This window comes from Ostrinia nubilalis, chromosome 13, assembly GCF_963855985.1.
Source record: "Ostrinia nubilalis chromosome 13, ilOstNubi1.1, whole genome shotgun sequence".
Lineage (NCBI taxonomy): Eukaryota > Metazoa > Arthropoda > Insecta > Lepidoptera > Crambidae > Ostrinia > Ostrinia nubilalis.
In genome coordinates, this window is record NC_087100.1 from 14613204 (window position 1) to 14754257 (window position 141054).

Here is a 141054-nt window from a genome sequence, read left to right on the forward strand (position 1 = left end):
ATCCGTCGCCGGTATTAAATCCGCGGGCTTACGTTTAGAAAAACCGAAAGGACGTCGACCTAGAATTCTTGTTAAAGACGTACCCGCAACATTAGAAGACGCCGCATTTATGTCAGCTTTGTATAGACAAAATATTAAGGATGAAATGTCTATTTCTGAAGACAATTTTATTAAGTCAACAAAAATAGTTCGTCGTCGTGTTTTAAACAACGGTAGAAAATGGATCGGTTTAGAGCTCGAGCCCGAGATTCGTAAACATTTGATAAATACAAAGGAAAAAATTTTTATTGATTGGGCTACCTGTCGCTTTAACGATGACGTAGAAATAGTTCGTTGCATGAAATGTCAGCAATATGGTCATGTTGCGAAATTTTGCACGGAAAAATCTAGCTGTTGTGGGTATTGCGCCGAGGCCCACGATACGAAAGATTGTATTAAAAATACCGCCAAAGACTTTAAGCCAGTTTGCGCGGCATGTAAACGTTTTAAAAAACCAAACGACCATTTAAGCGGTTCGCCCGACTGTCCGAGTTATAAGGCAAAATTAGAACAACTAATATTAAATACTGTTTATGGCTAAAGTCTCCATAGGCCAATTAAACCTCCATAACGATAAAATTGCTACGTTGGAGTTGGACAGACTTATTGTAGAATACAACTTAGATCTCGTGTTAGTACAAGAACAATATCAGCGTGTCGGCGTGCGCTGCAAAACTATTCAAATTAATAACAGTGCACGCGCCGGTATCTATGTGTCATGCGCGTCTACACTCACAATAACGTCTATTGCCAACCTTTCTTCGTCGCATTGCGCTGTTGCGGAAGTATCCTCCCCATCCTTTTCCATATTTGTCGTGAGTTGTTACTTTCAATATTCTGACCCGGTTGGGCCTCATCTACACCACCTACGCTTTGTATTACAGTCCCTAACAGGGCGTAGGGTTATCATTGGAGTTGACGCGAACGCGTCATCTCCACTTTGGCACGGCAAGCTCCGCTCGACTGATGTGGAGCGTCGCTCAGCCGTGGAAGACTTCATAGCTGAAATGAACTTAGTTATTCACAACACCCCTAATGCACCACCAACCTACAGTAGCCCAACGGGCGAGTCTCATATTGACGTCACGCTTTCTAGCGCAGACGTCCAGCTGGATAGGTGGCGTGTCCTCCCCGACGCGTCTTGTAGTGATCATCGCTTGATAGTGTACGAGTTTAAACCAATGTCGCGACAAGACACAGTTCATGAGTGCAGCAACAACTATAGATATAAATGTCGTGGGGCCGACTGGGCTTTTTTCAGTACTCTTTTTGCGTCTCATGCCAAAGATTTTACTCGTGCCGACCTGAGCGCGACTGATAGTGCAGAAATTATGTCCGATACTTTTACGTATTGTGCAGATGTTGCGATTGGTCGCGCTCCAACTAGAGGTGTACGTAGATATTGTGATTGGTGGAATGAATCGCTGGTAGAAATTAGGAAAAAGTTTCGCCGGGCTCGCCGTAAGGGGCCGTCCATAAATTACGTCATCGATTTTTTCAGATTTTAGACCCCCCCCCCCCCCTACAATCATCCTAGCGTCATTTCTTAATGACCCCCCCCCCCCTTCTCCCAAAATTGACGTCATCACCAGTTTGACAAAATTAAAACACTTGTAGAATCACCTTTTTTTTTTTTTTTAATAGATAGAGTGATTCTTAAGGAAGGTTTATATGTATAATACACGTAAGTACCACGGGCGAAGCCGGGGCGGGCAGCTAGTATTATATGTAATCAGTAGCGGCGGAAGGGGGGGGGGGGGGGCGGTGGGGGCGGTCCGCCCCGGGTGCCAAGCATCAGGGGGTGACACAAGTCGCGCAGATTAGTACTCCCTGGCACATCTGCATGGCAAATCTGCGGTCTATGTCATGATACGGGGGGGTGGGGGTTGCGATTGTCTTTCAATCTGTAGGAAACCCCAAAAATCCTGGGGGGGTACCGGGGGGTGCCATAGGACTTGTGACGGGGGGGGGGGGGTGATTGCCCCGGGTGCCAACCTAGGTGTGCTGGAAGAAATTTCTTTTTAGAAATAATCTTTTTGTAGGTGAACAATAAACTATAAATAAATAAATAAGAATGACGTCAATTTCGAAACACCCCCCCCCCCCCCTATCTATCATTTACCGTCATCCGCAGACCAACCCCCCCCCCCTAATTTAGAATGACGTAATATATGGACGGCCCCTAAGCTTAACACACTTCGAAAGGCAAATGTTACTGGGGATGCATATGAAAATGCTTTATGTTCTTTGAGGGTTGCCAGGTCCCATTATCGAGCTGCTGTAACTAAAGCCAAGGGCGTATTACTGCGGAAAACAGTCGAGAGATTAGAAAAAGAGGGTCCGTGGTCTCCGATATATCATGAATTCAAAGCTAACCGTAAATTAGATATTGCTTATGTTTCTAACATAAAAATTAACAACACTCATACGGTGGGTGTAGAGGAAACAACAGGTGCTCTTCTTAACGCGCTTATACCCGACGATAGTGTGTCTGACGATAACGATTATCATCGGGACGTCAGAAATGCTATTGCGGTGCTGCCTGAGTCGCCTGTGTCTTCTATTCCTAGCCTTGATGAGTTTTACGATATAGTAAATAGTTTACCCTTAAACAAAGCATCGGGCGAAGATAAAATATCAAATAAAATGATTAAAGCAGCGTGTAAAACAGCCGGAACGGATATTCTTAATGTTTTCACTCGTTGTATCTCGGAGGGCGTGTTTCCGAGTATATGGCGTCGCGGATTTATTAAAATTATACCAAAGGGAGGTGACAAACCGCCCGAAGATCCTAAATCGTACCGACCTATTACATTACTTCCCTCATTAGGTAAACTGTTAGAGCGTTTAGTAGTGCCGCGTTTGCTACCGGGTGGTCCAATTTTTCACGAGCAGCAGTTTGGCTTCACCGCCGGGAAGTCTACTGCAGATGCAGTAATATCTGTTAGACAAAAAGTGACGTCCTCGGTGGCAAAGTACGTTGTAGGAATATTCCTCGATATTTCAGGTGCCTTCGACAATGCTTGGTGGCCGATCCTGCTCTTAAAACTGAAAGTTCGTGGATGCTATAGTAATATATATTCACTACTGCACTCGTACTTTTGTAACGGTACAACTAAATTAAAACTCGGCCATCATGCTGAATCAAAGGTGCTCACGCGCGGCTGTCCCCAAGGATCGGTCCTAGGGCCCTACCTTTGGAATTTGGGTTTCGATGATTTTCTAGCATTACCATTACCCGAAGGCTGTTCGTTAACCGGGTACGCTGATGACGGTCTCCTTTTAATAGAGGCTGACACTAGATCAAAGCTTGAAAATCTAGCGGATACATGCTTGAATTTAATATCTCAATGGGGAGACAGGAATCGTTTGCAGTTTGCCCCTCACAAAACTTATCAGCTTCTATTAAAAGGTAATCTTAAAGTTTTGCCTCGCATTAAATTCAATGAAATAACTGTTAAAAAACGGGAATCTGTTTGCTATCTCGGACTAATTTTAGAGAAAAACTTTAGTTTTGTCGAGCACATTAAACAGATCGGTGAAAAAGCTAAAAAGAACTTTTATGCCTTAAGTCACATTTCAACCTCGACGTGGGGTCTAACGTTTAAAATCCTCCGAGTAATATATTCGGCCACTTATTTAAGCTCCATTTGCTATGGTGCACCAGTTTGGGCTGACAGAGCTACTATAGGAGCCGCTCGACGGAAACTACTCCAAAGTCAACGCCTTGCATTGATTTTTCTTTGCAAAGCTTACAGAACTGTGAGCACGGAGGCTCTGCCAGTCCTGGCTGGTGTACTGCCGGTCGACTTAGAGGTACAAAAGCGTGCGGCTATGTACTTCGCATCAAGGGAAAATATAACCTCCGATTTCTTAAATAGCCGCGATCGTTCTAAAATAAGTCGATTATTTGATTCCCGAGAAGTCGTTGAAGAAGATTTACTTAATGAATGGCAAAAAAGATGGGATACGTCAGTCAAAGGACGTCACTTATATAAATTCTTCCCGAATGTACGCGAACGTCTAACTAGGCGATGGTTAGAAATCGACCATTGCTCGTCGCAGTTCCTCACGGGACATGGCAACTTTAAACATAAACTTCACGAATTCAAACTAGTTCCGTCTCCTTTTTGCGAGTGTTCCACTGATGATGTCAGTCATGAGCAGTCTGCCCATCATATCTTGTGGGAGTGTGATCTTTGGAAACATGAACGTGATATAATGCTTAATTCAATACAACATACATCTGTTTCCGCAATTTATTACACCGATCTTGTCGCGACAAGGAAAAATTTCCGTGCTTTTAAGCGATTTTGTGAAAAATATTATTGGCAGGTAGTTGCTAATTGCTCATAAGATAGGCCCCCTTAATTTAATTTATTGTCCGTGGTGCATAATCTTTTTCTTAAAGGTTTTAAACCTTTGTTTGTCACCTGTCATCCGCTTTGCAATGGAGGGAAGTCGAACCTTAATTTCGAACTCCTCCTATGTTCTTCTGATTAATTTCGTTGCGGGTCCAATGACAGTTTAACTTTCCCCCGGGACAAACTTGACCTTCATTGGTTGGGTTTTTGTGGCGGTCAAGCTGTAGATCCTGGCTACACAGGAGTTGCAGTGGTGGGAACGAGAGGTGGGAATAGTCCCGATACTATTTATAGAGCAAGATGAATGAAACGTTGTTTCGTACAAACTGGGAAAGCTTCTAACACCCTATACACACAAACATTACTATGAGATCTCACAAAACCTATTCATAGACGATACTTGAGTGGCGGAGCGACACACACGAACCAATCACAGAGCTCTATTTAACGCTTTGCGTTTGACTTCGCATAGCGTTGTTGCTTCACATAAGCAAGCATCGTTTCTGAATACGGGTGTAAGGATAGATGGATATTAGGGTGGAGCGAAAAATTTTTTTTTACATTTGCGTTTGTGAATACCTCTTAAAAGTTGCATCTTGTTGCCACGGTTACGAGAAAAATAAATAAAAAAATATTGAGACCATTTTTTAGCCCTCTACTGGCTTTTGAATATTTCATAAAAATGAAAAAATAGGACTTTATTGCAAAAATCATAAATTACCTTAGAATAGTTTTTATTTGATGAATAATATATTTTTGTAACTTTAAATATAATATACATCTTAAAAAATAATTGTATAACATTATAGGCTTGTCATAAACTTAAAACAATACATTATTAAAAGCGCCGATTATAAGCTAAACTCACAGTCAGCGCGTAACTTTGCCACTTGAACTGTTAACATCAGAATTAGTCCAGTTACCTATTTTCTTCTTTCTATCTTTGTCTTATGTCTTTATCTTTAGTTAACTGATATTAATCAAGTAGATAGTTCGTAATTGCGTTGTCTAATTTTATTGTTCCAAAGTCAAAATAAAATCGAAATTAAGCACTCGTAGTGACCTTATTTTTATTAGATTTTAGGATCTCCTTATTTGTTTTGTACCTTAATCAGTGTTACAACTGACACCTGTTTTTTTTAATTAGATAGAGTGATTCAAGAGGAAGGTTTTTAAGTATAATACATTACATTGTACCTATGCGAAGCAGGGGCGGGGTCGCTAATCGGAAATAAAATAAAAAAAGGTAAACAGCCCGTTGTATTTCTCAAATTTAGTCGAAACTAAGAGGAAAACTTCTTAGCCTGTTGTTACGATACAACGAATAAAACAATTGTTAAAGTGTTGTTCTAATAAGTATTCACATTTCATTCGCTTTCCATAACTAAAATAATCAGATAACTTCAACGCTAAACTACAGCAATGGAAAAAATTCATACAAGAACTTTTATATAGTTTTCTCACAAATCTAGTAATTTGAGCACTTGTAATTGTCCAAAAGATGAGAAGTAACATTATTATTAAGAGCGTTTTCACTAGATCAGAAACGTTATACAAAAATATCAACAGGAGATTTAGATCAGATCAAGCAAAGCAAGACTGAAATTGATTACATTATTAAAGTCTTTGGAATCAAATGTTAAGAAAATTATTAAACGAGCTATTCAAAGAGTCACGTTTTTTGCACACCCTAAGCATCTTTTGTTAGCTTTGATATACTATGAAAAACAATTATGTATATCAGAGAGCTTGAGACAAATAATGGCAGCAAGAAAAGACAACAAAGTACCTGGAGTATTAGAGCATTCAAAAATCCGAATTTAACCTTTCATTGATATGAATTAATTTTAAAATAGTGAATGTTTCTAAAGCAAAAAATAAATTTAGAAACAATTGAATGAGCAATATTATGACATCTTTCAATACCAATAGAATTGCAATGTTCTAAATAAAATTTAAAAAAAAATCAAAATTTGTGATTTTTCCATATATTTTTTCAATTATTTATAATAGTGATTTTTCGAATTAAACTTTTTTATTTATAAATTTTATTTTCTATTTACAAAACACCTTTAAATTAATTCTATTTTCATTGTTCTGTTTAATAATACAAAGATTTTAGAAAATTGCCATACAATAAAAAATAATTAAATTAAAACGACGGTAGAGGGCTAAAAAATACATTTTAAAAATAAAATAAAAATATCCTTGTTATTATCTTGCTCTCATGCAACTTTTAGCAGGTATTCAAGTTCGTTTACGTAACTTTTTTTTTTTAACCATACAATGACGCTCCACCCTAATGGATATTTGTTAACCCTTTATGCAAAAAAGAAACTGAACGTCACTTTGATCCAATACCCACGTGTAACTTTTATTAGGTAGGGGGTAAGGCACTAACCAGTCGATGATAGCTTAGTTTTATAGTCAAAGAGCAGTAATTATGTCCACGCAATCATTCTGTTGCACGTGGAGCAATTAAGAGGTGTGCACAATGACGTTAGTAGTTTGTAGGTCAATCGATAGAAGATACGTGATAAAGCAAGAATTGAGTTTCAAATCTTATTGTTTGCTGTGGAGTAGTGACGCTAGCGGCACGTGTAATGGAGGGACCGTCCGGATTTCTAGGTTTAGTAGTTTCTATACAGGGTGAAATTTTGTAATGCCACCTGAAGGGAAAGTACTCTTAATACTGTAGATAGAAATTTTTACTTAAAGAAAACATTCCTTTATTTTTGAAAAGAAATAGAACTGCATGAAAAGATTTCCAAAAATTTGCTTGCTAAGCCCGGGAATCGAACCTACTAAAATATGTTAAAAATTACACCCTGTATTTTTATTGCATCGATCTTTAGGGTTTAGTATAAGGATGGAATCTCTCAAACAAACTTGATAAATCAAATGAAAGGAAAACCATGAAATTCTTAATTATTGTAATTATTTACAGAAAATAAATGTATGGTTTAAGGGTTTTTCGAAAAATTTACGAAAATCTATGAATGCATTCTCTTTCTTTTCAAAAATAAAAGAATGTTTTCTTAGAGTAAAATTTTCTACCTACAGTATTAAGAGTACTTTCCCTCCAGGTGGCATTACAAAATTCCACCCTGTACCAATTTTTAATTTATTTTTGTTTTTAATGCAGGAGGCTTACAATTCAATCAAAAAGCCTGCATTTCTTCAAAAACAGTACGAACATATAATTTGGTTATTAATTTCAACAATCACACAAATTAAACGAAATATAAGGAAAATATCTATTTAATCTCAACTTTGTCTGGCGATCAATTTGTAAAATGTGAAATATGGTAATAACCGAGACAGCCTATTCAAACACGACATAAGTAACATTTAAATAATAACTTTTGTACTGTATAATTTATTAATGTACCAGTAAAAATAAAGCCATAGTAGGTAAAACAACTCCATAAAGTCTAGAAATTCATATTAACGGTCGTTGGTTCAATCGGATCTTACTTTAACTTTGACAAACGTCAAAAATCTGTCAAACTTCATAGCACCGGTAATTGTTATTGTTACGGTTAAAACGCTAGCCGGTCGACGTCTCGGCTCCTGCGCAGGCAGAGCGCCAATCGCCGCCTGGCAGCCGCGCGCACTGTATGTATGCACAGTAATGTACAACTTAGTTTTATTCACAGTAATGTCAACCTAGAAAACTGAGTGTTTATACGTATGTACAACAAAGTTCACGTAAGTACAGGTTTGTTAGGACGGTTCCCGCAGAAGTACATCTCCTTGTTCTTCTGGCTATTGGACAACTTGTAAATTATCTACCTACATAAAATTTGATAATTTCTCATGTAAGTGACTGTAATGTTTTTAATTAGAAATAAATTAATGTTCTTTAAACCTAAAATAAGGTGGTGCAACTCAGCCTTAAACTGCTGGAACGAATGCAGATGAGCTATAGAGGTATCTAGTTTGAGACCCAGGAAAAAATATAGTATAGATTTTATCCAAGTTATGAAACAGAATACGCGCGAATTAGTCTTTCTGTGTCAGAACGAAATTCACACGAATGAAGCTGCGGTACCTCTAGTAGGAAAAACTTTCGAGTTCGTTTCGTTGCGTATTCAAAGTGTCATCGAAAAATTTTGTATGAAAAATTAAACAGCGCCCCCTAGGGCGGCTATAATATAGGGGGCGCTGTTTAATTTTTCATACAAAATTTTTCGATGACACTTTGAATACGCAACGAAACGAACTCGAAAGTTTTTCCTACTAGAGGTACGGATATAAGCAAGTTGTTGCTGCGATACTCGTAATTCGAAGAGAAGTAAATGCTTTTTCTTCAGGTAATTGCGTATATTCTCAGTTTTTAGTAAATTAAAGCGTTAAGTCGTTACATAGTATTTGAAAGCAAGTAGTAAGAAGAATGATTTTACAAAATCGTATGAAATATATTCGTTGGGCGGCGCAGTGGCGCGCCACTTCAAATCAGTCTATGATAATAATGCCATGGTTATAACACCGACACAAAATAACATTACCGTTAACAAAACTTGTGTCTAGACACAAGTTTTAAATTATTGCTTCCGTATTAGAACGTTTTACCATTTACTTATACTGTGGTCCAGCTTTAGGCTCTAAATCGTAATACAAGGCTCAGTAAATCTTCGCAAAAACTCAGCCAACGCTCCGGGGACGTGAATTAGGAGGCGCCTGTACCCGGATAAGTATGGGTACAACGCACAGTAGACTAGACATTGTTGTTGGAAAATAGGAACTATTACAACTAGATAAGGGGTACAGTTTAATGGATTTGTTGCGGACTGTATTTTGGCCGACAAAACACTTGGTCTCAATAGAGTTTATTAAACTTCTTTACTGTAGTATTATTTTTCAGCTGAAGTGTAACATGAATGGGGTCCATTAGGTATTTGACAGCCGCCTGGCCTAGTGGTTTGGTATACCGCATTATAACAGGGGTTCATTAGATCGATTCCCGCTCAGGCACGTTTTTTTCAAAAACTATGCATATACGGGTATCACAAAATTATCACGTCACAGGTAGATGAGCATAAGACGCCCTGTATAAATCTTTTACCACAATAACTGTATTTGTAGGTAACTTTTCCATGAAAAAGGTATTGAGGAAAAATTCATTCATTTTCAGCCACTTGTGACTTCTAAAAAGCTTTATCTAATCTGTCTCTACCTATCAATAACATTGAAATACAAATTCTTTAATGACTGAAGTAAAGCACGTTTAATATTAACAGAAACATACAACGTGTACCTACTGATTTACAACAAAAAATACTGACTCCTATCTCCTATAATAGAACAAACCCAAAGAGATAGAGTCAAGTCCGAAACAAAATATATCTAAGATTAGAAGGGACGTCGTATCGAGTAAATGCGCCCTGAAAGGGTTACATTGTAATGTCAACTTCGCGAAGGAAAGGACTCTTCCCAGAAATACATTATTATTTATTTCTGGATAGGACAGAGTCGTACGGTAAGTAAGATTACTTCTATAAATAATTTGGTTAAATTAACGATGTTCATATATTAATCAGGGATTTAAAAAAGCACATTCTTTTTTGAAGCCATGATAGCCGAACGGTGAAGGGGTCGGACTGGCTGACTCGTGATCCGGGGAACGCGGGTTTGAATCCCACCGCCGCTCGACTATTGTGGTGAGCTCACTCGTGATACAAGCATATTTAGCTTAAGTACGAGAGGCTAACGGGAGTATTAGTAACTAGCTTTTGCCCGCGGCTTCACCCGCGTGAAATTTCGTTCGTCACAGTCTCACAGATCGTCATAAATTATAGCCTATAATTATGTTATTCTGGGTTATAAACAATAATACTGTAAAGTCTCATCAAAAACTGCCCTAAAAAGGACTTTTAGCATACCACTGGTCACGAGCATTGGAATTTGAATCGGTTGTGAGTTATTTCAAATGATAAAATCCAGACGAGTAAAAGACATTTAAATCTCCTTATATTTAAGAACCATCGCCTAAAAATCACAAACCCTTAACAAAAAAGGTTTGGGGATAAATATAAACACGCTTGTTGTTTACAAACAAACAAACAACCTCCCACCCTAAGTGCAAACATGTACAATCCATTGTGGGTAAAAGTTGATTCAGTATAGTTATTTTGGTGCGTATTATTTGGTACAGTCATCCTCAAATAGTTAGTCACACTCAAAGTAGCCAAACAGTTAATTGACAACGCATCCTTATTCCAATAGGGATGATGACTGGGTAATGAAATCGAAATTCTATTTAGTCCGTTAGATAGATAATAAAAAAAAATTGGATACATATTTTTGAATTTTTTCATACTCGAATAATTAAGTACAATTGAAATGTCGCGTGACGTCACTTTTGAGTAAAAATTCTACTCAAGCGTGACGTAACGCGCCATTTCAACTCAATGTAGCACTGTTATTATTTAATTATGAAAGAAAATAAAAAACATGAGTCTAATTAATTTTCTAATTCTAACCTATTGTAACAACGACGTGTTGCGAACTTATTGGCTACTTTGGGTGTCCTGAACTATTTTTGACGCTGACTGTACTAGCTTTTGCCCGTAGCTCCGCTCGTGTAAATGTCAGCCTGCCACAGAAAAACATAATAATAATCATATTTATTGCACCGCCTTAGTCTCTCTACTTGACATGTGGTTGACTGGCAGAGAATGCCACCTGGCATTAAGCCCGCCATTGTATAGTTTTATTTGCAAAAGTATAAATAAATAAATAAAATTAAATAATCGCGCGTGTCCCTGTTTTTAAAAAAAACTGGGATAAAATCTATCCTATGTCCTATCTCAGGACTCAGACTATCTCTATTCTGAAATTCATAGAAATCGCTTCAGCGGTTCAAGCATAAAGACAGACAAACTTTCGCATTTATGATATGGGCTACGGCAAATTTTTATCTTAATAAGGAAAGTAGCAATCCTAAGGCTGGGTTGCGCCATCTTACTTTAACTTTGACAATCGTCAAAAATGTGTCAAAATCCATACAAAAAGCACCGGTTATCGTCAAAGTTACGGTCAAAGTTGGGTGGTGCAACCCAGCCGAAATCTCGACTTTTGTTAATGCCCGCCCTTGTTAATACATTGAATGAAAAACTATTTTTCTTCATTACAGAATAGGTATTGACTACAACTGATTTGCACCTTCAAGGAAGTAGCGATAAAAATCTCCATTTTGTTATTTTAAGTCATGAAAAAATATTTTTTCTTCAATACAGAATGGTTTAGAAAAAAAAACAATTAATATTCATTCTGAAACACCTGTATTTAAGTCGGACAGTGGGCTTTCAATTTTTCCAAGCTTTTCATATAAAAACAATAGGAAGAAATGCTTACAAAATGGTTTCTTGAGAGAGTAATGAAAGGTCTTCTGCGCCGGTTCCTGGTTACAAATGGTTGTTTGTTATTGTTCCTAATTAAGGACTTGGCGCTCTTATAATAAATTAAAGATGAAAGCTTTCTTTCCACTATTAAATGCTAAGCTATAGATATAAATATGCTTTGATGACAAAATAAAGAAAGATGATAAAGATTACCGTGGCTATGTAGTTATGTACCTATATTAATTACGTACCTATTCGTATGAGTACCCATAATATAAGACCCTGGAACACCAGTAAGCTTATATTTCACTAATCCAAAGGGTTAATAGAAAAATTATTAACCTGGCGTGGCTTCACCCGCATGTAATTCAGTTTGTCCCAAAAAGATCGATTACATGGCACCTATCATTGTAATTTGGCTACTTAACTGAATACCATTATACATTATAGCTTAATTATATTAATATTGTAAAGTTTTATCAAAATCTGTGCAGTAAATTTACGTGAAAGTAAAAGAATAACAAACGTCCATCTATCCTCATAAATTTTCAGATTCATTCATGTTAAAATAGAAAATAAATAGTATAGGATAATATTTTGTTTAAAAAACACTTCACTTACTATGGTTGATAGATTCCACTCCATTGAACCCAATACACAGCTTTATCAACTCTTCCAGTGTATAAAACCCTAAGTGGCAATACGTGGAAACAAATTGGCGCCATGTGACGCAGTAGGTTACAGGGTTCATTTGTGTGACAAATTGTAACAATATCTCACTATCCACGCCCACGAAGCGCACTGTGTTTATCAAATTTGTAACAACTGACTGAAAGTTTTGTAATAAATAATATAGATGGCTGCGTGATAGTCTTTACACTTTGCAACGAGTATTTATAAAGCTCTTGCAATGTAGCTTTTATAAAGCTCTTTAACAATATTACAATACTAGCGGCCGGCCGCGACTTCGTACGCGTGGATCCCGTTTTACCCCCAAAGGTTGAATTTTGCAAAATCCCATTTTAGTGAGCACCTACGTTGTAAAAACACCCCCATGCAAAATTTGAAACTCCTAGCACTTGTAGTTTCTGAGATTTTGTGATGAGTGAGTCAATCAATCAGTGACCTTTCGCTTTTATAGATTTTATCGTCATCATAAAATTGCATTATACTTGTAAGTTTCACATCTTATGGGACAGTTTAAGGAGAGCTCATAGCAAGTAGCAATATAATCCTAAATTTTGTATTATAAGTTTCACACATGATAATATGAGACATTTTAATGAGACCTAGGCAAGTATAAATTATAGGATCGTTTCAGAAGTGAAACCACAGCGTAGGAGTAATCTTCGTTTATTTGCGTAAACTTCACAATAACAGTTTATTAAATTACAATTTTAACTATTTTAACTAATTACACGACAATAATTATAGATAGGTCACAGTACAAATGGACGATCTGGTAAAGGTCGCGGGAAGAGCCTGGATGCGGGCAGCGCAGGACCGTTCATTGTGGAAAACCTTGGGGGAGGCCTTTGTCCAGCAGTGGACGTCATTTGGCTGAAAAGAAGAAGAAGAAGAAGACAAATGGACATAGTCACAGTGTGCTTAGTAGACGACCGCTCCAGGCGGAGGCTTTGAACAGAATGCCGTAGTGCTTGCCACGTGCAATGATCACGGCTCGCTCTCAAGCCGGGTGGCGTGACCGATTGTGACGTAATCGATCTGAGCAGATAAAAATAGTCAACCGAGTGGTTATTTAAGTAATTAATTACCTTGAAAAATATAATACAGTGTAATTTAAATAAATAAATGATGAATTAATATTTGATGATGATTATTAATTATGATTATTACAAATATTGCTTACAAAATATAATCCTAAGGAAGCCCGCATATTTTTTTCATACAAATGTCGAAGTTCGAAGCACGCCCCGCATATGGCTCACTAATGCCCCTATATCCTAAATATATTCGTACCTACAACTTAAAACTTATGTATACAATTTACCTTCAAACCTACTCAATCGGCAAAATTATACATTACGAGTATAACTGCGTACTCAATATTAATGTATAAATCAATCTTCCCAAAGCCACAATTCCTCATACATAAATTGGGCCAATATCACAATCCTATTTTTGGTGGGCAATTTTTCACGGAATCAGACCACAATGGTGACATGTCATCAGTAAAAGCGCCCCGATTCCTTCAGCGGATTTTGTGGGGGCATTCACAGGGTGCGATTGTGTCGCTTTTATAAATATTGCATTGAATTTAACTGTGATTCACGCCCGTATTCACAAACATTACTATGACGTCTCACAGTGCGCGTGGATGCACAGGATGACACACGAACCAATCACAGAGCTCTATTCAACGGTATGCGGTCAATTTGCTGCTGCTCACATAAGCAAGAATCGTTTGTGAATACGGGCGATAGTTTCTTGAATTATCCTCATCAATCTTTTCCTAGTGATTTACTTTATTTTGTTCAAACAATTATACTCGTAGAAGCTGAACTGAAAGCCAGACAACGAGAACTTGTGAAATATTACCTTACCTCAAAATTGTTAGTATGTGCTTAAATAATTTAAAACTCTATTAGGTATTATGTTTTAAGGTTCTAAACTATTATTTAAAGCTGCTGAAATGCACTTGGATATTACTCGTAAAATAAAGAATAGCTTCTATGAGTTTCACTTCAAAATTGTGGTGTTTTTATACCGAAAAAAACTTTGAGATCTTCTCTTTAAAAATCTTCAGCAAACTCGACGTCGTTCCGTAACCTGTAAATACCGCTCCGCGTATCGTCTCGTACTACATTCGTCTCGTTTGCACCCGATTGGGCGTCGGAAATGGGGCCTTCGCCGGGCATTCGGGGCGTCCCCGGGTCCTTCGCGACAAACGCGGTATCGCTCGCCTGATCGGCATTCTTTGTTGATTGTAAAGAGATAAGTAAAGGACAGATTCGTGGGAAGTGCGCTTAGGGAAAGTTAGAGCACTGTTTTATTGATACTTTACGAGAGCTTGAGAGCGGGTCGTCTTACGGAGATTTGAAGCTGGATTCTTCTTTGTTTTTTCTTTATACTTAGTTTTAACCAACCTCAACAAATAATTAAATGATTAAAGTATGCGTCACAATAATAATTAGTTTATATTCTGCTTAAGACTTAATATTAAAATAGGAAAAGTCTGTTTTTCTTTCTTTTGAATGAGATTTTTAGTGCCAATCATTATTAGTTTATTTATTGGGTAATCAACATGATATTACTACAGTAATAAACACTAAAAACGCGAAAGAGCCGTAACCCTTCAAGCCCGGTGAATCGAGACACAATACATATCAATTGTTACGCGGTCATATGCGACCGCTTGAGGTTTGATGGGGCTAACTACTCCCATAGCATGCATCATAGACATATAGAGAGATGCCAACTAATGCGCTGAGTTTGAAACTTAGTGTCGCATTACAAATTCACAAACACAAAGTAATCAAAATATGTGCTCATTATCCACTGCGGTATCAGTACTCAACGTTCGAATAATCTTTAGTAGTTACTGCCAAGCAATGTTAACTGTTTACATTATGACGTCGCTGCTGTCATCATTGCTGACACTAGCAATGTGTTCTGTTTTTGGGCATATTGCTGCGACACCGGCCCCGCCCCCTTGTCACATCTCCTTTTAGTTTCTGTGATCTGTGGCATGCATAATAAGAAATAAGATCTTAAAACAAACAAAATCATTAAAAATCTTCTCTCTCTTTTCAGTCCATCTTCAATCCGAGGACATCCTCCTCCGTGACTACTCGCTGCACACCACCGTCAGCGGGTTCGTCCGCGGCAACTTCACGCCGACCTCCATCGAGGAGCGGCCGTGCTACGACCAGCCCTACTTCGTGCCGCGGTCCGACCGCGCCCACTACTGGCTCGAGGAGTTCCACCCGAGCGGGTACTACTTCCGAGCCCGGTACAGGAGGGGCCGAGGGTCAAGGTATGCTCAATAAACTGTTGCATCTATAATGTTAGAACACTCTAAGAAGGTTACATGTAACGGCTGATGGAGCAGCGAGTTTCTAAAGTGGATGCCACATACTGGCAGCGTAAGTCAAGGTGGACAGAGGACCTTATAAAGGTAGAAGGAAGGCGCCGCTGAATACAGGCCGTTAGCAACTAAACAATCTAGAAATCAATGGGGAGACAGGACCAACTAATTAATCAATTCTACACGATGAAAGCCAAGTTCAATATTATGATATGCCTTTGTTGTTGACTTCACCGATAAAAGAACTGAGTTCTTACTAGGTGCCAAGTTTAGTAGATAATCATCATCATCATCATTTCAGCCACAGGACGTCTACTCCTGAAAATAGGCACATAGGCACCATATTGACCGTTTGGTAGCTGCCCGCATCCAGGGCCTTCCTAGCTGCTATCTCGCGGGTGCACCTTGTGGATGGACGTACTGGACGTGTCACGCTGCGCTTTCCGATACGTGGCCTCCACTTATAAGAACTTAAAACTTTGGAAACTTTGAAGCCTATATCTATATTCTAAATTCCACTTTCTTCTATTAACAGGTCGGTGGGGTCGCGAAGAAGACGCGGGCCCGGTAGGAGGCGGTTCCTGCCAGCGCGGGTGGTCAGCGGGCCGCTGGCCAGCAGAAGCGTGCTGCTGCAGTGGGCCCTGACGGACTCGGTGCACATAGATGCTGAGGAAACTAGTGTTGTTTTTAGGTGAGTCTCTATATTAGTATTTTGTCGATGGGCAGGCCTCCTACTAGGTGGACCGACGATCTGATGAAGTCGAACTGCCTAAGGCGGGAATTGAACCCATGACCTCCCGCTTACCGGGCAACTGCTCTTCCAACTGAGCTACTTAGACACTGGATGAATCCGTCGAAATTTCGAAATTTTCAAGTGTAATACGCTGTTACGGCCAGCGTTTGTTTCATCAATGTTGGGTATACCTACCCTTAAAGTCCCTATATTATCAGGCCGGTGGGATCACAGGTAAGGTAGCAGGAAGGCGCTGGATGCAGGCCGCTACCAACCGTGCGATGTGGAAGTCATTGGGGGAGGCCTATGTTCAGCAATGGACGTCCTATGGCTGAAATGATGATGATGATGAGGGGTCGCTAAGACGCGGGCCCTGACGGACTCGCTGCACCTGCACATAGATGCTAAGGAGACTAGTGTTGTTTTTAGGTGAGTCCCTATATTATCAGGCCGGTGGGGTCGTTAAGACGCGGGCCCGGGAGGAGGAGGTTCCTGCTTATAGATGCTGAGGAGACTAGTGTTGTTTTTAGGTGAGTCTATCTCATTCTACAGCACGTATTTATTTAGAATAAACAACAAAACTGAAGGACGAATTATGTCGGCGGGTCAACGGATTTGGTGAGTAGACTGTATTAGTCGACATTTATATTTTCGTGATTCATAAATACAAACCAAGGTGTTGCCTTAATAAAAGGCTGACACAACATGCAAAAGGAAATATTGTTTCAATGTTTTGATTATACAGCTAGGTACGCCGTATTTAGCAACACATTCTCTCGAAGTGTACACTCACGTTAATACGCAGTAAACTCACCACTGCTAGCTAAAACAGTTTCATTGGTTATCCACTGTAACTGTAAAAAGAAGGATGGAGAAAGACCCTAGTTGTCCCAGAACTAAATAAATTATTTTCTCTCTTATTAATAAAACTAGCGGCCGCCCGCGACTTCGTGCGCGTGGATCTCGTTTTACCCCCCCCCCCCCCCTTCATCTATCTTACGCGGTTCAGATTTTTTCATACAAATGTTTTTTCCCGCTAACTCCCGTTCCCGTGAGATTTTTGCAATATCCTGTTGTAACTAAGCTTTAAGTTTACTAAGGTACCTGCATGCCAAATTTCAAGAGTCTATCTTACGCGGTTTAGATTTTTTCATACAAATGTTTTTTCCCGCTAACTCCCGTTCCCGTGGGAATTTTGCAATATCCTGTTGCAACTAAGCTTTAAGTTTACTAAGGTACCTGCATGCCAAATTTCAAGAGTATATCTTACGCGGTTTAGATTTTTTCATACAAATGTTTTTTCCCACTAACTCCCGTTCCCATGGGAATTTTGCAATATCCTGTTGTAACTAAGCTTTAAGTTTACTAAGGTACCTGCATGCCAAATTTCAAACGTCTAACTTAAGCGGTTTAGATTTTTCGTACAAAAGGATTTTCCCGCTAATTCCCGTTCCCGTGGGAATTCCTAAGTATCCTATAACCTGCCCAGGAGTATGAAGAATAATTGTACCAAGTTTCGTTAAAATCCGTCAAGTGGTTTTTGTTTCTATAAGGAACATACAGACAGACAGACAGACAGACAGACAGACAGACAAAAATTTTACTGATTGCATTTTTGGCATCAGTATCGATCACTAATCACCCCCTGATAGTTATTTTGAAAATATATTTCATGTACAGAATTGACCTCTCTACAGATTTATTATAAGTATAGATCATGGAAGAATATTTTGTGCAATAACTTGTAAAAGTATTCTAGTGAAAAGCCTTGAATGTTCATATCCATGTTAATTCTTGTTTGTGTTTTAAAAACTCATATTAACTTTTAATAACATGCACGCTGGAATCACGGGCTACCCTCAAATTACAGAATAAGGTTTAGAATGTAGAGCAAGTTAGAAAATACATTACAGAACCGATTTTGGTGAAGATAGTTTGAGTCCCGGGAAAGGACATAGGATAGTTTTTGTCCCGGTTTTTGAAACAGGGACGCGCGCAATATAGTTTTTTCTGTGACAGACAAAATTTCACGCGGGCGAAGCCGCGGGCGGAAAGCTAGTTTGTAATAAAGCAACAACTGTATTTATGCAATGCAAAATGTAAGTATAACCATAGAAATAAAACCTATATGTAGGTAGGCACATGAAAACAATATTATAGCAAGTTAAAACACCAGCGTATTCATACGAGAATATTGTAGACTCACGTATAAACTTTCTGCGACGTAAACTTTAATATCTGAAAACATATTGCAGTGTTGCGTATCTACATAATAAGCAAGATTAAATTTCAAAGCCACGGCGGCTTGCAAAAACTTTCAGGTGAATAAAATTGTGTATCTTTTTAAGTTTCAAGTTTTTTCATAATATAATAGCTTTTATTGAACAACTTTATAAAGTTTTAAAGACATTTGAATTTATGATACCTTATTAATAAACAAGTTATACAACGTGCAAAAAGGGGTGTCTCGAGTGCTCAAATAAGTTCAACACGATGTTTAATTCGTTCAAGGTTCAAGGCCCATCTGAGACACTTGGATTTTTTCAGACAAATGACTATGTTCCACTTTTTCAATCTCTGTAATGAGCGATTAACTTTCATTACCTTAGTATAAAAAAGACCGACCGTGGGTTTTGGAAAGCCTTTGTCCAACAGTGGACGTCATTTGACTGAAACGAATGAACGAACAAACCTAATAGACTACACAGCGCTTCTCAGCACTGGCCCATTAATGTCCCGAAGCAGTGGTAGGGTTAATAGGTACTGGGACGTTTTTTAAAAGCCTACCTACTTCATATTTCCCAACTACGCATACATTTTATCAAAATTAATTCACACATCATTGTCTCATGCTATACATTGCATTACCCCCGAACGTGAAAATCCACTCAAATCTTAATTTTATTCCGACCTCACACTGATTTTACATTTGGTTCAGCAAAATCCCAACAGCATAGATAAAAAGTCCAAACGAGCCGCACATTTTGAACGGCTAGGTGATCAAATAAAAAGCTTTCCTGCTTTTGGATACATTGTAAATATGCTAAACACGGTTTTGGAATGAAATTTGCGTCGGAAACCACTTTTTTTGGGCAGGAAAACACTTTTTTGGGCAGGAAAACAGATAAAGTTAGATGTGGGAAGGTTTACTCGCTGTTGTATAGAAAATTCGGTTTTTTTATTGTGCAACATTTATTAGGATTGTTTTTTGGGTTTACTTTGTTATCAGGTACATCCGTTAACGCCCGTATTCACAAAACGATACTTACTTAAGTGAAGCAGCAAATCGAACGCACAGCGTTGAATAGAGCTCTGTGATTGGTTGTGTGACCCTGGGCGTCCACGAGCACTGTGAGTTCTCATAGTAATATTTGTGACGTCATTTCATTGTGGAAAACCTTGGGGAGGCGTTTGTCCAGCTGTGGACGTCATTTGGCTGAAACGAACGAACGGGCGTAAGTCTCGTAGAGAAAATCTTATCTATAGCAGGTATATTATTCGAGTTATTTTCCGTTTTCCTTTCACTGTAAGAAAATTCAATAAGTCAAGTAAGTTTGCCTTGTGCGTAGGTGTTAAATTTTGTACAGTAAAGTTTCGAAAAAACAATTCCAAAAGTGAAATTCTTTATTAATTCCACTAAGAATACAAGCTTAATTCATTTAGTTCCAAGAATAGCCTGCATCACATCTCATCTCATCAGTTACATCTTTTAATTCCATTTAAAACGAGCCACAAAAGCGAATGCATGGACACTGAAGACCTGAGTAATGTATCCCCCTCCCCCCCCCCCCCCCACAAACTAATTACATAAAGTAAAGTCGTCGAACTCGCAAGATGGATGGAGCACCTTGACCGTCGGGTTCGGAACTTTCGAGAACTTGGGCCCGTATGTATAAAGCGATTTAGCTTTTAGACCACGTAGATTAAACATATTGACGCGTCTCTATTGGGAGTTTATGGAGTGTCTATGGGGACACCATGCGAATGCAAACTAAGACCAGATCCCAAAATATTTAAAATTAAGTAGGTAATAACATAAAGACTTGTTTTTATTATAGTTAGTAAATGCTATAACAGATAGAAAATTTTAGGTAACTACATTTTCAATGATTGATCGTACCGTACCGTAAGAGATGATGAATAGAATAGAATAGAATAGAATAGAATAGAATAGAATAGAATAGAATAGAATAGAATAGAATAGAATAGAATAGAATAGAATAGAATAGAATAGAATAGAATAGAATAGAATAGAATAGAATAGAATAGAATAGAATAGAATAGAATAGAATAGAATAGAATAGAATAGAATAGAATAGAATAGAATAGAATAGAATAGAATAGAATAGAATAGAATAGAATAGAATAGAATAGAATAGAATAGAATAGAATAGAATAGAATAGAATAGAATAGAATAGAATAGAATAGAATAGAATAGAATAGAATAGAATAGAATAGTTTATTTCAAAGAATATGGTTACAACAGTTCTTAAAATGACAAAGTTCTACATATTCTGCCGTATTTTGTTGGCGTAGAAATATTATAAATCATAAGTAATTACAATCGATGTCTACATACTTATATAAATCATTATTATTACGCATTCTTAATTACTATACAACAATGTCACATATCCCTCTTGAGTCGTCAGTTAGCAGTCAAACATTGATTCTTTTGTTTTTATGTCAAGATATTCTCTAATTGAGTAAAAACACTCTTGCATTAACCATTTATATAACGTGCATGTAAATCTGTTTAATGTAAATTCTCTTACTTTAGAGGGAAGCTTAGAGTATATTTAAATTGCGATACAATACACATTGTTAGAGAATATTTGCAGTCTTTGCACAGGAACATATAGTTTACTCTTGTCTCTGCTATTACATTTTCCAAGCACCATTTATAACCTAATAAATAAATATGATTATGATACTGTTTGTACCGTACCGGAAAGCCCAACGTAGGACGTCCACCCATAAGGTGAACCGACGACCTCATAAAGGTAGCGGGAAGGCGTTGGATGCAGGCTGCCACCAACCGGCCATTGAGGAAATCATTGGGGGAGGCCTATGTTCAGCAATGGACGTCTTATGGCTGAAATGATAATGATGATGATGATACTGTTTTAGATTATATGACAAATTTTATTTAAATATTTTAAACTAATTAAATAAAGTAAAGTGGTCGAAATCGCCAGATGGATAGAGCACCTTGACCGTCCGGTTTGAAACTTTCCAGAACTTGGGCCCGTATGTATAAAGTGATTTAGCTTTTAGAACATAGCTGTATAAGCATTAACGGTATTGAAGACGATCCGTTGGGATTATATGAAGACTGACTAGAGATGTCATGTGAACGCAAAATAAGACCAGAGTCCAAAATAACGAATGATAATTTTGCACTTATAGACTTGTTTTATTAGAATAACACGTTACTTACTATACATATTTTTTTTGTTTTTTACGTTGTCTCATGAGGGATTCATTTATTTATTTTCAATAAATATAGGTAAAAGATGATCTATCAATGATTTAGGTCAATAATAATACTCGTAGCTGTTTAAGATTATAATGAAGGGATTACAAAATATAAAATTTCCAATAAAATCCACAAAAAATATGAAACGTTTTAATACGAACTGAACCGATGGCTTATTCATATCATTTTAACAGCATGATCAGAAATTATATTCACGATAATATGGATAATAAATATTTCATGTCCATTATGGTTCACTTTTAATACTTATTACCTAAATGTAGGTAACATTTCGATTCAGGAATAAAATCTTTTTCAGTCAACTAGAGCCAGATTCCAAAATCTCGCCTAATATTGGGTTTGTTTTTTGAAAATCATCATCTAGCAGCAAGTTTCAGCCCCTAACTGTGCAATAGGAAATACATTAGCGAAATTGATACAATTTAAGCAATTAAACAAATAAAAGTAAACACCTAATTTTATATCCACCCGGCACAATAAAATATAAGGGTCAATCTTGAAATTGGGCGTATTCGGTTGATTCCCCTGGCACTTTTTAAAACTTAAGAGTTTAAACTTTTACTAACAAAAGGCTAAATATCACACCATTGTAAACATATTTCACAAATAGGCATCAATGTCACATGTTTAGATAAAAAGATATATGACTTTAAAATTTTGGTGCCAGGGGAATCAATATAAGATGCCAGGGGAATCAAAATAAAACATTTTGTATAGAATAATCGTTTATTTTAATTAAACTTATCAGACTTTTGGTTTCATTTTATATTATCATTAATCTTATAAGTTCGTTTGTTTCAGCCGAAAGACGTCCACTGCTGGACAAAGGCCTCCCCCAAGGATTTCCACAAAATCTTATAAGTAGTATTATAAAAAAAACAATATCTCTCTCTAGGAACTATCAATGAACTGTAACAAATCAACATAAATATCTAAAAACTATCAATTTATTCTAACGTAAACAAATTCTAACACAAGTCAATATTGTAGACGGTATTGTATGCATAAAAGTACAACACCTTTTTATGCGGCAACAATGACGCTATATTATGTAACTAACAGGGATGAAGTTTCTCAAAAACGTATGTGTTGTGATGGAATTAAAAATAACGGATTTACTAACGAAATGTATTTTAATATGTCCTCGACACACTTTTTATAATATCCAACCCGAGTACAGAAAACGTCACAGAGACCGGAAGTCTTAAAAATACCATAGACTATTAAACCAGGATACACCTCTTTTTTTTTTTTAAAACAGTAGTGATTGCATTGGCTTGGCATTCAACACCCCCCCTCAATGTAATTACTACATTTAAAAAAAAATTTAACAAAAATAACATTTTTTTGCTTCTCATAAACTTAAATTCTTAAATTTTCAACTTATATACTTATACTTCTTAAATTTATACTTGTTATACTTATCCTTGTTACACTTATACTTCTTAAACTTATACTTCTTATATTTTATTAATTACTTTAACTGAACTACACTGTATTATTTTCATTACTCTACATTATTAATTTTATACATTTATGCCACAGCTTTTAGTAAACTTTAAAATTAAATCCCTTCCTAATGGCTTAGTAAACATGTCAGCAATTTGTTCCTCAGTTTTAATATATTCCAAACATAATTTTGTTTATTTTTAACTAACTCCTTAATATAGTGGTAGCGAATATCTATATGTTTTAATCTTTTCAAACTGTCTGTAGTAGCAACTGTTATAGCAGACTGGTTATCACACAATATTTTCACAGCATAATTTACATTTATATCAAAATCTTTCAATAAATTTTTCAACCAACATGCTTCACTACTTGCCATACTTAAAGCCACATATTCAGATTCAGTTGAGGATAAACTTACTGAAAGTTGCTTTTTGGAACACCAAGAAATAAGACAATCAGAAAACTTGAAACAGTACCCAGTTGTTGACTTTCTATCTTTTAAGTTACCAGCCCAATCAGCATCACAATAACCCAACAATGGTACATTTTCTGGTTTAAGAATTAACTCATAATTTATAGTATGCTTCACATATCTTAAGACCCTTTTTAAAGCAGTCAATAAAACATCATTTGCTTGGTTTTGATAACGGCTCAATATAGCAACAGGAATACATAAATCTGGTCTTGTAGCTAAAACTGCATACATGAGTGACCCTATCATTTGTCTACACAATCTTTCAACTTCAGGTAAAGGTTTGCAATTTTGGTTATTCAACATTTTACAATTAAAGTTAACATCCATGGGTGTATTCATTGGCTTACAATTTTCCATTTTATATTTTTTAAGAACATTTAACAGATAACTACTTTGACTTAATGTTGTTACTCCTGTATTTAAATTTTGTTTTACATTTATCCCAAGAAAATTAGACACCCTCCCTAGATCTTTCATTTCAAATTCACTGCAAAGCTTTAATTTAAAGTCATTAATCCAATTTTCATCAGTACCAAACATGAGCAAATCGTCAACATACAGCAAAACATACATTTTATTACCATTCTGACATTTTGAATACAAGCATGAATCACTTATGGATCTCTTAAAACCTTCTTTTTGCATAATTGAGTTAAATTTATCATTCCAGTATTTGGGAGATTTTTTTAAACCGTACAATGACTTATTTAGTTTTACAATATTATTATTATCAGTATAAGCCCCCTCTGGTAGTCTGAGATAAACCTCTTCATCTAGTTCCCCATAAAGGAAAGCCCCAGTTACATCCATCTGATAAACAGGTAACATAAGTTTAGTTGCAATTACCATGAACAAACGAAAAGTTGTCAACTTTGCTACTGGAGCATAGAGCTCATTAATATCTAAAATATCTGACTGTTCAAAGCCCCGAGCTACCAGACGTGCTTTATACTGATGTTTACCATCGCTAATTTGTTTAATTTTAAAAACCCATTTGCTACTCACAATGTCTTTGTCCACAGGATACTCACAGACTGTCCACGTGTTGTTGTCTTTCAATGTCTGCAGCTCTTTACTTACAGCCTCACTCCATTTGCTGGAATCACTCCTTTTCATAGCCTGCTCATAGGTTGTTGGCTCATTTTCTTCGCTGTAGACATTATGGCAGCAGTAAAATTTGTTCTGCTTTCTGATCCGCCTGCTCCTATCACGACGTACCTCTCTTTCATCCACCAACTCCATTGAACTATCACCTTCATCAGTACATTACTCATATTCACTCACTTCAGTTTCATTCTCAATCTCTGTGTCTTCTCCTGTACTTATTTCAACATCACTTCGAGGTTCACATGCTCCATCATCTTCCTTTTCCTCATCCTCCACATTGCAATCCAAATCCAACTTTACCACTGGCTCTCTGCTTTCACTCTGTACTTCTTCTTCTAAGAAAACCACATCTCTCTTTATTTCTACTATATTTTTCTCTGCAAAATAGACTCTGTAGCCTTTCACGTTTTCGCCATAACCAACCATGTATCCCTTTTCGCCTTTCTTGTCCCATTTCCTTCGTCTTTCCTTTGGTATGTGCACATAAGCCGGTGTGCCGAAAGCCTTCAATAGATGGATATCGAAACTCTTGCCAGTCCACAGCTCGTATGGGGTTTTCTCACTATTTTTGCTCTTCCCCGTTCTATTGAGCACAAATGCAGCTGTATGGACCGCCTCCGCCCACAGTTTCTTCGGCATGTTCTTGGCATAGAGCATGGTTCGTGCTGCCTCCACCAGTGTTCTGTTTTCCCGCTCAGCCTTGCCATTTTGTTCTGGACAATAAGGTGTGCTTGTTTGGTGAGTTATTCCATGCTTTGAAAACAATTCCTTGACTTCTTTATTTACAAACTCAAGCCCGTTGTCACTTCTAAAAGTTTTCACTTTATTACCAGTTGTGTTCTCAGCTTTATTTATGAAATCAGCTATGCAGTTCTTAACCCATTTAGACCTACCGTACCCTATGTGGTACGGTATCTTTTTGAAAATATTTTGAAGTACCAAACTGTTGTTATTTAAAAAAAATGATTGTAACAGTAAGCTTAAAGTGATTATTTTACATAAAAATATTTCAAAATACGTTTTAACAAGTGGTTTCGGAAATATTTTTGAAATTCCTCGACAGAAAACAAAAAAAATATTTACAATGTATTCAAGAAGGCATATTTCATATTATTTATAGAAAATTATAATATTTATAAATTTTATTTCAAAAATAGAGTACAATAGATATCCTAACTACAAAAAATATATTTTTGAGATTATTTTTATACTGTTATTTCTAGTCTAAAATAGGTGTACCGTATAAGGTACAGTAGGTCTATGCATAAGCAAATCATGCGAGAAAATATAATTTATTTTTTTATTATTTTTCTTTGTTTAAGCTATTGATGCTTCACTTTATTGCCACAAATCTTGAAAAATTTGATAATTTCAGCAAACATAAAGCAATATTGGTATTTTTCTACTGCTGTTTTGTTAGATGACCACTAATGATGATCAGACTGGCGAAGATTCAGGCGATAAAGATAGTGTTGATGTAAATAATTACCCTCAAGAGTTTTCTGCGATGGATTTGCTAATTTTCCGTCATCGTATTGTTAAATGCGGTTTTTAATAGCAATAAACGTAACAAGTCAGAAGAAGCCAGGTCTTCTTCAGCTATCCTCACTAACTTCGGAGAAGGAAGAAAAAAATAACCAAATGTGGTTAGTGCCACAGAAAACGTCTTAAAAGGTATACCAAGTGTGATACTAGTGATTATGTGATTTTATTTTTATTTTATATCATACAAAAATAAATAAACAACTTCTTTGAACAACTAGTATATTTTGCATGCATATAGACCTACTGTACCCTATATGGTACGGGCTCCCCACGGCCCCCTTTTTATGAATTATTTTTTTTAATATTTTTTTCATGATTTTTATGCTTTCCTTTGTAAGTTCTTGCTGAAAAATCCATTTTTATTTACAAAAATAACTATCGGTCTAAATGGGTTAATCTCGTGCTTATTCTTGACAAAGTATACGTGTCTATAACTTGAGAAGTCGTCCTTCAAGACCACAAAGTATCTTGACCCTCCAACAGATGTTTCCTCCATGGGGCCACATGTATCCGCATGGATCAGTTCACAGGTTCTAGTGCTGACACTCTCGCTGTTATGGAACGATAATCTATGTATCTTCCCTTGAAGACAACCTTCGCACTTGGGCAACGAAGTTGTGTTCACATTGATGTCGTTTTTCGTAAGTAACTTTTTTACATGTTCGAAGTTTTGGTGCGCTAACCTTTCGTGCCACTGATAGAGATTATTGTCCACTGCTTTTGCAACACTAGCCACTTGGTTTTTGCAGCGAAAAACCATGTAATATGAGTTCCCATGTCGTTTAGCAATTGCACAAACATTGTTGTTTTTGATGAACCTACACGATCTGTCATCTGTCACCATGACATAACCTTTGTCAGACGCACAGTTTACCGCAAAGAGATTGGTTTTAAGGTCCGGAACGTATAACACATTGTCCATGGTGGTATCAATCCATTCTTTCCCGTTATGAACTTGTACAGCCACTAGTCCACATCCTGACACACTAATTGAGTCACCATTTCCTAGTATCACTGATTTTTGAGTAGCGCTTGTCAGAGATGTAAACAAAGCGCGGTCACAGCACATGTGTTCACTGGCTCCGGAGTCCACTAGCCATTCTGATTTCTGATAATGTCCTGAAGCTGACACTACAAACGCATTACTTTTCTTATTGTCACTGTTTTTCCTAAACCAACACTGCGCTTTTTTATGTCCCATTTTACCACAATAGAAACACTTGTTATTGTTATTATTTGAGTTCCCTTCACTGTTATTGTTCACCCTACATTCACTTTTGTAATGTCCAAGTTTGTTACACTTGTAACACTTCACGTTCTTCTTAGATTTAACCAGGAATGCCGACGAATTAGATGTAGTAACTTCTTCATTTTTCTCATTTATTCTTTCTTCCTCTATTAATAACCGAGCAACCAGATTGTCTACTGTTTGTTTTTCTTCAGGGGCTGACTCCCACGCCGAAACGAAGTGTTTGTACTCGTCAGGCAGCGACATCAGGATTTTTGTAATGGTGAACTTATCAGATACTGGCTCTCCCATCTGTTTCAATGTGTTTTGCATCTCCTGTATTTTAGAAAGGAAAACTGCCATTTCTGTACCTCTTTCAAATTTGAATTGTAAGAATCTCTGTTGCAATATTTATGTATACTTGTCTCCGATTTCTGCTCGTATACACTCATCAGCTTGGTCCACATTGCTGCGGATGTACTGCATGTTAAGATGTGCAGCATCGCCTTCTCGGTCATCCTGGACACTATTATCGACTGTGCTTTGGCGTCTTTGGCATCTGACTTAGCCCTGCCTTCCTCCGCGTCCGACCGTCCCTCAACGATGTCCATCAATCCTTGGCTTCTCAATAGCACCTGTGTCTGGAACTTCCACACGTTTCAATTGTTGGATCCTTCCAATCTAATAGAATTGTGATTCCCTTCCATTTCGTTATTGTTATCGTCCTGTCTTGTCCGATCTTAACAAGATGTTTCACGACTTCACGTGCAAGCCGGCAACCCGTTACCGAAGCGAGAAATACTAATACTATTGCGATCACTTTAACTTTCTCACTACACGGATATGTGCCTGGGCCCATAACCTGTTGTGATGGAATTAAAAATAACGGATTTACTAACGAAATGTATTTTAATATGTCCTCGACACACTTTTTATAATATCCAACCCGAGTACAGAAAACGTCACAGAGACTGGAAGTCTTAAAAATACCATAGACTATTAAACCAGGATACACCTCTTTTTTTTTTTTAAACAGTAGTGATTGCATTGGCTTGGCATTCAACAGTATGAACCTGAAAAAATAAATTGATATGATTTGCAAATGGACAAACAATAAATTATTCATCAGTAGAATCCGACTCTTCCCCGCCATAGAGAGCAGACGTTACTACTTTACACATAGAATCGGAAATTAAGATTTTATTTTACTGAAGGCACATTAATCCATAAGCTATCATCAGATGGAATATGATTATACGATTGAAGTTCAGAACTTCAGTTGCAGCTAGCCCATAATTTGGGTTCGAAGTAGAAAGTTTATCGAAGTAATTTTCTTTTACGGTCTTGTTTGATTTCGCGGTTTCAGATGTACCAGTGCTGTGCACATTTGAACTTTTGATATTATAAAAATCTATATGTTGACCATGAGGAAAATGAATTGGTTCTTCCGATCATTTTTCTAAATGACAGCTAAGACGTCTCATGGCGAGGACTTCGGGAGTTTTATTGATCCATATCACCTGATGAACATCCATGGTGCCCCGGAATTCTCTTAAATCAGAGGGAATTAACAGATCCTTCTCCAACATACGATTTTTGAACCTCCGCTATCGTAACTCCCGGATATTTATCTTTAAGATAGCTGATAAGGACATCAATGTTTGGAATGTCATTGCCTTCAGCGACGATTCGATATGCTATTCTTTTCAATACTTCGCCCACGCCATCGGGAGCTCCTTTGCCGTGTCCTTTCTCCAAGTAATTCCAGATTACACGCCGTACTTACTTGCATAATCCTAGTGAAGCTTACCCATCACGTAAACCTATAATCATAATATGAGAGTATGATAATTGTAAGGAAGCTTTGATTCCCCTGGTATTTTGCCAGGGGAATCAATGCCAGGGGAGTCAAGAAAAGTGAATCTTCTTTCGATTTTGTTTAAATGGATTGATTTTTGCCAATGATTATTATAAAAACAATTAACAGTCCTATATACCCTACTGTTAATCCTAGTAAAGAAATTCTTAATTATCAAAAAAGATTTTTTATAGTGGCCAAGGTAATCAATGACCTAGTGAAACAAAGCCAGGGGAATCACATTCTTACCTTCGTAAATCCGGCTTGGAAACGTCAAGGCGTACGACCTCTCCTCGTGATGTTCAGAGCGCGACTAAAGCCACTTGCCGATGTGCACGCCTTCACCGTAGACATTTATAATAGCAAGGCAGGTGGCATTTAGTGACGCGCCAAGGGAATCAATCGTTGCGCTCGGACAAACACAAACTATTTTTTAAATAAAAAAGAGTGACTGGCACAGACTTTGTGTATTTATTAAATCATTAAACAACTCACCCTTTAACTCTTAAATTACAAAAAATCTTAAATTTATCACTATAGATAGGTAAATTATTAATGGTTTGTTCAAAAAATTACAAAGGGACAGCCCAGGGGAATCAAATATCAAGGCTTCGAAGATTTTTTTCAGATGTTTTAAGCTAAAATAAACACCGTTTTTGTTGTGCCCCATTTAATTTAAACATGAAAGTAACAGAAAAAAAATATCTTAAATTAAAATTTAAGCGTTATGGGTAGTTTTTTCCCCCGGACAGTGTTTTTTTTGGCTTTCAAGATTGACCCATAAAGCAATGTATTAAAAACCAAAGTTACGTGCATCCTGGAATCTCCGCAAACTTTATGACGTCATTTCTCTTGTTTTGCCAACATTCCGGGATTCCCCGGGTGTATTATGAGAAGTTTACTGTCGCCCGGATGGATCGTAAATGCAGGAATCACTTCGAGCGTAAGGATCTTGTGAGATCGGGTTTCCATACAAATGTTGTGGTATAGGTACCGCAGAGAGCTGTGTGCTTATCATGAGTTTACGTTAGGTGTACTCGCTAGAGACTGCGTAAAAAAATGACATTAATTAGTATGACATATTGTGCAGCGCCCCTAGCGGCTACTTTCAAGAAACAAAATCTTCATAGAGATTTTTGACGTAATCGCTAGCGAGCACACCTAACGTAAACTCATGGTAGGTACACTGTAGTAAAATCACGTAAAAAAAATTATCATTGGACTTTAAACCTTATTACAGTGGAATAAATTACGCATTGTTCGTGACTATCTGTACTAATATTATAAATGCGAAAGTAACTCTGTCTGTCTGTCTTGCTTTCACGCCTAAACCACTGAACCGATTCTGATAAAATTTGGCATATAGATAGTTTGAGTACCGGGAAAGGACATAAGATAGTTTTTATCCCGGTTTTTGAAACAGGGACGCGCGCGATAAAATTTTTCTGTGACAGACAAAATTCCACGCGGGCGGAAGGTCATTTTATACAGCACAGTGATGAACGGTGAGTCGGTGACCATCAATGTTCGTACCTGTGTGAAGCAGGGGCGGGTTGCTAGTTAATACTATACAGCAAACTTACATCTATGGACTACTCATGAGAATAAAAAATATTAATAATAGAAAATATTGGGGGAGGCCTTTGTCCAGCAGTGGACGTCATTTGGCTGAAACGAACGAACGAACGAACGAGAAAATATTGACTAATAAAAGAAATCAGGACAATATTGAAATCGTGCTATTATTGTCGATATTATAAATAAAACGGATATTTGGCAACAAGCAGACAAAGGAAAATGTAAATATAATAACTATAATAAGTTTATTACAACTGGGGCAAAACCGTTACTATTGATTTTCAGTTACAGTCATATTGCTTGCCATTTTATTAGTATCAATACAATATCGTTGTCTAAATGTACATTTTCTATTAGAACAAAATCAAACCTTGAACACGCTACCTACATAAAATAATGTTTTATACTAGCGGCCGCCCGCGACTTCGTATGCGTGGATCCCGTTTTACCCCCTTATGGGTTGCATTTTGCAAAATCCCGTCTTAGTGAGCAACTACGTTTTAAAAATAACCCCTATGCAAAATTTGAGCCTCCTAGCCCTTGTAGTTTCTGAGATTTCGTAATGAGTGAGTGAGTCAGTCAGTAACCTTTCGCTTTTATAAATATAGATTCCTCGATCTATTCTAAAATAATTAGAAAGCTCTCAAAAAGATCACAGAAACTCAAAAAAATCACCGAGACTTTTCGCTCGCAAGCCCATTGTTCCTATGCACTTTCGCACTAATTTCAAGCTGAGCGAGCAAAACGAGCGAAATGAGCGGAGCGCTCCGCTTCAAAGGGGACAGAGTGATTCCCTTTGTACCGCTGAAATATGAAAGAGATTATGGCACCGCGGACGTATCCCGCACATAGTTTAACTGATGAAGACAAACGATGCTTTTTACGTAACTACGGATACACACAGCCCGACATTTTGACGAATATACCTACATAATTTACATTTATGAATACCAAATCAGTATATCCAAAAACTTTTCATGTGTCCTTTGTTAAATCTATATTTTGTGTTTGTGAGTACGTCCTGTATTTCAAAAGTATCATAAGTATATTAAAGCGCAGCGTAGGACGCCCATCCACAAGGTGGACCGACGACCTCATAAAGGTAGCAGGAAGGCACTGGATGCAGGCTGCCACCAACCAAATAAACAAATTTCTTTTCTGCTCAACCCAAAGGTAAACTGGTCGAGAATGCTTTAGTGCATTAAGTTCGCCTTATGTACAAATTTATTTTGGCATTAAAGTTTAAATAAATAAATAAAATAAATAAACCGGCCATTGTGGAAATCATTGGTCCCGAGGCCTATGTTCAGCAGTGGACGTTATATTGGCTAAATGATGATGATAATAAAAGTATCTTAAGTCTGGAATTGGATAAATATTGAAGTTCCTCTTTGTTCTTAAAATTCTTCAAAGCTCTGTTTGTTGAAGCTCGTCATCGGCGCGTTTCAGATCATGAAACGAGCTTTCATAATCTGAAACGCCGTTCTTTTGATTCCTTTTGGTCCTGTCAATCTATACTTCTATACTAATATTATAAATGCGAAAGTAACTCTGTCCGTCTGTCTGTCTGTCTGTCTCTCTTTCACGCCTAAACCACCGAACCGATTACGATGAAATTTGGCATAGAGAAAGTTTGAGTCCCGAAAAAGGACATAGGATAGTTTTTATCCCGGTTTTTGAAACAGGGACGCGCGTGATAAAGTTTTTCTGTGACAGACAAAATTCCACGCGGGCGAAGCCGCGGGCGGAAAGCTAGTTTACTATAAATAAGTCTAAGGCATTAATTGCTCGCTATCCGAAACAGCAGTGTGTCCCCTCATTCGGGGATTAATATGGTTGTAATTACTGGCCAACAATATCGGAAACCATTCCGCACCCTTTCAGATCGGTAATCAGGCCTCCCTCGATTAATTACATTTTAATTACTTACACCGCTATAATAGCTTAGCCATTTTGAAACGGCTTAGGAAATGTAAAATGAAAGAGTCTGAATATACCTTCTCCTAATTCCCATTTATTGTCCCGAAGCAGTGGCAGGGTTAATACTGGGACGTGTAAAAGTGCTTTTTAAAAACCTACTTGCAAAAATAAAGTGAGTTTTATGAGTATGAGAATATTTTTAAGAGAGGTCGAATTAAGACGTAGGGGAGACCGTGGAGAGTTGTAACAGAGGTGGATTGTGACAAAGTCAATTTCTCTGCACCTAAGAAAGTAGGTGGATAGCTAGCAACTACGCGAATTCACTGCTCTTTCGACACTCCACAGATTGCGTGAAATTTGGAGCTTGCTAACGGTCATAGGCGCAGAGAAATCGGCTTTGTGACAACCCACCTCTATTACAACTTTCCTCAGTCTCCCCTTATTATCATGCTTAGTCGACATTGGTTTGTGGTGATAATAAATAATAATGTAGGATTTTAACGGTTAAAGATTTTTCAAATCGGCCCAGTAGGTTCGGAGCCTATTCAATACAAACAATCAAATCTTTCCTCTTTGTAATATTAGTGCAGAAGATTGGTATTTTCTTCATACTAACTACTCTATACCTTGTCACCTCTACGCCTTATTTGTCACCTGTCATCCGCTTTTCAATGGAGGGAAGTCTAACCTTAATTTCGAACTCCTATGTTCTTCTGATTAATTTCGTTGCGGGTCCAATGACAGTTTAACTTTCCCCCGGGACAAACTTGACCTTCATTAGTTGGGTTTTTTATGGCGGTCAAGCTGTAGATCCTGGCTACACAGGAGTTGCAGCGGTGGGAACGAGAGGTGGGAATAGTCCCGTAACTACTCTATACACGTATAGTATTTGCTCTAAATTTAACAGCCCATTGGCAAACTAGAACGTAAGTTTCACGGAAGCCATCATGGCGCTAAATCGAAAACAAGCTTTCATTATTGCCGAAGCTTTCAAGCCCGCCGATGCGGGCAGTCAATTTAAGTTTGAATATTCATCTACCGTGCGAATATGCTATGATATGCAACTGGCATGCATAGGTAAACAAGTAGTTCGTATTTAATGAAAAATATTTATAAATTTTGACCAATATTTGGCACTTACAAACATCAAAATAATTATGAAAAAAATGTTGCCCTTATGGTGCTCCTTACATTTCTCCCTATCATTTATTTAAATGATGTATAATACATGCTTAAATTAACTAAATTATGCAACGCGAATGTTTAAAATTAATGCTTAAATTACTTTTTATAACGTCAGATAGCCTTAAAGCATTAAGATACGCTATTAATCTTCACAAATTATGCTGAGTTAGGGACCTTTTAAGCACACTTCGTTTTATTGCTTGGATTATTTGAAATATTTCGACTGCATCCAATTATTTGCAACCTTCTTTTAAATTGACCAAGTTATAAATTATGATTCATTGACAACAGCCTTCGGAATCTCGCTCGTCATTCCCTCATAATACCCTCGGAAAATATGTGGGTATTTCAACCCAAATTCTCTAAACCCTTCCCATGCAATCCCATTGTTCCCACGCCATGCTTTGTCCATTAGCAGTTTTAGCTTTTATGAAACAACACGCGTTTGAAGTTTGTAGGTCGGTATTTGAACGGATTGTTGTAACAAAGTTTGAGCAACTATGGCCTAAGGATACGATGGCTGGAGTTTGGAGGACAAGTTATGGAAGGAAGACAATGCTCGCTTGAAGTTTGATGATGACTCACTTGTTGATATTTCTATGTGTTTTTTTCTGTTTTAATGGAAAATAAACCAAGGTATATCGCTGGCAGTCTGAAGACTATCCACACTACAAATTTTCGATAAAACCATACAGCATTACCAATTACTAAAAATTAAGGGAACCATAGCTTAACACGTTCAGCTTATTTTTTTTGTGTATTACTGTGTCTCATTTTGATAGCCCAATAAATACAAATAAATAAACTATCCTAGATCAGGCAGCTATAACAAAAAGTGCCCTGAGGATTTATCCATCCTCATAACTTTGGCATTTAAAAACATTATTAAACATTGTCTTATTCTACACTTAGAATAATAAGTGAAGTTGGCCTATCCAAACTATTGCTAAAACAATACTTTTTAAAATTAACATTTTAATTAAACTTATAAACCTTTCAGGGCGGGTTTATAAATTACTAAGCACTAAACTTCGAACGGCGTAATTATGTAAAGTGTTCGTTCGATCGGGGAACGTGGAAGTTTACGTTAATACATTAAGCAATTAAGGTGATTACAACATTTGTTTAGTCATTTACATAAATTCATCTTTAGGGTGTGGAAAAAATAATTTGTAATTTACAGTAATACGTTTTAAACGCGCAGCCACAAAGCTTATCTTTATTTCGATTCGATCAAAGATTCGTCTTGATTAATCGACTTCAAAAAAAGGTGGAGGTTCTAAATATATTGATTCTTTCGTGTAGTTATCGTGAGTTCAAGGTCAGGTTCCCTAGTGTTGAATATTCAAGCTTGCAATATTTTAATCAAACTGGGATTAATTACTTACTCAAAGCGAGTTTTCAATTTATGTATTTATCTAGAATTCGAAACAGAACCCCGAGATCTCTAATAAAATTAGACCCCATTCATTTAGAAAGGCGTGTACCTACGTAAGTTTTGAGCTTCGAAATCATAACTTACGATTGTCATAAAGTACAGATTATATCTAATATCGAACGAACTCCTCTCGAATCTTTTTGCGTAACCGAAAATAATAGCGCGTGATGCCGAAATAAACTCTCGTTCACGAACGCGTCATAAACTATCAGTGTCACTTATCACTTGGGATATAGTTTCAAAGATATCCTTCTATATACTACTATAAGGCCTGTAAGTAAGTAAATCCTCTCATGGCGTAAGTTCTAATGATATTCATGCTTTATTATTCCAACCGCATAGACTCTTATCGCCTTACCAATAAAAGTTACACGCGCGTTGAACACTAGTTTAAAGTGACGTTGTGAATGAGATGAGATCTTACGTAGTTGTTGGAGTAGAGGCTTTAGCTGCAAAATGTACAGCCTATGAGTTCGGAACCTTTCCTAAGTAAATACTATAGGAATGAGATAATGTTATACTTTCCCTAATCCCAACTAATATTATAAATGCGAAAGTAACTCTGTCTGTCTGTCTGTCTGTCTGTCTGTCTGTTACGCTTTCCCGCTTAAACCTCGCAACCGATTTTGATGAAATTTGGCATAGAGATAGTTTGAGTCCCGGGAAAGAACATAGGATAGTTTTTATCCCGGTTTTTGAAACAGGGACGCGCGCGATAAAGTTTTTCTGTGACAGACAAAATTCCACGCGGGCGAAGCCGCGGGCGGAAAGCTAGTTGACAAATAAATGGCAATATGTTGCCACCAGATAAAATTAACGCCACATTCTTCCAAAAAAGATACTAGGTCTTGTTAACGAATGTTTGATCTACACTTTGAAATTTGAGACACCAGCTTTTGCCCGCGGCTTCACCCGCATGAAATTTAGTTTGTCACAGATCATCATAAATTATTATTATAGCCTATAGTTATTCTGGGTTAAACAATAACACTGTAAAGTTTCATCAAAATCCGTTCAGTAGTTTTTGCGTAAAAGAGTAACAAACATCCAGACATCCAAACAAACTTTCGCATTTATAATATTAGGATTAGTAGGAAGTAGGGATCGTTCTAGCTAATTTATTATCTGACCCAGTAACATACTTTTATTGGCTAGCTACCACCATCTTACCTAAGTCTATCGCCATAACAACAATGTTAACAGCGTTGTTATGTTCCGGCAGTTAGAGGTAAGATAGCCAGTTCCTCCGAGGTTGAGGATTCCGGGTGAAGCTCGCTTCCACCTTCGGCCTGATCATCACTTACCATCAGGTAAGATACAGGCCAAGAGCTTGCTCGTTGTGGAAAAAAAATGATCTAGAAGATCTTAAAAACGAAGAAATAAGGCCAATATTATTACCCTTCACCAATGCCACGTCTTTTAAAAACAAACTTGACTTAGGCCGTACTTTCCGCATTGTGTTTGAATAAAACATTTGTCCCTTTATAACGAATTCCAAAGGTCAACATATAAAAGCTCCAAATCCTGGGGAAATATTATTCTTATAAAGGGAATGTTTCCATTATTAACGTCGGAGCGACATTGTAAGCCTTTGATCGAATAAAAACTAGATCTGGGTTTGTGAAAAGAACCTAAGTTTGTATTTTGGTATTATCGGAAGGAAAACGCAGCGTGGGACGTCCACCTACAAGGTGGACCGACGACATCGTAAAGGTAGCAGGGAAGCGCTGGACGCAGGCCGCTACCAATCGATCAACGTGGAAAGCATTGGGGGAGGCCTATGTTGAGCAGTGGACGTCCTATGGCTGAAATGATGATGATGATGATGATGATTATCGGAAGAGGTAAAAACATATTATGTTTTTAACATATTATGTTGATATTCATATGTTTATGAGGGGCATTCTCAGAATGTTATACGATCAACAGTCAGGGATCCCAGAAAAATAATAGAAAATAATAATATTATTATGTCGGTGGTAAGAGCAGCAAACAAAAGTTTCCTTGTAGAGTTCCACGTAAAGAAATTGATTTTATCCAGTGGAAAACTATTTCTAAGGAATCTTTTTATAATCTTCTGGGTTCCTTAGGCTGAGTTGCACCATCTTATTTTGACTTTAACAAACGTCAAAAATCTGTCAAAATCCATATAAAAAGCACCAGTTATTGTTAAAGTTACGGTCAAAGTAAGTTGGTGCAACTCAGCCTTAGACCATGAAACACCAATACAAGTAGGTACGAAAGTTCAATACTAATTACTTAATTTACGAGTAACTAAAGGTAGATGCAATCGTCAAGCTGACCTTTAAGAACATCACATGATTGTTAAATTAACCTTTAAAATGACCGCAAAATTAACCTTTAAGTATAAAGATATAAAGTACACAATCGCGGTGACCTTAAGGTCAGTCAGCGCCATTCGTCAGTCAACTGGCAATCAGCCGAGTGGCAGCGAGTGACGGATTGGCGCGCCCTTGACTTGCTCAAGTTCATGTAGCCCTTGTTATGCAACCATGTAGGTGGTTAATTGATTGGCACGATAGTCGATGGCAAATTAATCGCTGTATGACATGATTAGGAAATAGTACTTGTAGATAATGTAAGTTATCGCTTCTGTAGGGTTTTGACCAAATAAAGAATCTTTTCTTGATAAAACAACCAGTTTTATTGGGAATTCACAATCGGTCACAATTTGCACGCAAAGAGAAAAATACAGAGGCGCCACAGAGAGTAGCGGCCAGGAAAGGAACTACTTGGGATGCGTTCCATTTCTATCACCCACCCCAGAACGCAATCCCATTCTAAATACACAAAACAAATGTTTATCTACTGTTGTCCCCTTAGTTAATATATCAGACACATTTTCTTTACCTTTTACATAACAAAACTTTAAACTTAAACTGTTAACATGCTCTTTAAGAAAGTGAAATCGAATGTCTATATGTTTGGATCGCGGTAGATAACAGTCGTTAGCAGTAAGCTTGATGGCGCTTTGGTTGTCGCTGTAGATGAGCAGCGCGCGGTCGCGTCGCCCGCCCAGCTCTCCCTGCAGCTGCCGCAGCCACAGCGCCTCCTGCGCCGCCGCCGACATGGCCATGTACTCCGCCTCGGCCGTGGAGAGGGCCACGGTTTGTTGTTTGCGCGAGCCCCAAGAGATGGCGCCACCCTGCAAAACAAAAATATAACCCGTGCAAGACCTTCGGTCCCGGGTGTCGCTTGCCCAGTCGGCGTCACAGTAGCCTGTGATTTCATTTTGACCATTCTTGGTATAAATTAGTTTGTAGTGTTTTGTGCCCTGTAGGTATCTCATTACTCTTTTTACAGCTGCCCAGTGTTCAGATTTAGGTTCCTTATTGTACCTACTGAGGGCATTCACAGCAAACGATATGTCTGGTCTCGTTCCCTGAGCGACGTACAGCAAACAACCTATTGCATGCTGATAAGGACAATCATATGTAGCTTCATCATTGTTGTTGAATTTCAATCCAGCTTCTATAGGAGTTTTTACTGGTTTACTGTTAGTCATATTGAATCTTGATAATATTTCATTTATGTACTTCTCCTGATCTAACATTATTGTATCTCCATCTCTAGTTATGTTGAAGCCCACACATTGCTTTGCAGAACCCAAATCCTTCATATTCAATTTTGTACTTAGGTTTTTCTTCAGTTCTTCAGTATTTGCTGGCAGAGAGCTGAAGATTATTATGTCATCGACCCATACTGCAAGAAAAATTCCTCTATTGATGTCATAATAAACACAGGGATCAGTCTTTGATTGTTCTATTCCCATCTCTTTCAGCACTAGGCTTAGCTTAATATTCCACAGCCTGCTCGCCTGTTTGAGACCATAGATAGACTTGAGTAAGTGGCATACCTGGTTTCCTTCATTGTACATCTCCGGTTGAAACATATATATGTCAGTGTCTATGTTTCCTTGTAAGAAAGCAGATACAGCATCCATCTGATGTATCTGTAAATTATGTTGTGCTGCTAGTGCAAACAAATATCTGATGGAAGCATACCTCACTACTGGAGAGTAGATTTCCTGGTAATCTATGCCTGGCTTCTGCGCATAACCTTTTATGACCAGTCTTGCCTTGTGTCGAATTATATTTCCTTGTTGATCAGTCTTTGTTTTGAATACCCATTTGCTTGACAATGCCTTTTTATCAGGTGGTAGGTCTACAAGCTCCCACGTGTTGTTTTCCATCAAAGATGCATACTCTTCATCCATTGCCTTTTTCCACTCACAAGAATGTGGGGATGATAAAGCTTCTTCTACATTTTGTGGATCGGAAACACTCGTATAAAGGCATAACAATCCCTTCTTGTCTTGGTGATCTTTATTACGTGGCCTCAGTGTGATGTTACTTGTTGGTTGTACCTGCTTCACAAACTGTCTCGGGGGTTGATAGCTGTCATCAAGGTCACCGGTGTCAGTTTCATATTCACTAGAGTCTTCGGCTCCACTCAAGATAGACCCAACAACTGATCCGCTGTCTTGAGGGTTGACAGGCTCCTCTGGTGAATTGCTCTGTTCAGAACTGACATGTTCCTCCGACTTGGCCAACACATCTTCAGTGGGATTAACTGAAATGGAACATTCATTAGTTTGTTTCACATTTTCAAAGAAAACAACATCACGGCTCTTTGTGACCTGGTGAGTCTGTGGGTTCATAATGCGATAACCCTTAGTGTTTTCGCAGTAGCCCACGAAAATCATTTCGGTGGATTTTTTATCCCATTTTAAGCGTCGTTCCTTGGGTATGTGTACCATCACTTTTGAACCAAATATCCTCATGTGCTTAATTTGGGGTTCTTTTCCTGTCCACATTTGGTATGGTGTCACATCTCCTATAGCCTTAGTTGGCGATCTATTTATGATGTAAGCCGCGGTCGCCACAGCTTCAGCCCATATTGGTTTCTCTAGGTTAGCAAAAAACATCATACACCGAGCCTTCTCTACTATGGTCCTATTCATCCTCTCGGCAAGTCCATTTTGCTGAGGGGTGTAGGGGGTTGAGGTCTGGTGGGTAATCCCACAGCTAGCTAGGTACCTTTCAAATGTAGTGTTGCAATACTCTTTCCCATTATCGGTTCTTATGGCTTTAATTTTATAATCTAACTGATTTTCTACTTTCCTTTTGAAATCCTTGAAAACTTCCAACACATTTTGTTTATCTTTAAGGAAATAGATGTGAACCATTCTTGTGAAATCGTCTATGAAAGAAATGAAATATTTCATACCTCCATAAGATGCAACTTCCATCGGCCCGCACAGGTCCGAGTGTATCATCTCCAACGGCTTTGTTGTTCTGGTACCTACATGTTTGAAAGGCAACCTTGTCTGTTTCCCCTCATAGCAGGCAGTACACTGAATATCTTTCTGTGGATCCTGTGTTAGCACAACCCCATCAGCACAGTCAGGCAATTTCTTCAGAGCTGAAACATTCAAATGGGCCATCCGAAGATGCCATAAATTAATATCATTTGATTTGTTACATACCAAGTTTGCAGTTTCATCATTTATGTGGGTATTTAAAACATATAATTTATCTGTCAAGGTGGCAGAGCACAGCAATTTCCCATTAGCATTTGTGATATTACAACCTTTCTCATTGAATGACACCTTGAAACCATTCTTAGTAATTGTGCTCACTGACAACAGGTTAGCTGCTAATCCAGGTACATAAAGTACATTTTTCAACTGAATATTTCCATGTTGTGAAATATGTATACTGATATCTCCAACACACTCCACTGACAATGGTTCTCTGTTAGCCACTGTGACAGTTTTCACTGATGAATCATGAATATTGTACATCCAATCTTTGTTACTGCACATATGCATCGAAGCTCCAGAGTCAATAAACCACTTTTCACTTCTTTTACCTGAAAAAGCTGAAAAGGCTGCAATAAATCCTTCCTGTTTATCACTCTCCTTGTTCACTATTTTCTTTGGATTTTTGCAGAACTTAGCCAAGTGTCCAAAACCATTACAGTTGTAGCATCGGGGACCCTTGTACTTGTTTGGTGGCTTTGACTTGTTGAACTGTTTATTCTGATTCTGATTTTTCTTGGAATTAGAGTACAATGCACTGCTTGAACTTTCAGTTTTCACTTCTTGAAGCAATTTTGTTTTTATAAAGTCGGCACAGATTCTGGCACCTGAGTTCTCTAACCCCATTATCATGGGTTTGTAATCATCTGATAGACCGGCCAACATTAATGTGCCCAGCCATTCATCGTTCACTTCGAAACCTATACTTCTAAGTTTATGTGCAGCACTCATTATTCTACTCACATAGTCTTCTATTCCTGAGCTTGATTCAAGTGAGGTATTTATAAGTTCCTTCAACAAACCCACTTTTCTTGTTAGCCCATTGTCGTCAAAGGCTTTGTGCAAATTGTCCCACACCTCCTTGGCGGTTCTACACTCCTGAACGTGTACATAGTTTTGTGTGTTGATCAACAAGATGAGTTTGGATCTGGCCTTCACATCCTTCACTGGGTCGACGGCTTTTCCTGCACTTTGCTCTATGCAGTCCCACAGGTCTTCGTGCTCCAGATATGTTTTTACACCAAATTTCCACGTGGCGAAATTTTCTCGTCCATTCAACTTCTCGATGTGAAACATATTTGAGCTCGACATGGTGTATTTTCACCATACGCAGAATATTTTCTTGACCACGCCAACCGGGTAACCTCAAAGTTTTTACTGATCTTATTTCCCTCGGTAAAACTGGTAAAACTGCGGAATTCTTTATTTGTAACTACGCTCTGCTACCATGTAGGGTTTTGACCAAATAAAGAATCTTTTCTTGATAAAACAACCAGTTTTATTGGGAATTCACAATCGGTCACAATTTGCACGCAAAGAGAAAAATACAGAGGCGCCACAGAGAGTAGCGGCCAGGAAAGGAACTACTTGGGATGCGTTCCATTTCTATCAGCTTCAATACGATAGGTCCCCTTATTAATGTTTATTGTCCGTGGTGCATATATTTTCTTAAAGGTTACTAAACCTTTGTTTGTCACCTGTCATCCGCTTTTCAATGGAGGGAAGTCAAACCTTAACTTCGAACTCCTCCTATGTTCTTCTGATTAATTTCGTTGCGGGTCTAATGACACTTCAACTTTCCCCTAGGACAAACTTGACCTTCACTGGTTTGATTTTTATTGGCTTTCAAGCTGTAGATCCTGGCTACACAGGAGTTGCAGCGGTGGGAACGAGGGGTGAGAATACGCCCGTATCGCTTCAATTTGTCCTAAATTGCGTACAAAGCAGTAGTATGACTTGATTGAAGCAAAATCTATATTGTCAAAAGTTTCGAAAAAATCCTTTGAAAAATTATTTTTAAAGCGAAAGTCAACAAGCATTAATAATTCAAGGCATGCAAATCGACTTTTAAATAAATTATCAAGATTCAATTGTGTAAAAACGTTTTTGAATAAATGGAATTTAAAATCAAATATCAACTGTTTGCAGTGAATGTAATTTTCTTTAAACTTGATTATTTTATTCTGCTAAATTGTCAGTAATAACTGTTTTTAACGAACCAACATTTCAATTGCTGTGCAAACATTAATTTTCTTTAATTCTTAAGTAAACTTCTTTATTTATCAGGATTTTTTAAATTAAAAAAAAATAGAAAAAAAGAACTGTTTACACAAATGTGGTATTAATCAAGGTTTTTTGTTTGTTTCAGGTTACGTTATAGGAAGACAACGAGTGCCACCATATACCAAGTGTTCTTTACTAAAATTTTAAGGCTAGGTAAGTCCCACAAGTTTTTGATTTATTTTTTAGAAACATAATCCTTAATTGAACTTTAAAATATTTGAATTGTAAGTATTTAGTATCTCACAATTATTTAAATAACACACAGGCCAACACAAACGATCAAATATTTGTATTGTGCGGAAATCGAACCCGCGACGTTTGGCACAATACGTGTACCACTAGCCGTCCCAAAATGATACACGCCCGTATTCACAAACATTACTATGAGGTCTCACAGTGCGCGTGGACGCACAGGGTCACACACGAACCAATTACAGAGCTCTATACAACGCTGTGCGTTTGATTTGCTGCTTCACATAAGCAAGCATCGTTTGTGAATGTCTTCATCACTATATTATTCAAAAACATAAATGTACAGACGACGGCACGTCAACGTAACCACTGTGGGTTCTTGTGCAGTTGTCATAGGTGTGAGTTTGCAACAAAAATGGGTAGCCTGATGTGCTGTCGTGTGTACAGTCACGAGCACTAAAATGTATAAGTATACCAAGTAATTTATTTACACTAAAAAAGCATATTTCAGTACGTGACTATACGTAGGTACTCCCTGAATTTACAAGCCCCGAAGGATCTTACAACACGTTCCCTTGTTAAAAAATTAAACAGCACATCAGCTCTTTATGAGGTTCTAAGTTAGCGTAAGCCACAGAATATACTCGAGCGTGGAGCCACGACTCGATAACAAGCAAGTTTAACCAAATAGCCAACTTTCAGTGTTATCTACACGACCGACTTTGAAAGTACAGTCGACAGCAGATAAGACAATTTTTTTTTTGCAAATGGCTCTTAATACAAGTTTGATGATGCCAGTGTTAGGCTGAGTTACACCACCTTATTTTAACCGTAACAATTGCGGTGCTTTTTAGGGAGATTTTTGACGTTTGTTAAAGTTAAAGTAAGATGGTGCAACTCGTCCTTAAACTTGAGGTGTGTCGTGTGTACAATTCACGCGGACAGAAATTGTCAGACGGAAGCTAAGTATATATTTTTGTACTTTTGTAGCTAGCTGAATATTTATTGCCTTCGAATTTCAGTAGTTAATATTGGATTCCTTTGAGTCCAAGGATTTGAGTTCGAACCCAAAATAACGCACACAAAAAAAACATTTATATTGAGGCTTGTGGCTTAATTAATTCAACTTAATTATCTAAAAGGAAAATAAGAGCATGAGCTTCTATACAAACTCTTTATTAGTAATTTAAGCCCTTTTCAGGGCGCTTATACACGTCCCACGTGCTTCAAATTAACAAATGGCTTTTGACTTATTCACAATCTTGTCTTAACCTATTGACGTGAACTGTACTTGTGTGTTGCTGAATTAGGCTACACCTTCATACCCAGAGGTTTACTAAGTCAGCTTGCTGGTACTAGTAGAAAAGTCATCTCCTGTAAGGAATAAGTCTTTACAATTTTCCTCCTTACGTTATTTGGACTTAAGAGACAAAACTGTACGTTACTTCTACTTACATTTGAATTCCCACAAGTCTTCACACTGTAATGTTGCGTTTCCCCTAAGTTTTCTTGACGTTATGGCGTTATAAACATAGATAAATTTCCCAAAGGACTGTCCCTTAACTCATTGAGCAGTTTATGCGTGTCCCGTCGTGTACGTTCGTACGGAAAAAATAATTTGGAAACTCTTGGGAAAATATCGAGTATTTTGTTGATAGTGAACTTGTCACTTTTTATGGATCTCGTTTATTGTAGTTAATCTATACTAATATTATAAAGCTGAAGAGTATATTTGTTTGTTTAAACGCGCTAGTCTCAGGAACTACTGGTCCGATTTGAAAAAACATTTGTGTGTTGGATAGCCCATTTATCGAGAAAGGCCTACAGCGGCCTAACGCGGAAATATTCCAACTATTTTCCAGCGCACGAAGTCGCAGGCACAACTAGTCAATGAAATGTAACCTATATCGTATTACGAGTATTATCGTACTGTAATACACGCGTTGAAAATCTAGAGACAGCACTGTAATACATATAACCAATAATAGACTATAAACTACTGTTTACCAACAGTTTTGTAAAAAAAAATACTGGTTTTTCAGGTTTCCATCGATATCTGTATAATTTATTGGTTGATTCCGAGTTTAAAGGATACTTTAGAGACGAATATTCTTTACAAAAAGCTTTTAATAACCTTACTTTAACATTATTAATATCATTGTCTACAATGTTAACCTGTAAATAGGTAAACACTATTACCTAAATTTGTTTTGGATTAAAATAATAGGCAATTCAGATGTATAAAAGTAATCTACTAATACAGTGTGAGTCACGTTAAAGTGTACATATGAAAATAGATGAAGCTAGACATATTTTTATCGACAAAAAAGAGGTCAAAACATTTTTGAGTTTTTTTTTTTAATTTTTTATAGATTTTTTTTTCTTCCAATTACTTATTGTAAAGAAAACGTAATAACTTTTAAACTAAGCGGTATATCCTGATAAAATAAAAACAAAAATAATGCTAAATAACAGGCGATACTAAAAAAATACAAACAATACACAAAAAATGCCGACAAGTAATAAAAAATGATACTTTTTGAAAAAAATCTGCTTAAAAATTCGTGTTTTTTTGGTTATTTGATAAATTTCTCCAAAAAATGCCCCTATAACAGGTAGTTTTTATTGTTGTGTATTATTCTCTATCGTATTATCTTTGTAAAACCAAAAATTGCACGTCTCTATTCTTATCACAACATTTGCTATGATAGTTTGAACAAAGGCCTACCACAACATTATTCTCCTCTACAGGTAGGGACAATTTTAATTTTAACTAAAATGCTTATTTTACTTCGAAGTCTTTTGTTTTTACTTGAAATCTAACTTGTCTTTATCACAATTACAAATCTAGAGCCATTTTCAGTTTCGTTGTTAACGAAGCGTTGAATGGTGCGCCCGGAGAGGCTTAGTTCAAACGATCATAGCAAATGTTGTGATAGGGATAGAGACATGCAATTTTTGATTTTACAAAGTTAATACAATAGAGAATAATACAAAACAATAAAAACCACCTGTTAAAGGGGCATTTTTCGGAGAAATTTATCAAATAACCAAAAAAACACGAATTTTTAAGCAGTTCTTTTTTCAAAAAGTATCATTTTTTATTATTTTTTGGCATTTTTTGTGTATTGTGTGTATTTTTTTAGTATCGCCTGTTATTTAGCATTATTACTGTTTTTATTTTATCAGGATATACTGCTTAGTTTAAAAGTTATTACGTTTTCTTTACAATAAGTAATTGGTAGAAAAAAAATTCTATAAAAAATTAAAAAAAAATCTCAAAAAATTTTTGACCACTTTTTTGTCGATAAAAATAGGTCTAGTTTCATCTATTTTCATATGTACACTTTAACGTGACTCACACTGTATTATAAATGCGAAAGTAACTCTGTCTGTCTGTCTGTGTCGCTTTCACGCTTAAACCACTGAACCGATTTTGGTGAAAGGTAGGTATAGAGTTTAGTTTGAGTCCCGGGAAAGGACATAGGATAATTTAAATCCCGGTTTTTGAAACAGGGACGCGCGCGATTTAGTTTTTCTGTTACTGACAAAATTTCACGCGGGCGAAGCCGAGGGCGAAGCCGCGGGCGGAAAGCTAGTTAACCAATATTTATGTACCTAGATTTAATTATAAAGATAATCGTCTACTTATATTACCACAGACAACACTTTTGCGATCGTCACGCGCGTGGCGGTCCATTACCGAACTTGCAAGTTGCCAAATAAGATGTTATTTGAGGAAAAGTCTATTCAGTCGATGTAAAGTTTCTATGAAACAGGCAGTGTGAATTTATCAGACTTTTTGAATAGTGTCTGTGAACTTCAGCAAAAAGTGTTTCTTATTTTGTGATATTTAACGCCTTCGTTTAATTACAGTTAAATTGGAACTAATTGAAATTCTGGACAAATATTTATTTGTCCATTACTGAATTACTTACTTATGTATAAAATTTACTATACTAAGGTCCGATTAACAAAATATAATACTTGAGCAGTGCAAGAAAAGACAACAACAAACCTAAGGTAAAGTTGTAAGAGATTTTTTATTCATAATAATACACCCGTATTTACAATCAATGCTGGCTTAACCTTTAACTACTGACGTGGGGGCCTCTCAGGCCTTGCAAAAGTCAAATTGTTGAATTTCTCCTCTCCCACGTGCACGACACACGCGAATCTTTTAGTACCTTCAAGTTTCATTGCGCCGAGGCTGTCAACAACGGTGCACATGATTGCACGCGCAATTTCAGTAGGTAAATTAATTTTAAAGTTTCTTGTGGGCCTCTCAGGCCCCCACCTCAGTATTGGCGTAACTTTTTTTGTCTATAGTTTTCATTTAGTTGTCGTCTTTTCTTGAGATAATTTGAAAAAACCTATAATATGGAGCCCACAGCACGTCGTCCGAGAGAAAGCGGTATCTCGGAAGTAAAAATAACCAGCATTTAACGAAAAATAGAAGAACAGTAGTTTTTGGCACGTATGCTAGGAAATGATAAGCCTGTACCTGTCTATCAAGATTTAAACGATGAAACAAAGTGCTATACATGTATTTTGAAGATTCAAATCAAATCTACGTTTTAAAAATATGTATGGCTTCCTTCACTGAGCAAAGCAAGTTTATCCAGACTGTGTTTAATTCGCACTATTTGATGTGTGTAATTTTTTTCCCCCTCTTTCATATTAGGATTACTGATATATCATTAGCTAAAAAGACTATTGAAAATTAAGATTCTAAGTTGATTTGTTGAATTTATGAATATTTTTCATGATAACTTTGTGAATCATGATTTCATGAGATTTTTGCCAAAAAATGCTACATGTTTTCTAAATATTGAAATAATACGTACTTATTAATAATTAATTTATATGAAAATCGTTTTATTGTATTTAAATATAACCACTATTAATAATTATTAAACATAAAACCCTAAAAAGATTATATATTTTTAAATATAAGCACACATATGTACGGGCCTCTCAGGCCCCCACGTCAGTGTTTACGTGAAATTAAATCCACCTCAGTAGCTAAAGGTTAAACGAAGCAGCAAATCGCACGCATAGCGTTGAATAGAGCTCTGTGATTGGTTCCTGTGTAACCCTGTGCGTCCACGCGCAATGTGAAACCTCATAATAATGTTTGTGGATACGGGCGTTAGTCACTTCATTAACAAATCAATTACGAGTACCACACACACATTTACGATATTGGTTAACTCTTTTCTTCTTGCGAAAGAAAATGATCTTTCTCTCCCAATTTGTCGTATTATCTGCTACATAGCCTCGGATAAGTGGCTAATGTATAACACAAAAACAATATTGATGTGACATGTCGATGGAAGTTATTCTATCGCCGAACTTGTCTCAACAAGATCCTAACTTTGTCCTTCCATTGGTGTAAAGGCTTGTTCGCACTAGTAGAGTAATACAGATGAACTACACAGATCTATCCCACCAAACTCATTGACAGTGTGGCGCCACCATCGTTCATATAGTTTCCAACGTTGTAAAAATCGGAACCAGCGATCCGGTATTGACGGTGGCGGCCCCTGTCAATGTCATAGGACAGTTCGTTTTAGTGGGTCGTGTTGACACCGTTGACGTTACTTTTTTAAACTGTCAAAATGATACTCTCCCATATATTTTGTATGGCAATACAACCAAGTGACGTCACTATTTTGTCAACTCAAACTACTTTTTTCAATTAAAGTGCAAACATTTAAAATTAATTAAGTTTTAAGACCAGATAAAGAGTCTTTTTTAAAAAATTGTAAGTCTAAGAGTTCGAAGTTAAGGTTCGACTTTTGGCTTGATTTAACAATTTAGTAACCTACTCGAAAAATTTTTTGACGTTGGGACACGTTTAGTTACTATCACTCGTCACCCGACTAAATTCACTCGGCTAGTGCAAACACGGCTTAAGAAAACAAAGAATACAGTAAAATGGCCTCTATTTTCTGGTGATTTATGTTTCAGTATCCCTTGATGGTCTCTGTATGATGATTGGTTTACAAATACATACAAACGTAGTTGGGAAACTTCCATTCTTGGGTCATGTAATGGAGTTATGAAAGAGTGTTTCTATTGCAATGTTTTTTAACAACTAACACAGGTTTGCACCGTCTGACATTAACAAACGTCACAAGTCTGTCAGTCCGTACACCAAAACACCGGTTTTAGTTATAGTTACGGTAAAAGTTAAGGTGATGCAACTCAGCCTTGTGTAGTCGACTGAGGCATGTAAAATAATGAGCAGTTGCGATATTTTCTTCGAGGTTATCTTATAATGACGTTCAAGTGGTATTAATGTCTTAAGTCATAGAGTATCAAATAGGCATTAAAAGTGCTTAATAATGATTCATTAGGAAAGTAGAGTTTAACCATGGGCTGATAGTGGTAACTGCTCAAATCGTTCTGTGTGTACGTACACAACACGTACATAAGATACATTTTGTTTCAAATCTTACTTATTACAACGATATTATATCACAGCATATAACATAATGAGAACCGTATCTATAGAAAATCAGAGCCATTGGTGCAAATCATTTAAAATACAGATATCAACATTATTCATATCGTAAAAAGATTTATTTTTCATGACATCGATCTGTACTTTGTCCAGACAGATTTATGCGGTCATTTCCTTTCCTTTGTTCTGAATAATAAACAAGTATTTATAACTTCCTTTAAAGAAACAATAAAAATACGAGGTTTAGTCTGAAATCAAAAAGGTCAGGTCTGTTTGCATAGCGATCTATAACGCTTCTTACGCCCGTATTCACAAACGATGCTTGCTTAAGTGAAGCAGCAAATCGAACGCACAGCGTTGAATAGAGATCTGTGATTGGTTCGTGTGTCACCCTGTGCGTCCACGCGCACTGTGAGACCTCGTAGTAATGTTTGTGAATACGGGCGTTATAATTTTAAGCTGCTACTTAGGATATACTGTATTGTTTTCTATTAATAATATCTGCTAGTTTCTTTACACACTGAAAATAAATGAATACTTTTATATTGATATATCTGTACTGAAATGTACAACAAGAAAGAACAATTTAAAAGAAAAAATAATAAATCAGTTTTTCTTTAATAAAAAACACTTGTCTGCAAAACCACATTTACTTTTTACACATTCATAAAAGTCGAGCTTTCATTTTTACCACAAAACATTTTTTGAATATTTTTTGTACATTTATAACACGTTCAATCAAAGAAAGCAATCTCGAGAATTTCAGCCAAATAAATACTCGTCAGTCGACAGTAGATCAACCTACAAAATGGAGAATTATCACATTGATTTTAAATGCTTTAATGCATGGGGACCAAAAGTTGCTCGACGGCTAAGAAGCGTTACCTAAAAATATGTATATGTTACGGTTAATGTGATAAATTGAAAATTATGAATAATAACCGGTTAATATGAATAATTACCGACATTCGCGGTAAAAGTGATAAATTAATAACATTTAACAGTGATTATTTAATAATTCAACCTTAGTACTAACAAATATCATAAAAGAGAACAACATCTTGTGTACGTGCTCGTGTACAGTCAAAATTTTTGAACGTTTTGATATTATATATTAATATAATTTGGCATAATGAGTTTGCCAATGTTTCTTGCATAATATTACTTTTCCATGATGCCCATGACATAATGTTTTGATTTAAAGTGAAAAATAGGTTAAGGTGCGGCGGGGGTGGCCCTTGGGCCACCTCTAAGCCGCCTATTTAGTTTTATACACACATAAATGACCTCATATTAATCACATTTACCAAATCATGAGGTAATTATTCATAACAACCGGCGATTATTCATAATTTTAACATTTATCACATTGACCGTAACATATACAATCATCATCACATTCTTTTAAATAGCTGGACAATTATATTGAGTTGCTTAAGGTGGGAATCTAAGCTTAGACAATTCAAGTTTAATTTGAAGTGCGACTCTTAACGCTAAAAAAGAGATTTTGAAAATTATAAATAACTTGAAAAAATCGAACTGCCTAAGGCGGGAATTGAACCCACGACCTTCCGCTTTCCGGGCGACTGGTCTTCCAACTGAGCTACTTGGACACTGGATTGAATTTACAAATTAGTTTGAGATGCGACTCTCAACGCTAAAAATTAAATAACTAAGCTAAAAAAAATATCGTTTTATTACTTCGAGTTTCTTGAGCAGCCCGTTTATTGTTCAGAAGCAATGGTAGGGACGTAATGGGCGCTTTTTAAAAGCCTATTTGTACAAAAATATTTTAGGCTTTTCTTGAAAATCAACACTTCGTTTTTTGGAGCTGTGCATTTCATAATTAACACGCATGTATCATTCATTACGTCGTTCAATTCAATATTTAAAACATTCACACTCACTTAAAAATAAACTTACTGCTCTCGTTCCAAAGTATATTTTGCGATAACTTCGTATTCGCTGGAATTGGATTGTATTTAACCATCCGTTCAAACAAAAGAATGCCGCGGGCAGTTTCCCTGTTGCGATCGATCGTGTTTACCTTTGAACCACGCACGTAATTGGAATAGGGTCCCACTAGTGGGATGCTTCCATGTCTTTGTAGTGGTGTAATTTGGAACAAAGTACAAAGTGCACGAACAGCAATTAAATTTGTTATTGAACAGACCATGGGCAATTAATTGTTTTTTAAAACAATATATTGACGTCAGTAGACTACACTAGATTATTCGCTATAGTTTTGTTTATGTTTAGTAGTTGTAGTAGTATAAGCCTGAGTTGCACCACCTAACTTTGACCGTAACTGTGACGATAACCGGTGCTTTTTGTATGGAGTTTGACAGATTTTTGACGTTTGTCAAAGTTAAAGTAAGATGGTGCAACCCAGAGGTAGAGTTTTAAATTTGAAATTCTAATAAACCCGAATTTTAGCCATATAATCAATTTAATAAATAATAATATAACAATCCCACTTAACTTCAGGTACGATTGTAGTCAAATACCTGCCTTGTTATGCATAAAAAAAATTTTGCTTATTTTTTCCATTTTACCTCCATATTCCTAAATTCTTTCTAAAACTATTTATTTACTGTAAACAGCTAAAATTCTACAATACAATCTGTGCGTACTAAAACAATTACAGAATAAAAAGAAACTAATTTATATTTCAAAAGCAAATTAATTCGTTATCAATTAGGCATCTTAATTAATGTTTTTACTTGGCCAATAATAGTCGCGTAATTGGTTTCTTTTGTTAACAAAACTAAAGATGTAAAAGAAAAACTAATTACTGCAGAATTACATTATTAATGGATTGACATCACTGAAACAATTTATCAACTTCATTATTACGTAGTTAATCTAAAGCCTGGTCCGTGAGCACGTAGAATCCCGTCGAATGACCCTAAGCTACCCATCCTTATCGCTCGCGCGTAATTATATTGCTGTCGCGACTGTGCGACGCGCGCCCGCAGTGAGTGTGCGAGCGCGACAGCAACATAATTACGTGCGAGCGACAAGGATGGGCAGCTTGGGGTCATTGGACGGGATTCTACGTGCTCACGGACCAGACTTTAGCTGTAGCTAATTTTTATTACAAAAAACATCACAAATTAGTAAATACGCCTAACGATGATTCAAAAATAAAATAATAATTAAAACATAATACCTACTCAAAATACAATTTAATATGTTATTCACAATTTTAAGATACTTATTAAAAAATAAAGATAAGAAAAAAAACAAAGATACTAGTATAATAAGCCGGTCTTGTTACTAACAACTAATTTTAATTTACCCCTCAACGAGGCAAAAGCTATTTTTCTTTAAAAGGATGAAATTATTTTTCTTAACCTTACAAATTGAATCTGAAACTGAAAGCTCGTACCAATAATAATATTTTTTCGTTAATTTATGAAAATATCAAATTCGCCCGTAATCCTGCATCCTGATACATCCTCGTACCAATTAAAAGGCGACGCTGACTGCTCATATCATTAAGATTAAGCTCGCCGCACTTTGAGCTTCCGCGCTTCGTGAAAAACAACTTGCGAAAGCATGATATGCAAGTATGAAGATAAAGTTTGTTAGCAGTTTGTATTACTTGAAGCGTTTAATCTAAACTGTGAGTGTGCATGGCTCTTTTATACAGGGTGTCACAAAATATAGTGTCGAGCCAAAGCCCAGAGGTAGAGCATCACTAGGGTAGCCAATCACCGTGACTTTTGATAGTTTTTGAGTTATGATTCATCTAACAATAATAAAAATACAGGCATGTACCTTAACTTTTCGCGTCACAGGCACAGTGACTAAAAAGTGCCTAAGCACAGAAATTTAAAACAATCATAACTCGAAAACGATCAAAAATCGCTGAACATACATAAGCCCTACTGATGCTCTACCTCTGGGCTTCGGCTTGATACTACTTTTTGGAACACCCTGTATAATTAATTAATATTATCAAAAAAACAGTCACGACTCAAAAAGTTGATTAAAAGCCTCGCTTTTGGTCTCATTAATGTTATGTTAAATGAAAAAAAAAGCTACAAAAATAGCAAAAGGTACACAGGCAAATTCATTACGAATTCGAAAAATATCGACGATATATTTGCAATTTACTGAAGTTTTCTAGAATTGATTTCTGAAGTCGATGACTGAATTCAACTTTTTTGACTCTAATATAAGCAAAAGCTTATCCTTCAGTGAGGTTTATTACATAACTTTATTTTGCTTTGCCAGAATTGAGTTCCGGATCCGATCCGATTTGAGATGTAAACAGATCAGGCTTTGTTATCCTAATATTACATCATTTGAATATCGTCCCTTAGCTAACAACACCGCTTAAGTCGATTTTTGGCGGTTTTGACATTTTAATGCCATTGGATAGATCTGCTCATCGCGCGTCTAACCATTGGTCACATGTTATAAATTTCAGCCAATAAGAAGCCGTAATTTGAATTTTAGTGACACCGCGCAAGTCGGTTTGCCTCGCAACACCGCTCAAGTCGTTAGTCTGCCATACATTTCTCGTAAAGTTTCTTCGCGCTCTGTAATTTTTATATTTTTAAGTGAGTTTTATCGCGAAAAGGTCTATGAAAGAAGTTTTAATAGAAGATTAAGAGGTAAGCTATATAATAATGTATTTTTTAATGATTTACGCGTATTAATATATAAGGAAATGATAATAGAAAATATCTTCATTTACTTAAGCGGTGTTTACAATTTTTTTTTCAAACTTAGGCGGTGTTTCAAACTGTATTTTAATTCTTTTAGGAAGCTATACAAGTGAAATACACTATTAATGGAGAAGGAATTGATTCTTGAAGTATTCCGAGTTAAGGTGATGAATTTTTATGTGCACAATTACAACAAGCAGGACATAAACGGCGTAAACAACTGCCCAGGTTTCAATCGAATCGAATGCTTTCTCATAATCCACAAACGCCAGGCAAAGTGGCTGATTATACTCTTCGGTCTTCTGTATAATCTGCCGCAGCGTATGTATGTGATCTAAGACACTAAAGCCTGCTAGCCGGCCTGGAAACCAGCTTGATCAGGAGGCTGGAAGACGTCGAGTTGGCAAGCTAGACGATTCATAATTACTCGAAAACAGCTTGTAGACATGGTTCAGAAGTTAGATGGGTCTATAACTCTTCAACAAGGTTTTATCGCCGTTTTTTGAAGAAGAGTATCACCACACTTCTGTGCCGTGCCGTAGGAGTTTTTCCCTCGAGAATGGCGGAATAGAACAGCTTCCAAAGAGTCTTTAGCATCGACATTTCACCTGCTTTCAAAAGCTGAGCCGTAATTCTATCATCACCCGGGGCTTTGTTGTTTATCAGCTGTTCCAGAGCTATTCTAAGTTCGTGTAGACTGGCGTTCGGGATATCTTAGGTATTGTGTCGGGTCAATCTAGCTCTTGGGTCTGCAGCTGGATTTGTAACAGGTGTGAACACTGTCGTGTATAATTGTCCGTAGAACTTCTCCACCTCTTTCAATATCTCAGGCCCCGACGTTATTCTCGGTCTTCAGCTTGGTCAGTTGGCTTTGGCCAACAGACAGACTGATCTCTTACGAACACCTTAGAGCCCTTGTTATGCTCAATCGTCTGTATTATATGCGTAGGTCGCGTGTCAAAAGACTTAGAGATCTATCTGTTAAGACGCCGATACTGAGTAGCATCTTCAGATGACTGCAGATCCATGTTTCGGCTCTCTTCTATAAGGTTATTGATGAGATCAGAGATCTTTTTTGTTTCTCTTAAACGACGGGTTTTAAAGACCTTAGACCCAGTCATTTGGGCAATTCCCAAGAACCTGCCATTGTACTCTTCCACATTTTTGCAATGTCCTGGCATTGGAAACGATTTTGAAACTCGAGTTGAGCTTTCGGGGTTGGATGGACGCTGGGTGGAGTGTAGACTTTATCAGTCGACATCTATCGAGATTCGGACTTATATTTAATGTGCCTCTTACCATTTGGTGATTGCTTCCTGTTTTGACCAAACTGACCACACAGACAACATGCTTCTACGTCGACAAGATGAAGTTGATCTCATATTTCATAGCGTCATTGGGATGCAGCGAAATCTACTTTCGCTGTTTTGGCTTTTTGAAGCAGACGTTCATCATCCCTCTCCATAAAGCTAGCCAGCAGTTAGCCACGTGCGTTCCTCTCTCTTTACCCAAATTGCCCCACTTCCAGCTCATTGTCGTTTCGTTTGCCCAGCTTCGCGTCGAAGGCCCCCCATCACAGTTATTTGATCTAAACACTGTGATTCTTAAGGTTTAGGTTAAAGATACATAGGTTATAATGATTGTTTAATTATTTTTTAAATAATTCTTAATAATATTTTTCTTTGTAAATCATCTATTAATACCTTATTCCTTTACATTTCGGCAAACAACACCGCCTAACTCTACAAAAATATCAGTCAATACCGCTCAAGTCATAAAATATAGGTTAAAATAAAGTAAATTGACAAATTAAGTATAAATAATTATTTCTTAACCGCTAAATAAAGTATTTAATAAGTAACAATAGGAAAAATCCATCGATTTTTTAAAATAAACAGTTTTTTTCGTCTCCTGTAAAGTTGGTAAAAATGACTTACGCGGTGTTGTTAGCTAAGGGACGATATTAATATCATTGAATTGATTACAACTGATTGATGTTCACTCAGCTATGATCTACTATTGAGTAGTGTATAATTATTGAGTAATGAATTGTCATTAGCACATAGTACGCAGAACTGACGGCCGATGGGGCAGAAAGGTTCTGGAATGGAGGCCGCGTACCGGAAAACGCAGCGTGGGACGTCCACCTACAAGGTGGACCGACGACATCGTAAAGGTAGCAGGGAAGCGCTGGACGCAGGCCGCAATCGATCGACATGGAAAGCATTGGGGGAGGCCTATGTTCAGCAGTGGACGTCCTGTGGCTGAAATGATGATGATGATGATGATGATGATGAATTGTCATTACTCAATAATTATATGCATTACTAGCTTTCCGCCCGCGGCTTCGCGCGCGTGGACTACATTATCTAGATATTTTACGGAACCCTATTTTTTTCCAAAATATAATTTAGCCTATGTTACTCGTGGATAATGTAGCTTTCGAATGGTGAAAGAATTTTTAAAAACGGTCCAGTAGTTTTTGAGCCTATTCATTACAACCAAATAAACAAACAAAGTTTTCCTCTTTATTATATTAGTGTAGATTAGTAATTTATGCAGAAAATCAACCTTTATTAAGACTGAAAAACTCTATACTGATATTACAAAGCTGAAGAGTTTGTTTGTAAGTTTGCTTAAACGCGATATTCTCAGGAAAAAACTGGTCCGATTTGAAAAAATATTTTTATGTTGGATAGCCCATTTATCGAGGAAGGCATTAGGCTATAGGTCACCCTACAGCCAATAGGGACGGAGTAGTAAAGAAAAATGTTGCAAAAACGGGAAATATTATTCAAACTATTTTCACGCGTACGAAGTCGCGGGCACAGATAATAAACTGTAATACCTTACTATGTATAAAACCTGAGGTCACCACTTTGGCATCTGTGTAGTTTGTGTGTTATCTGTGTCTATGGGAGTTACTTTACTCTGTCAGAAGGTTTACTGAGTGAAATTCCGAAGGTCACAGTCGAAATATATTGATCTCACAATGGGCAATACAATTACAATAGTGGCTTGGTAGCGGGCTTTGTAGGGAACGATTGACGAACGTCACAGAATGCGACTCGCTTGAAATACAATATTGCAAACTCAACGAAATACAATGTGTCTACAATACCTACATATAAAATCTGGGGGCACGGCAGTGCCCCCACCAAGTCGAGCAAAAAAGCGGCACGGCCGTACCATCCTTTTCTCGAAGCAATTCAGGCCATTTTCGACCGCCTGTAACTTCGTTGTGGATAAAACTAGAAGGCTGAATTTTCATTAGCTATGCAGGCATTGTAAAGACACGGTATATTTAAAATTTCATTCAATTTGAACCAGTAGTTTAAGAATTATAACGGGTCAAAGTTACTTAATTTTGTCACTCACTGACTGACTCACTGACTCACTGACTCACCGATCATCAAAACTCTAAGGCACTTCTAGCAGACCTAGAAGCTTCAAATTTGGAATATAAGTAGTGTTTGGTGTATGAATCAAGGAAAAACTAAAATATTTGGGGGCACGGTAGTGCAACCGCCAAGTCGAGTAAAATTTTTCAATTTCGGTCCAGTTTTCTAGATACATAACTGCTGTCTACAAAATACAAAAAGAAATGAGATTTGGGGGCACGGTAGTGCAACCGCCAAGTCGAGTAAAATTTTTCAATTTCGGTCCAGTTTTCTAGACACATAACTGCTGTCTACAAAATACAAAAAGAAATGAGATCCCATCAAAAACAATACTTGTCAAAAAAACCAAGTCTCGCAACTCATTTGTTCTACGGTAAAAAGTTGTGAGATCCATGTAATACCAAGTCCAGGCCAGGAAATCTTTAACGTTTTACATAAATATATTGACTTGGCCATCGCATGAAAACACGTGTAAATTAAATTATTTAGTGCGATGGCCAAGTCAATAATTTATGTAAAACGTTAAAGATTTTCTGGCCTGGACTTGGTATTACATGGATCTCACAACTTTTTACCGTAGAACAACTGAGTTGCGAGACTTGGTTTTTTTGACAAGTATTGTTTTTGATGGGATTAGCCTTTATTAACACTGGATTAAAATAAAAAATAAAACTCCCACCACTAAAACAAAAGAAACGACATGCATTGAATATTCGTAGACAACCAACAAATGCCGCGCTACGAAAGTTTCGTAGATACAATTCGTAGCCGAGATAGTCGTAGCCGTAGCGCGACTACGAAAGTGCTACGCGAATGTAGCGACAATTTTTAACACTCGCTTTTGCTCGCAACTTCGTCAAAGTTGATTACCTTTTTTGTCAAAGTTTCGGACTATTTTAATGGAGTCTGTATTTTGTCTAGCGCATGAAAATTACGTATATTTCTTCTCTAACAACATTTTATTGAAACAGTTATACAAGTGTAGTTATATTAAATTTGGGTTTTCTCTTACCAATTTAAGTATAGGATAGCGAAGATTTTAAATTGCACGCCCTTTTTAGCGACTGAAAAATACACACACTCAGCGATCTAAGGCAATCAAACCAAGCTTGTAATAACTTTCCTTCATGTATCAACAAAAAACCTATTTTTTGCCTTTCTGTTACGTTGCACCTGACTAATAATAAAAAAACCGCGATAAACACACACAATAATTAAATTAACGCCACTCTTGTAGCGATGTAGTGTAAATTTAGACTCTAACTTCTGATACATTTTTCGGTTGATCTAGGGTGGTCCTCCTCTCTCCTAATTGCCGTGCCCTACAGGGCCCATAATGTTCTAATTGTAAGTACATATAATGGATGCAATAAAATATTGAGTATTGAAGTTTTGGGCTGACACTTTGTAGGTTTGTTGTCGACACGATAAGAAGAAGAAGATTAACTTTCCTACTATAAAAAATCTTAAGATGCATCCATAATTAAATTACAACACCGACTATTAACGCATTTCCAAGTGCATTTCCTTTTAAATAAATTCTCATTTTCTTCAAGCTACTAAGGCTGGAGTGTATAGCTAGCCCGCAGCGCACGCTAATTGACAGGGAAGTGTGGTGGGCCCTGCCACGATTAATGGGACGCAATGAGAAGTAACTTTTACAATTTACTGCGGAGGTAAAGCAGTGGTGCTCAAAGTTTAGGCTCTGCGATCACTGGTAAAGTATGAGGATATTTATTTTCAATTTAATTTATTTTTTTTACTTAAGGGTATGATCTTAAACAGCCATCAGGAAGTCTTCTTTGAATTCATAATTTGTACATTTTTCTAACAAAATAGTATTTATTAGAAATACCTACATAGGGTCACATAGCTCGTAGAGACGATGGCCGTTGGGGCAGAAAAGTTCTCGAGTGGCGACCACGGGCTGGAAGACGTAGCGTGGGCAGGCCTCCTACTAGGTGGACCGACGATCTGGTAAAGGTCGCGGTAAGAGCCTGGATGCGGGCAGCGCAGGACCGTGCATAGTGGAAAACCTTGGAGGAGGCCTTTGTCCAGCAGTGGACGTCATTTGGCTGAAACGAACGAACGAACGAACGAACCTACATAGTATCATAGTGTGTCACTTTGTATGTGGACGACAGCACAGAAAACTGAACAAATATTTTTATTTTTTTTTGCAATTTGGAGATTTTGTAGCATTTTTTTATATGATGCAATAGATTATTTATCGGACAAAAATCGTTTATTGTTTGGTAAAATGTGATAATACTATTGTGTTGAAATTGCAATATCAATCTTGCTGTTTTTGGGATATACATAATAATGGTTTATCAGATACTAGCTTTCCGCCCGCGGCTTCGCCCGCGTGGAATTTTGTCTGTCACAGAAAAACTTTATCGCGCGCGTCCCTGTTTCAAAAACCGGGATAAAAACTATCCTATGTTCTTTCCCGGGACTCAAACTATCTCTATGCCAAATTTCATCAAAATCGGTTGCGAGGTTTAAGCGGGAAAGCGTAACAGACAGACAGACAGACAGAGTTACTTTCGCATTTATAATATTAGTTGGGATTTAACTACCAAAAGTTTGGGAAGCACTGACGTTGCCCATTTCACCTGATGGCAAAGAATGATGGCGCTTGAAAAACAGCCATTTGGACAAAGTGCCGCGTCATTCTTGTTTTGAATTCAGCCCGTTACATCTGAATGAAATCATATTTAACTTTTTTACCCTTTTTGGGAGTTTAATAAATGAACGCAAAAATAAACTTTAGGAATACGAAATAGGCGACTTACTTTTTCGATTCAAATTATTATTCATTTGTCATAATTGAACTTCATTTGTTTTATCAACTTTAGGTTGGACCTGTTATAATATTAATTGACCTATGATCCGATTGAGCTACTCGTATGTTAGTAATATTTGACCGTTTTAAATTATGACATTGGTAGATTACAACAAAAAATTACTCATAAAATAAATAAAGGACCACACAAAAGGTCGGATTGCCTGTTATCAGTGAATGATAAGGCTTTATATGTAGGCCGGCGGTTATCGGGGTTCAGGCATCCTTTAAATCTTTATGATGGTCTCCATAAAAAGTATTATACTAAGTAAGGCAATGGTTGTTTTTAAAGTATTTTAAACAAAGTAGTTTTTTTGTTAGTTACAAATACATTTATAAACACATTTACATGACAATGACAATGAATTTTTACATAATAATATGTGTCTCATTGTATAGCAAGTTGTACCTACATTATGATTTCGTACTGAACCTAAAACTGTTTAAATTCGTAAAGTTACCTCCATCTTTTTCTTTCAGTGTATCTTTTTGAATTACTGAAAAGTAATAACTCAAATATAAAAATTGATAACAATTCGACAAACTTATTTTATTCTATTTGTCAAAGAATTATGTGATAGATTGAAAAGCAATTGTGCCGTTCCCAACGGTGACACATCACCTATCAGGGGTTACAAAAATTACTCGACATTTTTCGACGAAATATCTAATATTCGCCGGCAGTTGTGTATCGAAAATGTATTTTCCACGCTATCGGGCGCCGCCACACCACGTGTATTGGTGTTGCCATCCATCTTGTGCACTCCAAATATATTTCGAAATTGACACTATTTTCTATCTTCCAACAGACACGATATTTGCTATAGACTGCTCTAACGTTCTGAAAATAAAGCATATAAACTGATGAGAACATTACAACTAAATAAATAAATAAATAAATATCCTTGGACATTTTACTGATTTTACACTGCGCCTCTAGTCCTAACTAACTGTAAAAATCACAACTTTGCTGTAATGCATTCAAATACTGTAATTTTACATGCAGTCTTGATGAAAAACTCATATTTTCGAAATTAGATTTTAAATAAACATAAATATTATTCAACAAACAAATTAATAACAAAGTTATAGCCTGCTAATATTTAAAAAACGTGAGATATTCATTTTGCGCTATGAATAATCAATGCTACAACATTCGTTCGCAGATTGAATAGTTTTTGTCGTATAAATAATTCAATAAGATCCTACGCTCAAACTACAAGCTTCGTGCTCGCATAATCAAATAAATGTGTCTGAATAAATTTGACATTTTTGCCGAAAGCTCGCATTGAATCTGAATAGTTACATTCTTATTGAGATATTTTTCTTGAAAAGTTTTATACGACGACGTTTACTATTATTTTAACAATATGTAGTTAACGTAAGAAATGTAAAAGCTTTAAGGCCGGCAATACACGGACCGCTAGAAGCAGTCAGGGTCGACAGCTTCAAGCTGCGACTGCACAGTGAACTGCAGAGTTTTATGGACGCACATACACGAACCGCTCGAGCAGTTGCAACTGATTCGGGCGGTCGACAGCACGATGAATTTTCATCGTGCGGTCAAGCAGTCGCCAGCCATACACTAACTGCTCGAGCTGTCGACAGCTCTCGCGCAGTTACCTCCGCCCACTTTCTTCATTCCACGGCGCGCGCGCTTTTGATTTTTTTAGCAGTTAATACCAACTGCTCAAGCAGTTATCACTGGCAGCTTCGAGCTATTGACTCTTGACTACAAGAGTGGTCCGTGTATGTTTATCACTGACTAACTGCTCGAGCTGTCCGTGTATGGCGGGCCTAAAATTCATTTTGGGCTTATGACCAGAAAACTAAATCTTAACGTGTTTTAATATTCAGTTTAGTCGTAATGCAGAGAGTGGCAAACAACACAGTAAGTCCGCCACGTGCCAGAATCCGGCTTAATCCGCACACTGCCGACAATGTTTGTTGAGCCACAAGCCCCACCTATAAAATTACAAAGTAGATAACAGCGTGATAACTCTCCAAAGGCTCTTCTTTTACGGCGCCTACACAACTCGTGGGTAGGCGATCAACTTAAATAATATTTTTGATTAAAGTCTGTTTAGCGTCCCCATAAATTTAGAAATTGCTTCAGCAACATGAGGCAACATCGTTTGTCATTACATTAAACACATGGTAACGATAAATATCGCAACACATAATATCAAACGACGTTTCACGACAGTTCTAGCTACGTCTAGCTAAAATTTACCCCTAATGAACGACGCTCTAAAGTGCAGATCGTGTGGTCACTGCGTCACAGCACATAAAACGTAGAAACCACTTACGTTTATGACTCACGCCAGGCAATTTTGTTTCAGAATGCGCTATACGACTGAGAGCGGCGCGGAGTGGGAAGGTGCATTCCGGGCACCTGCCCCGGACACACGGCTGTCGGCTCCTCATCCCGCAGCCGTCACCAAAAAACGCCCTGCTCGTAGAACTACATAAACTCAACGTACCCTGCGCGGCGGGGTTCATACGCTTCGCTCCAAACACGCCCACTCTCTGTGGAAAACTCGACCAGATCCCACCGCCGAGCAGAAAGTTCATGTACTCCTCAAGCTCCAAAAACCCAGCGGTGGAACTCCACGGCCGGCCCTCGTTCGCCGCGACCTACCGTCTAGTAGATCACTGCCATGATATCCTACTGACGGCTCGGAACGGCTCGTTCGAGGTCGGCCCAGCTGTGAAGCTGTTCTGCTCGTACCACATCCATTTGCCTTACGGAAACCGGGTTGCGTTGAGACTGCAGATGGGCACGGGACCAAAGAGTGTGAAAGAGAATGATTTGTCGAATATAATACATGAGGATGCGCTCGCCCGGTGTAGAGGGATGGAGCTGACGTTGGAGGATGGGGAGTCGAGATGGAAGCACTGTTCGCAGCCAGGGGACCCTTTGCGTAGTGTTCAGATTATATCTGAAGCGAATTCTGTGCGACTGAACATTAGTGTGCTAGCGAAGAAGAATTCTTCGGCGATGTGGTTGAAGGTGTGGTGGATGGATAAAGCAATAGAGGATGTTGTTGGGCATTGTGACTACGGGTGGGTGCTGTCTGGTGACTTCTGCATATCGGCTGTGAGGGAGGCGAAGAGGCCGTGGAGGCAAGCCGAGGCTGAGTGCGTCCGGTTAGGAGGACACCTGGTCAGCGTGCTGAGTGAACGACAGCAGCAGATTATAGACCAAATGCTAATACATGTGTGAGTATTATTGCTGTCAGTTTCGCCAATGATCCTTTTTTTTTGTCGCGGAGGAAATGTTTTGCGCATTGTCAGCACTGCCGGGGGCCAGGGTGATGTGTGGGACTCCCAGCGCCCTGAAAAGGGCGCTGCTCCGTACTAAAAAGGACGGGGTATACCCACTAAAACCTCCGCGGCGTTCCGTCATCGCCCAAGTGGCGGTGTCGCGAGTATCCGGCCGTAGCCTTAGACTTCCGCGACACCACCTGTCGCCAGTGACCCTTACCTTACTTACTTAACATTGATCAACCTAAAGCCCATCAAAGCTGGATTCTGTCCTTTTAAAAGGATTAAATATTATTATCTTATCTCTATCTTACCTCACGTATCTTTCTCAGGCCCGGCGCAGGAGTGGACGACGTATACTGGATCGGCGCCACGGACTCCGTTCAAGAAGGCGAGTTCAGATGGTCGGACGGCCTGCCTTTTTCCTATGCCCGTGAGTGTTTACCACTTTTATCTTTTTTATTCCTTCATTCATTAGATTTAAATGCCACCACTGTCACTGTATTGTGGAATTCCCCCCTTAAGAAAAAATAGGTTTAGCCTTTAATGATGCTACGTACGAATTGATGTTTTCTCATAGCCTAATCAAAGAGATTACTTGAGCTATTGTCCAATGCTTCACACACTAAATCTGCCACCAGATGAAATACTATAACGGGAATCTTCGATCACAGTTAATTTTCTTTCATAAAATAAATAAAGCAATCCACTTTTTCAGTTTCAACTTAGCCCTGTTTTCCGCACTTTTGCGTTTGCTAGACTAGACTTTTCTGACTTTGTCAGTTACGGTTTTATAGTTATGCTGGTTGAACTCAGCCATGCTCTGAATAACTAAAACAAATGCAGCTCCAAGTAGCCATCAGCTAAATGTCCAAAGGTCAGACAACGTAATAACCATTTCCTGGCATTGCATTAAAAATTCACGCGGAGTTCACTTGTTCTTTTTCGAGTTACACTTTTAACTCTATGAGTAATATTAGTAAAGTGTTCGGAGGAAAATGGAAAATAGTTTTCTACGTAAAGACAAACTTAAGGTTCAAGGTAGTAATAGGTAAATGGGCTTAGTAAAAAAAGCTTTAAGTAGGTCTAGCAAAAGTATTTTATTGATGAAATCAATGGTTTGGTGGACTTTGGAATAGTAGATAAAGAACTAGTTGTAAGTATCCCTTGTGTGAGTCTTGAACTCGCAAACTATAGCCTTTTAGTCGGCCGATGGTTGGACCCGATTCTAATTTGTATGAAGAATCGTCCGATCCAATGTGCGCACTTTCATACGTGTTCAAAGTCTGTGCCTAGGGTAAGACTTAGGCCTTGTCCAGGAGGACAAATTCGCCGCGAACACGAGCGTATGTTGTGTCAACTTGTGGACGCAATGTATTGGCTGCTAGTATCTCACCAACACGAGTATGATTCTACGCGCGTAGGATTCGCAGCGAATTCGCCCTCCTGGACAATGCCTTAGTGACATTTGGCATACATTTTTATGGCTCTAACCTGAAAGATTCCTAGCGGCATTTAATAGTGTCATTTACTGCATTTTATCGCTCAATGCATTATACTTTTCGCATTCCACCTCGGCGGCGTTCGCTAAATATTTCTTGTAGAATCCTCGGAAGCTGTATAATAGAGCGGCTGGTCTCCGTGGAATGTCGCATTGCACGGGGTTCGCTTACTGTGTCGGACAATTAAATTTTTTTCCCATTGTGTGAGAGTAAAGTATTAAACCAGCTATGACTTTCAACTTGAATTAACCGCAATATTGTTTTTTTTCTCTTATATCCGTGGTCCCAGCGGCAATCTGTAGGGAACTACAACAATTCACTCATCTGTTCGTTTGCACTGTTCTTTGACGCATTTTGTGGAAAAGAAACAACAAACAATCTTAGGCTTGTTCCCATGGAGTCATCCCGTATTTTGCAGGAACTGTTTTTTAAAGGATCCCGTTTAATAGTATATTTATGATTGTATTTACAAGAAACCGATCCGTTCAATCGTTCGTTAGCGGGATCATGCTTTACTTGATCCCGCAAACCTGGATTGTTGTGAGAACAAACCCTTGGACACATTAACTGATTGTCACAGCCCCCCCTTTCATCCATTACAAACAACTCTCTGTCCCCTAGGTCGTCTGGAAGAGATCCGTTTCATAGCGATAGGGATAAAACTACCTAAATCTCTTTTGTATATTTCTTTCTTTTCTTGTTTTGTGTGGTTTAAAATAAATTGTATAAGCATCTATCCTACAGTTTAAATAGTGCAATTGATTTTTGTGATACTCCGATATTACACGTAGTCAAAGCACACCTATAAAATCTGCAGATACAACGTGTAGCCTAAAATAACAAATCAAATACTTAATATCGAAAATTCAAACTAAAATACGTATTAATTTTACAATTCACAGAACTATAGTTATTAATTAATAGCTTCCCATATTAATAAAGTTAGTTCCGCTTTTCATTTAGTCCAATTTGATAATTGGATTGGGAGCTACTGCTCATATTGTCAATTAATTAACACTTTAATCTAGCGAGTAACATGATTTTAATAAAACATAGCCTTTTAATTATTTTAACGAATGCGTTTGAAATAATGCCTCAATAACTTTTGAAACATACGACTACACTCTAGTGACTCTAGACACTGTTACATTCGTTATGGATTTCGAGAAAATGGCATGCTTTCATATTTTATTTATTTCGACGGGGCTTGAGAATTAATCACACGAATGGCGAAGCGATCACGATACATAGACTGATTAGAGTAGGTAACTTTGTTGATATTGATTATTCTAATTGTAAACAGAAAAAGTGATGATTGCAAGAAACACAAAAAGTTGAAACAGCGCAGATTGTGATGATCTTATCTAAAAAGCGATCACTTCTAGTCATTAACTTAGTCTGCATGATTAGAATTTGTCAATTGTGTTATTATCTAAATATCTTTAAAATCTTCTCAAATTGAGACTGAAATATCAAAGATAGGCTTGTGAATTTATAACTACAAAAATTCTGTGTTAATATTTGTCCAACGTCTCTTAGCATTATACAAACACTGCCCATCCAGCGTTAAAAAAAACATCTATCTATAATCTAACAACGTTAAACTCGGCACATATCGCCAAGACTCTCCAATGGAACTGCCATCGAGTGGAGAGCCCTCTTGAGGACTCCGTGCCTCGAGGACTGAGAGCCAGTGGACGTTTAGGTAATCATAATCGGATATAGGGCTGCCACATTAGGGATTTGTTTAGGGATGTTATGGAAATGTAGTTTCGGTTATGGATACGGTTACGGATATTGCAATAATAATATTACGGATTTTTTATTTATTTCGGATATCCGAGATTATTTATTATTTATTTTATTTATTTATATGTAGAATGCAAATTGCAATTGTTGTCCAACACAGTAGAAGGCATCAGTCACCTTCTTTTGGTCTCACAAAAAAGCTAAAATGCAATCATTAAATCAGCGTAGGGACTTGCTTGACTCTGCCTACACCCGAAACTATCCAAAACTTTTGAATCGGTTATGGTTACGGTTACGGATATTTTTTTATTTCGAATATACGAAAGTTTCGGTTATGTATACGGATTTCATGCCCTGATTTGTATGCCCGAGACCCGTCCGGAAGGTGTCGCTAGTAAGTATTAGTTTGACACCTCTGCTTTTTCATTCAGTCCACTGCTACACTTGGCGCAAAGAGTCGTGGCCGTGGCAATAATAAGACAGTGTATATCACGTTTTCTCTTGCACTCACGCTTGTTATGGATGACGTCACATAGAAGCAGGCATAGCGTTGTTTATAATACGTCATCATCATCATCATCATTTCAGCCATAGGACGTTCACTGCTGAACATAGGCCTCCCCTAATGCTGTAGCGGCCTGCGTCCAGTGCTTCCCTGCTACCTTTACGATGTCGTCGGTCCACCTTGTAGGTGGACGTCTCACGCTGCGTTTTCCGATACGCGGCCTCCATTCCATAACCTTGCTGCCTTATCGGCCGTCAGTTCTGCGCACTATGTGCCCTGCCTATTGCCACTTCAGCTTGCTAATCCGTCGGGCTATGTCAGCGACTTTAGTTCGTGAGAGGCCACGTTTCCGAGCCATAAGTTATCACTGGTAACACACATTGGTTGTAGACTTTCGTCTTCAGGCACTGCGGTATTTTGGACGAAAAGATGTTGCGTAGTTTCCCGTAGTTATAATACGTAATTTCATAAAATATTAGCGAGTGTGCATCTCTGTTTTAAAAATTACTTATGGCCACGCATGCCACGAGTCTTTGCGTCGAGTATAGACATAGGCTTTCCCAAATGCTTGCGCTCTATTTCGCGACCTTTTGCAAGCCGTTACTGTAACTGGATGCATCCTACGCTTGTACAGTCGCGGTCTTGACTTACTTGACTTATGGTCCTATGTCCCCTAGATGGGGCAGAGGGCGTCCACAACAGTCCTCCATCTCGTTCGGTCTTGAGCTTCTCGCTTGATCTCGCTCCAGGTTTTGCCGGTCTTCTTCGCCTCGTCGCCGCTACAGTGCGCCGCCCGTACAGTCGCGGTCTTCATCCAAAAACTCGTTTACCCCGGTTGATGGCTTTTCCATTTCATGCAAAATGTATTTGTAAATGTATTTCCCTGACCAAAGTTGGATTGTTAATTCGGCCATAAATTTTTCAGGGTAACTAAGATTTTAATAAAATATAGGTATTGTAAAGAAAACCATTGAGTTACGACAACCAACTCATTAATTACATAACGTAACACCAAACTCCTTCCTGCGGCTCCCTTTCAAGACAACAGCAATAAATAATTCTAATTACCACGAAGAAACGTAATTACATAAATCTTAAATTATTACCACAGAGTCGACATCGTCACTCGACGCCAAAATGTCTAGACTACTTGGTACTCAAAGCCTAGATAAATTTTGAAAGCCTAGCTCCGTCAACAAATTTAAGTTTGATCATAAATTATGTTGTGTTTTTCACCAAAATGTTGTTTTGTATTTACGAGTAAAAAGGTGGCTTGTTTTCATTTGCAATTTCATCTCGTGCTATTTCTTATCTTATTTTTTTTATTGAATAGAGCGATTTGAATACCAAAGGAATGTTATAGTCAATGCTCATATTCGGTCAAAAACAGTGCTTATAACTAAGGCCTGATTTTTGCAGTCAAAAGTGGTTTGACCGAATATGAGCTTTGACTGTAATATGGATATTATAGTTTTTCATTATACTTTTAGTTAAGCTAAGTAAGTTTTATCCGCGGTATATTCTAGAAATTGAATGCACTGTCCCATGCCAATGAGGGCTATCGTTTTAGCGCTCACCAGTTAGCGCCACTGTAGAGTAAGGTCCTGTCACTTGCTAGTAGCGAAGACAGTGGCACCAACTGGTGAGCGCTAAAGTGGTAGGAGGACTATCGCATTTGCACTCATCAAGATGGCGCCACTGTAGAGTAAGGTCCTGTCAATCGCCAGGGGTGCCAACTGTTAAGTATAAAAACGATAGCCCTCATTGTCTGTTGCCCAGTAAGTCTGTGTAATCTGGGAAATCGTCAAAGTTATCCCACCAATACCATTACGGGACAGATGCCCCATAAAACGGTAATAGGCCCATAAATTTCGCTTACGACGGTGTATTTCTTGTTTACATCTGACACTGGATTAAGAGCAGGCGCTAATTGGCTGAGTGGAATAGAAGAAATGTACCCACCGCGATCTACAAATTAAAATAACGCCATCTATCGGCAATCTATAGAATAACTTTAACTTTAGTTCCTTTTAATATTAAACTTAATAATGGAACTTCAAACCAAAACATGTATCGTACAAGACAACACACAACTATAGCCTTGACCTCTATCGTGCATAGTAAATACTAAATACGCATACATAGTAATATATGCTGTATGTATGTATACCACATAGACTATTAATTCCCCCCTCCACTCGACCTTTTCCGGGCAATAAAGTATGAATAAACAAACAAAATGTCTGTTTTTATGTATGTACTCGTACATTCCCTGTTCTTGTTAACATGGGAATCCCTTTCCTAGTATGGTAAATTTAATCAGGGGTAAGCAAACAAAGATTTGGCTTGCGGTTTGGCACAGTAAAAGGGAAAACAGTAACATTAATCCACACAGAATATCTAATTCGATATTTTTCATAGATTTCCTATTCATATATTTCATACAGGAGGAATCCGCTAGATTCAGATCGCTTCCAACGCTATGAAAGTCAATAAGTAGGCTTTTAAAAAGCGCTTTTACAATATTGAGAAGGCCTATTTAGCTGACCTTCTGTGGCTGTGATGTGATGGTGAATAAACAATTGTTCTGTCCGTGGATTCCCTGATAAAGAATGCGTTCTTGAAACACAAGGAGTTTGAAGCGAAGGATTAACTGAAAAACAGGTCTGGTGCCTTGGAATTGTAATGAATACTGTAACACCTGTGGCATGTTTCAATCAACGTTACTGCTCATAATTTCACTATGGTTACTTTAGTTAAATATTCATAGGTTTCAAACCTATGTTATTGCTTACATGTGTGCCTAAGGGGGTAGTGTTTGCCATACCTACCTGCCCTGAATTCTTTTGTTAGTATCGTTGTTTAATTTTCTCTTGGTTTTAATTTAATTACCTAGTCACATTAGAACGTGTTTCTATTTAGATTTAAATTATTATTTCTATTGTAGATATCATTTTCATTTCAATGAAAAAACCTCATGGATAAATCATGGATTTTAGTGGCTCTTTCATTGGAATACTAAAAGTATTAGGATTTCTTATAGATAAAGTAGTAACCCTTTATAAAATTCAATGTATTTCAATACAATTATGATCTTTGAACGTCATGTGAACAAAGAGAAATGTATTATGGTTCATCACTTACAAAAGTTCAACCAAAAAGCTTTTATGAAAACTCAAAGCATTTGAGTGGAGGTAAATCTCACCTCACTTAACTCGTAAGAGGCAGAATGAGCTAACACCTGTTCGCGCGTGACGTCACCGCGATGACGTAATGAGACCGCAAGCGTCTAGAGATCCTTTTTAATTGAGTTATAGAGGTGGAAGCGGAACCAAATTTCGGCACTTTAAAGTTAAACTGAATTTGGTTGGGTTTTGATTTATTGAACGGAACTTTGAACGAAACTTGATAGAAACTCTACTATATTAATATGAGAATATCTATACTGCTGTAGTGGACTAGATATCTACTATTATTGAGCAAACTAGATAAAATAAATACGAAAGAATGAGCTACTTTGACGGGTTTGCACAAGAGGATTTTTTTACATTTTAAATATAAATAAAAGCTTTTGTCGGACGTTTGACTCTACACAATGGTATTATAATACCCATGTACCTACGTACAATGTACAGGTCGGTCGTAAAAGTCTTCCTTATTGATCATTTTTGTTCTTATTCAATAAAGACATTAACGTAATGACATTAACGTAACATAACGTAACGTAAAATACGAATGATGAATTTTGTACGCAAAATTCATCAAGTCTTTCTAACGTCGCAGACATAGCCTAGAGAGCACTTTAGACTTTTCATTACATTTTACATTTTTATTGCAACCTCTTCTAATTCGACTACGAAGGATCCATTTTTAGGTTGACATGCCATCCCTATTTAGAAATCTACCCACACAAAATTTCAAAGTGGAGCTGTGGAAGCAACAAGTTTGAGAAGCGCCGACCGCACTCGTAAACTATTCATGTGTGGACAATGTCTGTGGAATGCTTTCTTCGCAAATGCCTGTCTAGCTGAAGGTATTTTGAAGTTGTGTAATTATGATGCAAATGTTTTCACAAATATTTACTGCAACGAGGTATTTAGATAAGTTCTGTTACGTGGTCTCTGGTACCAATAATGCCTACAAGCTATATTTAGTTTAGAACAAGATGGCACGTAAATTATCACAGGTTAGTCTATTCGTTTATGCGCAAATTGTCAAATGCGCAAATTGTCAAGCGGTCGCAATGTGCCAGATTCTCACTTTGTCAAATTCGCAAACTGCCAAATTCGCAAATTGCCATATTCGCAAAATGTCAAATGCGCAAATTGTCAAATTCGTAAAATGTCAAGTTTTCAAAATGTCCAGTTGTTTAGGTTTAAAAAGTCAAGTTATTAATTGGCAGAACTTTTAATAATTAAAATTTTAATGTTTTTTTTTAATATGGAACCATAAAACCGTAATATAAAATCAACAACAAAATCTTTTTACCAGACTGCGCCAAAAAGATTTATCTAGTGTGTATGGTTCACACATTAGAGTTTAATTAGTAACTTAGCAAATCTCAAGGTTTGATTGACACAAAATAAAAGCTAATATCTCATGATTTCAAATCACCCAGTTGTCTGATGCTATCTATAGTTTTTGACAGTGAATCCTAAAACTGTAAACCAAACTTTTTTTTTATTAAACACAGACTGCAAGGAAGACGTTTTTGTTTCCTGCCTGCACAGCTCGCCCCTGACAGTCCTAAAAATGTTTGATATTCAGCTGAAGCAAAAATTGATTTGGGAATTCGTGTTTGTCTAAAATTCAATTCCATGACCTGCTGCGGGCGGCAACAGTCATATGGAATTCTAGAACAATGTAGAATGATTCAGAAGGCGCCTAGAAAACAAGTTTTGGTTAAAAAGCTTGATATTTTATGAATTTATTTATTCGAGCAAAATCTACAGCATATTCTTTTAAGTTATTATTAATTACAAGTACCATGCTAATATTGTATAGCAAGTAATGCCAATTACAGGTTTTCCTTAGTTAGTACATAGTAAACTAAATGCGAGTCGGATACAATGATTACAGCTTAGGTATACCTAACAGTAGATAGATGTTGTACTACTATACATTTATTATTGGAAATAATTAATATTTCCGGTAATGAGAGGCCTTTGTCAGGTGACTGAGTTACTTCCGCCACTTCTCAGTTCTCAGTAGCAACCGTGTCGCATACAATATTTCTTTCATCATAATATCATTTTCATATACACAGTCCACAAATATAATATGTATGTATACTAGTATAGGTACATTCCACATCACATTTCGTCCTTTATAAGATCGTTTCATCTACGAAGACGCGCCCCACCAATTTTTGGTCGAGGGAAGCGTGGGATGCGGGGAGTTTCAGCAATCCGAGCGTCATTATTGTAGTGTGCGCGTGCACTCATGGATAATTTTAGCGTGTACCGATAACACTTAATTAGCGGAAGAATGGGCGCGTCTTCGTGGATGAAACGATTTATACAAGCCGAAATATGTCCCAAAGTAGAGATAGAGCAAGCTTTAGGTAAAGTTAATTAAATAAATAAATAAATAAATAAATAAAATAAATAAAGTTTGATTGATGAAGTTACTGAGACTATCTCCTTACGTCACGGCAATTTGTTACCAAAACTTCGCCGAACGCTGCAGTTTGAAACACATCGTATCAAAACATTTGTACAAAAGTTTGTTGCGAAAAATTTCGACACCAGAGCATCGAATACGGCAATTGTATCAACAGAGAAGCATAATTCCCAACTTTTCCGTTCGCTTCGCGTGATTGTTGAGGCATTCAGAATTTTACAGTTACAATGTATGAAATACAATGTAACAATGGATTTATTGTATGAAAAACGAAGGCATATTTGCTTGATTTACAAAAAGCGTAGAGAATGTGTACTGCAAAGGATTTTTGTTTTATTATTAAACAAACCTTTTTACAATAAAACTATGAATTTCTGAGTAAATGCCTGGTGATGGTACATGGAGGGATTATACCTCAGTAATAATTAAACATTACAATGGGAAATCAAACACAACACACAGATGTACAAGGAAATGTGAAGAATAAAGAAATAGCAGTGCCATCCTATTAAACCAAATAAATCCATCATCTTCGCTTGCGATAAATTGCTTGCCTACGTACCTAATAATTTTAAAGATGTCGGACACAAGAAACGCTCCCCCAAGACATAGAACCCTATTAAAATCTATCCAGAGCAATGAAGCCGATCCATCCTCGAGCTCTCCAGTTTCCGATTTTAATTATCAGGCCCGCAATTAATTCTTTAGAAGCAAAAATTCGATGTCAGAACAAACACCCTTAATGAAAGTCATTCGTGCTCTAATTATACCTTTTGTCTATTAATTAGACGTTAAATTTGCTGTCTTTGGACGTCATATGGCTGAAATGATGATGATGAATGATGAATTGTGTTTTTTCTGATGATTCAATTCCAAGAATTTTATTTACACAAGATTTTTTCTGTGGAATTCTTTCATTGATCCCAAATTCGACAGTAATATTTTCCCGGAAATGAAATAAGAACGATGACGAATGACATCTAAATATTTCTACAAAATACTATTTCTTTGTAAGCCAGTATGCAAAGCCTGGTGAAAACAAATCCAAGAAACGTACATTCGTAGAATTCCACAAAGAGCATTAAAATTTCAACTGTTTCGTAAAGTTAGTAGAATTATTATTATTCTGGAGGTTCTCTTACAACATTCCTATTGCTGGAACTAATGAGATCTGAAAACTAAACATTTGCCTGTTATTTTGTCGAAGTAGAAACTGTAATTTGAATATTTAATAAGCAATAACAGTGGCTGTCAGAAGTAATCCAATATTAGGTCGGCAAATCTTTTATAGTGCTCCTATTTAAATATTTTCAAGGATACCTAACAAAGAGACAAAATAACTTTTAATACCTAAGTAAAATTTTAAATTTAAGCTACCAACCTGCCGATGTGGAAATCATTGGGCGAGGTCTATGTTCAGCAGTGAACGTTCTGTGGCTGAAATGATAATGATGCTAAAAAAATTAAATGAAATTAATTGGACAAAATGGTGGGATAAGACACCTGATTATTGGAGAAGTTTAACTTATTTATTTGAATGATCAAACGAACTTACCAAGTGAAGTTCGATCTAAATTATCCTGTTTTCGCCGAAGAGATTTATTTTACCATGTAGTACCCCTGTACGACAAGCCAATCCGCACACAATATTCAGCGCAGTAGTAGTAAAAAACAAAAGAGCGGGCAACCCCACCCCTACCACGCTGTGGGCTCGGTGTCCGAGCGGTCTCATTATATTTAGAGAAGAGATGACATTGACGTTTACCTCCAGGGAAGAAGATATAGAAATCTTCGGGTTGGGAGGGACCTTAAATCTCTTCGGCGAAAACAGGATAATTTAGATCGAACTTCACTTGGTAAGTTCGTTTGATCATTCAATTATCCTGCTTTCGCCTCCGAGATTTATTTTACCATGTAGATGTTTAGAGCATGGATCAATGTCCATGTTAAATGGTTAAGAGAGTAAATGTCAATGTACTAAATACATAATAAAGCAATATTTTTGTATTATAATCGTATTGCATCACTTATTCATAACAATAACAAGTATCACGGTCTCAACAAGATTTTGTTCATTATAGAGTATTATTATATACATTTATTTGTACTTCTATTAACTGTTAAGTACGACTACTGATTGTAAAAAGTTGCCAAGACAGTTGACAGAGCATCCTGTCTATCCAGCACACTGGCTAATTGTATCAACGTTGACAGCGGCGCAAACCGCAGGCAATACTGCCGCGTGTCGCGTGCTGTGTGGGCCGAACACCCTCGTGTCGACACTCCTTTCCTATATTTATCCAGTTTCATCTCAGAACTGAGCTTGACGACGGTAGTGGTTAACACCGAATCGATCACAGTGATTGCAAGGCTAACACTCTGATTGTTGTAAAACATAAGCTCACTTGCATTTTAATTAAATAAATAAATAATGTGGTTAATTAAAACTTATTAATTTATTTGGATACAGTTTGACCAGTATTCCAAAACAGTATTAATTTGGATTCCAAGTAACACTGTTGCGAGGAAAAAGTTTGGTTTCTATTTAATAGCACCTTTTAATAGCAATCTTTTGATTCTTGAAACCTGACCTATAAATTATAATATTTATTTAAATAATTATATATTTCAATAAATTATATGATTTCACTAACGATATTGCTAAGCGGTGGTTATTTAATGTTATTATAGGATGCACCCGACTTTAGAATATGCTAAGAAAATAGAGTAAGGTAGGTACAATGATGTAATTGAGCATTGTAAAAATATTTATTTGTCAGTCATTTGGTGTAGTGGTTTCGAAACGGACTACTATGCCGAGAGGTCCCGGGTTCGATCCCCGGCCGGGCAGAAATTGAATTGATACATTTTAATTTCTGTGATGGGTCTAGGTGTTACTATGTATAATATGTACTTATGTATATAAAAACGGTATTTAAGTATGTTTATATCCGTTGTCTAGGACCCATAGCTTTGCCCAGTTTGGGACTAGAAGCGTAGTGTAAAATGTCGAAGGAAGGATATCCATGTATTATTTGCGGAGTGTATAGCGGAGTCTGGTACGTTTTGTTTGATCCGCGACTGCCAAATACAAAACTCACTGCCAAAGAAAGCTAAGCTTAAATGGGCAATATGGTACTACTGATGTACCTGTTGCCCCAGCATTCAATTTTTTTTATTTTTTTTTTATTTTTTATTTATTTATTTTTTAGTGAAAAAACGTATTAACGTCTAAAAAAAAATGGTCGCCATTCTAAGGCGAATTAATTGGAATTAATTCATGTTAATCGTGTAGAAATCTCTACGCCAGACGATAAAATATGAATTATGACTAAATATCAAACAAAGTTCAAGAAACAAAAAATAGGTTTATGTCATGTACTGAAACCAAAGCGTCTAACATTTTCTGAGACAATATTGAACCAAGCTCCTACTCCGTGTCTTTATTCAGACACCTTGATTCAGTCAGCTTCAGTATTATGACTGTGATGATTGAATTTTTATAATCATGCTAAGAAAAAATAACAAATACTAATTCTCAATTTATACTTCATAGAAAGGGAAGAAAGACTCATTCATTATTATGAGTTTGTGGCAGCGTTATCGATTCGTAAAATAATATCGCATTATTTTTTGGTATTATTAAAAAATGTCCTTAATCTAAACTAAAGGTTACAAGTAGTGGTAGTACTGGTAGGTACCTACATAATACATAGTTTATTTTATGTGGTTGATTCGTTCTTTGATTGACCAAAGTCCACTAGTCCGGTTGTTATTACAAGCGGCCCGATTTCTTTTTTGATGCGTCAATAATTTTCTATTACATTGATTACAATGTAATTATTATTGAATTAAATTTATAAAGGCATAGTTATTATCGCTTTAACGCATAATAAGATACTTTGCTTGTCTAAAAGATTTAGCAAGAGAAATGATTCAATGTATTTCATGATGTCGCATCTCTTCTTATGAGAATTATAACGTTATAACATAAATAATTTATACGAACCAATTGTAAAACAGTACATGGGAGTTAAAACTGACCTCTTTTTTTTTTTTTTTAGTAAATAAATAATAATAATGATGATGAAGGCTTACTTCGTAAGACTATCAATAGTATTATTAGCATTAATCATACATTGATTAGTAGGTACAAACCTACATAACAATGTTTTTTCAATACAAGAAAAAAATGACGTCATCTTATGTACCGATACCGATACAGTTTAAGGAAGCTCTTAGATTTTATCTATTATTTATTTATAGATACAAGCTGGTGAGACGTCATGAATAAAAAAATAAACTTTGTAAAAATATCAGGGCTAAATAAAGAAAGGCCGCAAAGAGACAAACAAAAATGTTGCCTGTTTGTTCAGATACAAAACAAACATCCGTTAAAATAAGACCATAATTCTATTTGCTTTTCAGTGGCTATCGTGTTTATGTAATAAACATAAAATATTTTATATTAATAAGTTTCTTTAAACCATAAATGAATCTTTTGTTAAAAGTTTAATTGCGGTTAAAATATCATCCCTTTGAAGTGCTTAAACCACATAAACTTTGTTTAGCATCTTATATAAACGCTATCTAAGTCCACCATCTAGGAACATTTTTTTTTTTTTTTTTAACAAGTGGGTAATCTCAGAATGTACTCGTGTCGACGGATGCGATTAAGAATATTCTTAATATCAACGTCTCTGCGCCGACGTGTATAATTATTTGTTATGTATAATTAATTATGTTTACTCGCATGGTTATGATGATTATGAAAAAAAAAAACATCTGGGTTCGAATCGGGAATCGAATAGGTATCTCGGTACAATAAATTCTGTAACCGGATATTAGGTACATTGCATTTAAAATAACAATATTTTAAGCGGCCAGCACATACCTGTACATAGATGGCGCGTCGTCTAGGGACGCGGGTTACCTTGGTGTTCTGGTCGGTCTTTAATGGCGCTTCCCGCGGTGCTCTGGCAGCGCTGGGCATGCGGCGGCGGCGGCGCGGCGCTGCGGCGTAAATAACGGCGCCTGCGCTTGTGGAAGGCGGCGTGGTTGCGCCGCGGGCGGGTGATAGGTCTTAGCCCATCATACCATACAGCAGGGCGTAGCTTGTCGGTACGGCCTCTGTATAAAGCCTCGATTCACACAGTTATGCGAACGGCTAAAGCTTAAATTATATATTCAGTGCAGCAGCCTGGATTAGTTGTCATATCAAATAAATACCTCTTTTCCCGTTTTAGAGGATTATAATGAGTTATAGTTGTCGACCGTCGATGTAATTGGTCGACCGACCGGAAATGTAGAAAGATCTTTGTAAGTTTCCAACAAAAAAATGTGAGACTGATAAGTACTCACAATCACAATGTCAGTTAATATGAGTCGTTGCATAGAAAAAACGACATATTGTCATACTTCATATATAAAGTAGGCATTTATTTCCACTTCGACTCGGTTCGGTCAACAAACCGGCCTAAGGTTTATTTAGGATCATTTATTCTGACCTTATAATAGCAAGTAACGAATCTACATAAATGCACTTTGAATTTTGATCTGATACTTATTTCTTTCTTACTAGCCTTTGTATTTAGACCAATATCGATTGGTGTAATGTATAAAAATACGAAACAACAAAATTATTCAGTTACCCTTTGTAGCATTGAACAATGTGTATGGCCACAGGGTCATCGGTCGTTATAAAAGCAGGCGGAGGCTCGACTGGGGCGAGTGCGTCCGCGGCGCCGGGTCATCATGCTCCAAGATGGTTGATGGTTCATAAGGTGTAAGGCCAAGAAGGCAAGCTCTTAATGTGGGTAGTTTCGTACAAACGCAACATTTTTCTGTATGAGCTCATTATGTTCTGTTTTTACGGCTTTTAAAAATGGCCGAAAAGAAGATACTTAAAAACTCGTAAAAGTGAATAATATTACAATACCTGGCTATCTCGGTAGTTAATATCTCGTTTTTACTCGCTAGAGCAAAAAACGGCTACTGGTTAAAAAATCACCGAACATAAAGTGGCTGCTGGTTAATATCTCGTATTAACGCTACTGGTTAAAAAATGACCCGCAAATATGACCGAATATAAAGTGATTGCTGGTTAATATCTCGTATTAACTCGCTAGAGCAGATAATGGCTACTGGGTAACATCTCGCATTACCTCGGAGAAAAAAATGGCTACTGGGTAACATCTCGCATTACCTCGGAGCAAAAGAATGGCTACTGGGTAACATCTCGCATTACCTCGGAGCAAAAAATGGCTACTAGTTAACATCGCGCGTTAACTTGGAGCTAAAAATGGGTCAAAGTTACGCGTCGTGTCACAACGCTTATAATAAAAATGTACGAGCACTTGCACAAAATAGTTGTTACAACCAACCTTGTGTTGGGTCTAATTCTCGTCACTACACTGCACAACTTAAAATAATTACGTTTTTTGTCGGTAAAAACGTCCTTGGTGACGTCACTTAAGCATTTTTCTTATACTGCGTGCGGTCGTTGCGCGTGCGCACAAAGGAATGAGACCGCTCGGACACCGAGCCCACAGCGTGGTAGGGGTGGGGTTGCCCGCTCTTTTGTTTTTTACTACTACTGCGCTGAATATTGTGTGCGGATTGGCTTGTCGTACAGGGGTACTACATGGTAAAATAAATCTCGGAGGCGAAAGCAGGATAATCTTTATTTTTCTTCCTATTCCTCAACTGAAAGTCCACGCCACCTTTAGCATCGGACAATAACGCAACCTCAGCGTGTTCTAATAACTCGGCCAGATTCCTTATTAATATTAATGCGGGGAGATGTATCGATATTCCCGGGAATTCCCGTTTATTTCGCCGATTGTCTTTGCCCGGGGAGATATTGAGTTTTTCGTTAAAGGAATATCGGATTATGCTCGGAACCTTTAATTAAAGGTGGATCGACGTAAATGTATAAACGGTAAATAGATCTCTTGGCTTCGGAAATTGTAGGCAAATGGAATGATTTTTGTAATTGGATGCCTGAAACAGATTGAAATAATACCTGCCTCCATATTTCCAAAGAAATAAGGGCGACTTCAAACTGGTCGAGTACAGAAACGCAGCAGAAACGCGACTGTGTACTGCTGTTAGACAAACTTCTACTAGTATCGTACATTATAATCAGGTTATTTTCTCTAATTTATCAGAGGCAAATAGAGGACTTTGGCCTACACTTCCCACGGTGACAGGACTCAGTAACCAACACGAAATCTTAGTAAGATTAATTTTTAGTGTCAGAGAATAATAATTAAGGTGATTGTATAGTAATTTAATACCCTAATATTATTGCCTTTCTTCTAAACTCTTATTTAGATAATTCTTAGTCTAGATATATTCTCGTCACAGACTTTAATACTTAATTTTGTTCCAGACTGGTTTCCGGGCTGGCGCAAACACAGTAGCCAGCCGAACGACGACGGCACCTCCGGCCAAGACTGCGTGGAGGCGCGAAGGGAATTCCCACCACGGCCACCTCCTGCCACGACCACCTTTATGTGGAACGACAGAGGGTGCAGGGAACACAACTACTTTGTGTGCGAACGGCCCAGCGTTGATGGTAAGTGCTTGATCAATATTAGGTTGAATACGTTACTAGTGTCAGCACAAAAGCCAGCTAGGCATCTTCGGGTAGGACTGCGTGGAGAAGCGAAGGGAGTTCCCTCTACGACCGCCCCCTGCTAGCCCTAATTTTATGTGGAATGACAGGAAGCACAACTAAATACTTCGTGTGCGAGCGTCCTAGTGTTGATTGTAAGTGCTATGAGCTGGTATTCAATAATTCCTTTCTTTGTCGCGTTCTTTGGGAAGACATATCCCCAGAAGTGGATTGCCATTGCTGAAAAAGTGATGATAAACGGCAAAAGCCAGTTGAACATCGGCACCTCTTACCAGGCTAACAAAACTATTTTGTACCAGGACTGTGTTGCCATTTTTAGCCGACTAAAGAAAAGGAATTTTCCATACATGTCTAGAAGGGCTTGGCCTCTGCCAACTTATATGACTCGTTGAAATAGCTATTGTTTTATTAATCGTTGATAAAATAGCATTGGGATCATTCGGATGTTGTAGCGATAATTACATAAATCCTGTACAACTGTGCAATTGATAATGATTCCCAGAAGAGCAGTTATCGTTATCGACAGCTCGTAAATATGTAAAACACAATTTTACTACATAGGCAAGAATATGTTGTATAGTATGTACAGTCGCGGAATGAAAAGGTTCGTCACCTTAGCGTCGGTTTTCGCTTGCACTAGGTACTGTAAGAGTCAAACCTGCCAACATAACAGTGCAAGAAACAGTGCTGCTAACATTTAAATAAATATGACGTTTGCTGACGAATAAGGTTTTGCTTTTTTATTTTTCTATCCCATCAGTGCAATTTTTATTTAAAAGAAATAATAATGGCAGGTTGAACCAACAAGAAGGTTTTAGTTTATCAATCATAATAATCTTCTTGACAAGATAAATCGTCAAACAACTTTGATCTGAATAATTTTGAACTTTACTGATGAACAGTTAAAGATTATTTTCTCTAATTCGAGATTATTCTGTAACATAGTTTCAAAAGGTAATATGTGCTCGCGATTCGTTGAAGGAATCAATTTGAAAACTGACGAACCTTTTCATTCCTTGACTGTACAACACTAATGATTCAAATCCATTAGAAAAGGCAGAATCCATTAGCTACGAGTAAATAATAGTTTTCAATTACTACTTACACACAAAAACTTTTCCAAAACCAAACGAAAGTGTATGTTTGAGTTGAAAAACGATATTAATTTCATATCAACAGTGATGGTAATGATATATTGATACGGGTTGGTTCGGGGCGGCTCACCCGGATCGTTTGCGCTGGGCATCGATATTATGTTATAAAGAAACTTCGTCAACAAATGTGTACTAAATATCCAATAGTTCTTATAGACTGTTTTGAGCGTTAGAGTCAGTAGCATTTGTAAGTATCTGAACGAGTAGATTTTTGCTATGAAGAATATTTTAATATATAGAATATTTTATTTACATACACACTTATATTTCGTCATCACATCTTAAAATACACCCTGTAACGGTTTGTTTAAATATTTTACTTTTTGATACAACAGCTTGACTTGTATACAATATTTGACAGCCCAATAGGTTTAACTGTCTATATCAGCCTTTTGATAGTCTTCGAACATAGGCCTCCTCTTACTTCAACCCTCCACCGACTTCTGTCCCTATCCTTCACTATAGTAAATGCCATAAATAGGAATATTGAAAGTAAGAAAGTTTGTAATAAAGGAACTTTACACATTGCTTCAAAGTTCAAACTACTCGTATATGAGCACATCGCTAACAATTTAACGTGTGAAGTGCCCTTAAAAGCGGAACTATCCTGAAAGACGCCGTGAAGAGTTAACGATACCTCTACGACATTATATTTTATACAATGTCGTTCCAAATGTGACCCAAGTGCAATAACGGCGAACGTTATGTTGTTTTTATCGTCTTATCGAAGTTCCGCTTTTGTCACGTTTAAATTCATTTATTTTTGATGAGAATTTCACCCGATGGTGTTAATGCAAACTACTGTAATAAGGGATTAAGTCAGAAAAAATGCCTTTTCACTCATGGTTTAAAGGCCTTATTTATTTTTATGATTTAGATCTCAATAATTAATGTTTCTTTATATTCGTTTAAATTGTATGTTGGAATCACTTATTCTCATATTTTTATAAACTTTTATCCGATTTGGGTCCTGGATCAAGGCTAATGTTGGTATTTCAAAATGTTTTGATTCAATTTATGATCGGTTAGTTCACTAAACATTTATCTATCTTCACTTCACTAAATATTTATAAAAACGAAAGGTTACTGACTGATTGACTGCTTGGGGGTTCCTTTTAGAACGTAGATGCTCACTAAGAACAGATTTTACGAAACTCCACCCCCAAGGAGGTAAAACGGGATCCACGCGTACGAAGTCGCGAGCGGCCGCTAGTAATCAATACTTAGCAGTTACGTAGACAATGATGTGTCAACTTCTGAAGCGATCTTACTATTCAAGAGACGACATAAAGAGCTTAACGACATCTCTACGGCATTGTAATACATTGTCGCGTTCCAAATATGAGCCAAGTGCAATGATCGCCGACGTAACGTTATATTTATGTCCCGCTATTGTCACGATCAAATTACAGTAAAACCACATATACATTAATAGTGGTACTAATAAAGTACTTATTCATACTCGTACTTAGGCTGGGTTGCACCATCTTACTTTAACTTTGACAAACGTCAAAAATCTGTCAAACTCCATACAAAAAACACCGGTTATCGTTATAGCTACGGTCAAAGTTAGGTAATGCAACTCAGCCTTAGTTTCTATAATATTTTTATTAGGAAACTTCAAAGTCTTATGTTCAGAAATAGCGTCTGAAGGTTATCATTCCCTCTAAGGGAAAATGCCAATGTTATGAGTACTAGTAGGTATAACGTTTTAAGATATTTTTCTATGTGAATCTTATTCATATTATTACATTTCTACTTGTCTAGATACCATGTTATAAGCTTTACTACTTATTTTGGGGCTGAGCAATTGGTGTGATTGTTGGAAAAATTCATAATTTAATATTAATTCATTCTACACAGTGACTTTACGCCATTTTTTTTTATTAGACCAGTCTTTCTTGTTAGACATTACTTAACTTGCCCTTCACAGTACATTTTAGCGGTCAAATTCAGAGATAAAAGTATATTACATCTTGAAATATAAAGTAGACGTCTTTATTGTATCAATAAAAAACTATGGCTAAAGATACCATATCATGTGCGTACAAAAGATTGGTGGCCTATTTTATGTCTTTAGGAATGTGTATCATAAAGAAAAATCCTGTTTGTAAAAACCTTTGTAAGAGGAAATCTCTAGAGTGTACTGATTTGATTTAGGACTTATTTCACTGATAGAAAGCTACTCAAAAGATAAGCTAATCCCAAATGACATGCTTAGTCTATATTTGTCGTAAATCTTCTTCTCTACTATCAAAGAATTCGCAATATTATTTATTATGTTGCGAAACGAATTGTGCGTAAATAGAGCCACTCCAGTGATCTAGTGGTTAGGGACTAGCTTTTTTGAACTAAAGGTTCTGGATTCGATTCCCTAAAGTGATACCCAAATTGAAAAATCACTTTGTGTATAGCTCTAATAGTTTGGTTTGAACGTTCAGACAAGAATCAACACGATGCATGCAATGGTCGAAAAAGATATTGAGAAACCATGTTTCGGAAATTCCGTGTTTCGGAAGTTCACTGATTAATCAAGAACTCTCAGAAATTATAAAACCTACAAACTTGTTTGGGCAGGTAGTTTCCTTATAAGGTGTAGGCATCCGCTAAGAAAGGATTTTACGAAACTCCGTCCCTAAGGGGGTAAAACGGGGTCCACCCATATGAAGTCGTGGGCGACTACTACGAATAAGCCATGTCAGACGCTTGGTCTCATAAAATCTGACATCAGGGCTGTAACCTCAGTTGTTACAATCCCCAGGATATCAGCTCGCTTAAACGACAGATTTATGTTTTATATCCCGGTGATTCCCTTCTAAAAAGCAACATAAAATAAACTACAGTGCTTTTGTCCAATGACTTTATGAAAGCTAAACTAGGATATATTTTGCTGAGTATTTGGACGTGTACAGAAGATAAATTTAGGTAGGATATGAGTAAAGTGCAAAGTAAAGATTGAACGAGAAAGAAATGAGTGAGTGTATCTTAATAAGAAAGATGCTTATTGAATTAGCAAACGAACACGATTGGCGCAGTGGTACGTGGTGTATATTGCTGAAAACTTGTAATTATACCTCTACAAGGAGTCGCAGGTACTATATCTTTTCGGGTCAAACATGATTTTTTTGTTGCAAATTGAGAGTTTAGTATTTTAATTATAAACCATGACGATAGTTCTGTTGTCTGGTATCTTAAGTATGCTGCAACTGATTTTGTGAATGAGCTTTCAAAGCTCTTCCATAAGTATTCCATTCAATATTGTCTTACATCTTACTTGTTTTCGGTCTCAGGATATCCTATTGTCTTCAAATAGTGGCAACCTCTTTTTCAGTGAAGTGGTACGAATACCCATAGCCCAAATAGAAAAGCAACTCACTTATTACATAAAAATATGTTTTACCTCCTACTTACTTTTAACACAGGTGTCTAACATAGAAAAATACATAACTTTTATAGAATATGACAGCCGTTTTGGTCCATCAATCTTGTTTGTTTCATAATAATTGTGTTGTTTCCCATTTTGGTTGAGATTGTGAAGACTAAGCAAAGACCTCATCGAAACTTACTACCCCTTTCTCTTTTCTTTTATAATGATCCTTACTAATATTATAAATGCGAAAGTTTGTATGGATGTCTGGATGTCTAGATGTTTGTTACTCTTTCACGTAAAAACTACTGAACGTATTTTGATGAAATTTTACAGTATTATTGCTTATAATCCAGAATAACATAAACTAAATTTCACGCAGGTGAAGCCGCGGGCAAAAGCTAGTTTGTCTATAATTTTACAGCACTCAAAATGTAGCCGGAATAATTCAGTGGCAGAAGGACGACTGATTCATACATTTGTACTGTGTCCACGTTTACAAGTCCGCCAACAATCATTGCCGTCGTGTTAAGTGGCTCTCGAGCAGTTCCCAGCTCTGGAGATTACTTCCTTGAGTCACACTCGTTACAGTGAAGATGTATCCAGTAGACTTAATGGCTTCATGACGGGAAAGGTTCAGAGGTCCTTGTTTCAGTTCAGAAGTGAAGTGGTCACTCGTGGTTTAAGTTTACTTAGGACGTTTACATTAAAAGGGGCAGCCAATCGGATACGTGTCCCATGTTTAACGAATATACTCCCACTTAAACCAAGAAGAAAACTAGATGGTGGACAATCTTACCTAGAAAGTGCAGAGAAGTGTTACGGTCTTATGAAGAATATAGAGGCTGACAAAGGTGACTGAGTTTCTTCCGCCACTTCTTCTCAGCACCAGCCTATATGTGGTCCCGAAGTGGTGGTAGGGCAAGCTATATCTGGGACGTGTATAAGTGCCCTGGAAAGATTCTATGTACTGAATAAAATATTTGAATTTGAAAAAATAAAGGCAATAGCCACTTTCGCAGGGAGATATAGCGGGCTAAGCATTTCTTAGCTAAGATAAACCTGCTCTATCCACCCCCACTGTTCTTCTAACTTGCTCTCTTTGTTTCCGTTATATCGTTTTTCTTATCGTTAAATAATGTCTGCCCCAATTTTGTTTGCTGGACGTAATATTGCGGGAATGGTATTAGTCTTGGTCAATAAATATGAGCACTATTACGTTACAGAGAGGTGGGATATGGTCTGGTGGAATAGTTACTGATCCCATTGCTTTTTATACATTTACTGCGTTGGATTATATTTTATGTTCATGTTTCGCTCTATAAGTGATTTTGATACTTTCCGACTTAGCACTTCTAGTAGTCACGTAGTTCACGCTTTTGATCTTGTCGCAAAAAGCGTCGATTAGTGGGTTAGCAATAACTACAGACAGGACTGTACAGATTGGCTACAGTACTGTCTTAGTTGAAAGTTTAATCAATATCGAAGTCAATATTTCTTTATTTGGCTACAGTACTGTCTTAGTCGAAAGCTTAATCAATATCGAAGTCAATATTTCTTTATTTGGCTACAGTACTGTCTTAGTCGAAAGCTTAGTCAATATCGAAGTCAATATTTCTTTATTTGCATAATCTATTTAAATCGTCAAATCGTATTTATCAAGGCACACATTAGTGCAATGCTTACATGAAATTAAAAAAAAGACTGCAGCATTTTTTGTGACAGTAGGTAAATAAAAAAGTCTCCCTTTTTAATTTTGATTAGCCCTACATCCAACAGAGTAGGTAGGGGTTAACGTGACCCCGTCACATGAGCTCCCATAATCCCAAACGCGCGACAATAATAAACAAAACACGATTTCAGATACACAAAACAATTTTCGACGCAATAATTTCAGGAAAATTTCACTGAGAACCCACATTTACAGCCCAGTGAGCATAACACGCATGCCAACAAACCTTCACTAAGCTGCAGCTCAAATATAAAATTTTATTCAAAGCATAAAATATGACAAAATTGCCCGCGCGTCTAATTCATGCCATACCGGTGTACCGCAACATGACCGGTATACCCTGATCTCTAGCCCCTCTTTATGCGCCCTCGTTTCGGCTTTTAATATTGGGGATGGGGGAGGGAGGGGAGGCCAGGACATAATGGATGCTCACCTGCGTTCGCTTTGACACTCTATGACCTAGTTGGGCGGCATGGCCAGGGCTGTACACTCGAAACTTTGCAAGATTGGGGAAGGCAAGTTTTTTACGCAGAAAGTTTTACGTGACGTATTTCTGTCCATCGGGTTGTTAAAAACAAGCCAAATATGACTGGTTCTCAGAAATGACTGGACTTTTAAGTGAATAATACGTCTGCTAGTCCTATTTTGGTCCTGTGACAAAAATATAGACATTTTAGGCTGCATTTACTCACGATTACGGTGTTGATAAATTCTAATATGGTTACTTATTGCCACCAAAACGCTACAGTCGTTGTACCACATTTGTAGCACCACACTTTTTCGTTTATTCCAAATCCACTCTTAGTATCTTTCGAAAACAAGCAAACTCAATATAAAGTCCAAAAGTTCTAAACCCTAACTCGTACTGCTAACCCTAAACACAACGCATTCACATCCATGTATCCCCCGCCCAGCGGTGTGAGCGCTGAAAGAATACATTGTCGTCTTTATGTCCACAACTTAAGTGCTATTGTGACTGCAAGAGCTCGGCCGCGTTGCAGCGCGACGGGCATTGTCATCGGCGGAATGACTATGCCGATGTTAGGCGGGACGATAACTGAAAAAAATAAAAAATGCTTCCATTTTCAAATATTTGTTTTCAAAATGGAACATTTCTTTTTTTTGGCAGCACAACAAACAGTTGCCAACCCTAGACCTAGTACGACACGTCATCACACATATTTTTCTATGTAGTGTGTATATTTTATGATCCATATTCCAGAAAATTCAAATATGATCCTGTTTTAATCGATGGCCTAGTACAGTACGCTTTTGAAAATAGAAAGTAACAGTACAGTACAGTACGCTTTTGTAAATAGAAAATACTACTGTGTCTGCGATCTCAACGTTCGTCTATTTTGTATTGAAAGATAAGACTTTTTTACTGTATAAAGCTAATAGCAGACGACGAAAACAGGTCCTTGTATTAGGTTGGATATTAGGTTGAAATAGACAATAGAACTCAATATGAAGTTCTTTAACTTGATCATTGTGAGAGCAAAGGCGAAGCATTCTTGTCTCTATCAGTCAGTAAATCAGATCAAGACCGTAGAATAGAGTTGGTTAATATAAAAATCCCACAAAATATTGGCCTACGTTTTTCTTATCCACAACGAGGAAGCTCTTGACCTGTATCTCACCTAATGGTAAGTGATGATTAGGCCGAAGGTGGAAGCGAGCTTCCCCAACCACGGAGGAACTGGCTACCTCTAACCTTACCTCTTACGTCTAACTGCCGGAACACAACAATGCTGTTAACATTGTTGTTATGGCGACAGACTTAGGTAAGATGATGGTAGCTCGCCAGGCGGACTTAGAACAATAAGCCCTATCACCAACCAAACCGAAAAGAAAAATCTGCCCCCACTGGGAATCGAACCCGGGACCTATGCGTCTGAAGCAGGTTGTCTTACCACTAGACCACAGAGGTGGTTAAACGTGAAACACACCAATTATCACACTACCCTACAAATGGAGTGAAGCTGCCGGAACTGTTTAGGCTTACTACCTACGTCACGAAGTTGTAATGAGCCTGTGGGTTTGACGGCCACTGACGAGGGTGTTCAGGGCCTCAGGGTGATCTTTTAAATGGTTTCAAACGGTTAAGGCCCCAGACTTCAAAATGTTTAATTGTTTAAATTGGAAATTACGATTTCTCTAGAGATATGTTATTTAAAAGGGCTACTCATTATAATCATTAATAAAGTAGCCATATGTAGTTGACAGAAAAAAGAGATCCACTATTTAAATAATGTCTGCATTTTGGCGCCCAACATGTTGGGTTTTCTGCTAGTGTAATAATAACATACTTGCTTATTGTAACGCCCGTATTCACAAACGATGCTTGCTTAAGTGGAACAGCAATTCGAACACACTGCGTTTAATAGAGCTCTGTGATTGGTTCGTATATCACCATTGCGTTCACGCGCACTGTGTTTATAGGTAAACTCCCACAAAATTGCATCCCTAAAATTACAATAAAATCGCGGCTAAAATCTTACCATACTTAGTTACTTTCACCAATAGGTAAGTGCCAAAATTATTTATTGGTTAGCTGGCAAAGGCCTCCTATTGTAATAAAGAAGGAACAACACTAAAGAAGAAGAATAACAAATCGTTCTAATTCTTCTGTCGTGTGTTCGTCGGCCCTTACATTCGCAGACGAGATGCGCCCATTACTCGGTATTGCAGCCGCGCAATTTGAACGGCACGTGCCGTAACGAACAATACCATACTGCACTCTAACATAGTGTTACAATGTTACAACATTAAAAACGTCACGACGATATTCGCTTCAGCCCATGTCCTGGTGTCCAATGACAGTTTAACTTTCCCCCGGGACAAACTTGACCTTCACTAGTTGGGTTTTTATTGGCGGTCAAGCTGTAGATCCTGGCTACACAGGAGTTGCAGTGGTGGGAAAGAGAGGTGGGATAGTCCGGTTCAGCCAAACGACGTCCACTGCTGGACAAAGGCCTCCCCCAAGGATTTCCACAAAGACCGGTCCGGCGCCGTTCGCATTCAGGCGCCTCTCGAGACCCTCTCCAAATCGTCGGTCTATCCAGCGGAGGGTCTACCCAGACTATAGCCCGTGGTTGGCACACAAGGACTTTTCTGCCTCAATGACGATATACATTCATTACCTCCTTCTTACCATCCTTTGTTCCCCGTTTGAGCAGACTTCTGAATTCTCACGGAGGTACCACTGATATTCACGCCACAAGTCTCATAAAGTTCCGAAAGCACTTGGAAGAAACCATTGTCGGTGAGTAGTGTTCTAGCATTTTTTTTTTTTTTCAATTTTACCTACATTTGGGTTTTCTGTGCCCGTACCGAACCATTTCTGTAACTCTTTTTTCTTTTTAATTTATAATTGTCTACCGGTCTAGTTTCAATCAGTAAATTTATAATTGATGTTACTAATATATTGCATGCGGTGTTTACCTTAAATTATTTGTGCATTTAGTTATTACCACTATGGCTGTATGTATACTGTGTAAGCATCAATGTAACAATTTCTGGTCAACCAAATAAAATAAATAAATTACTATCACTACATAGTAAACAAAGTCGCTTTTCGCTGTGTCACTATGTATGCTTAGATCTTTAAAACTACGCAATGGATTTTGATGCGGTTTTTTTAATAGATAGAGTGATTCATGAGGAACGTTTATATTATTAGGTGCGTATACTTAGCACCCGTGCGAAGCCGGGGCGGGTCGCTTAAGATAATAATTATAATAATTTATTGCGTAATAACTCCAATCCAACTAAAAGTTGCTGGTTACAGATAACCTTATCCATCAGATAAATTCTTAATACTATCAAAGACTTGACATTTAACAAATCGCATAAGTAACGGAAAGAGATAAAAAAGTAATCTTGATTATTTAATGAGAAAACTTATCGTCGCGAATGATATTTCTTTGGCAACTTTTTATGAGTTTTATTTTGAGAGATATTTTTATTTTGAAGTACCTTTATGTTAATAAGTATTTTTGTTTAATTATATGTTTAATTTAACATTGGTTACAAAAAAATCTATAAGAGTTTCCCAATCTGTAATAAAAAATTCTTGTTATAAGTAAATTGCTAGATGCAGGTTACATTAATTATAAATGGAATCCAAACTTCGCTAGACGTTGGATATCAAATATTCAATAAACACATTTGCAAAGCAATCACTCACAATCCAACCCAATCCAACTACATTAATTAAATGTATTCTCGAAATTCACTGACATTATTTTGAAGCAATTACAACTGGTTAAATTGAAGATTGAGTTCGGTCTTTACTGCAAATAAATCAAGGTTTTATCCAAGAGAAAGCATGCCTTGCTATGACGTAGTGGGTTCGAACCAAATTATGATGTACAATTTTACTATAATCGGTCGATTTTGGGCGGAGCACATAGCTCGTAGAGCTGTGTATCTCAAGTGACGAGCACGAACTGGAAGAGGTAATGTGAGCAGGCCTCCCACTAGGTGGACCGACGATCTGGAGAAGGTCGCGGAAGGTACCTGGATGCAGGTAGCGCTAAACCGGTTGTTGTGGAAATCCTTGAGGGAGGCCTTTGTCCAGCAATGGGCGTCATTTGACTGAAACGAAAACGGTCGATCGAGGATTGATCTATGGACAGTCGGAAGTCGGACATCACCGTTGGACTATTGCGCCTCGAAATAAAACAAACACGTACAATTTAACCTCCATTTTATTACCTGTGATAAGAGGCAGTAGATAAATAAAATACTGAATGAATTACTGACACTGCATGTTTATTAACAAGCTCCCACAAGATGCCAAAACAACATGGCCGTCTTTTTTCAGTACCATAGACAATGAACACAATCATAGACTATTAAAGAAATCCAAAGATGATACAACATCTCCCCTTTTTAGAAACAGAAATGCTAAGATAAACTTAATACATTAACACAAGTATTACGGCTAATGACAATAAATTATGCAGCAATTTTAAGTTAATATAAGTACACAACTAATACTTCCGTTTTGTTACAGTATACATTTATGTTAAACAGCAACATACATAACACTAACACAAAATAATACTTTCATGTTTTGTTACAATAAACTTAGGTTAAACAGCAACATTAACCACTATTTTTAAGTTTCATAACATAGCTATTACATTCTATGTACTTAAATAATTGTATTGCCTAGTTACTTGGTTTCAGCCCTACGTAAATAAATACTTGGGTTCAGTGATTTGTTACACTGCTGAAACCAAGTTTAGGTAGAGGTTTACATCAATTATTTCTATTTTAGTTATGTTACCCTAGTAACACATATAGTCATTTAGATAAGCAGGACGCTTTACAGATCTTTTAAGTCTGGTATTATTTTGTTCAAATCCAGTTTCCTCCGAGCTACTAACATTAGAATTAGAAGGATTAACTTCAATGGATTCTGCAGAATCAACAATCTGATCCTCAACAGGATTTGTAATATCAGCAGAACCCTTACAATGCTCCTCATCTAAAATTACATTTTTATTTGTGACATACCCTCCTACCGTTGGTGAAATAGTTTCAGTAGGTGCCAACTTCAAATGCCATCTATTTCTTCTAAATTTCCCTCTTTCAGTATTAATTATATATGATCTAGGTTCCTTACATTTTGATGCAACTGTTCCATATATTTTCAAATCAGTAACCCACACTCTATCATTAGTATTCAGTTCTGGCAGATCCCTTGCTCTATGTCTCTTATTGTAATAACACCCATTTCTATGTTTCTTTTCCAACATCTTTTGTTTGAATTCTTGACCTAAGACTACTGGGTTATCAAGTTTACTAGATATAATAGGAAGGTTATCTCTAAGTTTTCGGTTAAACATTAATTCTGCTGGACTATAACCTATCTCAGAAGGGGTGTTTCGATAGATTAGTAAAGCTAGATAAATATCCTTATTTTTTGTTAGAAGAGACTTTGCAATCTTTACTCCGGATTCGGCTAGACCGTTACTTTGTGCATAGTAGGGACTACTAGTTATAGACTGAAACCCATACTCTTTGGCAAAATTATTAAACTTTGTTCTAAATTGTGTACCACAATCTGACCTTACTACCTCTGGAATTCCATACCTAGAAAACATTTCTTTGCATTTAACTATTACACAGTCTTCAGTCAAATCATGTAGTTTAAATATTTCCAGATATCTAGAGTAATAGTCAACTGCAACTAAATACCAATGGTTTGAAAATTTAAATAAGTCAATTCCTATTTTCTGCCAGGGTCTATCTGGTGGTGGGTCTAGTACCATGGTCTCTTTATAATTTTGTGATGTTTCTATACAGTTTGAACAAGTCTTAACTTTTTCCTCAATTTGTTTTGATAGACCTAACCACCAAACGGACTGTTTTGCACGCTCCCTACACCTTGTAATTCCTAAATGTCCTTCATGAATTCTATCTAAGATTTCTTGTTGCATGTTGTCAGGTATTACAATTCTTGAATTAAACAAAAGAAATTCCCCTTCCACTGAGAAGTTGTCCCGATACTGATAATATGGTTTCAAATTACCTAACAGATGTTTTGCAGGCCACCCATGAACTGTAAAGTCTATAATTTGAGTGCATATGTTACAGTTTCTGATATAAGTAAAACAAAGGTTAGAAAGTAATTACTAGTTTATATTGTAAATGGAAAAAGTACAAATCAACTGAATTTACGTTATCGAGAATGACATAAGATATTAGTTCATAAAAAGGGCGCTAGAGGCGAGCGAGTCGTCCAATAACAAAACGCTTCGACGTTTTGTTTCTTTACACGCAGGTTTATGTTCATATTCCAATATCCTCCCTTGGACATAAACCCATTTTTGTAGAGCAGTAGTCCAGCTTCAGTTGCGGAGTCCCTTTAGTCAGCGAGTCTGCCACCATCTCGCTTGACTGAATGTACTTGATGTCAATTTTCTTCAATTGTACCTTATTACGGACGAAATGGTGTCGTATGTCTATATGCTTGGACCTGGAATGATAATTTTCAGTACCTGCAAGTTTAATAGCGCTTTGGTTATCACATAAAATTAAGACAGGTATGGTAGAGCAGTAAGGCCAAAACTCTTCTTGCATTTGTCTTAGCCACATAGCCTCTTGAGTGCAGCTGGATAGTGACATGTATTCGGCTTCGGTGGTGGATAACGCAACAGTTTGTTGTCGGTGTGAGTTCCATGTGATTGCTCCACCTTGAAATAGAAATACATAGCCAGTACATGATCTTCGGTCATCTTCATTGCTGGCCCAATCTGCATCACAGTAACCATGTATTGATTTCTCATCAATGTTTTGTTTATAAGTTAACGCATAATTTTCTGTATATTTCAGGTATCTTAACACTCGTTTCAGCGCCACCAAATGCTGCATTTCTGGTTTTGAGTTGAATTTACTTAGAGTGTTTACAGCATAGGATATATCTGGGCGAGTCCCTTGCGATAAATACAACAACGAGCCAATTATTTCTTGATATGAAGTTGTATCAACCGTTGAATTTTCTTCTTTATTCATGTTAAACTTTGTTTTTGGATCAATAGGTGTTTTCACACTCTTACAATTACACATTCCAAATTTGGTTAGTATGTTCTGAATGTATTGCTTCTGATCTATACATAGAGTTCCTTGTTTTCTGTTTCTGTACACATGAAAACCCAAACAATATTTTAGTTCTCCCAAATCCTTCATTTCATAATTGGAAAGTAGCTTTTCTTTTATGTGATTTCTAGTTTTCACAGAGCTTGTAAATAAAATTAGGTCATCCACATACACAGCTAAGAAAGTTATGTCTTCTTTTTCTATATTATAGTAAATACAGGGATCAAGTAATGACTGTGTCAAGCCAATTTCTTTTAGTGTATTATCCAATTTCTTATTCCACTGTCTACTGGCTTTCTTTAATCCATAAAGCGATTTCTTTAATAAACATACTTGTGTATTATTTTCTTCAAAGCTTGGTGGTTGTGACATATAAATAGTTTCCTCTACATCACCCTGCAGAAAGGCAGACACGGCGTCCATTTGGTGAATATCCAAATCATATTTCACAGCTAATGCGAACAAATACCGCAGGGATGTATATCTAATTACCGGTGAATATATTTCATTGTAATCCAATCCTCTTCTTTGAGCGCATCCTTTTATGACTAATCTCGCCTTGTATTTTGCTATGTTTCCTTTCTCATCTCTTTTGGTCTTAAAGACCCATTTACAGGATATAGCTTTTTTTGCCAGTAGGTAAGTCACATAAAACCCAAGTGTTATTTTTCATTAGAGATTTATACTCATCCTCCATGGCTTTCTTCCAATGACTAGATTCTGCGCAAGACATTGCTTCTTCAACAGTTGTTGGATCCTGACTTATCGCCAAACATGCATGATTTGAGTCTTCTTCTTCACTAATGGGCTGCCTTCGGCGAGGCCTCAAGTTTATGAATCGGTTCGGAGAGTCAAATGAGCAGTCAGTGCTAGGTTCATAGGTTGTATCTTGTTCAGCTACCTCCACTGTAGAGTCAAAACTCTCGTCGGAGTTAGATGTAGAGCCAGTCTGGTTATCGCAAACAGGGGTAGAGTTTTCTTGAGTGGATGGAATCTGTATATTTTCCGTCAATGGCACAGGTATCTGTAATTTATTATTATTGTTTATACTTTCATTCTTATTATAGAGACAGTCTTCAATAAATGTGACATTTCTGCTTTTTGTAATTTTCTTAGTAATTGGGTTCATTAATCTATATCCTTTAGTATTCTCACAATATCCAAGAAAAATCATTTCTGTGGACTTTGAATCCCATTTTAATCGTTTTTCGTTCGGCACGTGAACCATAGCTTTACAGCCAAATATTCGTAAATGAGAAATATTTGGTTTAATACCTGTCAATTTCTCCAGTGGTGTCACGTAGTCAAGAACTCGAGTCGGAGAACGATTAATTATATGAGCAGCTGTCTCCACTGCCTCTGCCCAATACTGTTTCGGGAGTCCAGCATCGAACAACATGCATCTGGCACGCTCCACGAGAGTGCGGTTCATCCGCTCGGCGAGGCCATTTTGCTCCGGCGTATATGGTGCGGTCGTTTGATGCTTGATACCTGTACCTGCCAAATATATTGACATTTGATTATTAATATATTCCAAGCCATTGTCAGTGCGTAGAATTTTTATTTTACAGTCTAATTGATTTTCCATCTCTTTCTTGTAAATTGCAAAAACTTCTTTAATATTAGTTTCATTTTTTAGAAAATATACTGAAACTTTTCTTGAATAATCATCTATGAAAGTGATGAAATACCTGGCTCCACCCATAGATGGCGTTTCCATGGGTCCACACAAGTCTGAGTGTATCAGTTCAAGAGGTGCAGTAGCCCTGGAGCCTATATTTTTAAAAGGAAGTCTTGTCTGTTTACCTTTCAAACATGGAATGCAATTATTATTATTACTGTCATTAGTGTTCATTATTTTTACACCCTCTGTACACAATGGCAATTTATTAACATCATTGTAGTTAAGATGTCCCATTCTACGGTGCCATACATCTATATTCTGTTCATGTGAAGTTGACAAATATGCATTTCCTTTGACAGTGTTCAATTTGTACATATTATTAATCAGCCTAGCCGTTGCTACTAATGTTTTTTCTGAATTATATATTTCACAGCCAGCTTCATGAAATATTACTTTACAGCCATTTTTTACTAACTGACTGACAGACAACAAGTTAGTGCTCAATTGTGGAACATATAAAATATCTCTCACCTGTATGTGATTTATCTTGCCATTTTCACCAATCAAATCCAGATTAACATTACCAATTTTCTCCACGGCAACTGATGTATTGTTAGCAACCTTTATATTTTGTATCGGAGGTGCCCGGACATCATACATACAGTCAGGCATGTTAGTCATATGTAAAGATGCTCCAGAATCTACATACCATTCCACACTGTTCATATTTTCATGAGCTGCTGAAAATACTGCTGCAAAACCTTTATTATTATTATTATTATTATTCTTTTTGTTATTACAGAACTTACTCATGTGTCCATACTTATTGCAGTTGTAGCAACGGGGGCCTGCTGGTTTATTATGCTGATTGCTGTTATAATTTTGTCGGGGGGTAGATTTGTGCTTTGTATATAGAACAGAGACATTAGACTCCTTAACTTCTTGCATGAGTTTTGTTTTAATTGAGTCTGTGCTTATCTTTATGCCTGAGCTTTCTAATCCCATGATCATAGGTTTGTATTGTTCCGGCAAACCTGCTAACATCAACGTGCCCAACCATTCATCATCGACATTAAATCCAATGTTTCTCAATTTGTGAGCGGTGCTTACTATTTTATTGACATATTCTTCTATATTAGAACATCCTTCTAATGTGGTATTGACCAGGTCATGGAGTAACCCCACTTTTCTTGTTAAACCTGAATCTTCAAAAGCGTTTCGTAGATTTTGCCATACTTCTTTGGAAGTTTGAGCATCTTGGACGTGTATATAATTTACCGGGTCCACAAGTAGAATTATCTTGGTCTTTGCTTTGAGATCTAGCTTCGGATTTACCGTTACGCCATCGGCAGGTTCAACGCATTCCCACAACTCTTCGTGTTGTAAAAATGTCTGTACTGCAAATTTCCATGTACAGTAATTCTCTCGCCCCAATAATTTGTCTATTTGGACGTTATTCATAGCCATTTTACGTCGGAGCAAATTCAAAAATTGCTTTGTAATGATGGCTACCTAAAAATCAGAGAGAACACTTCGCGGAACTAGAACTTTTTACTAACGGAGTTTCACTATTATTGATTTTAACGTATCATAGGCCCATAACCTGATATAAGTAAAACAAAGGTTAGAAAGTAATTACTAGTTTATATTGTAAATGGAAAAAGTACAAATCAACTGAATTTACGTTATCGAGAATGACATAAGATATTAGTTCATAAAAAGGGCGCTAGAGGCGAGCGAGTCGTCCAATAACAAAACGCTTCGACGTTTTGTTTCTTTACACGCAGGTTTATGTTCATATTCCAATAGTTTCTCTGACTGGATTTTATTTTGTATAGAATGTTCTCTGACACAGTTTCACTGACAAGTGAATTGATATTGAATTGTAACTCCTTTTCCTTATCTGAACTAAGATAAATTGGCAGTGGCTGTCTGGACAGGGCATCTGCTACTACCAATTCTTTCCCAGGGATATACTTTACTTCATAGTCAAAACGAGTCAACCTTAATCTAAATCTTAAGAGTCGCGGACTAAGGTCATCAAATGGTTTTGTTTGCAATATTTGCAGCAGAGGTTTGTGGTCAGTTTCTAGTATAATAGGAATACCTAATATATAATCTCTAAATTTCTCAGCTGACCATGTCAGAGCCAAGCATTCCTTTTCTATTTGTGCATAATGCTTTTCGGTTTCTGTTAATGTTCTACTAGCATACATCACTACTGATCTTTGGCCTTTTTTATCTTCTTGTAATAAAACTGCTCCTAGCCCAAAAGAACTACTATCTGCTGAAATAATTATTTTCATTTCCGGATCAAAATGTGCTAGAGTGGGTGACCTTAGTAAATTGTCCTTTATAGTTTGGAATGCTTGTCTCTGAAGGTAACCCCAAATAAATAGCCGGTCTTCTTTTAAAAGCTCATGTAATGGTGCAAGGATTTGAGACTTATTTTGAATGTACCTTCCTACAAAATTAACCATGCCTAAAAATTGTAGTAATTCTTTTTTATTAGACGGATTTTTAAATTCACTAATGGCTTTGATTCGGTCTGGATCTACTTTTATTCCTTCTTTGTTAACAATGTGTCCCAAATAACTTACCTCCTCCTTTACCCCAAACACACATTTACTTTTATTAATTGTTATCCCTTCATTATGCAATCTTTTTAAAACTTCTCTAAGTACCTGATCATGGGATTCCTTAGTAGGTTCAAAAATCAGAATGTCATCGACATGTATTGCTACGTTTAGGTCTTTCAGCAGATTTGAGAACTTCATACTGAAATATTCAGGTGCGCAATTAAGTCCAAATGGTAAACGGTTGTATATATACCTACCAAAAGGTGTAATAATGGTTGTCAGCTTTTTAGACTCCTCATCCAGACGAATTTGATGAAATCCTGAAGTAGCGTCGATTTTAGAGAAATAATTAGCACCTTTCAGTCTACTTAATGTATTTTGTACCTTAGGAATTGGATAAACTGGCCTCAAAACATTTTTGTTTACTTGTGTATAGTCACCGCAAATTCTCACTTTATCATTCTTAAGCACTACCACAATTGGTGACACAAAATCAGTAGGTTCCTCAATTGGACTAATAATACCTAATCTTTGCAATCTATCCAGTTCTTCCTTAACTTTGGGCAAAAGAGGTATTGATACACTGCGAGGTGTTGCCTGGACATATGACTTAGGATTATTAATTAATTTTATGTGAAACTCATCTTTGAAAACCCCTAACTCATCAAAGATTTTTGGGAATTCTTTTTCTACTAAAACATTTGAATGTGTGTCACTGATCTGACTTGAATTTGAGATAGCACAAACTTTTAGAATATTCATACTATCAATTGATGGCCTGCCTAATATTGCTGTACTAAGATCTTTGATTACATAGACTTTACCTTCATATATCCTGTCCTTATATTGTAATTTCAGTTGCACCGTTCCCAGTACATTCAATTTGGTCCCATCTGGCCCTTTTACACTATCACCTGATTTCACCAACGGTAGTTTGGCCTTCACTGCAACATTTTCTGGTATAGCACTTATATCTGCTCCTGTATCAATTAAAAAAAATATTTTATCGACAAAGGACATCATCCATTTTGGTCCAAAATCAAAAGTGCCGGCCAAAAAATAAAAGTGCTGTATTCTGATAGAATACGTCCGCCTTAGCATTTATTACTATGGCACCAAAGCTGTAGCACCACTGTGCATCGTAGTATTTGAGTTCTAAAAATATATGAAACGACTGACTTTGATCTCAAATACTACGACGCACAGTGGTGCTACAGCTTTGGTGTCATAGTAACAAATGCTAAGGCGGACGTATTCTGTAAGAATACAGCACTTTTTTTTATTGGCCGACATTTTTGATTTTGAACAAAAAATGTATGAATCGTCGATGAATTTTAGATCTCAAATACTCGACGCACAGTGGTGCTACAGCTTTGGTGCCATAGTAACAAATGCTAAGGCGGACGTATTCTGTCAGAAGACAGCACTTTTTTTTATTGGCCGACACTTTTGATTTTGAACAAAAAATGTATGAATCGTCGATGAATTTTAGATCTCAAATACTCGACGCATAGTGGTGCTACAGCTTTGGTGCCATAGTAACAAATGCTAAGGCGGACGTATTCTGTCAGAAGACAGCACTTTTTTATTTATTGGCCGACACTTTTGATTTCGAACAAAAAATGTATGAATAGTCGATGACTTTTAAATCTCAAATACTCGACGCACAGTGGAGCTACGGCTTTGGTGCCATAGTAACAAATGCTAAGGCAGACGTATTCTGTCAGAATACAGCACTTTTTTTTGTTGGCCGGCACTTTTGATTTTGGACCAAAAATATATGAAACGTGGATGATGTCCTTTGTCTGAATTAAATATACAAACATTTAACGTATACTTCCCACCTTGTATCATACACACCTCATACTCGTTTGAATCCTCTTTTATAATTTTAACTGCTTTAGACCGACACAATTTAGCAAAGTGTCCCACACGTTTACAATTGTAGCAAGTTGCTTTTTCCGCGGGACATTTTTCTCTTGGATGTCGCTCCTTCCCACAAAACCAGCAGTTTCCTGTATTTTTTCTTTTTTCAATTTTCATGAGTTCTGTCACTTCACCCCTCATTTTCTTAGTTTCTTCCTGCTGTATTTCAGATTGTCTTCCCATTTGTATGGCTTCTTCTAATGTAAGATCTGGTTTAAGTAGCATCCTGTCGCTTAGACTTTTATCTGCAATACCAACGACAATTCTATCTCTGATAAGATCAGTCTTCAAAACGCCGTATTCACAGTGCTCGGCAAGTCGGTGTATTTCAGTGACAAATTCGTCAACCCTTTCGCCTTGTAGCTGCACCCTGGCGTTGAATTTGAATCTTTCATAGATTACATTTCGTTTGGGAGCGAAAAAATCATCAAATTTTTTCAATAGGTTAAGGTAGCACATGGCGTCCTCCCCAAACTGCAATATTACGTCTTCTGCCCTTTCTCCCATGCAATAAATGAGGCAATTTATCTTTTCTTCGTCGGCGTTGTTGTTTTGACCTGTTAAACTCATGTACCTCATAAATCTGGTTTTATACTTCGGCCATTCTTCCGGCACAAAACTGAAAATTCCGGGTGGCGTCACCTTGGCTTGGTGGCCTCTTCCACCCTGCTCTGCCTCCTTCATGTCTGATTTATGTTTTTTTTCCATTTATTACTTTTACCGCTGCCACCATGTGATAAGAGGCAGTAGATAAATAAAATACTGAATGAATTACTGACACTGCATGTTTATTAACAAGCTCCCACAAGATGCCAAAACAACATGGCCGTCTTTTTTCAGTACCATAGACAATGAACACAATCATAGACTATTAAAGAAATCCAAAGATGATACAACATTACCCCTGTTATTTATATTACCTTTTTTGCCAGTCATCAAAATCAAAGGCCATCACAAGTAAAGTGCATAACGGTGTTTTATGTGTGCTGAGGTTCACCCTTTTATTGTGAAAGTTCGAATAAACAACCCAACGATGCCCGTTTATTGGCCGTTCTAAACCATTCGCGTTCATCGTTATGGCCGCTGAGATGCGATTTTTGTAAACATCAGAACCTTTAGACAAAGTAGGTAACATTTGTAGGTGATGAAGTTTGTACGAACGACCGAAGGTTTTTGTTGTAAATTCGCTCTTATTACAACGAAATAACAAACTTTAGTGTTTCGCTCTGTCGTCAGTCTTTTGCGATTTTTGTAAGCATCAGAATCTTTAGATAAAGTCACATTTGGACTTCAATATGGACGATAGCACATCAGTCCCTAATTACCTTTTTGTTTGAAAATTGCTTTTATTACGACTGAATAAGACACTACAGTGTTTAACTTAATGTGCTTCGTCTGTACTTTGTCAGAGGGGCAGAAGACATACTCTGAAAGGTTTTAGGTAAATATTATAAATGTGCTTAATGCTTATATCAGTTATAGATTATAATTCCTGAGTTCGGTCTTAATACCTATGTACGAATATTCGCCCAATCAGACGCCTCTTAAGCTGATATTAAATCGAGATTTAAGTTTTGATCTAGAATACGGACCTTTTATTATTTTTGCGAATGCTTTTAAAAACCTCTCAACGACAATTTTTGGCTAATTTGCTTCTACATAATGATCATCATTGTAATAAAATTGGCCTATTTATCTTTACCGAACGTAATGCGATCCTCCCACATAGAAAATTGAGGTTAGTGCTCCCAGAAGCCAGTTCAGCTGTTTGTCTATTCTTATTACTATCATTACCTATTCAAAGTGGTCATTGACCTTCGTTGTCGTCATCAAGTGATTAATCGTCCTTGATAGAGTCGAATTACATGATAATGATGTCTATCAATGGATTCTTAGATTTTCTTCTAGAAATGGTGGCAGGGCAAGCTATAGGTATTTGGGACGTGTACAGAAGTGTCCTGGTACTGAACAAATGTTTTAATTTTTATTTCGTCTCTCTTTTTTATTTGTTTCCAAGAAGAAGGTAAGTAACTACTGGCAGTGTGGATTAGAACAGCGGGAATGGCTCGTTTTACAGACTTCCAGTATGCAGTAAAGTGTATTGCTACTGACATTTGATGATTTAATAAATATGTAGATAATATCGAAAACTGTTTCGCTCCATCACTTTACACTTAAAATAAAAGCTATTTAATTTGTTAACGGTCTGTACATTATAATGCTCAGCTATAATAACTCTGCTAGTCTAATAACTAAGATTGTCAATAATATTTAATCGATTCGTGGTTTATCGATTAAGATAAATCGATGATTGTATTAGTGCAGATAATGGTTAAAACTAAATTAATTGGTGTCGAGATCGCAGATATTAATCGGAGCGGACTCTAACTTTAGCCCGAGTGCAAGACTCTAGAGCAATTAGGACTTGTTCTTCAACAAGTTAGGGCTGCGAGCTAGTCTTAAACAAGACTAGACAACGTCCAGCTAAATACTATATCTTACTAGCAGCCGCCCGCGACTTCGTACGCATGAATCCCGTTTTACCCCCTTCATCTATCTTACGCGGCTTAGATTTTTTCATACAAATGTTTTTTCCCGCTAACTCCCGTTTCCGTGGCAATTTTGCAATATCCTGTTGTAACTAAGCTTTAAGTTTACTAAGGTACCTGCATGCCAAATTTCAAGCGTCTAACTTAAGCGGTTTAGATTTTTCTTACAAAAGGATTTGCCCGCTAATTCCCGTTCCTGTGGGAATTTCGGGAATTCCTTTCTTAGTGCACCTCTACGGTACCTAAGCTACGTCCTTTCCAAATTTCAAGTGCCTACGTTTAGCCGTTTAGGCTGTGCGTTGATATGTCAGAGAGTCAGTTTCTCCTTTTATATGTATATTTAGATCATGGACCTATAAAAAAAGTCGGACGGATTATCATCAACAAAATACTGTGACATTAGGATACACCAGCTTGCCTGTACGTACAGGCCGGCACGCACACATTCACACCCTGATACACCACTTCGAGTGCAAACTTCACACAGTTGACACATTTAAGCAGCGAAAAAACAACACGAATACGACATGTCCTGTGTGATGAAATTGTGTAAAAACCGTTCTGTTCGAACAAACAAAAATTAAGGAATCACATTTCACAGGCAAAATAATAATCCAATCACTTATTTCCCGACATTAAAATATTGAAATTAATTGAAATCAAACGTCATTCACTCGAAAAAATAATACGTCAAAGACCAGTGTTCTCAGTTATTTACGTGGGAAAATTACCCGAAATATGGGAAATTAATAATAATTTTAGGACTTTTTAGTTATTTATTACGCATACTATGTAAATAAAATAATTTATCATAATAATTGTGTTTTAATGGGATATATTTTCATAGGCAAATTTGATCCTTCCCAAAAATGTGGAACTGCGAAATTCAAATTTTCTTACATTGATTGCAAGTCAGTGTCAGGTTGTATGTTAAAAAAAATCTATCAGAGATAATAATAATATATTGATGATGCATAAGATTATGATTATAATGTACATGTCACCGTAAGATTACAAACATCGTTCGATTACAATCTATCTCGTGAGATTGTAAACTGTCGAAAAATTGTGAACCGTAACATATGATTGCAATTTAACGCATTATTTTTCGCTATATTGTAATCTATCGAAGTGAAACTGTAAAATTACAATCTGTCCCGCGTCAAATTGTCAACTGTCCGAAAGCTCTTCCTGATTGGTCGGTCTTAATGTAAGAGCGACCAATCACGACCAGCCGTTCTTTGTCCCCACAGAGTTAGAAATGAAATAGAGGTGTTAGTTAAATAAAATAAATACACTTCAAAAATTCTTCAAGTATTTATTTAATACTAGCTTTCCGCCCGCGGCTTTGCCCGCGTGGAATTTTGTCTGTCATAGAAAAACAATATCACGCGCGTATTTGCTCACCGTTTAGACCTACCCTGGACTACGACAAACATTTTAAAACCAAAATCAGCTCAATCGGCCCAGCCGTTCTCGAGTTTTAATCAGACTAACGAACATCAATTCATTTTTATTTATATAGACGAGCTTTATATAATATAGACTAGCTTTGGTCGCCCGCTACGCGGGCTACAAAAGCTAGATCTGCGATGCTGGCCGCTCCGGGCTTCGCCCTACGCGGCGCTCGGCCTGCGGCCTCGCATTCGGAGCTCGGCCTTCGGCCTCGCAAAAATTACAGGGGGACTTCTCGTTTGTCGCAAGGCTCTTTTGCTTTTTTGACGCAACACAAGTAAATCTATGGCGACTGTGGGGATTTGAACCATCGCTCGGCCTTCGGCCTCGCCTTTCTGTCTGTCACTGGGCTCTAGTCCTTTTTTGACGCATTAAAAATAAATCTATGGCGACTCACAGGCTTTAAACTATCGCTCGGCCTTCGGCCTCGCCTTTTTCTACGTTAGCTAAGCCCCCCTGCATACAATTTGTATGGAGAATTTAGTTCCTTTAGGAAAACGGGTGAACGCTTGGCGGCCATCTTGGATTTCCAAAATTTTGCATTTTTGACTTAATCTGGACCATTTTCCGCGCCGAACCCCATTTTTACTTTTTTTCTAACTTCACCCTATCCCGAATTCATTTGTTTCTACAATTCCTTATTCCTCCGATGTCCCAAAACTTTGAGTTCCCCTAACTCCCAGTGTTGCCAGGTGATCGAGATAAAAATAGTCAAATGTCATTAGTTTGACCTATTTGCAGGAGGCGTCATCCAAATTTCTGACCGGAAGTCGGTATTTCCATTTTTTACATTTTTGGACCAAAACTCTCAAAGTATGGCAACACTGGAAATTTTTGTTTTCCCAAACGATACTCCTTGACAAATCACGTAATCGCCCCATACAACCTGACTTTCCCAAATGTTGCCAACTGCCCGAAAAATGCATTTGAAAAATCAGAAATCTGAAACTTTTTACAAAATGGCCGCTCACTCGGTCGCCATCTTGATTTTCTGACATTTCTGATTTTTCCCATAGTCTGGATCGTATAACCGACCAAACCCCATTTTTGGATTTTTTCTGCCATATCTCCTTCTGTCCGTCCTTAACTTTAAAGTCACCCATGTCGAAAAAAATACTTTTCCCCGTAGCTCCCAGTGTTGCCAGGTGATCGAGATGAAAATGGTCAAATGTCATTTGCACGACCCCTTTGCAGGAGGCGTCGTCCAAATTTTTGACCGGAAGTCGTTATTTCTACTTTCGACATTTTTGGACCAAATCTCCTAAGGTATGGCAACACTGGAGAAACTTCTTCACCCAAGCGAAACCTCTCGACAGAACACACAACCGCCTCATACAACTCGACTTTCCCAAATGTTGCTAAGTACTCGAAAAATGAATTCCAAAATTTCGAAATTTTCAACTTTTTACAAAATGGCCGCCCACGCCGCCGCCATCTTGATTTTCTGACATTTCGGATTTTTCCCATAGTCTGGGTCGTATATCCAATCAAACGTCATTTTTATTTTTTTTCTGCCATAATTCTTTCTGTCTGTCACTAACTTTAAAGACACCCATGTCGCGAAAATTTTTTTTCCCCGTAACTTTCAGTGTTGCCAGACTTTTTTCATAAAAATGGTGAAATGTCATTCGGGTCCCCAAACGTCACCAGACTGCATTCCAAGTTTATGGAATTTTTGGAAATTTCCATTTTCTACTATCCGGGGCCGTGGTGGAAAATTTTCTTCCAAAATGGTAGTTTTTTCCTATTCATGGCAACACTCGAATAACAGACCAACAATCGCCCGGAACATTGTACCCCACTCCGGTGTCGCCATCTACCGGAAAATTCGTGTCAAAGTTTGGGAATTTTTTGATCGCAACAAAATGGCCGACGGCTCAGCCGCCATCTTGTTTTTTGATAATCTGTGAATAGGGCTCTTAAGAAGACTATACATGTCACAAACACCCAAAAGAAATTTTCAAAAACAATTTCGCATCTCGGAGTGACACCTCCCTAAAAACACCTCGAAATCGCATTTTCAATCCAAGATGGCGGCGCGGCCATTTTGTTTTTCCGTTTTTTTCTCAATTTTTTTAACACACCTTGGCAACCCCAACAAACCACCAAAAAAGAAAAAATTCAGGACCAAAGACAGAAAAGTTTGTGTTTCAAAAAGTGCCGCCATTTTGTTTTTTGGTTCAAAAAATCTAGTAAAGCTGGCAGTCGAAAAATCTAGTTTAAAACAAACACTAACAATTTTACCCCTCTCCCCTCTAAATACCCCAAAAACACCCCTGATCAGTCAGTGAGTGAGTCAGTGAGTAGGAATCGAGCTTTATATATTATAGATATAGATTTAGTAGGTAACAATTATTTTGTCTTTAAACATAAAATAAAATTGGAAATATAAAAAAAACACTTTTATTAAAAAATATTTTGTCGTGTAACAAAAAAGAAAATTAAACACAAAAACGGTTATTTTGTCCTCAAACACGAACTGAAATTGGAAAAATTATTAAAAAAAACTTATAAAAAATCAATCATTTTGTCCTCTAACCTTGAGATTTAATTATGCTGTACTCATCTAACAATTTTATTATACTTTGTATTCTTTGATTTGTCCATTCTAATTTTTTACTATTTTCATTATGCCCACTGTAATATTTTTGTAACTCTATGGTAAATTCGTTCGGATTAACAATACCTGTTTTTTCAGAGGTATTTTGTTGACCAGGCTCAATATCCGACATGGCAAATAGTATTCAATGAGATCACTTAAGTTCACACGCATACAAATATTAAAACACGAAAAATTTATGTAATTTACGTTATGTTCGGAAACTAGCACTAATTCGTTGGTTTATCACAGATTTTTTTACGTCCACAATAATTTTACATAACTAATTCTATACATAGATATGTTATTTTTAACACGAAATTAATTTATAATCACAAAAACACATAGTTTACATTTAACAACAAACCAAATAACAAACAAATATGGCGAGTGCCGGGGCGGCGGGGGGCACATAACGTTCAACCAATTAGCGCCTGAGATCACAATTTGACCGCTTCCCATCGATAGATTACAATAAAGCGAAAAATAATGCGTTAAATTGCAATCATATGTTACGGTTCACAATTTTTCGACAGTTTACAATCTCACGAGATAGATTGTAATCAAACGATGTTTATAATCTTACGGTGACATACACAAGATTCGTAATTTGTAACTGCGTGAATCATTTTTGATCAACATTATGTACATACCCTGACACACTGACTTGCAAACAATGTAAGAAAATTTGAACATTGAAAATTTCGCGCCTACCTCAACGTGTTCACCTTTCATCCTTTTAAAATGGCACGGAATAATTCTGTCTACATTTCTAAGTAACATCTGCCGATCTATGTTTTTCTTAAAATAAATGGGTAAAATGTTTTGGCTAACATGGCATCCCTAAATTCACTCACACAATAGACAAACGCCAAAATTTTGCGTCACAGTTTTGTTGTAGCGCGAGTTCCGTCCGCCTTTTTTTATAGGTCCATGATTTAGATAGGTACTTTCTAATAGGGGCGATTTTATAATACTAGTTTCCCGCCCGCGGCTACGCCGGCGATATTTTTCTGTAAAAAAAACTTCATCGCGCGCGTCCCTGTTTCAAAACCCAGGATAAAAACTATCCTATGTCCTTTCCCGGGACTTAAACTATCTCTATGCCAAATTTCATCAAAATCGGATTAGTGGTTTAGGCGTGAAAGCGACACAGACAGATTAACAAACAAAGTTACTTTCGCATTTATAATATTAGTATAGATAGTCTAATGCTATCGACTCTACATAGTTTTTGTTAAGGATAAGATAATTTTGATAGCTTTAAACATCTCTTCATCATGAAAACTATACTATAGTTGTTTAACTTTTAAAACTCTTTTATCTCTGGACACTCTTAATACGTATTTTCTTCTGAATAATTTCGGTGTGGATTTCAAAACAGTTAATCTTTTTCCATGACAATAATGTACAATTTAATGCTGTTGAAACATTGTTAAACAAATAAAATAAAAATATTAAAAAAAAAAAATGACATGCTTGATTTTTTCAGTTTAAGTGGTCAAGCTATAAGACACACATAGAAGTTGTAGGAATAAGAAGTGGTACTTGTCCCGTAGTCCAGCAGCCTCTGTTTGTGTCTTAATTTCGCGTTGACGTCGCGTAGCAATCACGTTGCGTATGTGATACTATTATATTATAGTTGTTCAACACTGAACTGTCCCAGCTAGGACATTGACAGGAGGGCGCTTTTATCAATACTACTTATTCGTTCGGATTTTTGCCACATTGGACAACACTGAAGGATCCCATATAGGTAATTATGACACTTACAGAAGGGCGCTACTATCAATAACCCAGGTTATTAGTTCCAACTTTTGCCACTTGAAGTTTCAGAATCGCTTGACTATATTCGTGTTTCGCATTTATCACTTAAGCAATAAAGTCCAATATCGGTTATCATCCTGAATCAGTCCACAGGTATTGAAATTAGCCCGTCACCTGCCGCGACCTAATTCCGCCAAGCTTGCGGGGTTAACGGCATTCGCTAATTAATATTCATTCGGAGCTAACAATTATGGTTTAGCTGAATGCAGGAAGAAGGATGGAATATTCTGCTTGATTATGCAAGGAATTGACTGTAAAAAGCGAAAAAATATGCTCAATATTCCTCTATCTATAGTAATTACAAATCGTTAATTTATATTAGACAAAAATAACAATCATAAATAATGAGACCCTGGATCGTGAACTATATGTATAAAACGTATCATACACTGGACCGCAAAGTAGAATAAAGCAAGTGCAGGCAAGTACTTTTGAAGATATTGAAGACTTTCTAACTAACCCTTTTTCTTTGCGGTCCAGTGTATAGAAACTGCATGGAAACCACAAAGTATACATAGAAGTATGTATTATATATGTAATTATGTAATACCACTTATTCATAGAAAAATACAGCTACAAAGTACTCACAATATTTTCGGTACAACCTCACGGTTCTAAAAATTTCAACACAAATTGAAAACTCAAGCCGATAACGGAAACCAAATAGGACGAATAAAATGCATGAACGAATTCAGGGAATTTACCTGAAAAATTCATTCAAAAAACATTTATGCGAAACAATGACATCTTCAGTTACAAACCCCTACCCAATTCCTGTATTTTGTATTCCGACAGAGCTGTTTGCGTTTTATATTGACATGCAATGGCTGAATTCAATATTTACCTGTCTCCTTCCTTTGTTTAACGTTGGAGAGAGATGTCGCACGTTACGGTGGGTTTATTGAGCTTGTTTTGTTGTGGATAAGTGTTCGGTGAACGTGATACGAATTTTATCGGTGTTTTTTATATTTCCATGAATAAAATCGGTTGGAGGCTTGTAAGTGCTTTCTAGGAATAGTTAAACCGTTACGTACAGTCAACGGCACACCAGACTCTACATTTTTATGGGAAAATCGCACCTATTACAACTACATAAAATACTACAGTGTTTAGCTTGACATGCTGTCGTCTATACACGTTTCAGCCTAAATTATTTAAAAGTGATAAAGTATAATGAGGTTTTTCTCTAAAAACACTAATATTTGTTATGAAGCCCAATGATACAGCTTAAGTTTTCTAGGAAAATTCAGATTGTAAACTATGGTATTGTCGGTGAATATACATTATAAGCACTTTTCCTATTTTAATATGTAATTGCTATATTTAAAAAACAATATTACCTATTTTCATAATTAATAAAGGCGATTCGTAAAGATTGAGAGTTACAAAAGATTACATTAGATTTGATTAGAGATTAAAGGTTGTCTTTAATACAGCCATTGTCCAGAAGAAGCTCAAAGTTTTTTCCCTGAAGGAATATTTACGTTCATATTGTATTGTGAAAAAAAAAACCCAGATTTGGGTACAAAAGCGATTATGTAACTTATTTTAGGAACATATCTCCTGATTGGCCTGGCAGTGCCAAGTCCGTAATCCTGCCAGTTATATGCCAGCCACTTGGCACCGCCTGGCTGTAACGAATGCCCACCTGCCAAAATTTCGTTCGGTCGCTACCAAATTGTTATTGCTGCAATCTACCCGTTAAAAAGCGTGTTTATTTTGGAAGCAAAGAGTTACATGGTACAGCCAAAAGCCTATTGCAGACTTATTTTTGTTGCAAAATGGAATTATGATAAGTACTTATGATCATATTACTTCAGTGTTATGTACAAGTAAACCCAATCCAAGGTTCCTATAGAAAATTGTAAAGAAATATTTTTTTGATTGTCATTAAATTGTGACGAATTTGAAGTAGGTACATTAATTAACTCATTTTAAAGTTGAAACAAAAATAAATTGAATAGGTAACATTGTATTGGTCATTTTGAATTCAAAATAATGGGCAATTGGCATTGCAATTTTACGCAAACCAAATCATAAAACATTAATTTCGTATAACATTAATTATAATTTTATGTATTTATATTGATATTCTTAGAATAATATTTTCATAATACTTAAAAACAGTTCTTGTAAAAGCAATATTGTGTACTCAAGAATAAACCGTTGGAAGCCAAGTCAATATGTCCGAGCAATATCGGGTCCGCGTCAAAGCAGAATAATGACGGCAAACTGGGTTGAGAGGTTTTACATTTTCAACCGACTTCAAAAAAGGAGGAGGTTCTCAATTCGACCCGTATGTTTTTTTTTTTGTTTTCTATGTTTGTTACGCGATAACTCCGCCAATTATGAACCGATTTGAACAAATCTTTTTTCTGCGTATAGGTAATACCTCAAGGGTGGTCCCATTTAAATTTAATAATAGAAAAAACAATCCCCAAGGGTGGAAAATTGGGGATGAACTTTTTTATACGCAATATCTCCGCCGATTATAAATCAATTTGAACGATTATTTTTTTGTTGAATAGGTATTATCAAAAGGGTGGTTTCATGCGAATTTGAAGAAAATATTTCACCCCCAAGGGTGGAAAATTGGGGATGAACTTTTTTATACGCAATATTTTCAATTTTTAGTTTTTTTTTGTGTTCACGCATTTGAAGTCGGTTTTATTTTTTTTAAAAGTTATGTGTTGAATCCTCTAGTTGAAGGCGCCGTTTATATAGGTTTAAAGAACATTTATTTCTCATTAAAAACATTACAGTCACTTACATGAGAAATTAACAAATTTTATGTAGGTAGATAATTTACAAGTTGTCCAATAGCCAGAACAAGCAGATGTACTTCTGCGGGAACCGTCCTAACAAACATATGATTGGACGAATTCAACTATGTACCTGTGAACAAAAGAAAATAAAAATAGGTATGGTTTATAATATATTTTAGTTTGTTATAAACTAAAAAAAAAAAAACACAAGAAGACAAATTTTAACTGATTCGTTATATTGCTCCAATAAACATTTTTAGATTAACGAGGTGTTTAATGGAGAAGTGTAGTACTTACTTGCAATGTTTATCGTGGAAACACGCGGGCAATGTGAGAGAATATTGAGGAGTTTAAACAATTTTATGTTGGATGAAGTTTCAGTTTACTCGTAAGTTCATGACAGCTATAATTGTATGTTAGTTCAATAAAAAGGTAGTGAAGTTGATGGCTAAAACATATTTTGGAAGATAAGTATTTGAAGATCAAACAATACTGCGTTAAGTATGAAACTTAAAACCAAACTTGTAACCCACAAGTGAAACGTTATAACTGCCATCAAGTCCGTAAATCTACGAAGCAATCACTTTTAAAGTCTCCGCCACAACACCTCATCTTTTCGTCATATTTTAAAGCACGCGTGGGGGCATGACGAAATACCGTCATTTTTATCGCATGCCGCTTAACCAGTCCTGACGTAGAGCCGTCGATCACTAAGCCGAAGAGCCGGTGTTCACAGCTGTGTCTCGCTCGCGTCTCTACGCGCCACCCGCGGCTCACTGTCAAATCAGATGAAAGCGTCAATTCGTGCTCACCGCGGATTAAACAGATGCCACGCGTCTAGGCGCAGTTTTATAAAGGCTGAAATACACTTGATACGTACAAGCTTAGAGCTGATTTACCATATTTCAGGAGACTTTTTAACGGCACCATACAAATACAACTTACCATGTCCTCCTGACGTAGACTAATGCCCGTTTTCACCATCAATCCCTAATTTTTAAGTGACCCCTATGGTAACACATAAGAGGCATTTTGTTTTCAAAGAGGTCACTTAAAAAATAGGGATTGATGGTGTAACGGGCATAAGCCTCTGTGATCCGAGAGCCGGTGTTCACAGCTGTGCCTCGCTCGCGTCTCTACGCCACCCCTGGCTCACTGTCAAATCAGATGACGTCAATTCGTGCTCACCGCGGATTAAACAGATGAAACGCGTCTAGACGCTGTTTTATAAAGGCTGAAATACACTTGATACATACAAGCTATGAATGTGTCGGAAAAATAATGTGTCGGATGCATGTTAGATAGTATTTCAAATGACAAGAATGTCGGCTATTACACAGTACCAGACCTTCCAGCACCAGCATGGTTAGGTCGAATATTATTGACATATAAATAGTGTCGTTCACAGTCGACAGACTAATTATCGTAGTCATGCTTTAATTTCTGTACGATTAAAGATTCAGACGATAGAGAAACCCTAACCTAATAGCTGAATTGAGCTGAATGACAGTAAAATTATCACCCCGTAAAATGTGATACAGATTGCACACGTATACCTATGGGTTGTAATCTACTATATCACTGCATTCACTGCACAATAAAACCACATTTGCGGCGAGACAGTCATATTCAATTTAAGCCCACGTTTTCATATCGCGAAAAGCCTCACAAGAACTTCCACCGCATCATTGTCACAACTCACAACCAGAAGGTCACGACAACTCAACCAGCGCATTCCAATTATTCAGTTGCACCAACTTCGCGGCTGCACAAAAGACTGCGACCGACGATAACAACATTTGAATACTGGAAACAATGATTCGTTATTCAATACCGTTGCTCAACAACGTTATACTAGTTCCACGGTGCGCGATGCACATGGATGCAGTAACCTCGTTTGTGGCACCTGATTGTGGCGACGTCACATGGGTTAAAGCAAATTAAGGTTTATTATCAAATACTCGTATGTTTCTTGAAATTTTAAAATGTGCACATGTTGTGCTGTTGATCTGTTGAAGGAAATAGTGCAGAAGTGAACTCCTATAACTCCTTAATTAATTTACTTGCGTGCTGTGTGTTTAAATGATTCCTTGTATGCTTGAATGCATTATACTTGTTCTTTTTTTTTTTCAATAAATTGAAAAATATTTAATTACCTAATCTTATATAATATAAAAATGAATCGCAAAATGTGTTGCTAAGCGCATAACTCAACAGCACCTGGACCAATTTTACCAATTCTTTTTTTAATGTTCGTTAAAGTTCAAGGATGGTTTTTACGGCGATAAAGTTCGAAAACCCAAAAAAACTCGAAACTTCATCCATAAGGGAGTAAAACGGGGTCCACGCGTACGAAGTCGCGGGCGGCCGCTAGTATTTAATATTTTAATGACATTTAAACGCAAATTAAGTTGTTATAATTGGTATCTGTCTGTCAGAATATAAATTATTCAAGAATTTGTCCATAAAGATATGTAGAGAAACCTGTAACTCCATACACCTACAACTCTACCGTAAACAAAGCGGGCTTGCTCTACCTTTTTACTGTATCCGTATTGAGGGTACTTGGAAAAATAGTTTGAACAAAGGCCGGGAAAGTTGGTCGCAAACTCGAAATAGGAAATTCGCGAAATAAAATATACTGATAGCGTTCCACACCCGAACAGCCATTTGGTTATGGAATGGAATAGAAATGGAATTCTATTTTTTGAGAATACAAGCTTTTGCTTTAGATGGGGTTTTCTTTGGATAACGATTGTCGATTGCACGTACGTTTAGTGCATCTCTTTGACTTCTATTTTTCAAAAAGCTCCATTTAATGCTCCATCCAATTAAAATGCTCCATTTTTAAAAGCTCTTGTGGTGTGGCTTACATTGTATGCTTCACTCCATAAAGATTGATAGATTTCACAATCATCATCTTCATAATCTCAGCCATAGGACGTCCACTGCTGAACATAGGCCTCCCCCAATGCTTTCTATGTTGCCCGGTTGGTAGCGGCCTGCGTCCAGCGCCTTCCTGCTTCATCACATTAAAATAATTTAAAACCTTGAAACGTCTAATAGATTTCGATGGTAGCCTAAGTGGCTGCTCGTCTTCCCATGGGACTAATACTCTTGTAATGGATACAAGCGTTTTCCTCATCCCACATATTAGTTTAATGGAAATAAAATATTGTCATAGAAGGAGAGTCGGTTTTGCTCAACTCTCGAACCTTGAAAGTTCTATTCCCGAGGGACTTAGAGCGTTAAATCATTCGTGTTTTTAGGTCTCTTAGAGTTTTTTTCAGTCCATAAAACAATTTTGTCAATTATACAGTGTGTTTGGGATAGGGCTAGCGATAAAAGGCGTTGCTGTGATGTCAATTTTATCGACAAAAATGCCCCCATATGTGGGTATATACATAAAAATTGACTGTATTTCTTATGTGCCCGTCTTACAGATAAATAAAAAATTGCATTTGTAAGCCAATAATATGTGTCATTAAAAAAACACAAAAATGAAAAGCAATGACCAAAAAACATTTAAAAAAATTAATGAATTTTAGGCCTAGATTCTCAACACACTGTATAACCAAATAAGCTTGCTTTAAAATCCGTTCCAAATAAATTAATTATCATCGTCATTAATTCTCCACTGCAGAAGCACGACTCACTAGTTGACCAAAGAAAAATGAAGAATTTGGCCCACACTCCCCACGTTGACCAATAAATTAAAACTGTCATAATCCTATAAAAATACAATGCATTTCTCGCAATATCATGGTTTATTTGCGCCGGCGACATGTGACCGTTATTCAATTCGTATGACCGGAATATCTGGATTGGAATGCAGAATGTTTCACGTGGAATGCAAACGTGTCGGTTTAATTAAATATAGTTTGGTATCTTTATTCACGATCGTTTATTCGGTTAATGATCTCGTTTACTTTTTGCATATTTCGTTTTATAATTTGCAGTAGGTATAGTAATGAGTGAGCCGATGATCGAAATAGTGGTTTTTTTTTTCAGTACTGGTCCATAGTGTTGTTCCGAAGTAGTAGTAGCATTTATGGAACTGGAACGTGTAAACCCTAGGTATTTGGAAAAAGAAAGACTTTTATGACTTACTAGCGGCCGCCAGCGACTTCGTACGCGTGGATTCCGTTATACCCCCTTAGGGATGGAGTTTCGTAAAATCCGCTATTAGTGAGCACCTACGTTCTAAAAGTAACCCCCCATGCAAAATTTGAGACTCCTAGCACTTGTAGTTTCTGAGATTTCGTGATAAGTGAACTGAGTGAGTCAGACAGTCGCCCGCGGCTTCGCGCGCGTGGAGCCCTGAACCCTATGTTTTTGCAAAATAAAATTTAGCCTATGTTATTTGTGGATAATGTAGCTTTCGAATGGTGAAAGAATTGTTTAAATCGGCCCAGTGCTTTTTGAGCCTATTCATTACAAACATACAAAAATAGGTACAAATCTTTCCTCTTTATAATATTAGTATAGATATTAGTCCAGTCAATAAAGCATTATAGATGGAAATCCGTGAAACACAATTTTTGACTTCGGGACTTTATTTAGACTAGTTAGAAGGTGAACATAGCAAAAGTCCCCGCCCTTAGCCCTTGAGCCGGCGGGGTGAGGGGGGTTTAAAGGTACCACTTTTCGGTTTTTCGCTTAATCCTCGGAAACTATGCGTCCTAGTGACATGACTACTATGAACCAAAAAAAGCTTTTTCAATTTGCTACAGGTGAGACAGTCAAGTTTTTCTATATCTTTTATAGTTTTCACGGCATCTGCTCTAGAAGGTCTGTAATTTTGGAAATTTTATTTTTGTCTTACATGTTCCCATCAGGAGAAAATCGACTAAATCAACATTGAGCAAATATTTTAGACATGCGGAAGCATGTTAAGCCTAGTTCCAGGGAGAGGACTGCACTGTGCGTATATTTAGACGAATCAATTGGAGCCACTTTTGACTCCACATCATTCAAAAACTACTGTGCATTAACACTTAAAATTTGGCTCATGTGTTGAGACTTGCAAGATAAACATCAGCTTCAAATTTCATAAATATACCTCAAATGGTTCTTTAGGTATTGACGTCCAAAAATCTACATATCTGACCTATAGACCAAATTCTAACAACTTCCAGATGACCTTGAAGGTTCAAATTTGGCATACAGATAGGTAGATGTGTAAATACAAAGGAACAAATAAAAAACCAGTAAATTTTAACATTTTACATTTTTAGATAGATTTTAGTGTTCTAAATGTCGATTTTTGAACGTCAATACCTAAATAACCGTTTGAAGTATATTTATGAAATTTGAAGCTGATGTTTATCTTGCAAGTCTCAACACATGAGCCAAATTTGAAGTGTTAATGCACAGTAGTTTTTGAATGATGTGGAGTCAAAAGTGGCTCCAATTGATTCGTCTAAATATACGCACAGTGCAGTCCTCTCCCTGGAACTAGGCTTAACATGTTTCCGCATGTCTAAAATATTTGCTCAATGTTGATTTAGTCGATTTTCTCCTGATGGGAACATGTAAGACAAAAATAAAATTTCCAAAATTACAGACCTTCTACAGCAGATGCCGTGAAAACTATAAAAGATATAGAAAAACTTGACTGTCTCACCTGTAGCAAATTGAATAAGCTTTTTTTGGTTCATAGTAGTCATGCCACTAGGACGCATAGTTTCCGAGGATTAAGAGAAAACCCGAAAAGTAGTACCTTTAAACCCCCCTCTCCCCGGCGGCTCAAGGGCTAAGGGCGGGGACTTTTGCTATGTTCACCTCCTAACTAGTCTAAATAAAGTCCCGAGGTCAGAAATTATGTTCCACGGATTTCTCTCTACACCGTTGTTAAAGCATTCATTGACTGGACTATATAGATAGATTGACTTTTGTAATTTTAACAGCAGTGGTCCATTTTCTAATCGGAATTCTTTCTTGCAGATCCATACACAGCATCCAAGATCCAGTGCAACGAGACGATAGTGGTGTCCCGCTCGCGGCCGCACGCCATAGTGTCGAGCCCCGGCTTCCCTCGCCCCTACCCAGACGATGCGGACTGTGTGACACTACTGCGAGCGCCGCCCGCCCACACCATACGCGTGCACTTTGAAGAGCTGCTGACAGAACATGAACCGCAGTGAGTGATATAGTTAGGGTTACCTTTGCAGCGGAGAGAAGTCGATCCTTAACTTCGAACTCATCCTATGTTCTTCGGATTCATTTCGTTGCGGGTCCAATGTTAGCTTACCTTTCCCCCGAGACAAACTTGGCCTTAATCGATTGGCTTTTTATTTGTGGGCAAGCTGTAGATCCTGGCTACACAGGATTTGCAGCGGAGGAAACGAGAGGTGGCAAAAGTCCCCTAATTATTTAGTGTCTCGCTAGTGACACGCTACAGTGTCGAGCCCCGGCTTCCCTCGCCCCTACCCAGACGATGCGGATTGTGTGACACTACTACGTGCACCGCCCGCGCACACCATACGTGTGCACTTTGAGGAGCTGCTGACAGAACATGAGCCGCAGTGAGTAATAGATTATTATAGTAGATGTGTAGGCCAAATCAGAAGATTTGGTACCCGCTCTATTTTACCAGAGGCAATTAGAAAATAGAGAGGGCACCAAATGACCATAATGGTGCTGATGATAAGATAGATGAAATGGCGGTGTTGTTAAGGCAATGTAGAGTTACGAAGATTAAGAGACAAATATGCGATCATCAGGCCTTTTCAACCCGCCTGGCCAACGTGGGGAGTGTAGACCGAAGCCCCCATTTGCATCTGATAAAGTAGAGTGGTGCTAAAAACAAAAAAATCAACAACCAGACACATACAGAGTACCTTTAAGTACGGAAAATTAAAATATGAGACTCCAAAAATTAAAAGATAAGGAGTGGACGTATTATGATTGTAGCCATTCGACACTACGTGGTCGCTCTGTTAGTCCAATCGTTTCAACGACAACAAACACAAATATAGTTCCAAGTCCTGATATTACATTTCGCGAATATGGAATCCACCAGCAATATAAAACGTCGTGCCCTCGACTCTGCCGTGCAATTTATGCAGCAACAAAACAGCTTAATAAAGGGCTGCACCAAATTGTATATAAGAAAATTCATAACCCGTGAACCTTATTGCGGTTGCTTTGGCGCTACTTTTGTGGCTATTAAAATGACCAACCGTTTGTTTGTGGACACAAAATGACGTTTCTAATTTTAATCTTATCTATCGTTCAAAGTCTAATGGGAATTAAATTCTTTAAACATTCATATTGTCTTGATGCACACTTCTTCTTCTATGTAGGTATATCTTTTCTCTTTCTTTAAATTTCATTAGCAACTATCGCTATCGTTCTTTTTACTTTTGAGGGACTTTCCCTGCATATTTTCTTCTGATAGAATTTGCGGGTCCAAATATAGAAGCTAAGTTAAGATGCAACGGTAGGAATGAGAGGTGGAAAAGTCCCGTTCTTAGAAGATGCCATTTAATTAACACCAGTAAGTATATTGAAGACATAATTCCTGTAGTCATAAAAGCGGCAATTCTGATCTCTGCATTATGGCTCATATATCACTTTTTAGCGAGCTGTCATATACATTGTGCGACTGCCGTATAAAATCACGAATGTCATTATGGTAATCAAGCTGAATGCTCCCCAGAAATATTAACATTTTCAGACATTTTTCTGTTATTGTTATGCACAGTTTTACAGTACTGCAACATTTACATTTTAAATAAGTACTGGAACGCTTTGGCAAGAAAGTTTGTTTAAATAAATAAAATATTCAATCAGTAAAGCGCTCGCGAATGAAACAATTGTATTTCTTTTTGCTCTACTCAGTTAAGAATAAAAAATATTATTTTTACTTAAATACGCGCATTCGAGGCTCATAAGAAGGCTCAAGGTCACCCAAAGGGCGATGAAACGGGCTATGCTCGGAGTTTTCCTGCGTGAACGAATCAGAGGAGAACCAAAGTGCAGAATTGCTAAAATCAAGTGGCAGTGGGCGGGGCACATTGCTCGTAGAGACAATGGCCGTTGGGGCAGAAAAGTTCTCGAGTGGCGACCACGGGCAGGAAGACGTAGCGTGGGCAGGCAGGCCTACGAGGTGGACCGACGATCTGGTAAAGGTCGCGGGAAGAGCCTGGATGCGGGCAGCGCAGGACCGTTCATTGTCGAAAACCTTGGGGGAGGCCTTTTTCCAGCAGTGGACGTCATTTGGCTGAAACGAACGAACAAGCATTCGACATTCATGCGATGGATTTCAAAGCCCATGCCCTTTATCCCCGAGTAATAAAAACTATTTTTACGAGTTCCATACAAGTAATGAACCCAAGAAAACTCTTGTGTCTGTCCGTCTACCACAGGCAATTTTCTCAGGAACTACATGACCTGAATAGACTTGAGATGTACAAAGGAAGCGTTGTCTAAATAGGATTGTTATCTAAAGGTCAATTTTGCGAGTACGATAAAAAACGTCCGCCATTTCTTCTTATAAATTAGTAGGTATTCGAGGATTCGTAGAAATTGATGGACTGGTTGCTCATGTATAAAAAATTGGAAATACATTTAATTTTCCTATACAGTCAGCGTCAAATATTTCGTGACACGTGTATACGTGTGTACGTAAAAAAGTGTATACGTGCGGTATGTGGTGCATGGTTCCTGGAGAGTTGTAAGCCCTTGTTTCAAAGAATACGTGTATTACCTTTGCCGTGTATGTATGTCCGAGAAATTTGTACTTTTGTAAAACGATATCCCAGCTATTTTAATACTCATGCTGAATCTCTAGAGAGGCACACAAGACATAAAAATAGATTATTTTATCCGAAATGCAATTCACATTTTTATGCAAGCAACGCTCCTTTAATGGCGATCAAAATCTTCAATAAACTGCCTAACAATTTTAAAGATATGCCTCTTAGGGTATTTAAAAATAACATAAATAAATGGCTTCTTGACAAATGTTATTACAGTATTGACGAGTATTTTAATGATAATTAGCGATTATTTGACATTTATTATTTGAGTAAGTATTAAAATTTGACATTGTGATCATAATTGTTGTAATTTTTATATTCTTAATTAATTTAATCAGTCAATAATATTATTGTATTACATTTGCACACCGGTACAATCCCCGGTAGAACATAATTGGAACTGACTCAGATACTGTATACCTGTATTATCATGACATTTTGTTCTGCAAATAAACTTATTTGATTTGATTTGATTTGATTTGATTTGACACCCAAAGTGGCCAAAAAGCTGACAACACAACCATAAACGTGTCGCGAAGTTTTTGGCTATTTTGGACATCACGAACTATTTGAAGCTAACTGTACATGAGCAACTACTAGACGGAGTAAACCACTTACAGTTATTATTAGCGTCATGTCATGTCGGATGATGATGATGTTCCTGTCAGCGTCATGTCGGATAATGTTGGGCATAATCCATTTACTTTTTTTTTCTTTCTTTTAATATTGTATTTTTTTTTTCTCTTTTGTTTGTTTTTGTGTATTGTCTCATGTTTGCCCAGCTCTCTCCAAAAATGGTCACCGCAGAATAACAGCGTCGTGTTCTGGGTTTTATTTACCACTCCAGAGCATGACATATGCTGAGCGGTGGCCAGTTTTGGTTCTAACTTGTATCTGTTTTTTGTTATCTGATTCTGTGTGTTATATTTTAAGTTGGAACCAAATAAATGTTTTTCTTTCTTTCTTTCTATTAGTCTAGATTCTAGTACATTCTGTAAATAACCTGTATAATTTATTTAGTAGACCTTTTTCAAATCACTTGCACAGGTTGCAAAAATGTAAGTTAAAATCGTCCCATGTAAAGTTTGCTCTATCACCACTTTGGGACAACATGTCGGCTATGATGAGAAAAAAATATTATCAGACTTTTTGTCAGTCAATACCATTAAAGGCTATTTATCGTAGCGATTATAAGTACGATAATTTAATTATTTCTTTTCACACAGCTCCAAGTGTACGAATACAATAACATGGCCTCCCCAGCGTTGTGAAAATAATTGCAAATGGTGTATTTCCACGGCTAAAATAATAGTTTCGAGTGTCCAATCAACATCGTTCATCAGAATTAAACGACAATTGTTTGCGAGCCCATCACGTGATAATAAACTCGACAAATAAAATTACCAACAGTTTTATGGGACAGATTAACACAGTAGGCTCATTCCATCTGGTATCCAATTGTGAAACTATCCCCACCCCTGTTTCCCATCGCTGCAACTCCTGTACTTATAGCCAGGATCTACAGCTTGACTGCCACTGAAAACCAAAGCAATGAAGGCTGAGTTTGTCTCGGGGGGAAGTTAACTGTCATTTTAAAACTCAAATTCTAGTGATCTTCAAATGATCGATTGCACAATCGAAGACGGTAACGGGACTAATCCGGCATCTTTCATATTTATCTGACCACCACTCAACTCTACAACTTGACCATTAACATCTATGAAATAATTTTCAAGCCTTCCTTCCTTCCTTTTGATTTTTGGTTCTGTCTGAATCTTAGATACAGGATTTAAGGATGTTCGTTACTATACAGATGAATCTTCGGTTCATATCTGCACTGTAACAAGTTTTACAAATTCATGTCCAATCAGCGGTAACACGACAATTTGCAATTTAAACCTTATAGTAATAAAAATTATGACTATTTCACAACCGCGTACAACGTGTTAAATAATTAATGATAGTAAAAGTCCATACCTACCTCAACATGTGTACATAAGCAATGTTTTTGATATGCCGAGTTAAAATAAGCTTATTAATATAGAATTAGTTGGAAAAACTCACATCAATTTTATTACAATTAGCCTCAATACACATAAGTAAGTTGCCCATCCATAAAACTGAGATAAAACATTATAGGTACTGTGATTATTTTTGAAGTTCGTACAGAGAGTTGGCTAGCTGGCAATGGATAAAAAAATAGGCAATCGTGCTTTTTGGCACTCCTTGGGGGTGACTTCCAGCCTGTAAGTTTTTTTATGGGACAGAAGGCAATCGAGCAGACGGATCACCTGTAAGCGAAGTGCTGATAACGATTATTTTCTATTCTATTATTATCTCACTGTCTTGTTTCTTCAAACAATACATAAATCTAACACACCCGCCGAAGAGTCAATCTTGCTCCAGAAAGTTCGTTGCATCCACAAAGTAAACCCCGACTTGCATCGCGTGACACGCCACAGGCGCCACTGTTTTACTTGCTGCCTTTACCACCTCCTGCTTATTCATTCGTTCGCTTACTCATCGCACGTGACGGTTTTGCGGTCGTCGAGACACACACAATCACTGTATACACAAACACTTTATTTCATTACAATTTATTTATTATGTACACCCACACAGTTTTGTTTTTCAAATATTATCGTTTTATTTATAATATCTTATTACATCTTTTCTTTATAATAATATTATACTGTACTTACACTTAAAATTTATACGCGCACTATTATTATTATTATTTATGTATGTATATTTTATGCAGTATAGGTTAGTGTCCGTGACTCCCACTCGGCACGGGGCACACTGAAAACCAGCGTCGTGGCCTCCCTCACCGGGGGCCATGGCATATGCTGAGTGGGGTCCCATTGCGATGGACATCGCTGTGCGACAGGGTGGCACTGCTCAGTTTTACTTTCACTTTCATTGTATGTTTATGTCACCTATGTCTTATTTAATTTTTTTTCTATTATTTACATCTTTTGTCTTCTGTGATGTCCATGGCAATAAATGTTTCTTTCTTTCTTTCTTACATTCCAACTTAGTTCAACTTCTTTGTTTGTAAATCCTGTCGCCCCGCCTCGCAAGTTAGCGCAAACCAGACATAACTGGATATAACCGCTTCTAATTGCGTTTAACTACTCGGTGGACGCTAACTGCGCATTTAACGTGCTTATTTCTGAAAGTTACTAACTATAGAGACCGCATAAATTATTTTGGCGATGTAAGAAATTTCAACTTTAAGGCTAAGTTACACGACCTTATTTTAACCGTCCGTAACAATAACGATAACCGGTGTTTTTTATGGAATTTGACAGATTTTTGACGTTTGTCAAAGTTAAAGTAAGATGGCGCAACTTAGCCTAACTATGTTAATAATAAGTAACTTGTAAAACCTCCCAAAAACAATATAATCTCTACATAGTAACAAGCATCTGTATTTAACAATCAATTCGATTCAATATAAAGGACGAAGCACACTCATCAACCCGGAAATGAATCGTAACCGTATCAACGGTAAATATTCTTTTTAGATAACTCCGTACTGCAACGCACACTTATCCGCACCGTGACGTAAACGCCTCGCCTCGCGTTGGCAGCGCGGCGACAGGCGACACGATATTGTCCCATTGCGGATTGATAAGTGTGCGATGACCTTAATACAAAAATCCAAAGCAAAAAAATGTAATACCAGTGGTTTTTCAATGCCTTTTAATATGTATTCTTAAAACCTATTTTCGTAGTAGTAATCCTTCTGAACCAGATTAAATTATGGTCAAAAGATATTCCGTCGTAGCACATCTGTGCTCGCTACATTGATTTTAGGATGCAGGAAATTGAAATTACAGTAGTTGAACCATTTGTCAAAGGGCAACTAATGATTAATGCCCAACTAATTACAAACTACAGTTAAAATGACAAATGTTTTGAATTATACGAGGAATGCTGTTTATTGGTACAATTTTAATTCCCCTCATAAACTTTATGGAGTGGATAAATATCATAAATTAAATGAAACGACATAATTATAATTTATTCTTGTTATAACAAAATTATCAATAGAAATCTAGACGGGAAACGAAAACTTTTTTCCATAATTTTATAAAATGTAGAGTGACGCCCGTACTCACAAACGATGCTTGCTTAAGTAAAGCAGCAAATCTAACGCACAGCCTTGAACAGAGCTCTGTGATTAGTTCTTGTGTCACCCTGTGTGTCCACGCTCACTGTGAGACCTCATAGTAATGTTTGTGAATACGGGCGTGAGTGTCTTGAGTGTATAGGCACTGTCTACCTTGTTGTTAGAAATATCTAACTTAATATGGTGTCACTGATACTGATTACTCTTTATACCAATTATTAGTCAATTAAGGTCGTAGTTCATTTAAGTGTAGTCAATGTTATTTAGAACCTACTTTAGATCTTCCTGGAAACTATTCCTTAAGCCTTGTTCGCACTAGTCGAGTCATTTAGTAGAATAACTCGCCTTAAGTAAGGCTGAGTTGCACCATCTTACTTTGACTTTAACAAACGTCAAAAGTCTGTCAAACTCTATACAAAAAAATATCGACTATCGTTATATGTAGTTACGGTCAAAGTTGGGTGGTGCAACTCAGCCTATGTAAACTAAGGCCCAGAACACACGGTGAAACGCAACTGCAACTTCTAGTTACTTTTGTGTTGCATCTAAGTTTCTGCCATAGATTCCGTTGAAAGACCACACATGATGCGACCAGTTTGACCAGTTCAAATCAGTTTCAAACTGGTCGCGTCATGTGTGGTCTCTCAACGGACGCTATGGAAAGTAACTAGAAGTTGCAATTTCGTTGCAGTTGTGTTTCACCGTGTGTTCTGGGCCTAAATTAACTAAACTAATCGTTACTGGCCACACACACTTTGGTCGAATACAGTTTACCTATAAGTAATTAGTGGTTTTTATGAACTCGACTAAACCACCCTGTTCATACTCGTTTAGCCGGTGAACGAATGAGCGGGACGTGTGATGTAGGGTGCTACTCTGCTGTCAAAAAAGATAGTGACCTACGTACGTACTAAATTGTTGGTGTTCAGACACGTTTAGCTACTAAATTACTCGCCACTCGACTAAATACACGACTAGTGCGAATAAGGCTTAGTCATAGCCGACGAAATACACATCCCACAGGAATGTTAGTTTAGGGAAGTTTCTCACGTACAGCATTCAGACCGACGGGTCCCTCAGGAGTCGGCTTTAGGGAAATTTATTACCGAATATGACCATGAGCAGGAATATCTAAGACAAACATAAACTCGGATATAAAAGGAAATAAGAGATAAGGAATAAGGCTGACAGAGTGAAATATGGTTCGGTGTTCATACAATTGGTCATTTATCAAGTACTAGCTTTCCGCCCGCGGCTTCGCTCGCGTGGAATTTTGTCTATCACAGAAAAACTTTATCTCGCCCGTCCCTGTTTCAAAAACCGGGATAAAAACTATCCTATGTCCTTTCACTGGACTCAAACTGTCTCTATGCCAAATTTCATCAAAATCGGTTTAGTGGTTTAGGCGTGAAAGCAAGACAGACAGACAGAGTAACTTTCGCATTTATAATATTAGTATAGATTTTTATCGTTGTATGTCTTCGTTGTTATTTTAATAAATTAGAAGCCTGGTTTAAGATTTTACTGTCACCGTACCCCGTCATGTAAATAGTTAAGCAAGGAAATAAAACCTTGCCTGTATAATAGATTAATATTTAAGCAACGAGCTAAAACCTTGCCTTATAATGCCGTGAAAAGCCCTGCCCTTCTAGCATTACCAAGTGTTTGAGAACAATACATTTGACATTTTATGCTCGATGTTCATACAACACGACTGTGCATGTGTAATACTATAGCATCATACGTTGTTATAATAGGTGTTACATTGCAGCTTTAAATAATCAACATATTATTGAGTACTCTTAACAAATAAATATTAGAAAGCGGCAATTTTCGTAATAGTTTGTAACTCGGATAGAAATTGAACTGCTTCAATATCCTCAATATTACTCAACTTCTTCAGTGTCTCATCAATCTAAGGCTGAGTTTCACCACCTAACTTTAAAGGTAAATATAATGATAACCGGTGGTTTTTGTATGGAGTTTCACAGAACGTTTGTCAAAGTTAAAGGAAGATGGTGCAACTCAGCGTAAGAAGTCTGTTATTTAACTTTATTGGTAGCAAAATTTCCCACTTCCTATTGGCGTAGACATCCCATTTTCTTTAGCACGTCACAGACTAAGGCTGAGCTACACCACCTAACTTTAACGGTAACTATAATGATAACCGGTGTATTTTGTATGGAGTTTGACAGATTTTTGACGTTTGTTAAAGTTAAAGTAAAATGGTGCAACTCAGCCTAAGAAGTCTGTTATTTAACTTTATTCGTAGCAAAATTTCCCATTTTCTATTGGTGTGGAATTTGTCCCATTTTCTTTACCACATTTGACAAGCCACGTCTTGTCTGACGTAACAGACTAAGGCTGAGTTACACCACCTAACTTTAACCGTAACTTTAAAGATAACCGGTGTAGTTTTTCAGATTTTTGACGTTTGTTAAAGTCAAAGTAAGATGGTGCAACCCAGCCTAAGAAGTGTTAGTTAGGATCTCCCAGAACACGTGCCTCAGGCACACTGTTCCCTAAGGGTTCCTCTAGTGTAGGAACCGTCTATATTCCGTATCGGGAACTACTTCATAATTTATGCATGAGACGTTTCTTGAGTTGTCTTTGGGATGTTTTTTCTGGTAGCTACAGATCTTGAATGTTGTGAGTTGTCGTGTAACTTTCGCTTTTAGTCTCTTTGATATTTATATTAAAATGATCACTTTAGGTCCTTAATCCAAAATTTCAGTAAGACATTATTCGTTCAAATATTCACTTATTTTTCTTATGTTGTCACAACTGAAGTCACCACCAAGTTGCCCGACTTTTACCCCCTTAATAATAAAAATACACACTGTTAAACAGTAGTTTAAATGACATTTCCATACCAAACATTACTTTTAACAAGTGTTCAACGCGTGTTAGTAAGGGGACTACACTACGAGTAAGCTGTAAATCGCTTTCCATTTTTTTCTGACCAACATAACGATTACCTACCTTCATCATCATCATCATCATCATCATCATTTCAGCCATAGGACGTCCACTGCTGAACATAGGCCTCCCCCAATGCTTTCTATGTTACCCGGTATTATCTACCTTACTCCAAAGTAGAAAAACATGACTCTAGGTAGACCTATCCTAGACCTTTGGTCCTCACATGTAGGTAGGTAATGAAGTTTCAACCGCATTTACGTAACAATAATTATTCTAATATCACCCACAATCACGGTGTGTAGGTATTAGCTTGAGATTAATTAGTATTCGCTCGATTAGCGATACATTGCTCCGTGGCAGTACATTGGTTGCGGTCGGCTGAATGACAGATTATTAATTGTATTGTATTACCTTACAAGCACAGGCTTTGAAACCTACAGGGTGAAACGCACGCAAACATAGCTACCAATTTGGTTATTATTTTGCAGAAAAAAGGTAGCATAGAAAATTTTTGCTCTACGAGAAATGGTCGTTTTTAACTTTATTTCATTTGAAAATTTTCAATAATTTTGAAAGTTTCACTGCCCTTTGAGGCTTTCAAGTGGAACGTGGTTTGACAACATTTGATAGTAAGTAATTGTTATCTTTGTATGGGAAGGCATTTTTTGCCATAAATTTGCACTTTGTTTTTGATAACCCATTTATTATTATAGCTTTAATCATTCGTGTACTATTGAAATTCATTTACCACCACTACAAAGAAGACGAGCCTCACTTACCCGACAAAACAACGATAAAACATTCAAAAGCATAGTTAAATCGAGAATTTAAATAAGAAGAAATAATTTGGAATCCAGCCGTTTGTACTCTACAAAAAAAGCTTCACTCGAAGGCGAGAAGCGGCAAGGATTTAAAATAAAATGCAATAGAAGACGACTTGGTTTCCAGCTGTCTGTGCCCCGAGGCATCGAATATTATCTCCGCTTCGGACGGGTTAGTTTTATTTCACGAGGCAACACTGGAAGAGTGGCTGAGAGTCTGACGTTTAAAGAAATGATATTACGCTTGCGCGTGCCGAGCATTTTTAAAGTAATACGGGACTATTCCCACCTCTCGTTCGTTTATTCCCAGCGCTGCAACTCCTGTGCAGCCAGGAACTACAACTTGACCGCCAATAAAAACCCAACCAGTGAAGGATAAGTTTTTCCCGGGGGAAAGTTAAACTGTCATTGGATCCGCAACGAAATTAATCAGAAGAATTTTTTAAGTAATAGAAATGAGGAAGTTATAATAGGTCGCCTGGCCTGATGGTAGGTAGGTACACGTCATAGAGTCAGGTGCGAGTATGGGTTTGATTACCGTTAGGATCAGAGGTTATATGAAGAGCGCGAGTTTAAATACCTGGAGTCAAGGATGGATATACAATTATATTCATGGCCGGATAACACCACATCATCATATTTTTGTTGCAAAATCACCCGTATTTGAACTACATACTTACTCGTAAAAGATGCCACAATCTTTACCTTGATGAGCTGTCGACTGTAGGTACTTACCTTTAAAGCTGAGTTGCAACACCTTATTTTAACGGTAATAATAACAAAAACCGGTGCTTTTTGCATGGAATTTGACAGATTTTCGACGTTTGTTAAAATTAAAGTAAGATGGTGCAACTCAGCCCAAGTAAGTTTATTAACGGATAAATATTTAATAACAATTTTCAAAAATGCTGGCTGTGGAAACTACCGCTCTGTCCATTGTCGAAATTACATTTACAACGTTTTATTTACTTACTGACTTTGCCCGTGGGTCCCGCCCATGTAGAATGACGAAAGGTTTGTATGCCAATGTAATTAAGCAACTTTTTCTATTTACCGATACCAAAGCTCCCTTGAATCTTCTGTATACCAAATGTAATAAATATCCGGGTATAATCTTCTGTAATGTAATCAATATCCGGGCTTAAGCATATTTTACTCTTTAGTGGATTCTTTTTCAGAGTTCTTGAAAGTATTTAAGTTTTTTATGACTTTTAATCTTTAGTTATCTTTGAACTTTAAGTTCCGATTAGTAAGGGTTTTTAGTTACAATATGCCTACTTAACAGAACCTAGCAACATAGTATTGATACTGTAGTTGTGATAATCAATGTTGCAAAGATCTTTCCTTACAACGAAGACTGAGGCAGGTCATTTTGCCTTCGGAGTATCGGTGTTACCTTTATGTTAATTGCAAGATTCAACTTCCTGTGTTGATAATTTCGGCCGTTTGGTGTAGTGGTTCAGAACGGACTACTATGCCGAGAGGTCCCGGGTTCGATTCCCGGCCGGGCAGAAATTGAAATGATGAATTTTAATTTCTGTGACGGGTCTGGGTGTTTTCTATGTATAATATGTATGTATTTAAAAAAAAAAGTATTTAAGTATGTTTATCCCGTCGTCTAGTACCCATAGTACAAGCTTTGCTTAGTTTGGGACTAGAGGCGCAGTGTAAAATGTCCAAGGATATTTATTTTATTTATTTTATTTATTTTTATTTTTATTAATTCATTTATATATTTAATTACGAGTAGATTAAGTACTCACAGCTTATTTAGGCAGTTTGTTTTACTACCTTCCGAGACGAGACGCACACAATCCGTTTTTGTGGCAAATTCGCTCAGCATCTTTCACTCGGATAAGACGTACGATTGTGACGCTGATCGGCAGCAGATAGGGTTGTCAATGGATACTGAATATAATCCTCCTTATTAATAAAAAGTTACATCTTGAATTAAAATGACATTTCCATACTAAATGACAATTTCAACTAGGGTGTAACTTTTATTACTGGGGGTATGGGTATAAATGGCATAACATAATGTGAATCTTTTGACTTGTGAAATAAATAAAGCCAATGGCGGTCACTAACTTCTTTAAAAATGCCATGAAAAAAAGTGTTTGCTTATTACAAAAAGTGCGAAAAACTAGATTACATTCTTCAGTCTCTTTTAAGATTATGTGAACTAGAACTATAAGCACACGTGTACGACGATTTTTGCAGACACCGCCGACGCACGCTGGTTCAAGAAATGATAAAAATGGAATTAGCGATTTATTCACATTTTTCGATGGTATCATGTGTAGAATGTCATAAAAAACGTTTTGTTTAAGTTATATTTTTCTGAGAAATGCGTAGTTTTTGCTATATTTCATGTTTTGTGTTTTATTTGTATGAAACGTTTCCTTCACGAGGCTCTTATTCAAAATGTTAAAGTTTGTTAGATATGACTACTTATAGGTTTTAAAGAGTCATTGCAAGTTGCCTTATATCCATATATTTTGTTTACTTTTTCGTACCTTAGAAAATATCACTTATATCCTAAACGGGGACGCACTGGGACAAAGTTGTTACTGTATTAGCTTCTATTAGTATGAAGTAGTCATATCTAACAAACTTTAACATTTTGAATAAGAGCCTCGTGAAGGAAACGTTTCATACAAATAAAACACAAAACATGAAATATAGCAAAAAACTACGCATTTCTCAGAAAAATATAACTTAAACAAAACGTTTTTTATGACATTCTACACATGATACCATCGAAAAATGTGAATAAATCGCTAATTCCATTTTTATCATTTCTTGAACCAGTGTGCGACGCACATTTCATGCAATCGGAACATGCGAGGTTATCGCAATCATTGTCCTGTAGGCCTAAGATGCGCGCTGCGATAAGCGGTTATCACGCCATTTTATCGATTTTTCCCATACATTTTGACGTCGATAAAAGTTATCACGGCGCGCATCTTAGGCCTACTGAAAGGTTTTCGAAACGCCTGAAAGAGACATCGTGATAGGCTCTCAATATGATTTCCTAACCATTTGACAGAACAATTTCATAAGTTGGCAACACTGAAAAACAAATGAATCCCACGTTGCCAACCCTGTTAAGTGGCGATAACACGCGGCATCGCTGACACATCGCGACGCCGCGGAGATACGGCGACGGCAATAAATTACCTCCGATCGGCAATCTTCTGCTACCCGCAACCGGCAATCGATCCGATGCGAGATATGAGCGATTGTTTTCTCGGATTGTTCTCGATTGTGAACGGATATAATCGTTACGTCAGACGGATTTGGATTGAGACAGTGGATAAGTGCTTTTTTCGTATCAAAAAGACAAGAATCTGTTAAGAAATGTGGATTATTGTAGGAGAATGAAATTGGTGTTGTCTGGCGCAGAGATAATAATAAATTAGAATAGTCATAGTCATATATGTATGAATATATCGCTTTAAAACGTTCACTACCAAGTATTATATCGGGCATGTAGAGTTTATTCTACTTAAAAAGAACTACTCATATTCGTATTAATTTATTATTTTGTTCACTTCCCAATGTTACGGAAGTACCAACAATAAAGGGTAGTAGGTACAAGATGTTCAAAATGTTACATTGCTACCTCCTAGAGGTCTGAGTGATTTTTAAACAATAAAATTAGGCAAACAAACCATAAAATAAAATTAATCACTCACAAACTATGTTTTGTTGACTAGCATCAGACTACCCGTGAGTTTTGTTTAACTAATGAATTTTACCAACTAACTGGATAAAATTATAGTCAACTGACATAAAAGAAGAAAACTTCAAAAGCCAGTAAGAAATTGTCACATAAAATCTTTTTCCCTTAGCTAAATTACCTACGGCTCAGGTAGGACGTAATTGGCTCTAAATAAAATAATTAATTAGAATCGATTTTAATGTTCCCCGAACTCGGGGGAAGCAAAGAGCGAATAATTGACCCTTGATCCCGGAGTAAGCCCGTACCGGGGGACCCCCGACCCCCTACTTACCAGGGACGTTATGGATATCTGTAACCATAACCGAAACTTTCGGATATCCGAAATAAAAAAATATCCAAAACCTTAACCATAACCGATTCAAAAGTTTCAGATAGTTTCGGATGTAGGCAGTTTAAACTGTTTTTGTATAACATTATATGTAAAGGCATAACAGCCTGATTTACCTTTTTTTTGCCATCTAAGTAGTATCAATTTTTATTTTTTTATTATACCTTTTATTCGATGTAAAGTGTGCGGCCATGAATGAACCGTGTTGGACAACTATTGCAAATTGCATTCTAAAGCACAGATATCCGTAACCGTAACCGAAACTTTCGGATATCCGAAATAAAAAAATATCCGTAACCGTAACCGAAACCGGAATAATATTAATCCTATATCCGTAACCGTATCCATAACCGAAACTACATATCCATTACCTTCATCCCTACTACTTACGGGTCCCCGGGGCCAATGGCACGGGAAATACCCACATTCTCCGTTATCAGATCATTGGGCATGTTTTTAATGGCTTTTCGAAGTTACAGCTTGGTAACTGACCCGTGTCAGGGACTGGTAAACAGTTTGATTATTTTTGTTATTTATATTATGACCTGTTCTAGGAATGAAACTGCGTATTTATGATTATGACAAGAATATCATCCACCAAACAAGAGGGTAAAAAAATCCAGGAAAATATGTATTACGGAGTTCGTCATTTGGCTGAAACGAATACATAACATACAAGCGTATGTATTCGTTCCAGCCAAATGACGTCAACTGCTGGACAGTATCAAATTGGAAAAAAATGAGAAAGCCAAACATTAAACATCTTTAGTTTCAACGGCAATTTAAATGGTTACTGAATTACATAGGTTTAGGAAAAAGGTGGCCCGACGACCTCATAAAGGTGTTATGGCTGGATGCAGGCCGCCACCAACCGGCCATTGTGGAAATCATTGGGGGAGGCCTATGTTCAGCAGTGGACACCCTATGGCTGAAATGATGATGATGATGAGGAAATTGTGAAAACAGAGTTCTAAACTTAACTGCATTTAAAATGTAACTTCAACTTCAAGCAACGTTTCAAATTCCGATCATGGGTCAATAAACAACCATAACCTTAACATCAAATTAAACTAAATCGCTCGTCTACTGGTAGAGGTACACGGACTCGAATCGATTTTATGTATCGAATAACCCGTAAACGAGTGCCATTACGGACATATCTACCGATCCGTGTGCTTACCATGAGTTTCCGTTAGGTGTGCTCGCTAGCGAGAACATCAAAAATCTCTATGAAGATTTTGTTTCTTGAAAGTAGCCGCTAGGGGCGCTGCACAATATGTCATACAATACGCTAGTTTCCCAAAAAAAATTTTTTAGTCCGTCAATTTTAATATAAAAAAATATTGGACACATATATTTTTAATTGTCAATAAAACAAATAATTACAAAGTTATAGTGCGTTGAAGTTCCGCGCGACGTCACAAAGTGCTGCACTTTTACGCACTCACTGACGTCACGGGCCTTTTCTTTAGAACTTTGGCACGCTTTATCTCTTTACATTTTTATTAGTTTTAAAAAGTGAAAAATATGTATCGATGAGTTTTTGATAAGCCAACTGACGGACTAATTAAAACTCTTTCTTTTTTACCCAGGAAACATCGCTAAACTCATGGTAAGCACACAGTTTATAGCCGATCGAGCGCGAATGAATGCGTATGCGTAAACATCTGCCGGGCGGGCGTAATCTGCGGACGCCTTTAGACTGATGTGAACGAGTCGAAATGTGCAGTTTAAAGGCAGAAAAAGCATTAAAAAATGATGGCTTTTATTTATTTTTTTAATCATACAAGAATGTTTGCTTACAGAGAGTGTCCGGAAAGAATTTTCAATTTTCATTTTTTTATTGAATGCTGTAATTAACTACTATAATTCAGTGAAGTACGTAGGTACTATAATATCAACTGTTCTGATGGTTCTATAAGAACTTTTAGCAATTTCATCGCTTAGTACAACAACAATGTTTATAGGCCAGTAGAATTAAACACAAAAATTGATTAAATCGGAAATAATTCCTACAACAGATTTTTTTGCTTTAATGGCTTCATTGGTTGCCCATTAAGACTCTCCTAAGTTTTCGACTTCGACGGAGTTGTGCTTAAGTGGTGGGGGCCCCCGAAAGGGGCGTTTTTTCGGTTTTCTGGTTATACCGCGTAAAGGACTTAACCTATCGAAAAGTGGTCTTCATGACGGTTAAAGGGAACTTAATCCTGCATTGAATAAGGCCAAATTCATTTGTTTTGGACAAACCGTTCTCGCGCTAAAGTTCGGCAAAGTAGAAAATATACGTATAATTAATGACCCTCTCCACGTCCAATGGCTTGTTACCCACATGCTTCCAAGCCTTGTAAAGGGTCGCCTTAACCAGTGTAACCCTAACAAGGCTCACGAGTTTGATTCGCTTATCCTTGTTCGTCCCAGCCGTTCCTTAACTGCGGTTGCTGCACCTCTTCCTGGCACTCTCCTGAACGACTCTGTGTTACCTAATGTGGCTGCCCCTCTTCCTTGTACCCTCCTGTACGATTTCATTGCTTAGCCATATGCCTGGTCCAAGGTTCGACGCCACAAAATCAACTTCGTACGAGTGAAAATAGTTTAAATACTATTTCCCGTGCTTACAACATTTTTCTTTACTGCTTCGCCTCTATTAGTCGTAGAGTGATTGTATATATCCTATAGCCTTCCTCAATGTATGAGCTATTCAACACAAAAATAATGATTTCAATCAAACTAGTAATTCTTAAGATTAGCGCGTTCAAACAAACAAACAAAAAACTCTTCAGCGTTTTAATATGAACTTGTTGTTGTTGATTTTTGGCGTCGAACCTTAGACCAGGCATACGGCTAGGCAACGTAGTCATGCAGGAGGATACAAGGAAGAGGGGCAGCCACAGTAGGTAACACAGAGTCGTTCAGGTGAGTGCCAGGAAGAGGTGCAGCAACCGCAGTTAAGGAACGGCTGGGACGAACAAGGATAGGCGCATCAAGCTCGTAAGCCTTGATAGGGTTACACTGGTTGAGGTGGCCCTTTTCAAGACTTGGAAGCCTGTGGGTAACAAACCATTGGACATGGAGAGGGTCATTAATTATACGTATATTTTCTACTTTGCCGAACTTTAGCGCGAGAACGGTTTGTCCAAAACATATGAATTTGGTCTTATTCAATGCAAGATTAAGTGCCCTTCAACCGTCATGAAGACCACTTTTTGATAGGGTAAGTCCTTTACGCGGTATAACCGGAAAACCGAAAAAATGCCCCTTTCGGGGGCCCCCACCACTTAAGCACAACTCCGTCGAAGTCGAAAACTTAGGAGAGTCTTAATGGGCAACCAATGAAGCCATTAAAACAATAAAATCTTTTGTAGGAATTATTTCCGATTTAAAAGCTAATTCTACTGGACTATTAACTTATTACGCAAATTCAAATAAATGTTCACAAAAATGACTACGGTTCCAGCGTCACTTATTCTCACTAAAAGCACAGAATAATAATAAGTACTACCACAGAATAATAATAAGTACTACGTACAGAAGTTTTACTTCGCGAAGGTATTTAAAAAAATGTATGCTCAATGTCATTAACAATATGGTGTAATTTAGCCTGTCTCAAGAGTCAAGCACCATTTTGTTGACAAACGTCAGTGATCGGCACTGCGCCGAAGCTATAGGGCTGACTTCGGTAAAATGATGTGACGTGAGGTGCCAAACTGCGAAAAATGGCGGAGAAAATACATGATTTAGCATGAATTATCATGAATAATATTTACCTCTCAGTGTCTTCAGGCAACTTAAAAAAGTACATTCTGTGTTTTTATTATTATTTAGGCAGTTAAATACTGCACAGTATTTAGTACACCATTATCTTTATTTTCTTCCATCATACACAAGAATACGCGTGCGTGAGTCAATGTTCGCTCGTATGTGAGGCCTTGTCGAATAGTATCCTGTAGGTGGGCCATCGTGCGTGTTTTGTTTTCGATGTAAACTCGCGGAGATGAACAGGCCTGCTAAAAGCCAACATAATGCTGTAGCAAATGTAAGTAAAGTTAGACAACACTAAAGTCCTGGCAACACTAGCCTCAATTAATTTGTCTTGCTCATGCAGCGTCCCATAGCACATGCAAGAAAAGGACAGTCGGTTTCAAAATGAACATTTAAAAAAGTTCGCTTAAAAAATATCGCTAGTAGAGATATAGTGCTGGCAAATAAACTCAGAATTTTTAAATCGAAATAGTTATTCACGTTTCATTTACGTTAGCTCGAATTATTTATACGCGAATGCATTTCGTGCTTCCTGAGATAGCGTGAAACGTTTTTTGCTAGTTTTTTTACGTGGAAAAATATCGTAGAGCTTTTTGATAAATAGAACCAAATGGCTTTGCATTTGAGATTACAGTCTTTTTGATGTTGCTCTTTTAAGTTTTTTGTTATTGACAACATATTATTATAATTTGTTACAAGTGTGCTAAATTAATAGTATTAGTAATTAAGTTTAGGCATGATAATGCAAGAAAAACAGAAATCATAATCAGACAAGACCACTTGTTCGTTCGTTTTAAAACAAGTTTCTTAGGTGTGCGTTAAAAAATAAAATCTTTAAATTAATTTTATTAATTCCACTTGTATAAGGATGCAACTCCAACGTGCAACTAAGTTACCAACAGGTTTTACGAGCTATCGCCGCAAAAGAGCATTAACGTCGTAGTTTAACCACGGGGGAAAATATACAGTAGTTTCGGTTGACCCATAACTTTTTATGTGTTTTACGAAAACTAAAAATACCTGCAAAAAGTTTCATAGCTACAACACCGTTGAACAGATTTTGATTTAAATGGCTATAGTAATGGAGATTAGAGATATTATGATAACCTTAATGAACAATTGGTTAATTCTAGTCCAACTACTAGTGAATCCTACGTACTTGAACAAAGTCCACGCCAGTTGGTGCTATCTCCAACATTTCTGCCAAAAGACGTCCACTACTGGACAAAGGCATATCCCAAGGATCCATAATGACCGGTAAATAAATAATACTAAAATCTAAGTATCTGAATACTGGATGTTTTTTTAAGGGCTGATTTTTCAATCCTCAGACATCTTATAACTGAAGAATAACCTTGTCATTTTAATATATTTCCCATACTGAAACTGTCAATGTGCCAAACTTATTCTTCAGTTAAAAGTTATCTGATGATTGAAAAATCAGCCCTTATTTAAAAGGCATTGCTTACTAATTTCAGTTACAGTATCTAGGTAAAAGCCAGTAACGGTGACTGGAGAGTTCCTAGCCATCTGGCTTTCGCCTCTAATGGCTATTACGAAGAATGCCCGGCAGATGGAAGTGGTGCGTCATCGCTTTGAAGACGATGAATTACAGATGTTTTGAGGGCAGCGTTGTAAGGAATGACTATTGACTGCCTTCTTTTATGGAAAACATAATTTTCTTTCTGGCGCAGTTGGTTTGAAAAGTCTTGTCTTCTTGACTTTTGTGTAAAATTACTGTAATGTTTAATCAAGAATTTCGACAGCTAATTGAAAATGGACAGCAAAAAATTGCAAAATTTTCAATCGATTTTAATTTACGACTTATAAAGGCGCAGGACCGGCCTTTGTGGGAATCCTTGGGGGGAGGCCTTTGTCCAGCAGTGGACGTCTTTCGGCTGAAATGAATGAAAGGTCTCAATCTGATCATAAACACAAAACACCCAACAGAAAAAATACACATAGTTCGAAAAGAAAATAGCTTAAATCGCCTTTATACAGATCTTCTATACTTTGATGCACTTTGATGGCCAAAAGGCCGAGAGATCGGTGACAGATTTGGGTAGAGATAAATATTAAAAAACCTACAGTACAGTAGTAAAAAAAGGAAACAACAAGAATGTTTACCAAAATAACGTGAAAAGTAACGCCCTATGAAATATATCTAAAGGCGCGTGAGACGAAGTCAGCCATGCCGAGCCATCTCGGCGAGCTTTGCGGTTCGCTTTGCCTGGCTTAGGTTAAGGCGGCTTTGGTGCGGATAGGGTTGCCACGTCCAAAAACACAAAAGCCGGACTCGGTGCTTAGTTTAGCCGATACCTTTTTTAACATCAATCATTGCTGGTCCAGAAGGTCCAGGAGGGCGCCTATGTGTTATAGTGATTATTTAACTTATTTACTTTTTATCAATAAACCACACCGGTTTTATAAACGTCAAAAAATATAATCAAAGACCTTATAGCAAAAGGATCCTAATATGTTCCAAAAGCCGATGGCTATACTTGTTCACTCGACTTTCAACTAGCGCGGCAGCAATATAAAAAGCCTAATAAAAGACGGACAAGCTGGACGAGAAAATATTTGGCCGGACATGTCCGTAAAAAGCCAAACGTGTCCGGCTAAAACCGGACACTTGGCAACCCTATGCGGGACGCGGATCGCGGCGGTGAAATATCTGACTATTGAGTGTTATTTAGTGGAATCGGTAGGCGTGGAAGAGAAAAGGCGAATTGGTAAGATATGTCGCTGTAGTTTCTTTTCAGTATTCCAAAGAAAGATAAATAGATAGGGCATTGCTTCTAATGAAAACTCATAAAAAAGCACATAAAAATACCCCAGGCCGTGGGGTTATGTGGGACTCTCCCCGCCAGAGGGGCAAGGCCTACCCACTAAAACCTCCTGGGATCCTATACTAGCGCGATATCAGATGCACACAGGACTTACCAGTGGCTTAACACCACGTGTGCACCTCGCGCATCTGCCACAACCGGCACCGTGACTTAGTTAATTAGGTACTTAAGTCAGTCGCATTAACAGCAATTAGAGTAAAGATAGCCAGTTCCTCTATGGTTGAGAATTCCAGGTGAAACTCATTTCCATCATCGGCTTGATCATCTCATCACTTTCCATAACGTGAGATGCGTCTCACTTTATGGAAAGTGATGAGATGATGATGATGTCCTGCGGGACAAGAGCTTCCCTGATATGGATAAAAATAAAATGTAATTTGTGTGACCGATGGAAGAAATATTTTTAAGCGAAATAAACTTTGACCTTTCCTACCTAGCCCTACATAAATTCCGCCGAGAAATTAAATATTATATTAATTCCACGGAAACGTGATATTGTTATAATGGATTATTAAGATTTAAATTTATCACAATTAATAAAGCAAAGCTATGTTTGTATTATGAATTCTAGCTTAAACATTTCGGAATAGTTACGAGTATGATTTAGATTTCTCTACCATTTGAATTTTAATAGTCGGATTAGTAGGTCAACGGTTTATTCTCGAACCGATTCCGATATTAGATATCATAAAATTTATATTGAGAAATAAGAGCAACGACCCTCATCGTCCCAAAAATCAGAACACGGTTTTCATACTTACAGCACGTAATGTTCACTTCACAGTAAACTCTATTTACGATGATAATTGTACTTCTTTGTTTGAAAGTATCTTTCCCAATGAGTCTTGGAATCCAAGTAGAATTATTTATTCGCACAATGTGCAACATAATACAACAATGTCACAACTTCATTTCACAATACATCAATACAAACCATTGGCATGCAAAGATTGGCGCGGGTTTGTAAATCAGCAAACGAGCTTGTAGTCTGATATAGGTAGCCCCAATCCAATCCAGACGATCCGAGGCGGGTCTACACGACAGGCGGGCGATGTAGACATTTTATTATCCTAAGTTTGTTCCTAACAATAAGGGCCATCTATCCATAAGGTGATTTAAAAGAATATTAGCACAACCCTTTGTCCAAGCTGGAGCGATCAACGATGTAAGCTGTTACGATGATAGATGGGTATCATAGTTAAACCAGTTTACTGTCTTATTA

The 141054-nt window shown here is 37.3% G+C and overlaps 1 protein-coding gene across 1 annotated transcript; it reads left to right on the plus strand.

Annotated features, from left to right (window-relative positions):
- Positions 1–58915: 58915 nt before the first annotated feature.
- LOC135077347 (uncharacterized) lies at positions 58916–118651 on the plus strand. Its single transcript, XM_063971872.1, has 6 exons — positions 58916–58936; positions 60049–60205; positions 63361–64255; positions 64633–64733; positions 81072–81257; positions 118452–118651. The coding sequence occupies exons 1-6, from the start codon at positions 58916–58918 to the stop codon at positions 118649–118651; spliced, it is 1560 nt and encodes a 519-aa protein (XP_063827942.1).
- The last annotated feature ends 22403 nt before the right edge of the window (positions 118652–141054 follow it).

Excerpts from the sequence above, each read along its gene's own strand:
- LOC135077347 (XM_063971872.1), top strand. The coding sequence starts at position 58,916 with ATGCCGCGCTACGAAAGTTTC. Across the intron at positions 58,937-60,048 it reads TGCCGCGCTACGAAAGTTTC|GGTCACATAGCTCGTAGAGA; the intron begins GTAGATACAATT and ends ATACCTACATAG. Across the intron at positions 60,206-63,360 it reads GATGCGGGCAGCGCAGGACC|GCAATTTTGTTTCAGAATGC; the intron begins GTGCATAGTGGA and ends GACTCACGCCAG.